At 37.8% G+C, this 144,179-nt stretch overlaps 1 protein-coding gene across 1 annotated transcript; it reads left to right on the top strand.

The window, feature by feature from the left end:
* The first annotated feature begins 59,886 nt into the window (after positions 1–59,886).
* On the top strand, positions 59,887–137,303 carry LOC149811868 (putative E3 ubiquitin-protein ligase ARI8). Its single transcript, XM_089992558.1, has 15 exons — positions 59,887–60,302; positions 62,265–62,389; positions 68,551–68,659; positions 68,752–68,842; positions 78,121–78,293; positions 83,651–83,755; positions 83,854–83,942; positions 84,607–84,714; positions 84,805–84,895; positions 84,995–85,084; positions 86,059–86,106; positions 109,835–109,906; positions 111,121–111,220; positions 111,305–111,431; positions 136,638–137,303. Exons 1-15 carry the CDS (start codon positions 60,141–60,143, stop codon positions 136,897–136,899), a joined length of 1,752 nt encoding a protein of 583 aa, XP_089848684.1. The 5' UTR covers positions 59,887–60,140; the 3' UTR covers positions 136,900–137,303.
* Positions 137,304–144,179: the final 6,876 nt, after the last annotated feature.

The raw sequence follows: 144,179 nt of genomic DNA, 5'->3' as shown, positions 1-144,179 counted from the left end.
GTCTGGATCCTTGTAGGCTATGAGCCCATAATACGAAACCAAGCCCTTACACTACTCCAAAAAGATAATGGGGCTTGCTTGCTGGATTTGGTTGAAGATGCTTGACAAATTCAGAAATATTCTTTCCAAACCATCTATAATCACATGGGATGCCTCATAATTGAAACGGGTCAAACAGATCTAGAGCATATGATTGAGACAAAATCTGGATCTACTCTTAAGAAATTTTATCCATAGGTAACTGTGATATTGATCTGATTTAAGCAAGTCCAATGCCTTGAATGGGTTTGGGTTAAGGAAGATGGGTATACTACGGTTTTGGATTTAGTTATTGAGCCTGACTGGTTTTGGGTATAGATGGGTTTTGGAGAAGTTCAATTGGATTTGGGTTGAAGTCTAAATTAGGTATATTTTGGTGTGGTTCGATAGGGTTTGAGTAGGTTTTGAAAGTGGGTCTAATATATGCTTTTGGATAGGTATTAATGGAGGTTCACTTGGGATAGGTTCCAATGAGGTCTTATCTAACTGGGTTTTGGTTTTTTCTGGGTCAAAGACATAAATTGGATTTTCCTATAAACATGGCCTACATCAATTTCTTCAATTCTATCAAGGTTGACATTCCTTCTAATCTTTTGCACCAATGACTGAGTTTCACACCCATCCACCATAGCCTGACTGCATCTCAAAAAGCTAAAGTTGCTAAGAGGACTTTTTTGGTATTCTCAGTTCTAATGTTTTTCAAAGGTATACACCATTACATAAATCCAATCCAAGAATGCACTTGGACCATCTCAACCTGTGAACTTAAGAGATTCCAACTTATCACCGTACTCAACACGAAACCAAGATTTTGACATGTGGTTCCGATTTGATTAACGGTTGGGTGTATAATTTTGGCTTTTAGGTAGGATTGGTAGGGTTCAAAATAGGGTTAGTTTGTGACATTATGGGCTTTGGGTCTATAAGGTTTTGGGCTGGATCCAGATGGATTGGGGTCAGGTATGGATGGTCCAAGGTCGGATTTGGGTTCAGATTAAATCAGTGGATTAAAGGAATAGTTGAGTGTTGAAACCGGTTTTGGGGATGAGAACCGGTACCCACAACATGTGACAAGGTCTGAACCGTGGTGGAGAACTGGTTAGTTTATGAACTGGTTCTCCCCAAATCGTGAGAAGGAAGGAAGTCTCCCTCCCACGTTAGGAAAGCCACCGGCTTCCTCAAATGGTGGAGGAAAGCTAGAGAGCATCATAGAAGGAGCTTGCCCGGAGTTCGAAACCAGGGGTGGTTGCTGCCGGTTGAGGCCTGACGATAGTGGGTCATCGATCGGTCGAAGGAGATCCCTTTTTCGATGGCTGGTAGAGAGAGGAAGAAAAGGACGAGGCAGTAGGAATGGTGCACGGGTCTGTGATCTCTCTCCATCATTAATCGAAAATTACTTAACTTTATCTAGAAAAGTACAAAAAAAAAGCTGAAAATAACAAAAATTTGAAATAATTGGATTTAACTCACCTCAATTCTGATTTTACATTTAGAGCTCTCATCAAGAAGGAATTTTTCTAATTATGATGAAAACAAACTGCCTTCTAAGATAACCTTTTTAGAAAGATAAAATCTTTCCTAATATGTTTGGATATGATATAATGATCCAAATACAAAAAAAAAATATTCAAAATGCAAATGAATCTTTATGAACCCGGATTTTCTGTTTAGCTCCTGCCTCACATGCCCAAGTCCTAAAACCAAGTCAAGCTCTAACAAGTGTACGCCAAGGGTGCAACTGGAATGAGTTCAGTGAAACCATTGACCGGAATATGAACACACTTTCTCTGATATGGATCCTAAAATAATTAAATCAAAATCCAAATCATCCCATCAGAAATTTTCATATTCAACACTTAGTGACAAAGGTTGCCATCTTTTGTCAACAAGATTTAAATGTTCAAAACAGTGATAATGAAAATATGGTGATTTCATTGCAATGGTTACATTTTTGTGGGCAATATCTTGGGGAAAACAATTTTTGTTTGATTTTAAATATTTGCTCCTTTTTATTTATATTTTTCAGTTTTTTTAATTAATTTATTTTTGTTGATATTTGCTGACAAAGAACTAAAATATAACAATTTGTATAAAAATTCATTGGATATTATTTGGATCTGATGTGGAATTATTGTTTAACATTTGTGTAAAAGATTTAGATCAACCATAATTTGGGCCATGTCCGTAGGACCACAGGGATGTGCATGGGTCGAATTTAGTTAGGATGTTGGATGAATCCAACTTAATTCGATTTAGAATGGGATTATTTGACAGATTTGGATTGAGTTGGTATTAGCTTTCAGCTGTGAGTCACACAAGGTAGGGTGGTTGTGGGACCCACCTAGGGTTTTCCCTCCCCTCTGGGAGGGTTCCTCGGCATAAAAAAAAAAAGACACCCTACATATACGGTCTGTTTGAGCTCCCAGTGGGCCCACATATGCCAATCTCAAAATCAAATTAGACCACACTAACCCTAGGGTGACCTGGATGGGCCCCAGTGTTGATTTGGCAAACCCTAGATGACTCAAATCATGATTAAATCAAATTAGATTCGGTATCTTGGAATCCTCACCTAATTTAGAAAGATAGCCACCCAAGTCTGTTTCATCATATACCACGTCGTCATCATGAGCTGGATGATGCCACCTCATCATGTCATGCATCATGATAGTTTTGGCCCATCATGTACACATGCATGAATATTGCATGCATAGATGTAGAAATGAGCGTGACATGGACGTGGGACATCCATATTGTACCAACCCACGTGGAGTGTCGTTACTTGACAATTATTGGGATTGAGATTCCCTAAAAATGACCAACACGTCCCTGTATTTTGTATTATTACAGAAAAGTGCTTATGTTGAACGTAAATGACACAAATGCCCTGAATTGCGAAAATCCCGTTCGAAATTTCGAATGAATCTAATGGTCTAAATAGATCGAAATTGGTCGGACCTTCTATCCAAATCCGGTTTATTATTTTTGGATATGGATATTATAAAAAGATTTCAGATGGATTCTGCGTTATAGCAGATAAGTTACTTACTTCTTGGAGATAAATGACACAAATAATTAACCCAAATTGATGAAAATTCTCTTCAAATGAATCAAGGGTAAAAAATGGATCGGACTTGTGTGGGACCATTTATCCGAGTCTGATACATTGTTTCTCTGATGTGGATCTTGAAATAGAATCCGGATGTGTTTTGGTCCAGAAGTGAACATATATAGTGATCAGATTCTTTTTGGATTCGAGCCTGGTTTCTCATAGACTTGATTTGTCAGATACGTGCTCAAATATGGATAAAGTCTGATTCCTTTACACTTTTTATATGTAAGTCAAAATGTTTCCAACTTGTTGTTACTGGATCTGGGAGTACCATGTAAAGTTCAAATCTGGATTCAAGTCTACATATCATATCTTTTTGGGGGATTGTATTCGTATTCAAGTTCTCTGCTTAAAATTTTGATCCAGAATTGAACCAACATATTCTATCCATTTTGCACCTCTTACCTTAAGTGCTCCATTCAAAAAATGGCGTTCCTGGATCGGGTCTGTTTAGGGCAATTAGATTGTCTCGGACTCAGGTCAGGGGCGTGCAGGGCTGAACCATCTAGAAGACTTGGGAAAGAGCGAGCCCCGAATGAACTATGTCTTGAGTCTTGAGTTATTGGGCAAGTAGGGTCAAAAGTGGCCAAGATCAGTGGATTGAGATGGTAATTTGTGTTGTGTTTGAATCGCAGACGTGTGTGGACAGGATAGCACGGGACAGACACACATGTTTGGGAACATGACACATTGTCCCGCAAAGCGATGCATATCTGGGTTCACTTCTTTCATTGGATCATTTGAGATCCATTTTATTTTAGTTTGAATATTTTTTTATTTGGGTCATTGTAATGGTATTGAATCTTAATAAATTATTCATTATCTTCTTTTAATAGTTCAGTAGAATTAGGATTGCTTTCTTAATTAGTGTTTATAAAAAAAATTATATTGAGTCTACTAAGATTAGAATTATTTTTCTATAAAATGTAGAAAAGATTTAGGATTAGTTTATAAAATTATTGAAATTGTTATTATTTCAGTTATTTTCTGTTTCGTTAAGTTCTTATAATTTATTATTATTTTTTTTGTATTTTTCCTAAATTTTATGTCTTTCATAGATAATTCGTAAAGTGAGTAGTTTTCTCAGGTCCTTCTACATCAAATGGTATTAGAGCTAAAATCCTAATAGTGTTTACTGTGTTGGATACTGATCATGCAATGAACTGCCTCGAGAAATCAAGGCCAACACGTATGAATCGATGATCATTTTGATGCAATATTTTTTGTATCTACCATGCCTGCAAAGATTAGAAACCGCCAACAAATCCAATACCATCATTGCGGGAGGGTGGTGTATGTTCGCCCCCGATGATTCACTGAATCCCACATCTGTGTTCGGGGGTCTGAATGAGCACCACGTATACAAGCACATGGGGCTCGTATTCCCATGTATGTTGACATCACTTAGCATTGGAGTCTGGTGTGGTTGCAAAGACTTAAGTACCCTTTCTTGCTATTCTTCTCATAAAGCAATGGTTTGAGAAAATGACAAAAATGTCCTTCAATCAAAAAAGAAAAAACAAACAGTTCAAAAAAAGGACAAACATGTCCTCCATCTAGAAAGTCAAGGATGATGTTGACTCTTTAAAGTCTACCCAGTGAAACGAACCTTAATCATTTTGCCGATGGTAATCCGGCGAAACGATGGTGAGCCAACGATCCGATGGTCATCCGACGAAACAAACCTGAGCCATTAAAAATGTATGTTTGAACTTTTCATCGTCATCTTCTTCTTCTTCCTTCTCCGTAAAACACTGTAAAACCCTCTCTCTCTCTCTAGAGAAGAAATCAAGGGAGGTAAAGAGTTATCCCTGGAGAAAGCCATGAACATCAACCCTCTCACACTATCTCCCTTCTCTTTCTACTTCTGTGCACATCCAACAGACGATCCTACATTGCTCCATCAAACACCGACTGACCTGCACACTGACTGTAGCATCGTTCAACTTGATGAGTTGTGGAGCTTGATTCATAGTTTTTGCCCTTACAGGAGGGGGTTTGGGGGCTCCTCCCAGCGTGGGTAACATCATTCAACTTGATGTGTTGTGGAGCCTGATTTAGAGTTTTTCGAGTCTCCAACGAGCCCCACAACAATTTATAGTGTTATCCGGCTTTTCAACAGTGATTTGTAGTGTCTTCCGCAAATCACTATAGCGATTTATAGTGTTTTTAGGTCTCCAACGAGCCCCACAATGATTTATAGTATTGTTGGATCTCACTATAGAGATTTATAGTGTCTTCCGCAAATCACTATAGCGATTTGTAGTGTCTTCCACAAATCACTATAGCGATTTGTAGTATTATCGCAAATCACTATAGCGATTTGTAGTGTCTTCCGCAAATCGCTATAGTGATTTGCGGAAGACATTACAAATCACTATAGTAGACATTACAAATCACTATAGCGATTTGTAGTGTCTTTCGCAAATCACTATAGCGATTTGTAGTGTCTTCCGCAAATCACTATAGTGATTTGTAGTGTCTTCTTCAAATCACTATAGCGATTTGTAGTGTTATTCAGTAAGTAAATCGCTACCCAAATTAGGACCAACTTGTTAGGGCCATATCTCTCTAACCGGAGGTCATATTCCAAATCCGTAAAAAGTGGTGTCTTCGTTATTGAGTCTAGTTTATTTCTGTAAATTTTCAGCGATTTCTATTATCATTTTATTCCCCATTTTAACTAAAAACCAGACTCTTATTATTGTGTGTTATTTGAGTTGCACAACACCATTCTCGCTTGACATCCACATCTTGATTTTGGCATGCTCCTTGTTGGATTTTCCATTGATTTCTTCCAACCTTGCTTGGAACAAAAATATGTCTTTCTAACCACGATACCCTATGCATTTTTTGACCACGACACCCGGGACCCGTGCCGGGGGGAGCCCCCGGACCTCCTTCTTGTAAGGGCAAAAACTCTAAATCAGGCTCCACAACAAATCAAGTTGAACGATGCTACCCACGCTGGGAGGAGCCCCCAAACCCTCCTCCTATAAGGGCAAAAACTCTAAATCAAGCTCCACAATGAATCAAGTTGAATGATGCTATCCACGCTGGGAGGAGCCCCCAAACCCTCCTCCTATAAGAGCAAAAACTCTGAATCAGACTCCACAACTCATCAAGTTGAATGATGCTACCCACGCTGGGAGGAGTCCTCAGACCCCCCTTTCTGTAAGGGTAAAAACTCTGAATCTGACTCCACAACTCTTCAAGTTGAATTATGCTACCCACATTTGGAGGAGCCCCCAGACCCCTCTCCTATAAGGGTAAAAACTCAGAATCAGGATCTACAACTCATTTAGTTGAATGATGCTACCCACGCTGGGAGGAGCCCCCAAACCCTCCTCCTGTAAGGGTAAAAACTCTGAATCAGGCTCCACAACAGTCAATGTGCAGGTCAGTCGGTGCTTGATGGAGCAGTGTAAGATCTTCTACTGGATGTGCACATAAGCAGAAAGAGAAGGGAGAGAGAGAGTGTGAGAGGGTTGATGTTCATGGCCTTCTCCAGGGGAGATTTCTTTCTCGGATAATCCTGCAGTGCAGAGACTGGTCTTAAATAATCATCTTCGGGGCACTTAAGTCTTTACAACCACTCCTTTTCAAGAATAGTCATTTTTTTTGCACCAATGGAGGAGAGGGTACTTAAGTCTTTGCAATCGCATCAAACTCCAACGCTAATTAATGCTGACAAACATGGGGATACGAGACGCACATGCTTACATACATGGTGCTCTTTGGGATCCCCGAACATGAGATGTAGCTAACTCCCCTGTTCGGGGGGGGAACATATAACCTGCTTCGCATCATTGCCGATGATTCCTATTCCAGATATGATTCAGCACCAACCCCTGACGCCAAGTCCTCCTCCTCCCCCACTGGTCGGAACACCACCTGTTGCTATTGCTAATCTGGTGAACGTCGATAGACGGCCCGACCCTAACCTGGTCTCCCCATTGAACCCGTTTTCTCTGCACCTTGGGTTACCAACCAGCATACCCACAGGCGAGGGTGCCTCATGCCGGAAGCAGATCAGGTCAGGCTAAACATGAGCATTTTTTCTCATGCCGACATTGTGGCCATCTGATTTGCATTTTAAAAAGCTAAAAGGTCAACAAAACCATGTGGCATTCATCCAAAATGCAAACAGACGACCACGATGTAGGCATGAGCAAGAACGCTCATGTTCAGCATGACTTGATCTACTTCCCCTCATGCCCTACTCAAGTCGGTGTCCCACCAAAGCTCACTGACATCCCTCCTCCTTCTTTCTGCCAAATCAGCAGAGCAAGCTTGCATTGGTCGGGATCAATCAGTCGCAACTAAACACACCAGGGACCCCTCCCCTGCAACCCACCCTTCCTCGTTCCTCTTTTTTGGCAAGGCAGAGCCCACACTCTGGCAAGATGCTACCCAACGAGTGCATGCTGGTCAGAACTGACCCACAGGCGAAGGGTACCTGACCCTCTACTTTTTCGGTTGGCATGGTCAACCCACTGCCGGGCTATTGGACGATGGGGTTGCGCCGAACGGGACCGACCAGTGGGGGGCTGACCCACTAGCGCCTCTGTTGGATAAAACACATACATATTCATGCATCAATACGTATAAATCCAAGAAGAGGGTTTACATTACATACCTCTTTGAAGCGGAAGCAAAAAAAAAAGGATCTTTGATGCTCGTTTTGTTGAACGGATCTGTGCCCTCACTTGGAGAGAACGATGAATCCACAAATCCAACTACCCACTATGTTGAATCACCACAAAGACAGTTTCACTGTCTTCTTCTTCTTTCCTTTCACTATGCACAGATCTCTCTCTATTGAGATCTTTCTCTTAAACACCCACTGTGCACAATTTTCTTGTTTTATTGAGATCTCTCTCAATCACCACCAGCGTACACAGCCTTTCTCTCTCTCTGTTTCACTGTGTACTAGATGCTACAGTGGCTTCCTCTCTTTTTTTTACGCACATCAAGAATCAACCCTAGAAGTGGGGAAAATGGGCGGTTTTCAAACAGCCCCCTTCTCTAACGTGGGTCGGGTCCGGATCTCGCCCATCATGGGCAGACCCGATACCCAACCCAACATTCTCCCACTCGCACATGATGGAAAAAGATCTTAGAAGAAGGAACACCAAACGTGCTCATATGGTGAATAACATCGTGTATTCATACTGGCAAATGGATCGTGCGACCTGTGAGCTTAGGGAGTGAAGGCATATTATGTACCAGTTAGTATAACATAATAGCCTAAACCTGCAAATAATAAGATAACACAAAGTATACCTGCACAAGCCAGGTAAGATGCTCATTGTGTCTTAGATCAAATACATTTTTCACATTCTAGCATATTGAATCCCTCTGCACATATATATAGTGCCAAGCTATGTCAGACAAGGCCTTCCATTATGTCACATGTTTAATTATAAACCCAAACATCCCCAGGATGTGGTAAAATAAGCTAGTTTTTTAATATGTGCATAATCTGAAAATGTCAAATGATCTTTCTTTCCAACACTTATTCTTTGAATCAAGATAAGTTGTTTTCCCAGACATGTTCTTTTAAACCGAGTCAGACATGGCCTTAAGCAACATGCTAAAGTAGCAGCACTTATCTTTCTCTTTAAAATAAGGTCAAAAGTTAATAAGGACACCAATATATATATATATATATATATATATATATATATATTAGAGACTCACATAATGAAGAAGCAGGGATCATTCTTTATTTCCTTTTGTGGTCGACTTATAGTTATGGTGCGACATACGTGGTATGACTCACGTATTACGGCAAGACTATCTCACTCCAATGAGTGTATTTATACACCATTGATTCTCTGCCATACAGATCTATACTAGTTCAGTTCCTCTTTGAGAAACTAACTTGAGTCCTTCAGGATGCACATTCCCATGCAATGTCTATCCAAGTCCTCAGATCTGATCAACCAGGTTACCCTTGACATTTAGATAGCAAGGTCGGTCTCTTCATATAGTTAAATATACATGAGACCTCATCGTAACCCAGTTAGGGCGATGTATCTCATATACGTATATATGGCGGATATCATAACTCATTATACTCCCACTCTTTGAGTTATTATTATATAATATCGAAGGTAAGCTCTCGTCGACGTCTATCTGCATAGCGCCGACTCTGAGCGGTACAGAGTCATTCTTGAATCATTTGCACTTGCTGAGTATAGTGTTGCAAGACTATAGGTGCCTCCAATCTTCGTTCACCAACCCCGTCCCAGTAAACAGGTGATCAGCATGGCCTCCCATACAAAGCTTCGTATGGGGCCATCCCGATGCTCGCATGATAGTTGTTGTTATATGTGAATTCTGCCAGACTGAGGTGGGAATCTCACTCCCCCTTCCAGTCCATCATACAGGCTCGAAGCATGTCTTCCAAGGTCTGGATCGTACGTTCCGACTGCCCGTCAGTCTAAGGGTGAAACGCAGTACTAAACTTCAACTTTGTGCCCAAAGCCAGCTGAAGTTGCCCCCAAAACCTTGAAGTGAATCTAGGATCACGATCGGAGATAATCAAGACAGAAACACCATGCAGTCTCACAATCTCTCTAACATAGAGATCAGCAAGACTATCCACCGATCGGTTGAGACGGATAGGTAGGAAGTGAGCAGACTTGGTGAGTCTATCGACGATCACCCAAATCGCGGCATGCTTCCTCCACGTTGTGAACACCCCAAATTTTTCAAAGTTTTGTAAAAATGACCCTTCTGCCCCTAACTCCATTTTCTGAGAAATCAAAGCAAATTCTTCAGACTTTCTGGATTAAAAACCATATTGATCCATTCAAAATCGTTTTCAGGTTCAAATCCGGTGCTTTAAATCCATATTTCCTCAAAACCTGAATCCTAACTCATTTCTGAAGAAGTTTTCTAAAAATGGCTTTAAAATTCTCAGAAAAATTCTCTTTTGTAAATATTTTTGCAAAAACACCAAAAAATTTAGTTTTAACCTTTGTTTTCTCACAAACTTTAGGATTTTATTCTAAAAATACAAAAAAATTGAAAAATAAAACAAAAACCAAAAAAAAATGGAAAATTTCAAGAAAAATGAATGAGTTTAAACTTTTTAAAATCGATTTTGCTAAAAAAAATCATTTTTAAACCATGTTTATGAAAAATTTTGTTAAGGGAGCCTCTTTTTGGAATAAACCAAAAAAAAAATCACAAATAAACCCTAATCGCCCCCCTCTCTTTCACTCTCGCCACTTTCCCTTCTCTCTCTTTCTCTCTTCTCCATTGCCAATCGCCCAAACGCTCGAGGCCGTCACCCTCCATCTCCAAACCCATCTTCCTCCTCCATCCATCTCTAACAACCTTCTTCTCGAACCTCCTCTTCCCCTATAAAGGAATCGCATAGGGGAACCCTAAAATCATCCGTTCTCACCCCTCCATTTGGCATTCTTCTCCTTGCTTCTTTTTTATTTTTTTCGATCGATTGAAGAGAACCCAGTACGAAGCCAAGCAAGCCTGGTGCTCTCCTCTCATCGACTGAAGGAATCGGATCACTCTTCACCCCCGCACCCCTTCTGAAGGAAACTCCGCCCACTCTTTCAGACTACCAGCATACCAGAAACTCTGCAGCTTCAGGTAAGCAACCATCACCCTCCTGCAACTTCCTGTGAAAATCCCTTTTTGGATCTATTTACATCTCTCAGTTTTAATGGGGCCTTATTTTGGTCCTCTTTTCGTTTCTTTTTTTTTTCTTTTTTTTAAAAGGAGCATCGGCGTTGGGGTCGGCCTGCAGGTAGCAGGTGCGCCTCATCCATTGCGACATTAACAGGAATGATTTCATTCCCACATTTCATTCTCCTTCTTTTATTTTATCTTTTTTTTTCCTTTGAATTTCAATAATTTTAACCTTTTTTTTTATCACCATGTACATTGGGGTTTCAATTTATGTGCAACTTTATTTTGATTTCTCTTCCTTTTTTTTCTCGCTTTCGATTTCTTAGTTGATTGCCATTTTTTTATTATTAGATATATTTCATTTGTTTTGCATAAAATTTCGTTACATCTAAGTGTTCATTACACTTGAAAGTGTTCACGATCATTTCACTTTTCATTCCCTTTGTGATACCCCTCTCATCAGCATTTTTTTTTTGGGCGTTTTATTCTGTGCATTGATCTAAGATATCATCGGTTTACATGTGGTAATTCTGACCATATCTCATCTTTAATTCCCAGTTTCTGTATTTTACTTATCATTGCATTTTGAATAGTATGTTACCTTGCATAAATAGGTTTAATTGTCCTATTTCCTATTTAACCATTCATGATACAATATCTGCTGTAAGAATTTAGTTCACCGTGTTGCTCGTCATGGAAGTCTTCATCTGCTGAGGGTGGTTACTAAAATCACTTGGATCCCATTTGCTTTGTTTTTCCTTTTTGTCATTTTCTCTTTCATGATCATTTATCACAGGAAACATTCAGGACTGGCCTGTTTCTGTTGATGGCTCCCCCTTGTTCCATCGACCCTAATTGTTGCTCACTCTATCTTTAATCTAACATCAATATATGTGTAGTTGCATCCCTCAATGTCATACAGTATTACTAGTTGTCATCCCTGTGTTTGCATCCACCATTACAGTAATCAATGATAACTGGTTTATAACATCGTCACCCATATGTTCATTCAACATAAAAAAAAAGGAGGTTAGGTAGATGAGTTCAGTATACGCCATTAAAGACTCATTGGATATTGGAGTCCACATTTTTTTTATTGTCGTCCTAAGCACTCCTTTAACAAAATCTCAAGTTTATGAAAGACGGCAATAGTAAATATCTATAAATCTTGGTGTTGAATTCATCTTTTTGTTATCTTATGGAGGTTCAACTGTTGTTCTGTTCATATCAGTTGTATCTTAGATTTACTAATATTTGTTGAAAATTAAGCAGAAATTACCATTGTGAAATTGGTGATTGCAACTGAATTTTGTGTATATATAACACATGCCCCTTTGTGTTAAACTGTGGAAATAAAGTAGGGTGCATGCAAGAATCACTCCCCTCTATGGTCTTTTTCTGCGTTCAGTGGTATCACACTCATTCAGCCGCAGGTATTGATCTCCAATTTATAATCTTCTCCACCGCAATACAGGTTAAGAAGGAGGGTATCTTTCTTTACCCCTTTGAGTAATGGCCCTCATGACCGCCATCAGGTTCGTGTTGTTGTCATGTGCTACAGAATATAGAATTTCCTGAAAGTATTTCTGCAAATGGAGACAAATAGTTTGCTCGCACTCGCTCTTCCCAATCAGTTTGTTTTCAAAGACAACTATATGTTGGAAAAGGGGAAGACGATTCCTTTGTCTCTTGGTTTTGACTCTTCCTCGACTTTTGAGTTTGAAGGATTGGATTATTTTCCCTTACTTTGTACAGAAATAGCATAAATGATAATTTTAGTCTTGATCATATCCTCGATAATTTTTTGGAAAGAATCCCAGCTCACATTGGGTAATTTCGCAACACTGTCTTAACATCAGTCATGTACTTATGCTTGTGTACTGGGTCCTAACCAATAGACTAATTTATATATTGACTGTGTTCAAACATATTAGAAAGAATATCTCTGCCTGTATGACCTGTACAACTCAGTTTTGAGATGATCTCTTTTTCTTAACAGAGATCAAATGGAAACTTGATATTTTCAGAGGATCCTGGAGGCTTGACACTCTCAATCATGGTAAGGATACCATCTCGAATTCCAACCATCTTACTAAAGGCAAAGTTCATTGGTTGTTGTGAATATCTATTTCAAAGGCTAGTATATGATACAATCACTAAAGCAAACACAGTGGGCGAGTAAAATAAAAATAAAAATGAGAAACCGAAGTCTTTGATGTATTTAACCTGTTGCAGTTGGTATATTATTTTATTTCTCTTTTGTCTAGGGCCATTGATGACTCCCTTTATGGCCGTGGTGTTTTGACGTTACCTGTCAAGAAACTCCAACTTGCGGTTGAAATATTATTATGTTGATCATTTACTAAAATCACGACTGCATTGGTTGCAGTTCTCTGCTATATTTGAAATTCTATCAACTCCCTGTTACATAGCCCTTTTTCACACATTTACTCCTGCATTATCTTGACTTCACACATTGTGTATTATCTCATTTTGCTTTTCAATTTGTTCCCTTGTTCTTTCTGTTTGGTTCGTCTAACCTACATAATGATTGAACTGTCCGAGAGTCTGCAGAAAAGGAAGGTTTTCACTCAATGATTTTAACTAGTTCAAAGTTATGCTGACAAAGATCAAGAACTATTGTTGTTATGCATGCTGCAACTGCTATATCCTTCTTCATAGGACTGAACTGACATGAAGGCACCAACTCCAAAGGAATGCTGACATTTTAAAGAGCCAACTGGATTCAGGGCTGCATCTCAGATAATAGAGAGTCTTGTTCGTGAGTTTGACAAATTTGAATGCTTTCACAATCCCTTCATAGTATTTTGCATCTACACCCCTGTACAACATTGTACCAATAGCAGGTTTGTACCATCTTCATTTATCATAACACTGCTCTGTCCCATTTCACCTTACATTGCAAATATAATGTCATTGTCCTCTTAACTACATCTCTGTACATCATTTTTTTGAATTCAGTATTTAATTGGTTGAGTATGTCAAACATCTTCATAATATAGGCCATTCATTTTCTTTAGCGTATTGTTATGCAAATATATGTCATATCACCCAAGTTTTCACAGTGAAGTTCTGTATATATACACCATATATTACATTTTCTCATCATGTTGTCATGCAAACACATGGTATGTCATTTAAGACTCACACAACATGTTGCTGTATATTTGTTTTTATATATCACTTGAGATTTATATCCTGCCATTTGCATGTCATATACTTTGACACCTCACCCTGTATGGATATTCAGTATGGCTGAGCATTGACATTTCATTTCTCATGCATCTTTGCTCTAACTATGTATTTATATATCATTATGAAGGTACATTATCTATCTTGGCATAAGTATGTCACTTAGGACATGTATATATACTTCCAGTTGTTATGAAGGAGCATTTTTACAGTATGGCCTAAGCATGTTATTCAAGCTATACATGTATAACTGCCAGTTGTTATGAGTGTGTCATTCAGGATATACCTGTGCATTCTTCATTTAACATGAACATAGTATTTAAGCATGTACATATGCATGTCATCACCCAACATTTCATAAGTCTCTTACACATTCACCCTTTCATTAACATACACATAGTTAGATCGGTCATGATATCTTCCATTTCTCTGTATATTTTGTATCTTCATGATAATTCAGTTTCGCAGAGAACACGGGTCTCTTTTACAAATTAGGAATTTTGATTTCCACCCAAATAAATTAATTAGGTGCTAAATTTCACATTTATAGCTTAGATTAGAATGTATAAGCATGTATATTCTCTTCTTTCATATTATTTTCTCTTTTATTCCAAAAATGCACAAATAGGAACACGAATGACACATGCACCGTTTAGTAAGAGGTAATTGATACTAAGTTGATGATCCACATCAATGGCCATAGTCAGGGTGTGGACAAAACTTAGCATTTTTATCTTTTACAAAATAACACTGGATCCACACTGGATCCATTTTTCAAAAGTCATCATATTTTCCTAAAATATTTTCTTATTTTATCAGAATTTAACTTAAAATTAACTCAAAATATATGCCAATGGCCATAGTCAGGGTATATTGAGGGTTAATTTCATTTTAAATTCTATAAAAGCACCAAAAAGATATTTTATCCTTCATTTGAATTTAGATATGACTATTATATAATACACTCAATGACCATAGTCAGGGGTGTATTATATCATTAATCTTATTTAAATTCATTTGAAGAATGAAATATGATTTTCAAATCCAATTTCAAACTTATTCAAATTCATTCATCATTTAGGGTAGAATTGTACCATATTTTCAAAATTCCTTTTCCAAAAACCCAAGTGATTATGAATATCCCTTCTTCAAAATTCTATTTCTATTTCCAGATCTACCTCAAATTCAAAGTCCAATTTAACTTTGAAATTTATTTGTATATTCAAGATTCAATTTCTAAAATTCACTTTTCCAAATTCAATTCAAACTTAGAAATTCTTGATTCATCCTTTAAAATTCCATATTCAAACTTCGAATTCAAAGTCCAATTTGACTCTGAAATTCATATTCAAAACCAAAATCCATTCTAGGATCCAGAATTCCACTTCTACTTGGGATCTTAGACTTCAGATCCAAATTCATTCTTAGGATCCAGAATCCAATTCATCTTGGATCTCAGATTACAGATCCAAAATCCATTCCAGGGTCCAGAACCCAATTCTACTTTGGATCTTAGACTTCATATCCAAATCCATTTAGGATCCAGAATCCAACTTTACTTTGGATCTTAGACTTCAGATCCAAATTTCATCTTGGATTTCAAATCTTGAATCCAATTCCATTTAAAACTTCAGATCCAAATTTCATCTTGGATTCCAAATCTTGAATCCAATTTCATTTAAAACTTCAGATCCAAATTCATTCTTAGGATCCAGAATCCAATTCATCTTGGATCTCAGATTACAGATCCAAAATCTATTCCAGGGTCTAGAACCCAATTCTACTTTGGATCTTAGACTTCAGATCCAAATCCATTTAGGATCCAGAATCCAACTTTACTTTGGATCTTAGACTTCATATCCAAATTTCATCTTGGATTCCAAATCTTGAATCCAATTCCATTTAAAACTTCAGATCCAAATTTCATCTTGGATTTCAAATCTTGAATCCAATTCCATTTAAAATTTCAGATCCAAATTTCATCTTGATTCAAAATCTTGAATCCAATTCCATTTAAAATTCCAAATCCAAAATTCCACTTTAATTCTAATTCTTAAAACCAATTCCATTTCATTCCTGATTTTAAATCAAAGTTCCTATTTCAGATCCTAAATTCAAAATTCAACTTTGAACTCTATTCAGAATCCAGATCTTGGATTCGGATTTCATCTTGAAATTTCAACTTTTTCAAATTCCATTTCTCAATTTTATTCAGATTTCCCAATTCCATCTTTTCTTCTGATTCAATTCCATTTCTGACTTTGAAAATTTCCTTTCTTTTCTTTTTACCTCAAAACTTCAAAATCACTTTCCAAAATCCAGATTTATTTTCCCGAGCTCTTGATTATTCTAAAAACTTAGAACTTTAATCTTAAGTTCTAAGTTAGAAAACATTTCTTCACTTTATCAGATTCACTTGGAAGTTCTTCAAAACACTTTCAAAAAGAGCATACATCTTTGCATTTGCACAAGCATGATTCATTGTGCAGTTAGACTTAGAATAATTTCTTAGATAAATTCTTAGCAAAACAAAAGGCATAAATTCGACCCTTGGTTCGATTACCCCTGGTAAAGGCGCCAGGAACGGTCGAACCTCGTACCGACGAGCGGATCCCGTCTCCCAGTTTTCCCGCAAACATTTTAAAAACGGAGGCGAGTTATTTCAAATATTTTCTAAATTAAGGTCAAGTGAGACCCGCAAAAGAGTTCCTCTTCTCTTCTCTTCTTTCTTTTCTATTCTCTCTTCTTTTCTCTCTTTTATTTTTCTCCCTTCAAAAAGGAGGAAAATAGAGGTTGGAAAGGAAAAGAGAAGGAAGAGAGAGAATATTACGAGAGGAAAAATTTTGCGATGATCACACACGTCCTCGGTAGGCCGACTATGAAGTCCATGGTGACATCTTCCAACTTCCATAGAGGGATCTCTATCTGCTGTATTTCCCCACCGGGTCTCTGGTGCTCAATCTTGATTTGCTGACACGTCAAACACTTCGAGACATACTCAGCCACGTCTCACTTCATACTGTTCCACCAATAACACCGTTGTAGGTCCTTGAACATCTTCGTGCCGCCAGAGTGAATGGTGTATCTAGACTTGTGGGCTTCCGCAAGAATTTTATCTCGTAAGATCGGGTCATCAAGAACCCAAAGGCGCTCCTTCAACCATATACTTTCATCCTCCTTCAGACAAAAAGTTGTATCTGCCAGTATCGCTTAAGCCTTTAACTTCTCGTAGCGTGCATCCATTTTCTGCCCATTGATGATCCTCGCTAGTAGCTCAGGTTGAGCAACAAGGCGGGATAAACTGATTGAACCTTGAGTGATTATGAAAGGTTCCCAAGAGGCTAGGTCTTCGACCAACCTTCAACCAGCAAATAAGGTATTAATCGAAACTTCCAGTGCTTTGCGGCTGAGGGCGCCAGCCATGACATTCGCCTTTCCTGGGTGGTAGGAGAGGGTGAAGTCGTAATCCTTGAGGAATTCGAGCCAATGTTGTTGCCTCCTGTTCAGTTCTTTCTGCGAAAATAGATATTTAAGGCTCTTATGATCGGTGAATGCCTCAAATTGCTCCCCATACAAGTAGTGTCGCCATATCTTCAGTGCGAACACAACTGCAGCTAACTCTAAATCATGAGTTGGATAGTTCTTCTCGTGAATTTTAAGTTGTCGAGAGGCGTAAGCGATCACTTTCTCATTCTGCATCAGCACGGCCCTTAGGCCTGACCCAGAGGCATCAGTATAAATCATGAATCCGCCTTTACCAAAAGGTAAGGTCAAAATAGGAGCACTGGTAAGTCGCTCCTTCAATAACTCAAAACTCGCCTCGCACTTCTCATCCCATAAGAATGTAGCCTCTTTCTTCAGCAACTTTGTCAAGGGTAATTGTAAACACCCCAAATTTTCACTCACCTCCCCGACATTTTCACCAAGCATCAACATCCAACCTCTGAAATCGCTGGAGGGCAAAATGGTCATTTGCTGAGCTCGAACCTTGCAAAAGTCCAAATTTCATCTGCAACTCTCAAAATTTCTCTATTTTAGCTCAGATGTTCAAAATTTTATTCCTGACAGGAGACAGGCATCTCCAAGTCTTGGTTCAAGATTATATTGCATAAGACATGTCATTGTATAGCATTGCATGAGCATTTCATATCACTGCACTGCACAGCATGTCATTTCGAGGTCCAGAACTCTCGATTTCAAAATTTTCAATCCAGATTAGAATTTCAACTCTTTTCAAAATTGATTTCAAAACCCTGGGTCTTCAAAATTATCAGTTCTTCCCATTTTACCCCCAGGGCTCTGAATTTTAAAATATTTCCTCAGGAAAATGATCTGGATAGTTTTAATATGGATTTGAGCCACCTTATCTCAGATTTTGCCCTTTTGACAATTTCAAATATCTTCCTTTTACAAAATTGCCCTACAGGGGCCAACTCTTTCCAAAAATTTCTGTTTTACCAATTAGTCCAAATTTTTATGAAAATTCCAAAAAGCGGTTGTTGTCTTGTTCTTATTTCAATAAAGAAGCAATGTGGGACCCACACTGAGGTGGTGTCACATAGACTTTTCTTTTGAAAAACCTGAACTTTGAAAAACCCAAAAAAATAGGAACCTTGTCCCCTAGATTGGTGCCACTTGTCCTTTCTCTCTCCTCCCATTTACCTGCCATGTGTCAGCATAGGGTTCACCTAGAAGTGCCACATGCCACCTTCTCTCTTCTGCCATCCTTTGACACGTGTCAGCGTGGGGCCACCTTAAGATGCCGCCACATGTCATTAGTCATCCTCTTCATTTTATGCCACGTGTCAATGTCTACCATATTCACCCTGTGTCAGGTGTCATTCCAAGGTCACCATGAGATGCCACGTGTCATGTGTTGTCCTGTTCAGAAAAAGTAGAACTTGTCTCCCCTGAGGTGGCACCATTTGAATTATGTCTCCTACAAGTGACACATGTCACTCTCTCCTTTCCTCAGGAAAAGCAAGCGACACGTGTCAATCTCTGCTCCTTTCAGAAAAAGCAGAGGACACATGTCTCCCTCCTATTTTTCTCAGAAAAGTAGATGACACATGTCATCTCCAGCTTCCTTTAGAAAAAGTAGAAGACACATGTCACTCCCTGCTTTTCTCAGAAAAAGCAAGTGACACATGTCACCCTCTGCTCTTCTCAGAAAAAGCAAGGGACACGTGTCTCTCTCTGCTTTCTTCAGAAAAAGCAAGTGACACATGTCACTTTCTGCCTCCTTCAGAGAAAGCTAGAATTCAAATGTTCAAACTCCAGTCTGAGGTGGCGCAAATCTTGAACTTCACCTTTTCTATTTTGTGTGAGATGGTGCCACGTGTCCCTTTTCCTCCCTCTGGACACATGTCATTGTAGGAGCCATCCTGAGGTGGTGCCACATGGCAGTCTCTCCTTTCCTCTAGAAAAAGCAGAAATTTAAATTTCAAACTCTCTCTGAGGTGGCACCATCTGAATCCTCTGCCTTTCCTTCTGACACATGTCAATGAAGATGCTCTGAGATGGCGCCACATGTCAGTCTCTCCTTTCATCAGAAAAAGTAGAATTCAAACCCCTCTGAGGTGGCGTCTTCTGCTTCCTCTGCTCCTACCTTCTGACACATGGCAATGTGGATGCTCTGAGATGGCGCCACATGGAAGTCTCTCCTCCTTCCAGAATAAAGCAGAATTTGAATTTCAAACTCCAAGACAACACCCTCTGAGATGGCGCCACATGGAGGGCTCAGATTAAGCTTCTTTGAATTTCAAAATTTTCCAAAAATCTCTATAAATACAAGGCCCCATGCCCAGCCTAGGGGAGCTTCTTTTGGATTTAGCATTTTCACTCTGAGAGCCCTGTTTGAGAATTGAACTTCAGAATTCCATTTTCATTCTTTCTTGGTTTCCTCTGGATTCACGCCCCTCTGGAGCCCATTATCAAGTTAGCCACTCATTTTGGGAGTTCCAAAACCGCTGGAGAACACAAGGTAAGCTTCCATTCCTATTGATTTCACTATGATAATTCTTTTGGTTTGATTCGTGTTGTCGTTTGAAGAAAGAGCTCATCCGAGGGATGGATTGAGCTATTCTCATAAAACGACATATATAAAAATACATAATTATACTTCCTTGATGATTTTAACATGCATGTAGTTAGCTAGATTTAATTTGCATTTTATTTCATTTATTTAGTACATTTCATGAATTAATTAGGATTAATTTAGCATTTATTTCAATTCTGCTTATTTTTAGTAGGTCCCTGTTTTTGTCAGTCAGTCCACACGTCATTTCATGCATTTATTTTTTATTACAAATCCCAAAAAAATCACGGAATGCGCCCTTAGATGTCCCTGAAATTTTGCCAAAAATTCGGAGGCATTTGAATTTGTTTACTGCGGTAAACATTCAAAATGGCAAGTCGGGTTTTGTCACCCGGGATGCGTTTTGAAAATCATTTTCCAACTTGTAAAATCGAGATATCCCTCAGGGAAGATCCGATTTTCGATTCGAAAAATGTTATGAATTCGGGAAAATGTCTTGTTTTTAATATGATGTTTTCAGATTTTTATGATTTTTTTTATATCTGACAAAAATCAGAGAGTTCGGGACACGTGTCAGAGCCTAATTTGTGCCTCTGAGATCTTGGAACGACTTAGGGCTATGGTTTCTCTTTGTGTGTTGCTCCAAATCCGAAACTGTAAAAAATGAAAGTGGTATCCGAGACGTCCTCTATTTGAATCTGAAAGCCTGTAATTTTTAGAACAGTGTTGACCCTTGCTTCGAATTTTTCTTGTCAGCCCTCTGTTTTGCTATATTTGTCTATTCTGTTAGTTTAGGCATAAATAGTTATATTTTTATCTGTGTTTCCGTTGATCAAATGCCGAAGTTGTAAACATGAAAGTTGTTTATGTAGGTGTCGTGCATAACTCTGATTAATTTCATAAATTTCCATGGCCGTTTTGTATTTATTTAGCATTTTTCATCAGATTAGTGTGATTTTTACCTCTGTCAGAACTAAATCTCTGTTATTGAACTCACCATGGCTCAAATCCCGAGGCTATAAAAACCAAAAATGTTCCATTTTGAGTCTTTTAGCAGTCTGCAAAATATCAGAAGTTTTCATGGTGTAAATCTTGCATTATCATGTTAAGCATTGCATTTGGTTCGGATCCATAGGCAAAATCCATCATTTTTAGGACTTTCCTTGAATTTTAGCATTTAAATCATATCATTTCAGGATTTTTAGCATTCTAGGTTGTTTATCAGAGTGTTTAGATGCTTAATACCGAATTTGGTGCAATTTGGAATCCATTTGAGGTTCGGATCATCCATAATACCAAAACAGGGTCCCGCAGGACCCGGATCCAAGCGAAAAACAAGCGAAAATCGTTATTTTTGATAAATTGCAAAATACCAAATTCTGATTTTACAGTCTTAATGTGTCTAGCATCATGTCATCATATCTCTTACTGCATTTTATCATCATTTGATTCAATTTGAATTTCAAAATCTCAATTTTATCAAAATTTCCTTCAAAAACCCTGATTTTAAAGGTATCACTTTGATTTTAGGGATATTTTGGTCATTTTGACCACCATTTCGAATTTCAAACTATTTTCTACCTAATTTCTTGCATTTTCATCATTTCAAATATCAAGGAAGCATGATCATAGGGTTTATATCCAATTAAATCCAATAATTTCATAATATTATTGGAAAATTTTGGAAAAACCCACATATTTGAGCTAACCTTATTTCAAGTTTGGCAGGGACATTCAAAAGAAGGAGCTGAAGTCTGCAAATTTCTTTTACTTCCTTTATTTAGTGCTGTAATAATGTAAATTTTGGAATAAGAGAGTTAATTTCCTGCTTAGACTAGGATGCATATCATATAGTTTGAATTTATGCAAATATCCTGCTTATGTGATGCATACATCTTATTTCAAAAGCACTATGGATGTTCACGAATGGCACGTGCACCAACTCTTACGGAGTTGACGGACTCGGTGGGATCCATATTTACGGCCCTAGTCGGAATATGGACGAGACCCAGATCCGTCATCTTTCTACTAGTCACATTGAGCCTACACTCTTAGGCTATCTTGAAAATGCACATCATATTTCCAATGTTTTCAAAATCTTGTGCATTAAATCAATTAAACTCGGAACATATTCATGGCCACAATCAGAATATGTGAAGGATTTATTTTGACTTAATGCACATTTTTCCAACAAATTTCCCTAGAAAACCTTTCAAAGTGCATTCTTTCATTCATATCATTTGCATCATGAAATCATTGGTTTTCTTATGATTTTCTTAAGAAAATTTCATTCTCAAGAAATCGATTTCTCAAGAAACTCTAAGAATCTTTCAAAATCGGTTTTCCCAAGTCAATTTCCCCATAGTTTTCCCTGGAAAATGTTATTTTCTTAAGAGCTTCAAAAGAGTTTTCCAATCTTTTTCCAAGATCAAAATCGATTTCCAAGTATTTCAAGGGTAAAATTCCCAGGATTTCAATTTCCCAAGTTTTGAATTTCCTTCTCCAATGAGCTTTCCTATGAATTTTTATCATTTTCCTAAGAAAACTCTCAAAGTCCAAGTTTTCCTAAGAAGTGTTTCCATTTTCAAAGGTTCACCTTTTTCTCAAGAATCACTTCTATTTTCCCAAGATTTTCAACTATTTCTGATTTTTCCACACCTTTATGAACTTTCTTGTGATTTCAAAACCCCTTTCATTTGAGTTTCCTGAGAAATCGATTTTCACCTTTTCCCAAAAAATGCTTTTCAACTCCAAAAGTTTTCCTATGAATTTTCAATCCTCTTTCCAAATAAAATTTTCAGAGCTGGAGTTTTCCTGACAAGCATTTCCCTTCAAATGTTCACACTTTTCCTAAGAATTACTCACATTTTCTCAGGACTTCCAATCATTCATGATTTTCCCAAGTCTTTATAAACTTTCTCAAGATTTCAAATCTTTTCATCTGAGTTTCCTGAGAAATTTACTCTTTTCCTGAGAAATCTTTTCAACTTCAAATATTTTCCAAGCATACATCATGTTTTCCCAAGTTGCATTTTCCAAATCTCATAGCACATGCCTAAATTCTCTGTGCATTTAGGATAGAACATAATTTTGATGATTTAACTAAGTCAAGCATAATTTTGGTCCTTGGTTCGATTACCCCTGTTAAAGGCGGCAGGAACGGTCGAACCTCGTACCGACAGGTCGAGCCCCATCCCATGGATTTTCCCGCAATTTTCAAAAACGGAGGCGAGTATTTCAAAAACATTTTCCAAAATCCGGTCAAGTTTGAAGCGCGAAAGCGTTTCCTCTTTCTCTCTTCCGCAAGGAAGGGAAGACGGGGAAAAATTTCGCGACGATAACAGTAATGCAATTTTTAAAAAAAACCTGAATGAATCTTCTGTAGTAACCCGCTAGTCCAAGAAAACTCCTGATATCACGTGCGTTCTTCGATTATTGCCAACTGAGTACAGCCTCAACCTTTGCAGGGTCCACGGACACTCCTTCCTTAGAAATAACGTGTCCCAAAAACATAACTTCTTTGAGCCAAAATTCACATTTAGAGAACTTGGCATACAAACGTTCCTTTCGCATGGTCTCCAACACGATGGTTAGGTGTTCCTGATGTAGCTCTCGACTTTCTGAGTACACCAAGATGTCGTCAATGAACATGATCACGAAGGTGTCCAAAAATGGCTTGAACACCCTATTCATTAAATCCATGAAAGTGGTTGGGGCATTGGTCAGTCCGAACGGCATGACTGTGAACTCGTAATGTTCGTATCTCGTCCGAAAGGCCGTCTTAGGAATATCATCATTCATGATTCTGAGTTGATGGTATCCAGACCTAAGATCGATTTTCGAGAAAACTTTAGCCTTCTGTAATTGATCGAACAAGTCTTTGATACGCGGCAATGGGTACTTGTTTTTTATCGTGGCCTAGTTGAGCATTCGATAGTCGATGGACAGACGCAAGGTCCCGTTCTTCTTCTTCACAAAGAGCACAGGAGCTCCCCAAGAAGATACGCTGGGGCGAATGAATCCCTGATCCAACAACGTCTGCAACTGCTTTTTAAGCTCCTCAAGCTTCACTGGCGCCATCCTGTAATGTGCTTTGGAGATTGGCGTCGTACCTGGTAGCAATTCAATATTGAATTCTACCTCACGAGATGGCGGAAGTCCCGACAGCTCTTTAGGAAAAATGTCAGGATAATCGCGAACAACATCCAGCTCACCGATGTGAATAGGCAATGGATCTGATTGGATAACACTAACCAAAAAGGCAGTGTATCCTTCCATAAGAAGTTCTACGCCTTAAGTGCCGAGATCATCCAGCTTGCTCGTACAGGTCTGGGAATTCTGAATTCTACTCTCAGAGAGCCTGGAGGTGATAAAATGATCTTGCCATCACGACAAAATATCTTGGCATGATACTTGTGCAACCAATCCATGCTTAGGATGACGTCAAATTATGTCATCTCAAGCAAGATAGCACAAGCAGGCAAATGTCGCTCTGCCACAACTACGTCCAATTCAGGTATGTAAGTGGTGCAAACTGTGTTCTTCCCAACGGGGTTATACACGTCTAAAGCGTTGTCAAGAGGTTTTACAGTTATATGCAATTGTTTTACGAATTTTTCTGAAACAAATGAGTGTGTGGCACCACAATCAAAGAGTGCAAAAGTTGCATGACCAGCAACAAGAATGGTACCTTGAACGAGATCCTCTTTTGTCAATTGTTCGACCGTGGCTGCATAAACTCGACCCGGCTCCCTTACATTGCATGGTTGTGCTCGTTGTTGTTGCTGATGAGGTGGTCGAGGAGGCTGAGATACATTGTCGGTTCGCTTAAGGTCATCTGCAACTTTCTTTTGGCAGTCGCGTATGAAATATCCCATCTTGCCACAGTACAGGCATCCGCCAGTGTCCTGCGGACAAGATTGTCCTACGTGAGGCCTCTTGCACTTGGGGCAGTTATCTCCAAACGGTTGTCTGGGTGGTGGATGGCCCTGCTGTCGATGGCGCTTTGCCAGAGGGAACTGTTTCTTCCCTCTCTCGGTCTTCACAGGTAGTGGTGGCCGCTGCCCTGGGCCGCCGGAATAGGTCCTCTTCTGATCACCACCTATCGCGGGTGACTTTTTGGCTTGTATACTCTTTGAACGCTCACAATCCTCGTTCAGTATGGTGGCTGCTGCTACCACCGCAAAAAAAGTCGCAAGCATGCTGGTCAGAACCCTATGTCTGAGTCCTTCCTTTAGTCCGCGAATGAACTTCCCAGCCCGCTCATGATCATCCTCGAATAGGTGACGACAGTAGCGCTCCAACCGTTGAAATTTGGTGACATATTCGTTCAAACTTAAGCTGCCTTGGTACAGCTCCAGAAATTTCACCTTCTTCTTTTCCCTCGTATGAGGAGGAAAGTAGTTTCTGAGAAAAGCCCTTCGAAAGGCCTCCCAAGGAATCACCTCAGCACCTGGAAACTGCACCTCCCGGGTAGTGTCCCACCATTCGCGAGCGTCGTCCTTCAATTGAAAGGACCTGAACACCATCTTCTTATCATCAGGAACGGACAATACTTGGAACACCCGTTCCACCTCTTTGACCCAACTCTTCGCCAAGTCAGGGTTAACCTTGCCAGAGAAGGTAGGAGGGTCAAGCTTCAGAATTTTTTCATATGTGGCGGTTGGTGTATTCCCAACAAGTGAACCCAGATCCTGCTGAGGGCGACCCTGGCTACGAATCGCCTCTGCCAAGGAGTTGCGGGTATCCATCATGAATCCCCTCTGCTCACGCATCTCATCAGCCATGATGTTGCTTGAGTTCCCCATCATCCTTAAAAAGCAACCAAGGTTAAGAGTTAAAATACCGAAGAAGCACAAGAAGACATAAGTATAGGAGCAAAGGCAAAATATAGGTCTTTATTACGAAAGTCATTTATTTTGAATCCAGCCATGCTGGTACACAAGCAAAAGTTCTATTCTGTAATGATTTATGAGTTCACAGACTCCAACAAAAATTTGATAGGTGCTACCTCCCCTTAGGGACGGCTAGAGTACTGTAAACACCACAAATTTTCACCCTTATCCAGTGTTTATATATTTCATGTGTCATTGCATGCATTCGGCATACCATTTCATTGCATTGCATGTCATTACATCTCATTTTCGAGATCCAACACTCTTGTTTTCAAAATATTTAATCCAGATTCGGGTTTTAAAACTTTTCTTTCAAAATCAATTTTAAAACCTGGGTTTTTAATCAGCATTCTGTCATTTGCCAACCCCCAGGACCTTATATTTTAAAATGTTTTCTCAGAAAACAATCTGGATTTGTTTTAAACTCAATTTTCAACAATTCTCAGATGAGACCCATTTAGGTGGTGTCGCTTCTGGATTCCTTTACTTGTCAAAAATCTCCAAAAATTTCAGAGTCCTAGTTGGATCAGGACTCTTTTTCCAGAGTCGAGTCAGATCAAAACTCTACTTTTCACTATCTTTTTACCTATTTTCGGAGAAAACCATTTAAAATCTTCTATTTTGGCTAAAATTTTAAAGTCTTGGTTGGATCAGGACTCTTCTTCAAGAGTCAAGTCGGATCAGGACACTTCTTTAGAGTTTTAATCGGATTAGGACTCTAATCTTTTATAGCTATTTTATATATTTTCAATCAAATCTTTTAAAATCTTTCAAAATGAGTCAGAAACTCAGAGTTTTAGTCAGAACAGGACTCTGTTCAGAGAGTCCTAGTTGGATCAGGACTCTGATCTTGATTTTAATTTTGAGAGAAGCTTTCAGAAATCTTTCAATCTACCAAAACTATTATACTTTTATCAAAGAATTTCAAAATTCTGAGGTTTTAGCCCAGAGTCTTGATCAAATCAGGACTCTATCCCCAGAGTCCTGATCGAATCAGGACTCTATCCAAAATTGATTTTCTCACTTCATTTTCACTGGTTTTCAAAAGCTTTGCCCAAATTTCATCATTTGCTTATCAGAAAACCAAAATTCTTAGAGTTCTGATCGAATCAGGACTCTTTCTTAGAGTCCTAATCAGATCAAGACTCTGAACCAAAACTTCAATTTCATCTTGTTTTTAACTGTTTTTTTTTAAATTCTCCTATTTGTTTTCTCAAGAAATCCAAAAATCTGAGAGTCCTAGTTCAATTAGGAATCTGTTCTTAGAGTCTCAATTGAATCAGAACTCTGTTTTATTTCAATATTTGTTATTGTTTTCACTGTTTTGACAAGTTCTTTTATCTGTTTTTCAGAAAATACCAAAAAAAATCTAGAGTTTCGGTCTCATCAGGACTCTGTCCTGGAGGCCTAGTCCAGTCAGGAGTCTGTTTTGAAGTCTGTTTTTACTTCCATTTTCGTTTCTTTCTATTTGTTTTCAAAATTTAGGTCATTTTGTAGAGTCTAGTTAATCCAAGACTCTATTTCAGAGTTCTGATTGAGTTAGGATTCTAATCCTAACAGTATTTTCTGACTTATTTCATCATTTTTTATAAAATCTTTTCAGAAACTCCCTCATTTGGCTTTTAAAACCCAAAATCTCAGAGTCCTAAAAATTCAGGACTCTAACCCGGAGTTCCAGTTCGCCTGAGACTCTATTTTCAAAGATTTTGAATTTCAATTAATGATTTTAACCTCTTTTCAAAGTTATTTTCAGTGATGATTTCAAACTTCTCAAAACCTGATGTGGGCTCACTCAGTTGGCGCCACATCCAGAAAAGTTCTAACCCAGTTGGAACCCTATGCCATTTCAAAACTTTTAATTTCAAGCTTACTTTTGGAAATCTTTTGAAAATTCTCTCAATTTCAAGTTTTAAAATCGTTTTTGAAAATTCAAGTGGGGTCCACTCAAGGTGGCGCCACATTTGAGAAAGTCAGGGTTAGTCAGTATCTTGGTTGATTTTAGAAAATTAGAAGAGTCCAAATCTCTTTTGAAAATGCATTTTAAAATTTAGTTTTAAATCATTGTTTTTAAAGGTTTTAGTTAAAACTTTAAAAACCAAATGTGGAAAATGCCAAGTGGCGCCATATTTGGGGATCTTTAGGTTTAGTTAGGACTTCAATTAGGTGTTAATTAGATTAATTAGGTTAAGGGTATAATAGTAACTCCACCCAACCCCCCCCCCCCCTTTAGAGTCCAAAATTTTCAAAGTTCTCAATTTTTAAACCTAAAAAATTTCTATAAATAGATGCCATAGGGGGGAAGATTTTTCCATTCACCCTCTTTAGAGATTCTTGGAGCTTCTATCTCCTCTCCAGCCCTTCCTCCATTGCAGCAACCTCAAGGTAATTATTTTTTTTATTTTTAGTTTTTTATTTAATGTTTTTAATGGTTTTAAATCAATTTTAGTCATTGGCTCCATCTATTCCATGGATTAAACCATGGATTCAAGTCCAAGAACCTCAAGAGAGATCCAAGAAGATGACATGGTTTATTAGGTTTGATTAGATTTCTGTGTGTTTTTAAGCATGGATCAGCAAAGAATATGTTATTTCGTATTGAAAAATTCACTGTAAACTTATGATTTTTTAATATGTGATACATGGATATGTCAGTGAACTACTGTTAAAAATTTGGGTGTTTTGGGATTCGGGAACTCTGTCAGAAAAATCAGACATTAAACTGTGATTTTCAATCTTTAAAATCGTTGTTAAAATTTAAGCGGTAACTTGCAGTTGTGATATTTCTCTCATCTGATATTTAATTCGAGATCCGTAAAGTGCAGTGGATTCCTATTGATGTGAAATATTTACTGTGAAATTTTAATGATTTTTAATTTCTGTTTAGTATTTTTCCTCTGTCAGAGAATCAGATTTAAAATTTAAAACTCGTTAGGGTTTACCAAAACCCTAATCTGACTTGTAATGATCATAGATCTCAAACCACAGATCTGATTCATGATCTGTAAAAAAGGAGTTTTATTCACTTCTAAAATTTCAGAAATTTTTTATTATGGTTGATATTTATTTTTGTATTTTCAATCTGAAGTAGCTGTTTTAACCCCTATTAGATTTGTTATATTTTAGTTCAGATTGCCGGAAGGGTTTCTCCCTTATCGGAGATGCTTTTTCCGATCTGTAAAATAAGAAATTTATGTTTTTCTGTCTAGTTAGTCTCTGTAAAATTTACGAAATTTTCATTGTGATTTGATCCCTGATTCGGGTCTAACATTGAAACTGGTCTGCGAACTTGGGTAAAAATAGCTTATTTTAGGTTGTTAATGCAATTTTTGAATTAAAATAATGTCAAAAAAATATTTTATGATTCCAATCTGATTTTAGGGTTATAATAAGTACATATGTCGATTTTTATCAAATTTGAAATTTATTTGATGCTTGAATAGATCAAATTGCAAAACAGGGTACCTAAAAGATCCAAAAACACTGCCAAAATTGTGATATTTCTTGATTTTCGTGTATAAACTCATAATTTTAGGGTTTGCTTATGTTTAGAATCATGTTAGGATGTTTCATGTTTGCTTTTATGTTTATTTCAATCATAAATCCCAAGTTTTTACCAAAATCTATTTTAGAAAACCCTGATTTCAAGACCATAGTCTTGCTATCAGGGGCAATTTGGTCATTTGACCAAAATTTCAAAATTCTAAACCCTAATTTTCATATTTTTAATCATTTTATGTCATATTTAGTTTAATTTATCCTTATTTGAATTTCAAAACTTTCATTTTACAAAATATCTTTTTGAAAACCCTGGTTTCAAGGCCATAGTCTTGCTATAAGGGGTATTTTGGTCATTTTGACCCCAATTTTGAATTTTCAAATCTCATCTTTATTATTTGTTTAGTTTTATTTCATATTTTATTAAGTTTATATCAGGGAATCATGAAAAAAGGCTTATATCTAGCAAAATACAACAATTTCCAGATATTGCTGGATAAACCTAGAAAAGCCAACATATCTTTACTAACAAGTTTTCTAGTTTTGCAGGGACATTGAAGACTTTATTTTTCTGTATTTAAATTTGATTAGTGATGTAAATTGTAATTAATTTTGGAATAAGAATTTCAATTCCTGTATAGAATAGGATGCATTACATATAGTTTTAAACTTTGATATATAACTGCTATGTATGCCAATTCATGCATATTTTTACCAATTCACCATGGTCTACACGAATGGCACGTGCACTATCTCTTATGGAGTTGACAAACTTAGTGGAATTTGTATTTATGGCAATAGTCAGAATACGAATGATACCCAGATTTGTGATCTTCGTATTAGCCACATTCAGCCTACACTCTTAGGCTAACTTCAAAATGCACTGCATTTCTCAAAAATACAAAAAATATTTTCTCAAATCCTCAAAATCAAGTCTCTCAAGTCCATATTCATTCATTTCATTCATTTCATTCATTTGCAAGTTCAAATTCCAAATCAGAAAATTTAATTTTCTTAAAAATTTTCTAAGTCTTATTCTAAAATCGATTTTCTCAAAACTCTAAGTTTTTCAAATGATATTTCAAGTATTTTTCAAAGTTCAAAATTCGATTTTCCAAGTTATAGCTTCAATTTCCAAGTTCTAATTCAAAGAAATCAAGTTTTTCAAAGTTATTTGAAATTCCTCAGAATCGATTTTCACAAAACTTCAAGATTTCTTCAAAATCGATTTTCACTTTCCTCAGAAATATTCTCTCACTAAGCTCATGATTTTCTAAAGGACATCTTTTCCAAGAATTCTCCAAATATTTTTTAATATTCAAAGCAAACATCATGTTTTCAAATATGCATTTTCAGAAATTCATAGCACATGCCTGATTCTTTGTGCATTTAGGAAATAGAACATGATTTAGACAAGTTGAGCAAAGTTAAGCACACAATTGATCCTTGGTTCAATTACCCCTGGTAAAGGCGCCAGGAACGGTTGAACCTCGTACCGACAGGCGATTCCCATTCCTCGGAATTATTCCGCATTTTAAAATGGAGGCGAGTTATTTTCAAAATCTTTTTCAAAGGTCAGTTTGATTTGCAAAAGTAAAAATTTTGCGATGATAACAAGTACTTCCTAAGATATTCTCTTCTATTGCCTGTGCGTCTGAATCTGCGCTTAGGGGTGAAGGGAGGTGGCTTCCCATAGGAGGTCTCCTGTCTGTAGATGGGCGTCGCCGGAGTATATTCCGGTGAGCCAAGACTATAACTTGAAGAATCAGTCGCAGGTGTGTATGTGGGTGATACACCGCCCACTGGGTCTGCTGGAGGTGGTGGTTGCTCGCCTATAGTCGAAATTGTGATCTTGCCATCGCACTCGGCCTTGCGGAGGCAGGCATTCACGGTGTGCCCTGATTCTCCACAGAATACACACCCCTCTACTAACTCAGGAGGAACAAAATCTTCTGATGACCCTTGTGGTGTCTGATGGTGCACCCGAATATGCAAAGGCGCGAATCCACCTTCTCGAGCATACACCTCGACCCACATTGTTGCCAAAGGTATTTGGTAGGCGATCTGTAGTGGGAAGCCTTGCTCATCCGTAAAAATGGGTAGAGGAGGGCGGTTAGCCCAGTAACCAGCTCCGAACATCCCATGTCCGCCCCTCTCCCTTATACAACGGCCACGCACCCTACGCGTGCTCCTACTGTGACTACCACTACAACCAGCAAATAAATCCATCTATCCGAATAAAAACAAGAATATAATTTAGTCCAAACATGTTAGAAAACATCAAAGACTTACTTACAGCACGATGGGATGCTCAATAGTCAAGATTCACCTCTTTCTGATCTGGCTCTGATACCAAGTTGTAACGCCCTCAAAATTTCAACTTGTGATTTCGAAAACATTATCGAAAAACCTTTCAAAGATTTAAAGTTTTCGCTTTTAAAAATGACAGCGGAAGACATTTAGAAAGAAGCACAAGTCAACAATCCTGGGTACGTTAGCTGAAAGACCACCATTCACATGAACAACTACCAAAAAGGAATTGAGGAAATAATGCAATAGATTATTAAAAAAAATCTGGAGTTTATTACAAAATAAGAAATTTCCCAAAGTCCCATAATCTAAAGAAAACTCTAAAACTCAGAGCCGCGACGCCAGCAGAAAGAAGAGAAATCTTGAGCCATATTGCACCACGCCATCGGCCGCCTGTGAAGTCCTACAACTCACCTGCCCATGAAATGGGTCAGTTTCATAACAAACTAGCAAGTGCACGAATAGATAAGTAGAATAAAAATAAAGCAGGACATTCATGAGATAAGCAGTTATTATATTAAAACAACCAACACAATTGTAATCTATTCTAACAAATGTAACATGTGCAAAAAGCTATTGTTTGAAGCATTTCAAGCAATGTAAGTCTCAATCATCTACAACTATTCAAAAAGATATTCATTAGGTTCTTATATTAACTGGCTTGTGCGTACGCATAGACGCGAAACGTAGAAACAGCCGAAACCAATCCAGGGGAATATTATGTCAGGTATTTTCATTAACTCGAATGGCTGACTGAGTCATCTCCTAAGGGGACGGTCAGTGACCAAGAGAGTAAATCCCCAAAGGCATTCATGGCCCATGGATGCATCCAACTTCTGCAGAAGTATCTGGGAGTTACCACCTAGGATAATTTATAGTAATCCCAATTCCCCTAACTCCAATGACTGTAAAAGCCGAGTCTTTTGCCCGTGGGGTGGTTGTTAACAACCTGTCCATCGGAGTTTTTGTACCATCCATCCTCTCCCTTGATGAATCGTGAAAGTCGAATGGGTACGACGGAGGTTTCTTAACCGCCGCCCCATTCTACATGCTTTGGTCTATTAGACCCACTCGAGCATCTTGCCTGTGAAGGCGAGTTGTCACCATTTATGTGATCTCAGCATTGTGCTAAATGCACGCATCAAGATTGCTACAACCTCATCATCCAACCATCGTAACACACATGGAACGTACTTGTCTAAAAGTACGATCGTACTTACCTAGAGATACGATTACAATGAGAGGGCAACATATAATGTTTTATGATTCTTTTGGTTCATACAAGACATGTATTGCTCTTTGAGCAATTGGCCTATGGAGGCCGACATTATCTCATCTATATCAATAAAGTGTTGATTTCCCACTTCAAGGTACTCCATGACCTCTCGTAAAATTTATACAGTATCTGTCTTAAGGTTCGGTTACAATAGTAATTGCAGTGGGTTTCTCTCCAGAAATGAGTCTATTCACAAAGTTTACATTAAGTATGCAATTTCAAAAGAATAAGCATGAGGAAACGCAGAACAGACAATCACAAGTTAAGTAATCCTACAGGTAAGCATATATGCCAATTAAACTATTTGATTCTCGCTAGAATGAGTCTACCCATAGAGTTTACATTAAGCATGCAACTTCAAAAGGATAAGAACGAGAAAAACACTAACCAGACAATCATAAGTTAAATGCTTCTTCAGATAAGCAGGTATGTAAAATAACTATTCTATCTTAGAAGTCTTATATGTTATTTCATTCATCCAAAATCCTCGTGCGACTTTCCCCTAGCTCGAGATGTCGTGCAGCTGCGTGCGTCTACGGGTGTAGATGACACGAGGCTCAGGCCGCAAAGCCAGAGCGGGGTTCGATGCGAAGTCTGCAAAAGTGTGAGTATTCAATTATGATAATATAATTTAATGGTGCGACGGGGCAAGGGTCGGATTAGGCAACCGGAGATTTCGGCCCCTTCCTGACTGAACAACAAATGGCAGGGGCCTCGACCCCTGCCTGACGAAATAGTGAATGGCAGGGGCCTCGGCCCTTGCTTGACAATGAAGTGAAGGGCAAGGGCCTCGGTCCCTGCCAGACGAAGCAACGTATGGCAGGGGCCTCGGCCCCTGCTTGACAAACATTGGATGGTAGGGGCCTCGGCCCCTACCTGACAAAATAGCTGACAGGGGGCTGAGCCCCTGCCTCACGAAGGCGACAAGTGGCAAGGCCTCAGCCCTTTGCTTGCCAACACTGAATGGCAGGGGTCTCGGCCACTGCCAAACAAATTAATAAAAAGCAGGGGCTTCGGCCCATGCTAGGCGGAACAGAGAACGGCAAGAGCTTCGGCCTCTTGCATGGCGAACAAGAAATGGCAGGGGTCTCGGCCTCTGCCTGGCACAATTATAAATGGCAGGGGCCTCGGCCCCTTGCCTGAAGAATTGACGAATGGCAGGGGTCTCAGCCCCTGCCTGACAGAGTCATGGCGACACCAAAAAGGGGAAAAAAAAGGGTGTCGCAGAGGTGACTGGACCCCTGCCGGCTCTTTGACAGCCCCAAGAGGGAGGGGGAAAGATGACAGGGGTCTGAGGGCTCCCTATTGATCCTCAGATGGTCACAGAGGGAGCGGGAGGGCGTGGCAGGGGTCGTGCGCCGCCTGTCGACCTCCCGGCATACCCTTAAGAAGAGGGAAAAGAGGGAGGAGAAGAGGGTGGTGAAAAGGGAGGTGAAGAGGGCGTACCTAGGAGGAGATCGACGGCGGTGGCCGGCGTCGTCGATCGGTGTCGACGGTGTCACAGCGACGGCGGTGATCGACGCTAGTGGCGTACGCAGGGAAGGAGGAGGTCGACGTGATGGGAGCGAAGGGCGTCGAGAGAGAGGCGTGCCTCCCCTCACCCTCCTACGCTGCTCTTAAAGGCACATGGGGGGCGATGAATGGGGAAACCCCGATGGGTTTCCCTAATCCTTCCGAAAACGAAGGTGGGGGTGCGGAGCTCGGAAAGAGGATTTAAAATCCTCTCCTTGAGTCGGGTTATTAAAATCCTACGAATGACGGGCCCGGGTCGGGTCCAGACCCGACCCGGCCCGGGTCCAATACAATTATTTCTTTATTTTATTTTTTTTAACTGTGGGTTTTTACAAGGGGTTGAGCCCCTCCTTGGCGAAAAACAAAACAGAGAGGGGGCTCGGCCCCTCCCTGAAAAAAAAAAGGGAGGGGACCGAGCCCCTCTCGCGCATCCTCTAAGACAAGGAGGGGGTTCGGCCTCTCCCTGGTGAAAAAAGCATAGGGAGGGGGCCAAGCCCCTTGTGATCATCGCAAAAATTTTCCCTTGGCTTGAATGTCCTTGATTGCTCGATTTATCTCCTTCATTTGCTTACTCATCGAGTCCTCTGCTGGAATCCCAGACTTGGGCTTGTTGACGGATTCGGGCTCTTCTGTAGCTATTTTTACGGACTGTCTCAGAGGATTCTGTTTGTAGACAATTTGCTCTTCCGCTTTTGATTCTTCCTCGACTGACTCCGATTCCTCAGAAGTAGTGTCTGGCTGTACCTTCTTTCTGATGATTCTGACTTGCTTTTTTACAGGCTTCTTCCTTAGTTTGCTCTTAGGAACTGCCTCTTTCAGATTGGCCTCGGCTTGCTCCGACATCATCCTCGCCATCATCTTTTGGAACATACCATACATAGCGGGGTCAATGTCATCTCCCCTGTTCTGACCCTGTCCCCTGACTGATTTAGGAGAGCTCATCCCTTTTGTCTCATTGTCGCTGTGTTGAGGAACTGTTTCCTTTCCAGCTCTTGTCAGAACCATTTTTTGAATATCAGCGCTCTCTGTAGAGGAAAGTGGAGGTTTTTAGATCGAAGAAACTTTTGGAGAAGTTTTGACAAGAGGAAGGATTAGATTGAAATCTGTTTAAAAATTGTATCCCATTACTAGGGATTGAATCACCATAAAATCTGTGACAATTGCGTTGTTTACTCTACGAGGGAGAGTAACCAACTAAAACACGAAGAAAAACGCTTATTTTAAAAGGATATCTCTTGACGGAAAGAGATTTTATTTATGAAAAATATAAACAAGAATATAAAATCAGAAGAAAAATAAGCGGAAAAATGAAATTTGAGAATAAATGGTAAAAGATTTAAAATTTGAAGAACTTGCAGGCAGGATCAGAAGAATTTTGAAAAAATCAGAAGAAGAGAAAGGAAAATACACCTGGGTTTTAAAAACAAAGAGGAAATTTTGAAAAACATATACCCAAAGTTTTGGAAAATATAAGGGATATAAAATATCACACAATCACAGATATACAAACAAGGACGCACAAACAGCGCTCCCTAAGGCTGACTCTAAATGCAATTTTTGAAATGGTTGATAGGACCTTAATCCTAACTCTAAGTTTTATATCATCTGATTCCAATCAAGGTATGCCGATATACTCAAGCCGAAGCTCAAAGTATATGGCATAAAAATATCTCTCCGGTTCTAATGTAATGGTTTCCCAACATCCTTGAGCACCTACCGATATACCTCGGACTATGGCTCTTAGGTACGTGGTAGAGGGGCGCAAACCCAAATAAGTGGCCCAGTTGTGAGGCTCTCTTCCGAACTATGGTTCAGTGAGACAGCCCAGCAATGTGAAGACTCGGACAATATAGGTAGGGATGTTTTCAAAAACATGTTCAACATGCAATAAAACCAGAAAGCTCTAATGCAAGTCCTAAAGAGATAGATTTAAATAAAGAGAAGCATACATTTGCATACATTGTTTTGCATTCAATCCCTAAAATTGAGGAGAGTTGTATTTAAGACCTAAATCTAATGTAGAAATGGATATAATCTCCTCAATATGGTCCTACCAAACCATACTTAGATCCTATATGCAATGATGTCAGCTTAGGACAGAGTCTAGGCTCCTAAGGTTTGCATGAAAAAATAAAGCTGACATTTATAGAATAAAGACTTAGATAATATCGAAGCAAAGCAAAGGCATAGATCCGACCGAACAAAGACGGGTCCCATCACGGTCGCCAAAACTGTGATCAACGCAAAATTTTTCCTCTCTTGTGGTTTCTCTCTCTTCCTTCTCTTTTTCCTTTCTGACCTCTATTTCCTCCTTTCTGAAGGGAGAAAATAAAGGAAAGAAAAGAAGAGAGAAGAGAAAAGGAAAGAAGAGAGAAGAGGAACTCTTTTGCAGGGTCTCACTTGACCTTGATTTGAAAACAGTTTGAAAATTACTCGCCTCCGTTTTGAAAATATATTGCGGGAAAATGGAGAGACGGGATTCGCTCGTCGGTACGAGGTTCGACCGTTCCTGGCGCCTTTACCAGGGGTAATCGAACCAAGGATTGAATTTATGCTTTTTGCTTTGCCTAAATATTACCTAAGAATTTATTCTAAGTCTAAATGCACAAAGAATCATGTTTGTGCAATGAAAGGATGTGTGCTCTTTTGGGAAATGTTTTGAAAATTTCCAAGTTTTTCTAAGATGAATCTGATAATAGAGTGAAGAAATGGTTTCTAACTTAGAAATTTAAGATTTAAAGTTCTAAGTTTTTGAAATAATCAGAGCTTGGAAAAATAAATTTTGATCTTGAGAGAAATGATCTTGAAGCTGAGTTAAAAGGAGAAGAAAGGAAATTTCAAAGTCATAAATGGACTTTGAACTAGAATTTTGAACCTGGATGAATATTTGGAATAGAATTGAATTCTAACTTTGAAGTTTGACATCAGAATGAAATTTGGGAAATCTAAATGGAATTGAAAAATAGAATTGGTTTTTGGAATCTTAAGAATCAAGATAAACTTGATCTTCTGAAATCTGGAATGAAAATGGATTTAGATTTGAAAAATTGGAATTGAGAATGGAGTTTGATTTGAAAACTGGAATTCAATATGAAATTTGAATCCAAAGTCTGAATTCTAAATAGAATTGAGATTCAAAATTGAATTCCGAATTTAGAATCCGAAATGGGAATTGGATTCCGGATTTTAGATAGATTTTGGATCTGAAGTCTGAGATCTAAGGTGGAATTGGATTCTGGATCCTAGAATGGATTTTGGATCTGAAGTCTGAGATCCAAAGTGAAAGTTGAATTTTGGATCCTAGAATGGATTGTGGATCTGAAGCCTGAGATCCAATGATGGAAGTTGAATTCTGGATCCTAAAATAGAATTGGATCTAAAGTTTGAGATCCAAAAGTGGAAATCTGGATCCAAGTTGGGATTTAGGATCTAACTTTGGATTTTGGGTTCTGAAAGTCCAAATGGGACTCTTGAAGATGGATCTGGGTTTTGAAAGCCCAGATTGAATTTAAAATTTAAGAAGAGTCAAGTTTTGAGATTCCAAATCAATCTCAAACTTTGATTTTGAATTTGGAGATGAGAAAAATAAACTTGGTTTTGAAATAGAAGATAACTTCAAAGTTAAATTGAATTTTGAAGTTTAAAATTTGAATATAAACATGATTTTGGAATTTCAAAGTCAAATTAGACTTTGAAATTGAATTTTTTTTTAAATGAGATAGAATTGAATTTGAATTTATAGATAAGATTTGATCTGAGAAAAGAATCACTTGGAATTTTGAAAAAAAGGAAATTTTGAAAATATGATGCAATTCTATCCTAAATGATGGATGAATTTAAAGAATTTTGAGTTTGGTTTTGAAAATCATATTTCATTCTTTAAATGAATGTAAATAAGATTAATGATATAGTACACTCCTGACTATGGTCATTGAATGTATTATATAATAATCATATCTAAATTCAAATGAAGAATCGAACATCTTTTGGTGCTTTTATAGAGTTTAGAAAGAAATCAACTCTCAGTATACCCTGACTATGGCCATTGGTATACGTATTGAATCAATTTTAAACTAAACTCTGATAAAAGAGAAAAATATTTAAAGAAAACATGATGAATTTTGAAAAGGATTCAGTGTTGATCCAGTATTATTTTATAAAAGATAAAAATGCTAAGTTTTGTTTACATCCTCACTATGGCCATTGATGTAAATCATCAACTTAGGATTAATTACCTTTTACGAAATGGTGCATGTGCCATTCGTGTTCCCATTTGTGAGATTTTGGAAAATAAAGATAAAAAGCATGAAAACGAGCAATTTATGATATTTACAATGCTCATTCATTCTATCTAAAACAGGAAATGTAAATTCTCTTTACATCTAGCTATTACAATACATGAAATCAAATATACAACTCCAAATAATGATAGTTTCCACCTATTTCCTGCAAAACACTTGGTTAGTATGAAAATAGAAGAGAAATGGCACATATCACATGGATTTCATAGACGAGATACTCATACACCTATCTCACGCTTAACTCCTAATGAAATAACATGGATGATCTAAGATAGAGAGAGATAACCAAATGTATTTATATATATATATGTGTGTGTGTGTGTGTGTGTGTGTATATATATATATACATATATATATACAAATATACATGTATATCTATATGTATATATATATGTATATATAACATGGATGTAGAGTAGGTGGGTGGCAGATGTACACAGTGATAACGTAGATGATGGAAGGTGATGGAATGGTAGATTTAGCAGATGGATATTAGGCTGAAAGTATCATCTTGAAGAAAGCATAAAATGCCTAGATGTTATAGACAAGTGCAACAGCCAATTGGCAACCCAGTTACTGTGGCTGGGTCTGCGCCTATTACCAACCTTGAGGCTACTTTTGTGAGAGATGAGTTGTAGGTTGTGAATTTGATGGCAGCGGGGACTTTTTGAAGGATCGCTGGAGCTAGCAGGGGCTAGACAATCACAGCAACAACTGTGGGTGTGAGGTGGGAAAAATAGGTGTAGATGATGAAATTTATGGATTTGAAAGCAAGTAGTTGGGTGAAGGAAGTGCAGGTGAATAATGAACAGTGCAGATAACATGTGCTGTGAAGTGTAGTATTTATACTCTGAAAGGGGATATGATCAAGTGTAGAGTGATGACAGTGTGAATGAAGGGAACAACTATGTATATGCTGCGGGTTTAATGAATGGATATGTATAAATACAGGGCTAGGTGAGGTTGTGTACTTACAGCAGTGGGCAGTAGGTAATGTAACAGGGTGGAGGAGATGGGGGATGGTTAATGAAGGGGAAATGAAAGTTAAGAAGTTCTGGACAGTGGCGAGGATACAACTGATAGGGCGTCCTGCAAATTTAGATCTAACACAAATGTAGTTGTAGATATAGACGCAGAATGTGATGATGCTGAAGTTGCATGGGTAGGGGTCCATTGGACAAAAAGGGCAGCACATTTAAATTTGACTGTGAAGGACCAGACCCAAGATGTTTGAGGAACTACTGGTGTTTTTAGGCACATCAGTTGATGCCAAGGAGTGTGGAGATAGCAAGCCACTCTTTATGGTTGCAGCCAATAGACTATAGGTCTTTGTTGAACCTGAAAGAATCCTTTAAGAAGTCTTAGAGAGACCTCAATTTGAGTATTCTAGATACTGGTGGAATTCAAAAACCTTGAGGTGGCGTCTGCAGCCGTCGTGATTGTCCAGGTTGAGATGATTCTGGTTGCATAAAGGGGACATGCATCCTTTGTTGTGCAGGAGAAAATTATATTCACAGTTGCAGGGGAATGAAGACAATATGTGTTGGTGTTAATACAAGTATTTCAGCAGGTGGAGAGAATGGGAATGGTTGATGATAGTGTTATAGGTGAATGATGTGTTGTATAGGATCTGATGCGAATGAATGGTGGAAAGGATGTCAATCTGTGAGTATAGACAGTTACGGGCCTCAGGACCAGCTAGCCTTCTCTCAATTAGTTATCATGATATCTTGACATTGCCAAAGCAATCAATAAATATAATAACAGCAGGAAAAATTACATTGGGAACCAGTAGTTGTTGTTCCAAACCTTCCTTCTGTGACCTCAAAAGAAGTAAGAAGCACTATCTTCAAGAGATGATCCGACCTCCTCGAACTGTCTTTATGCAACATACACTTGATTGATGGCCATGCTAATGAAAATGGTGCTTAGAATATATGATTGACTCAAAACAGGAATTCATGGGAAAATAAAAAGCATGATGATAAACAGAGGGAACAAGATGTCTTAAATAAATATGAGGATATTAAACACAAAATTCAGTAAAAATGGAATTGATCAATAAAACAAATGATTAATGATGTTAAACAAAAGTAACTGATTGAACTAACATGATCTAAACAACTAAATTCATTGACAAACTGGGATAAAATAGAATACAGTAGTGAGCAAGGATTCATAGTGGACAGTACTATACAAAATTAGAGAAGAACTTTAGGAGCACAGAGGCATAGCTATCAAGACTACTTTAAAATGGCATAAGCAAGCCGGGTTATACAGAGACTGACAGTCAAAAGAATAACTATGAAGTACCACAAAATGAAGCACAAAAATTACTGAAAATCAAATTCTGATCCAATGGGAGGGGAATATGACAGTCGCCATACATGTAGATACTAACGTATACCAGTTGTAAATAATATAAAAAAAATTATGAAAAATCAAATTCATATGAAGTACATTAAATATTAGATAAAAACAAGAAAGAAAAAAAAATGGATCCAGAGATTCAATGTTTATGAATGTTAGGTGATGGGTAAAGTAAACACAGAAAATGCCTAACACTAGAGTGATGTTCAAAGCTAATAACTATAAAGAGGATATCGTGAACCTAAGTGACAATGGTTTGGCTAAACCCTAAATGAACCAGTGGCGTTATTGCAGGGCGTCACATATTATTAGTGTTGGATGGGGCCATGGCTGTAGATCGGCTTGACAGGCTTTTTCCATATATATAATTCCTATTGATGATGGGTTTTGCCATACGTGATGTCAACAGGAGGCTAATTTCCCAAAGGAAACGGCTATATGATATAATGGTGTCCAACACCAGGCGTTCTAATGCAAGCATAAGCAGGGGTTCAGATCTATGCATATAGAATAAAATGGGCTCTCGATGAAAAATGGATGTTCAAGCTGAGGATTATAAACTAAAGAACAATTCTTGACCGATGCAATGCGCAGTAATATTACATAAAGCGTAAATGATGCAGTTGAACAATACGATATGTAGTAGTTGAACAAGAATGAACAATGACATGCGATGTATACCTGAATATAAAACATATATAGAGTGCCTGAATACCGAGAACAGGATAGATGTTATTATAGGGGAAATAACGAATGCAATAGGTTTAAACCGAAGGGATTTTGAATACACAAAAAAGAACAAAAACAAAAAAAATGAAATGACGAGCAGAATATCAATTAAGGAATCAAGCGTAAATCAAAATTAGAAACAAATTAAGAACAAGAAACAGGAATCAAAACAGATTTAAAATGTAAACCAAATACGAATCAAAGCAAATAAATAAGAAATAGGAATCAAGATAGAAGTTAGAACAGATCACAAAAGTAAAAATTGAAATCAAATAAAATAAAAGAGAGAAGAAAAAAAAAAGAAGAAGGAAAAAAACAAAGAAAATGAGAACCAAACTCAAAACTCATTAATATTGAAATCAAAATAAGACAGGAAATAATGAAAAGAAAAGGGGAGAAATCGAGATGTTAGAGCATAATGACACCATTAATCTTGCCATGGGTGGGTCGATCGTGCTATAGGCAGATCGACCCTACCTCTACTGCATTTTGAAGAAGGACTTGGATCGAGGGATGAAGCAGAATTAAAAAAAAAAGGAATACAGTAAAATCAGAATTAAAAGAGAGAGTGAACGAATACTTACCTGTAGCTGGAATCAAGCTTCTTTTAGTTGTCTGGAAGGAAGGTACCCGGGGAAGGATAAGAGATTTGAAGAAACTAGAGGAGAATAAAATAAGAATAGAGAGGAAAAGGGGCAAAATCGATCAAGTGGAGAGGTGAAGAAAGGATAGGCAAGGGATGGATAGGCAAGGAATGGATCGTGGATGCTCGATGGTGTTAATGGATGCCCTTCTCCCGGTGTGCTTCCCCTTTTTAAAGAGGAAGAGGAGCATTCCAGAGAGGTTCGGTCGAGATCCAGGGTGGAGAGAGACCCAGAGAGGTTTGTTGAAGATCAATGGCGGAAAGCGAGAGGGCTGTAAACTTTTGCTTTTTTTCAAAAAGAGGGTTCTTTTTAAGAAATTTTCTGTAAAATAGTTTAAGATGAGTTTTTTAGTAAAAATTAACTTAAAAAAGCTAGAAATTATTTGTTTTTCTCGTAACTTTTCCAAATTTTTTTGGTTTTGTGTTATTTTTCTATTTTTTGTATTAGAAATCTAAGAATTTTACGAGAAAACAAAGTTTAAACACTAATTTTTTTGTATTTTTCTAAAAAAATATTTACAAAAGTGTTTTTTCAAGAACTTTAGGCCATTTTGGGGAAATTTCTTCAGAAGAATGGGTTTGGGTCCAGGTTTTGAGAAAATGTTTGAGTTTTAAAACTCGAATCGAGAAATACCACACGATGGATCCAAACGGACGCCGGATGGACTGCTCGAGCTATTTAAAAACTATTTTTGGTATTTTCAGTAATTTTAATTTAAAAGTTGGACAACGAGACTCAGATTTGGATCTCGATAATGAAACCGGATCCGAAATCAAGTCAGACATATAAAATGAATTTAATTTCAGTAAAACTTGAGAAATGAACTGGAATTTAGATTTAAAAGTGACTCAATTGCTCAAAAAAATGATATCAGGGGCAAAAAGGGAATATTTAAAAGATTTTCAAAAATTTGGGGTGTTCACACCCCTCCCTCGCATCCCGTAAGACAAGGAGGCTCAGCCCCTCTCTGCCAAAAAATGAAATTGTCGACGAAAAAAAGGAAATAGACAGGGGGAGTCGAGGGGTTACATGAGCCGAAGGGGATCGGGCGACTGGCGTTGGGCGACTGCCGTCAGGCGTCGATCGACAGGAGTCAGACATCACTCGACAGGCGTCGGGCGACGACCGAGAGGCGGCGGGCCGGGGGGCGACGGGCGGTGGAGAAGAAACACGACGGGCGACGGGCGGCAGAGATGAAATAGAAAAGAGAAAGAAAGGGGTTCAAATTAGGGATTAGCGACGGACAAATTTCATCGCTAGGTCGTTGCTATTTGGCAACGGGGTAGCGACGAAATAGTTTTGTCGCTGATCCATCGCTAAGTTGCAATGGATATCGAGACAAAATAAATTCCATTGCTAATCCGTCGCTAATTAGCGATGGATTACTGACAAAATGTTTTTCGTCTCTAATTTCTTAAATAAGCTATATTTTAGCGATGAAGATATTTCTCTCACTAATCCATCACAAATTTGCAATGGATTTTTTTTTTGTTATAATTTTTGTCACTAATTAGCATTTTTCTTGTAGTGTTTGCATAGAACTTTCATATAGTTTGATGAAAGTTTGCTCAATTACAAGGAAATTGCATGGAATCGTATTAATTTGCATGGAACTTTTGTATAGTTTAATGAAAAATTGCTCAATTAAAAGAAAATTTGCATAGAATTATGCAAAATTGCATAGAACTTTTGTATAGTTTGATAGAAATTCGCTCAATTAAAAATAAAATTGCATAGAATCATGTAAATTTGCATAGAACTTCTGCATAGTTTGATGAAAATTCACTAAATTATAAGGAAATGCACATGGAATCATAGAAAATTTGCATAGTTATACGAAAAGTCGCTCAATTCTTGGAAAATTCATATGGAATCATGTAAATTTTTCTGTTCTTACAGAAACTGCTCTTTGATTATTATAAAAACTTTAATTATTACAGAACACTTCAATTATTACAAAAAAATATAACACTTCAAACTCTGCTATTACAGAAAACTTCCAACACACTTCAAACTTCAATTCAAATTTCAGATTTTCATGTTATTATAGAAATTGCTCTTCAGTTCAATTGACCAAACATATACAATTGAAAATAGTTCATCACAACAATTATTACAGCAATTTTAATAATGCATAATAAGAAGCGATAATTAGTAAAATTTAAGAATGTGCACTATATCCTCAGACAGAGACATGTGATGTTTGCTTGACCTAAATAGTAGAAACAAAAAATAAACTTCAATTATTACAAACCCCAAATCATCAATCAAACATAAAAATATATCATGAACTTTTTTCATTCACTTTCTTTACAAGAATAATGCAGTAGGAATAAACATTTTAGAAAGAATGCATGGATATAGCACTAAAGAGATAGCAAAAGGTTTTTATCTCTTTTCTTATAAACTATAACTCGGATGCTCTTTATGACGGTGTGCTAGCATTAAAAAAAAACTTACCATGGCATTTTTGACATAACTCCAAACTTGTCAAAAGAAAAAACAACAAATCCAGTATACATTGTCATGCACACCGAGTAGATCTTTTTCTTCCCCTCCTCCTCGCTAATCAACTCCAAGATTCACACAAAAAACAAGAACGAAAGAAAAAGTCTCTCTTTTAGGGCAAGAAATCAAAGAAACTAAAAGAGGGGAAGGCCAAGAAGAACAAAAAGATTATACTTTCCCACAACGTTGGCTAGGGTTTTGACGTAGGTGGCGATTATCTTGTCCTTGGAAGGCTTTAGGTTCTCTGAGAACGCCATGACGATGAGCCAATGCTTATAGTCGCAGCCATCGAGGTGGATGGTCTCCTTGGGTGGCCTGTTGCTCCAGTTTGGGGAGGGATCGTTCAACGATGAGTACCTGCTAGAGGAGAGTGAACATAAAAAAAAAAGGGAAAAGAAAAAAGGGAGAAAGGGATGGAGAGAGAAAGAGGGAAGAAAGAAAAGAAAAAGGAAAAAACAAAAAAAAAGGAGGGAATGAAAAAAAAGAAGGAAGAAAAAAAATTAGGAAAAAATGAAAAGAAAAAGGGAGGGAATAAAAACAAGGGAGCCCTCCTACGAAAAGATTTAGGAAAAATAAAATTTTAACATCAACAACAATATTTATCATCGGTTCTCTATTAAGGGCGATGATAATTATCATCATATTAGATTCATATAGATGATGATAATTATTGTTGGTTTTAGATTAATAATTACAATGTTAATTATCCTCAATTTTAGATATATTAACGACGATAATTATCATCAGTTTTAGATTAAACTAGTCAATAAACATATTGATGACGATAATTATTGTTGATTTTAGATTAATATTGATGATGATAATTATCATCGATTTTAGATATATTGACAACGATAATTTTCATCGATTTTATATTAAACTAGTTAATCAATATATTGACAATGAAAATTATCGTCACTTTTAGATTAATAATGACAACAATAATTATTGGGTTTTAGATTAATAATAACAATGGTCTAAATCCTCGATTTTGCAAATCTAACCCTGTAAATGCATTCGGTGTGGTTTATTTGCTTGGAATCGACTATTGGATCATCGTAATCATATCAAGAAATGTGATTTTTATGCTTTCATGTTCACAAAAGTTCTGAGTCATTGATTTTCAAGCCTTAAAATATCCTTCTTATACATCGTAATCGGATGATCCAAGAGTTTGTTTTTATAAAACCATACATCTAGATTGCATCTGGTAAAAATTTAGAAAAAAAAAACTATAAAAATCTTGCTGCATACCATTTTACATATTTTAGTTACCTTGCATCAAGGAAAATCGTAACATGTAAACTGGTGTGAACCAAAATTTTCATAGGTTTTTTTTGTGAATCTAATGATGCAAATTCATTCGGCATGACCCATTTGCTTGGAATAGACTATTCGATCATCGTAATCATATCAAGAAATGTGTTTTTTTATGCTTTCATATTTATAAAAATTATGAGTCATTGATTTTCAAGCCTTAAAAATCCTTCTTATACATAGTAATTGGATGATCCAAGAGTTTGTTTCTATAAAACTATGCATTTAGATCGCATCCGTAAGGTGAAATTTTATAAAAAAAAGACTATCAAAATCTCGGTGCATACCAAATTACATATTTGACTGGTTTACATATTTTAGTTACCATGGATCATGGAAGCTTTAACATGTAAACTGGTATTAACCAAGACTTTCATAGGGTTTTTTTTTTTGCAAATTTGACCCTACAGATGCATTTGGCATGGTTCATTTGCTTGGAATTGACTATTGGATCATCATAATCAGATCAAAAAATATGATTTTTTATGCTTTTATGTTTACAAAAATTTTGAGCTATTGATTTTCAAGCCTTAAAGAATACTTCTTATACATCTTAATCGGATGATTCAAGAGTCTGTTTTTATAAAACCATGCATCTAGATCACATCCGTACGGTGAAATTTTAAAGAAAAAAAAACTACGAAAATCTCAGTGCATATCAGTTTACATATTTGACTGGTTTACGTATTTTAGTTACCTTGGATCAAGAAAAACTATAACATGTAAATTGGCATGTACAGACATTTGACTGGTTTACGTAAATCTAACCTTGCTGATGCATTCAGCGTGGCCCATTTGCTTGGAATCAACTATTGGATCATCATAATTAGATCAAAAAATGAAATTTTTTATGCATGCATATTTACAAAAATTCTGAGTCATTGATTTTCAAGTCATTGATTTGTGATCATCGCAAAATTTTTCCTCTCTTTGTACTCCTTCTCTCTTCTTTCTCTTTTCCTTTCCAACCTCTATTTCTCCTTTTTTTAAGGGAAAAATGAAAGACAGAAAAGAAGAGAAAAGAAATAAAAGAAGAGAGAGGAATTCTTTTGCGAAGGTCTCACTTGACCTGAATTTTGAAAAGATTTTGAAAGATTACTCACCTCCGTTTTTGAAATATTTGCAGGAAAATCGGGAGACGGGGCTTGCTCGTCGGTACGAGGTTCGACCGTTTCTGGCGCCTTTACCAGGGGTAATCGAACCAAGGATCAAATTTATGCCTTTTTGCTTTGCCTTAATATTGTCTAAGAATTTATTATAAGTCTAGGAAATGCACAAAGAATCATGCTTGTGTAGATGCAAAAGATGTATGCTCTTTTGAGAATAATTTGGAAATTTTATCCAAGTGATTTTGAAAAAAGAAATGCTTTTTTGAAAGTTGAAGACAGACTTTGGAGAAGTTAGATTTTCTAACTTAGGATTTAGAATAGATCTTGAGTCTTTGAAATAATCGAAGCTGAGATGAACCTGAATTTGAAAAAGGGAGTTTAGGAAATAAGAATTGAAAGTTGAATATGGACTTCAAAATGGATTCAGAATTGAGAGTCAAGATGGAATTTGAAAATAGAGTGGAACTCTAGGTTTAAAATTTGAAATCAGAATGAAAAGTGGGATCTGGAATTTAGAATTGGGCGTGAAATCTGGAATCCGTGATGAAATTGAATCCAAAATCTGGAATCTGAGATGGAATTGAATCTAGAATCCAAGATGGGATTTGAAAAGTAGAATTGGATCTAAAATCTAGAGTCCTAGATGGAGTTGGATCCGAAGTCTGGAATGTAGTTGAATCTGGAATCTAGTTACCTAAATAGAATTGGATTTGAAGTCTGGAATCCAAGATGGAGTTCACTACAAGAAAACCGTGGATTAGCAACGGCCTCTATCCATCGCTAATCTGTCGCTAAACTGTTTAGCGATGGATAGAGGCCATCGCGAATTTTTGCTCGCTAATTAGCGGAAAAAATTATCTGTCGTTAATTCCGTCGCTAATTTGTGACAGATTAGCGACGGACATTATCCGTCGCTAAATTTAAAAAAAAAAAAAAATTGATCCTTGTCGGGCGGTATTCCGGCAGCACTAAGTCAGACTTATACCGCACCCGACAGGCATTGCATGCACAGAACGATCGCTCTGCCTCATCGCGAACCGGCGTCGCCGTCCTCCATGAACCAGTGCTCTCCGGCGTCGCCGTCATCCGCCATGGACCGGCGTCATCGTCCTCCGTGAACCGGCGCCGACGTCCTCCAGCGATTGCCAACCGTCCTCCGCCATCACCGTCCTCCGTGAACCGACGTTGTTGTCCTTCGTGAACCGGCACCGACATCATCCAGCGATTGCCGATCGTCCTTCGGCGTCGCCGTCCTCTGTGAATTGGCGTTGTCGTCCTCCGTGAACCGGTGCCGACGTCCTCCAGTGATCGCCGATTGTCCTCCGGCGTCGCCGTCCTCCACTCTCATGTACATGCTCTCCAACGCACTCTCCGACGTCGCTCGGTTTAAATCGAGCGCGATCGGTTTAAATTTCGAACAGGGAGAGAGGGAAAATTTCGCGCTCGGTTTAAATCGAAAATTAGCGACGGAAAAATTCCGTCGCGAATCTGTCGCTAATTAGTGACAGATTAGCGACGGAAAAATTGCCTCGCTAAATCTCTCGCTAAAATGTTTTTCTTGTATTGAGAATTAGCGACGAAATAATTGTTGTCGTTAATTCATCGCGAATTAGCGACGGATTAGTGATGAAACAACTTTCATCCCTAATCCGTCGCTACTTAGCGACGGATTCATTAAGAAAGTTTTCTCTAGTTAATCTGTCGCTAATTTGCGACGGAAAAAATCCGTTGCAAATTTCCATCGCTAATTAACATTTTTCTTGTAGTGGTTGAATCTGGAATCAAATATGGGATTTAAAAGATGGATCTGGATTTTGGAAATCCAGATGAGATTTGAAGATGGATCTGGATTTCGGAGATCTAGATGAGATCCGAAGATGGGTATGGGCCTTGGGAAAGTAGATGGGTTTTGAGAATAGAATTGGGTTTTAAAAATCTAGATGGAACCTGAAATTGGATCTGAGAGATCCTAGATCAATTTTTGAAATTGGAACGAAGGATAGAGAATGAAATTTAAATCAGGTGAAGAACCTGGAAATTTCAAAGTTGAATTGAACTTTGAAATTAATTTAAATTTGAACTTGAATCTGGAAATGAATTTGAATTTTTAAAGTTTGGTTTGAACTTTGAAATTCAATCTAGAATATTGAAAAAAATCGAATCCTGAAAATGGAAATGAATCTATATTTTCAAAGTTGAATTGAACTTTTGAATTTTGGTTTTGAATTGGAAATTGAATTTTGAATATAGAAATGAATTTGAAATTCCAAAGTCAAATTGGACTTTGAAATTAAAGTTAGAATTTTAATTTACAAGAGTTGAAAATTGATTTGAGAAGTGGAGGAGATATTTGAAGAATTATCACTTTCTATTTTGAAAAAGAATGATGTAATTCTATCCTAAATGATGAATGAAAAGAATTTTGAAAATTGACATTTTGAAAAACATATCTCATTCTTTTAAATGGATTGAAATAAGATTGAAAACATAATACATTCTTGACTATGATCATTGAATGTATTATATAGTAATCATATTTAGATTCAAGTGAAGAATAAAATATATTTTGGTGCCTTTATAGAGTTTAAAATGAAATTAACTCTCAATATATCTTGATTATGGCCATTGATATATATATATATATATATATTGAGTTAATTTTAAATTAAACTCTAATAAAGGAAGAAAATATTTTGAAAATATGATAATTTTTTGAGAAGGGATCCAGTGTGGATCCAGTGTTATTCCATAAAAGATAAAAATCCTAAGCATTGTCCACATTTTGACTATGGCCATCAATGTGAATAATTTGCTTAGGATTAATTACCTCTTATTAGAATGGTGCATGTGCCATTCGTGTTTCACCATTATGGGTTTTTGAGAAATAAGGGAAAAATAATATGAAACAAACAATTGATGATATTTTCAATGCTCATTTATTCTATCTAAAACTGAAAATGTAACATTCTCATTAATGTCTAGCTATTGTAATTCTGAGATTGAAATTTGAAGTTATAATTCTTAAACTAAAAGAGAAGAATGACACTTTCCACATGTTTCCTCCAAAACATGGTTAATATATGACAAGAATATAAAAGAATTCAAGAGGTTATATTGAAGCTAAAGTACCTATGAGCATGCTTGTATACTAATGAGGGTAGACTGCATAAAAATGCATGCACACTTAATGGGTATCGTAGTGAGTGACGCTATGCACAACCATCTAAGTGTGATGTTAAGGGAAAGAAGGTGGTACAGGGCTATTGTGAGGGATATATAGCAATAAGGTGCTGAAATGACATTGGAAAACATGCAGGTAGTGGTATTGGTGTAAGGGTATAATAGTGCTATTGTGACATGGTGACAACGTGCTGAAGATGGTGGCCATGTGTTGTGAGTGGGAAGATGCACAGTAATGCATAGGTGTGTAAGATGTAGGTTTGAGACATGATGAATATGCAGGTGATTTGATGTTGATGCAGGATGATGGATGAGTGGTGCTATGCCCAAAATAGCAGTGAAATGATGGTAGCTGAATGCCGAGAACAAATGAAAATCTTGTTGTTGTATGTAGCTGAAGTGGAGTGTTGTAGGGGTTGGAGGTTGTAACAGGATAGTGAAAGGGAAATGGTAGGTACTGGAAGTTTAGTGAAGATAGTATAGTGGAGGGGTGAATAGTGCATTTTGCAGGAAACATGCACACTGTAAGGTGGATATGTCAAGTGAGTGGAGGTGAAAATAGTGGATGTTGTAGTGTTAGGTACAGTGATAGATGGTGGCAGCAGGGATTTGCTGTATAACAGGTATAGTGAGCATGGAAATGGTGTATAAAGAAGTGCGTATATATGCAGCAATATGCTAGGAGATGCATTGAGAAGAAAAGAAAGTGCAGTTTAACAGTTTTGATCCTGGAACACAAAAGGCAAATATATAGGTGAACACGCAAATATACAGTTGATCCAGAGTAATTTGAAGGCAGAAGTTAAAGACTTGAAAGGAATTTTATACATCATGTGATGAGCAAAATCAAGCACTAACACATGATTAATGGAAATAAGCAATATACTTTCAGCACTTTGTACACCCCTTTACTGAACTTACCTTCCTAATGGTGACAAAAATGATGATTAAACAAGAGAGCATCTGGTTTTGAGGGCCTCTTTTGCTGAATTCAGAAACGAAACTGTGAAACCGAACTCGCACTGGGTGTTTTCTGCATCACATTTGCTTCTTCAGGGTACTTCCCTTCAGAATCTGTAGTGAGCAGCAATGCAGTTGCTGGAGCCAACTCTGCAGGCTCCTTGATAGCATCTGATGTTTTCTTTTCACAGCAACCTCCAAGAAATTGACATGGCACTCGTCTCAAAGCATATTGAAAACCAAGATTCAGTCCATGCACCATGTAATAGGGCATAAGCCGAGTAGACATAAGGAGCTGGAATGTCAAGCCTGACTAGGGCATTCACATTGGTTGTCCCACGATGTATAACCCTATATGCAACAACATAAAAGTTTTCCTGCAACAGAATAAATAGGGCTAACCGATGCCCACTTCGATCAATCACTCATGGTAAAACGAAATGAAAGATATTGACTCAGAACAGGATGAAAGCGTAGATGTGATGGAGTTGGAATCCATCAAAACAAAGTTACCACGAATGTCATGGAATGAATCCGAAAACTGCATGCCCATGCTTAGTGTTTCAAACAAATATCATATACAGAGACTAAGCGCAGGCATAGTCTGATATTATAGCTATTAATTATAGACTTTGTTCATTATAAACTTGAAATAAAAATGACAGGGGAAATAGATAAAGTGAAAGTAAAAGATCGAGTGTTGTGCAACACCCCCAGACAAAAAAAAATGATGCCATAAATGGAATAAACACGCGCCTATGTATATGGAGGTGCAGAAATGGATCATCAAAGAGGACAATCAAAGTAAATGAACTATTCACAATAAGACAACGAATCAAAATAAGATAGATTTATCAAAACACAGATGAAACCTACAAGCAACCAAGGGATCAGGGTGGATATGGGAGATTGAAAATGTAAACAAGGGTCAAAATACAATGGACGACTGGAATGAAGGCAGGAAAATAAACTATTAGGAGAAGAGATCATGATACAATCAGGAAATCAAATTTTAGAATAACAAATGAGATGTAAATGGACAATCGAAAATCAACAGGAAAATCAGAAATAAAAGAGGAAAATGAAACCATATGTCAATGAAATACAAAGATGAAGCGTAATACTTGCCGACCATCTAAGGTAGTATTGAAGAACTAACTATAAAAGGGGAGTGAAAGATAAAACATGATATATAACGAGGTTGCAATACACAGAGCGATGATGAGGGCATCAACGTGTGTAAACTGCTAAAATTCGATAATGGGAAAAGGAGAAAATAGGAGAGGAAAAGAAGAAGAATAATAATAAAATGTTGGAACTAGAGAGTTCCTTTGATATCGCACGCTGGTGGGTCGGTCCTGCTATATGCAAACCGATCCCACCCTTTTGCCCCAAAGAAAGAAAAAAAAAGGATGAAGAAGAACATAATTATAAAACCAAGGGATGCTACAAGAGAAAGGCAAAATTTCTACCAAGAATCATAAAGAAAACGGAATGATCCGTTACCTGTAACGACAGAAGTTCCAAAGGAGGGAGTTGTGGTTGATCAGAGAGAAAAGGGGTGAAGACGATCCAGATGAAGCGTGAAAAGGGGAAGGGTGAAGAAGCGATTTTTTGAAGGAGAGAGGAGGATGCTGGGGTGAGAACGGATGGTTCAGAAGCCTCCCCTTTGCGCCTTTTTAAAGAGGGAAAGGAGGAATCGGGAGAAAATTTTGTTGGAGATGAACGGAGGCTGTGATTCTGGAGGTTAGCGATGGAGGATGGCAATCGAGAGAGCTTCCGAGAGAGAGAGAGAGATGGAAGAAAAAGCGAGAGGTTATTTGGGAAAGTTCAAGAAAGAGGAGAGGGCGAGAGAGAGAGATCGAGCGAGATCTGCAACGGGAGGCCGTTACAAGTTTTTCAAAGGGGGTCCTTGGGTTTTCCAAATTTTTGAATAAAAAGGCCTTTTTCAAAAGTTTTCTCAAAAAGAGGGGAAAAGATATTTTTAAGGGAAAATGCGTGCGGGAGGAATGCGAGGGAAAACCCTGAGGTTTTTAGAAGATGGGATCTAGACGAGGTCTTTTTGAAAAATACTTAATTTGAAATCTTGAAGTTTTATACAAAATGAGGCTTTTGGAATAACATAATTGTTTCAAGATGGATCTGGATCCAGAGTTTTTGATAAAGCTTAAAAGTTCAGATTTTGGATTGGGTTTGGACCCCGAATTGAGAAAAACCTCGAGAAAATAGGAAGAAATTGATTTTTTTTTTATCTTTTTAAAAAATGAGAGATTTAGTTTCAGAATTAGATCCGGATACCCGATTTGGATCAGAAATTGGGTCAGGGAGAGAAATTGAATCTGGATTCCAGCGAATTCAAGGAACGAATGAAAATTTTATAAAAAATTGATCTGATTATTCAAAAAATGGACCCAGGGGCAAAAGGGGAATTTTTTAGATTTTTTGGAAAATTTGGGGTGTTCACAACACCGAGCTACGACAAAACTGATCTCATCCATGGAAGTCATCAGCTCGACATTGTCAAATAGTCTCCAAGTCTGCAACAACTCAAGGTGTGATCACACCCTCTTCTGTGGAATCTCATGAAAGGTTGACATAAAACCAAAGTTAGTAAAGGGCTAGGAAACAAACAAAGAAGCAAAGCAAAGGGCAGAAGCATACCTCTCCCACAAGGGCTAGATTGGAAACATGACGCCTTTGGTCTGGTAGAAATGCCCAAACGGTCGGTGAAAGAAAGGAGATGTGAGAACGAAAACATTATTGTCATTGACACCCTTCCGACACCAAATAAGGAATCTCCACAACTTGAAGGCCCCCTTCGTCTGCCAAGGACTCCTAGATGAACTGCCCGAGACCCTCTCTCAAGACTATCCTAATTGGAAGAACCTCGGGCTCATTAGGCTCCACGTTGTATTCTAGCTCTAGTTTCAAAAGAGATGCAAGTATCTCTTTTTCCCAAGGCGCAATGGTCAGACCCTCTTCGAAAGAAGAAGCCCATGTAAGTTTCTCGCTGAAATCAAGCTCTTCCTTTAGATCTGGGCTCAGCCATTGGGCAGCCTCTAACGACAACTCGAATTGTCGTTAAAGGACCTCTAATGACAAGTTATGTTGTCGTCAAAGGCCCTGAGGTGACCCACGATGACAAGCTCACTGTTGGCCTAGAATGGACCCCCCTGACAATAAGTTTTGGTGTCATCAGAGTCTTAACCAGGATCCCTAATGACAACTTCTCGATCACAAGAATTGGCATCACAACTCTTTTGATTATCGTCATTGCCTAGGATGTTGATGACGAAGACAAATTGTCGTTAGCGTCTCGTGGTTTCTGTTGTGCAGCCCTCTTATGGTAATTTTTCTTCACTAAATCCAAAATCTAAGGTTTCTAAGCTTCCCTAAGAATATGATTTTTTATTCTTGCATGTTTATGAAAATTCTAAGTCGTTAATTTTTAAACCTTAAAAGATCCTTCTTATATATCATAATCTGATGATCCAAGAATCTGTTTTTATAAAACCATGCATCTAGATCGCATTTGTATGATGAAATTTTAGAAAAAAATAAAAAAAAACATATGAAAATCTCGGTACATACAAGTTTACTACAAATGCATTCGGCATGGTCCATTTTCTTGGAACCAATAGATTATTTTGAAAGTACAAAAGTGTAATGAATGTTGACATTCAAAATTGTTGTTTTATGCTATATGGATTTTACTAATTTAAAATACCCTTTGAGTATTCCAATCTTTTGGTTCCTTTCTCTTAGTTTGTCTATGATTTTAATCAACTGAAAGCACTCTTTTGTAACTTTTTTGCGACATGATGGTGAATCTGAGAAGCCTCTACATATTGTGGCATGCGTATTCATAAAATAGAGGTATTACTATTCGTATAATAGAAAAATTGAATATGGTTTCATTGACAAAATTAGTGTTGGATATTTATTTTAATAACTCTTTGTGGGCTTATTTCATGAGGGCTAAATTCTTGTGGAATGAATTTTTTTTAGAGCTAAATCATTGGGAGGATCAAGAGAATGGAAAGGTATTGTATGGGGATGGTCAAGTATTGAATTATTTGTTTCATGTAAGGTATTCAAATGGTGTTCAAACAAAATTTTGGACTCATTCTTGGAATGGATCGTTACTTGGTTCATTTATCTCAAAAAGACACAAGATGTGCTTGTCAAATTTTAAGTGTGTCTCGGTTCAAGAAGTAATTGGTGTTTTTGGCTCATGTATTTATGATCCCTTCCCAACTTTGGATGATATTTGACTTCATTTTTATTCCTTTTCTACATCTCAAGGGAGTGATCAATTATGGAGGAAAGGTATTTGCAGTGCAGAGATATTATTTAGAAGAGACATGAAATTCAATGAGGAAGGAGGCAGTTTCACAATAATGGCACAAATATGTTTGGGTTAAAAAGGTTACATTGAGAGCATCATCAATGGTCTATTTAGCATGTTACAAGAAGTTATTGACCCAGGATAGACTCCTATTTTTTAGAGCAGCTCTTCCCAATAGTTGTTAGTTGTGCTATAAGAAAGAGGAGAGCTACACTCACTTATTTTTTAGTTGCAAATCACCAAGTATTTGGAGGTCTATTTGTGGCAAGTTTGGAAGGAGAAGAGCCCCTCGTATAGATATTATTTCAAAATGTGTGTGGTGGGTGTCTATTTAGTTTCCTCTAGCATGGCTCAAGAGGTGCATGGATGTTATATATCATGTGCTTTTATGGAAGATATGGTGCATAAGGAATTCATGTTATCACGAAGGAGAGCATCCTAGAAGATATAAGATCATTAGCAGTGTTTGGTCATCTTGTTTAAAACAGATTACATCAATGGACTGGCCTGCAAAGTTGATTCCAATGGTGACATTATTTGCTGGTGGAGGGTCGGTGGTAGAGCTGTTTTGTGTAAGTGGTATGTTCCCAGTGAACTTCATATTTGGATATGCTTTGTTTAAATGGTATGATCATGTATTATTTGTAACTTATATTTGAGAGAGAATTTTCCTCATTAGAGGTATAAAAAGACCTCATGACAACAATCCTTCGGAGGAAGATTGTTGCCATTACTTAAGTGAAGTCCCAATGGTGCAGTTTTTATGCTAGAAGGTTATGGAATCTCATCTATAACAATGTTTTTCTCCCTTAGATTCAGTATTGATAATGTATCTTATAAGGGACCATTTTTTGCCATGGGCTACATTCTTCTATTGTTGCACAATTGTGATTCCTTGTTCTGGAATGATAATCCACCAGATTGGCTACCCTCTTTGGGCGATCAATTGTAATTTTTATTTTTCATATTAATAGAATTCGGGTTGGGGGGGGGGGGGGCTAGCATTTTCCTCTAAAAAATGATGTTAGATCCAAATCTCACCCAACATCCAACACAAAACTATTTATTAATTTATTATAATTATAAAAAATATAGTTTAACCTCCATTATGTTAAGCCCCAAAGGGATTTGGTGTAGTCATATGGGGCCTAGGCCACTAGGCAGACAATCTATCTTCAAATCCCATGGGCGTCATCCATTGTGCAAGTTGAAGCATGGTGACTCCATGGGGGCAAGGGGTAAGCCCACAAAGTTCTACGCTGCTAGGACAGTGATAATAAGTATGACATCAGAGTTAATGCAACTAGGTCTCTAATCATGGGGGCAATTTCTCCTTGTTAATATAAAAAAAACTGAGTGAAATCAAATTAAATGTGGACTTAATCCAATTCATTGATTCAAAATCAAATTTAGATCCATTTGTGATATTATTTGCAATGTGCTTAAAGATCAAATTATCATTCTACTAATTTGTAACTCATAGTTTCATGTTTTATTGCAATGTTTCCTTTTTTTTAGCTAGGCCAAATAAAATGCCCCTCCCTCCAAATGGACAAACCAACATTGCCTGGCCTTCGGTTGATAAACCCTCAAGGTCCTTTCCTGCCTAATGAGTAGTACAATTAAGTGGTGTTTGATAACATATTTTGTGCATCATGCCACATCTGTGTTACGTTGAGAACAAGGATGCATGGTACACTGCTTAAAAAAAACACTTGGGTAGAGGGGGGTCTACCCCTGACCGTCTCTCTCTCTTTTGTATAATGACTGGGCAGACAGAGGCCAGAAACGAAAAGATTGCTCTCTCTCTACCCCTTTCATCTTTCTTCCCCTTGTTCTTGGTTCTTCTCTCTCTTTCTTCTTTCCTTCTCTATTTCTTCCCCTTATTTTCTTTAATTAGTATTTTTTATATTTAGTTTGATTAGAGTTTTTCTTTGTTTTGATTAGGGTTCTTTTTTCTTTAATTTTCCTTTATTTGGGCTTTTTTCTTTGTTTTACTTTAATTAAGTTTTTTTTACTTTGATTTTTTTTATTAAGGTTTTGAATCAAATAATTTTAGTTAGGGCTTTTGAATTTTAATTTTATTAGGGCTCTCCTTTGATTTGATTAGGCATTTCAATCAAATATCTTTAATTGGGTCTTTTGATATTTAATTTGATTTTTGATTCAAGCTTTTCTTTTATTTAATTAGGATTTTTTATTTAATTAGGGATTTAAATCAAATTTCTTTAATTAGGGCATATGGTTATTTCAATTAAGGCTTTCTTTTATTTGATTAGGGTATGAATTAGGGTTTTTTATATTTAATTTGATGATTTATTATGATTTCTTTGATTTTATGGTTTATTTTTTTGCAATTTGCATAGGTCGACATGTATTTTCAGATCTCTTCGAAAAAAAATTACATATTTGGAGTAACTTCACATATTTGTGAGTAACTTCACATAGTTGAAGAATCTTTACACATTTGGAGTAACTTCGCATATTTGAGAGGAACTTCACATAATTGGAGAATCTTTGCATATTTGAAAAAACTTCGCATATTAGGAGGATATTTATGTAAACCTAGTTAGGTATTTATGAAGTTTCAAGGTTTGAGTTTAAAAGGATGTTCACAAAAATTATTGTGAACTTCTTGAGGTTGGTAAAAAAAAATGCAAAACTGCTTTTAAGTGGGATTTTGTGATATCCGATAAGCGGAGTGACATATCACGTGAACTTCATGAGTTTTACTCATGCGAAGGATAAAAAGGTCCTAACAAAGTTGACTATTTTTTGTTTTAGTCATCAGACAAATTTTGATAAATTATGAAGTTTTTAGGGAAACACGACATTTTTATCATTCAATAAAATCACTTTTCTATTTTGTATTTGTATATAAAAATATGAATTCTTATTTTTTTTCTTAAATTATCCAAAATTTGGAGCTTGTTTAAGATCCATATTTGAGGCTAAAATCCATAATTTTTTGATAAACTCTCATAATTAGATCCAAAATATTACATTTTTTTATTTTAAATTACCTAATTTTTAAATATTTTTTGGTATTTAGATCCAATCCTGAGTCCTTACCCGGAGCTAAAACCCATAATAAATATGTTAAAACACTGTATGGTACGATAGATCGAATTGTGTGATCCAAAACAAAGATATCTGACATATTATCTATATGTCAAAGTAAAAAATCAAATTTCAAATACAAGGAACACAACTTTTTGTCCAATCCAAACAAACATTGGACTTAGTACAAACCATTGTTCTTTAGGTTATGTTATGATGTTCCTTTTCATCTTGAACAAGCAATTAAACACACCCTTAGGGCAAGTTTAGAAGTGAGAAAGATGTAAGAAAAGTGATGCAAAATAAAAAAAAAATCCATGTAGATTTTTTGACCCAAACTAGAGACTTTTTCGCTAAAATAGTTTTTAAAAAAATACATTTTTTATAGAAAATATTTCTCCACAGGAGATGAAGGAATATTTCTTACAAAGAAAAAATTTATTTTTGCACTCTACTACCACCATCATCTTACTACCACCATCATCACCGCCACCATCCATCTCACCACCACCCCCATCACTATCAATCAGGAGTTTGCTGTCATTTTATTTGGAAAAAAAATGCGTCACAGAGGAGAAAAAATGATCATTGACAATGAATAAACCCACAAAGTAAGCCATTCCTGTTCAGAACACTGAAATGAGGAGATTCTCGTAAAAGAGGCCCCATTTTTCGTAGCTGGCGTCAAATTTCAGGGTACTTGACATTAAAATTTTCCCCAAGATTATCCTACTAACAACGAGTCCAGATGATAGAGGTATCTTGGTAATTCTCTAATCCACTCTCACTACCTATAAAGGCGTTCTCGCGTGAGCCAACGAGAGGAAGGAGCAGGCAGGAGAGAAGGAAAACCCCGTCGGGTTTCCGTCGAATCTCTGCAAAATCCCTCAAGGTTCCTCCACATTGCCTCTGATCGATCCCTTCTCTCAGTTTCGCCGGATTCCCCGCACTCTCCTCTGGATTCCGATCTCTCCCCTCGATTTGGCCCCGTATTTGAGGGAAAGATCTCCTCTTTCGGATATTTCTGGGCCTTTCGGTTCCGTTTCGCGGGAGGGGGAGAGGAGATGCATTCGAAGGACTACATGCACGACGCGACGGAGGTGGAGTCGCTCGACGACTTCTACAGTGGAGACACGGCGATGGCGAGCGAGGACGACGAGGCGGATTACGAATTCCTGGACAACGATAACAATGATTCTGATGATGCGGCAATCCACCGGTCTCAGGTAGAGGGTTTCTTTCGATTATTAATTGTGCTTTCCTTTTTTTTCAGATTTTTGTTGTTTCGGTTAGAGAGTGTTCGTTTATTGAAGGGATGCTCCGGAAAAATTCTATCCTTTTTGTTTTGTTTTAGGGGTTTCGGTTGCTGAATTTTGGTAAGTTGGGGCCTGGACGACATAATTGAACTCTTCCCTTTTGTTCTTAAATATTTGGAGTTTCTCTTATAAATTTTGAAAATTTTCGCATGGTTGTGCGATGGTCGGTGGACTAACGCTTCCATTAACTTGTTGATGTGTGGCAAAGAACCCCCATCTCTTATCCTATATGATTCCTCTTTGATCTTCTAGTTAATTAGGACATTATTTCCAAATGTTGTCCATCACTGCAATAGTTTGGTGCGTTCTAGTGCGTACTGTTATTAGGATTTGATAGAAGAAGCGGGGACACTCTCGTTGGCTTTTAAATGAATGCTTTGAGAGTTGGAAAATGGTACCTTAATGATTGAGTAGTGGTTGTTTTCTGAATTTTGATACGCTAGTACGGTATGCGATGGATTAATTTTAGAGTTTATTTAGAGGCTGATGTTTTTTTTCACCACCTGGGTATGATGGGTTTCTTGAGGTTCTAAACGTTGAAATATGAAGCGGTTCTGTGGTAGATGCCTCTTGTGTATATGTGAAGTGCATCTATTTGGCTGTCGTCTGATAAAGTAGGAGATTTAGGAGTCCCGGGTTGTTACTTGTCATCAATTGATGGTTGTCATATTGGCCAGTCAGACCCTACCTTTTTCATAGTGCTATGTGAAGTTGTAAACTGAATGATAGGATACTAAGCTAAAGAGAGAGATAGAATGGTTAGCGCATGAAATATTTTTGGTTTTTAGCTACAAGAGGGTTTTCATTAAAACAGGACTTTTTTGGGTATAAGAGATTTTTCTTATGAAAATAAAGGCGAGTTCTAGAGAAACAAAGACTTTATGTATGCATTGATTTATGCTTGGTCCCGTTGATTGTGTTATGGCTATTATCTTCTTGTACATTGTGTAAGAGTTCATGGTTCTGGGTGATGGATATTTTCTGCTTAGTAGGTTGATGAATGATGATGCTGAAGTCTTGGATGGTTTTCTTGTCATACCTGTTCCTCATAGTGTTATGAGGCATTTTTGTCTAGTTCATAAAGAGAATGATTCTGTATTCAGATTAATTTCTGTGACAATAGCTACCATGGAAAACTGTCCTTCAATGGATAGTTGGGGAGTCCCATGGACTTTTCAGTCAGTCCCAAGTTGGTTGCTCAAATTGCTAATAGTTTCAAGGCATCATGCATTTGAATATATTCTGTGGTGGCACAAGCTGCGCTCTCAATCTTCTCTATGTTTGTGGTTGTCTTTAATTTAGGGCACTTGTTGGAACTCTTGCAACTCTGTTTCTAAGTTTTTCCCAGAAATACTTATTCATTTAAGTATTTCTGTTTTCTTATCCATGTCTCATACTGTTGCCTGTGATGTTGGTATGGAATCAGAATTCAAGATGCAAAAGTGGGATATTTTGTTTAGATGTCTGGAATATATGCTTATCAAACACCCTGACCAACACTGTTAAAGGAAAAAGTGTGAAATTGAAACTGAAAAAAAAAGATGAGGGAAGTTATTGGTTGCATAGAATGAATTTCATTGATACTTTAGATAACCCAAAGCACATTTTTTTATTTTTCTTGTCCTATGAAAATCATCAGTTAAGCAACATTGCACCCTTATTCTCAATGTTTATGCATTTTCTTTTGCATCCATGGTGCTGTTTTTAGTATTGATCAATCATAATTCTTCTCTTCTGGATGTTTTGCCTCCTTTTACATGAATCCACACAAACATGCACAAAACCACAATATCTGGAATTGTGGTTACTGTTCATATATTATATAGTACTTTTTTGGGTTGTTGCTTAATTTGCATTTTCCCTTCATTCCAGCAAAACTATACCATCTTGAGTGAAGCGGATATACGTATGCGTCAAGAGGATGACATAACAAGGATATCTACTGTGCTTTCAATTTCAAGAGATTCAGCTAGTATTCTCTTGCGCCACTATAACTGGTAATAAATTTACACTGTTGTGAAACTTTGACTATATGCTTTCCATGTCTTGAGCAAGGGTGGGCAGATGCTTTGTCCCTGAGAAAGAAAAACTATATGACTTATCCACAAAGTGTAAAGGAGATTGTGCCAATCAAGCGAAAAAGAGGTCAATTAAAAAATCCTTTAGCTGAAAGTATTGTGTTCTTTAGTTACAAGCTAACAAAACCAAATCCCTGGAGGCGTATATATCAAGGTTATACGTATCGTATCATAACCCGTATCAGTCGGGCCCAAATTAAGATATGCATCGTATCGTAAAAAAATCGTAAATTTTGGAAAATAATTAAAAATCCTAAAAAAATAGAAAAATTAGAAAATTTTTAAATAATCATAACACACAAAACAATGATGAAATGCACAAAATGCAACCATAAAATCACATGTGAAGCATTTATGTCTCTGTGAGCTACATAACACATTGTCAATCATCAAATCTCATAAGAACAATGCAAAATAATAATATCTTCAATTAAGAACATGCCACAAGATTCATCCAAAAGCCAAAAAATCAAGTTTATGAATACTTAATAGTACAAGTGATGCAGCGAGGAGGAAAGGCTTCTGCATTCTTGACGTCGGCTAATGAAGGCACGACCCTCACGGTCGTGCGTTGTGCAAAAAGAATAAGAATGCCCACCGTAAACGATGGGGCTTGTTTTTTATTTCAATATAAAATTCAATGAACAATGGAACAAATATAAATGAAAAGAAACAAACAATGAAAAGGAATAAAGAAGAAAAGGGGAAAACGGCTGGAAGAAAACAATTCAGAAAAAAAACGAAGGCTGCTGCTATTTTTCAATCTTCTCTATCTTGCATGCAACCCTAGGAGGGTCTTTTAAAGGCTTCAGTTGGATCTGGGTCTCGGGTCCGGTCCCGGACCCGAGACAACTCCTGAGTGCTGCTGGATCTGGGGCATCCCAGCCTGTACTCTCTGTGCTCGTCTGGAGTAGGTATGCAGAGGGACCTCTTCTTCGCGTCTTGGTACAGGAATCTGGATCGAATCTGCTGCATGGGTCCGATCTTCAACTCCCTCGCGCAGACCTGGTTCCCTGCCTGGGTTACTCGGTGTAGACTGGACCCGGTCCTGCTCTGCATCATTCTCCCCTGATTGGGAAGAAGTCGGCTCTGACGACTTGTTGTCTCCACAATAAGCATTTAGATCAGACACATTAAATATAGGAGAAAGGTGCCAATTTTCAGGCAGCTCAAGGAGGTAAGACCGATAAAATACGCCCGCGAGCCGGGGAAAACCTGTCTCCTTGGTGGGAAGAAGAGCTATCTTATGACCCTTAAAGATAATTTTGTACATGTTCCTACGGCCATCATGGATGGTCTTACGATCAAACTGCCAGGGACGTTCCAAAAGGATGTGACACACACTCATAGGAGCCAAATTGCACCACACTTCATCGTAGTAATGCCCCCCCATGGAGAACCAAACGAGACAATGCAAGGTGATAGGTACCTCGTTCCCTTTCTTGAACCATGTCATCTTATAAGGTTGGGACAATTTTTCCGTTTTTAGGTTCAAGGTGGACACAACACTCCCAGACACCATATTCTCGCACGCCCCGGTATCAATGATAACATCACACGCGTGCCCCTCACAGCTGCACCGAGTTCTAAAAATATTATTCCGCAACCATTCTATCAGGGCCGATTCTCGAGATGTAGTCAAAACATGAATGCTGGTTAACAAATTTTCGATGCTGCCGTCGAACTCTACAACTTTCATCTCGTCATCCCCCTCAACAAGCGACTCGCCCTCACTCTCACTATTGGACGTTTAATTAACAATGCCCTCTGCGAGATGGGTGTTCTTGCTCACAGTGGGCACTTGGACGCAACATGACCTAACTCTTGACACCTAAAACAATGAATGGTAGACTCACTGGGCTTTACCTTTGGATCTGGTGTGGTACGCAGGTTCAGATTGATTGAGCTTGCTAGGGTCGACTCTAGGGGTGGACTTTGAGTCTTCTTTCCCAGGGGAGCTCGCTCCCCTGGTTGGGAAACTCGACTTGGGTTGACTGACCTGATCACTACGGGATGCCCTATGTTCCTGCCTCTTTTTCAGTTTTTCCTCCACATTCATGGCATAACTGCTTGCCTGATCTAATGACTCGACTGTGATACAACTGAAGTTGTCAGAAATAGCAGGACGGAGACCAGAAATATACCTTGTGATCTGCTGGCGAGCGGTCTCTTTGATCTGCACTCGTAGGGAAAGACGATGAAACTCAACAGTGTACTCCGCCACAATATTGGTGCCTTGACGCAGGGTCAGGTACTCCTTGTAGGCTCTCTCGACGTGATCTGACGACACGAACTTAGACTGCATCAACTGCTGCATCTCCTCTCAATTATGTACGCGCTCTAGTCCCTACCGCTCCCTCGACTTCTGCAGCTCAACCCACCATGTCTGCGCTAGGCCTCTCAACCGAGTAGAGGCTAGAGAGACACGACGGTGCTCAGCGACATCGTGGTAGTCGAAGAAGAACTGGACGACATAAGATCAATCGAAGAACTGCTCCGCATCGAACCGACCTGCGAACTCTGGAAGCTCTAGCTTCACCCCGTACGTGAAGGGGCGCTCTGGTGCCCTCTGCTGACGGGCCCCCACCATGCCTGCGGGGTACTCGTTTCAAAAAGTATCATCATCCCACACTGCTTCATCACCGTGGTTCTGCTCTCCTGGCTGCTGGTGCTGATGTACTCCGACGACGTGTGGTCGACGCTCAGGTCGCGTCGGTCCCTGCTGAATCTGCCTCGGTCTGGCTTGCCCGTGGCTGAGAGCCATCTGTGGCCGACGTTGTGGCATCGGTATGACAGGAGGTCCTGCTATAGGTGGAAGGACTGGTCGGGTCTCGGGCTCTAGGTGGGTAGGAATGAGATAATATGGGTTTGGGTTATGGGTCGGGCTAGGATAGTGGTGTTGGGTCGGATACGGTATTGGGTTTTGGATCGGGGATGGGTTAATGGGTTGGTTCTGGTTCGGGAATTGGGTCTGGTTGGTATAATATTGGGTTGATTCGCTCAATTGGATGTGGATCGGGTCTATTCCTAAACTACTCGTCGGACCCAGATTTGGGTAGGTTGGATCGGGGATAGAGTTGTGGGGATAATAGGCTGGGTTTGAACTCGACCCATGATCCATGTGATTATGGGCCTGGTTGTGACCCGACTCAAATTCAAACTGGAGCTCCATCCGGGTCCGATATGGGCTTGAGTCGACTGGGGATCTGAATTGGGGATCAAAATTAATAGGTTGGATCTGGTTCGAGGCGAACCGCGAACCAGACCCAACTGGGTAGGTCGGGTAAATGGGTTCAAGGCTCGAACCCGCTCCCTAGGACCCAAAGGATGGTCCCTGGGACCCGGGTTGGGGGCCCGATATCACAAGCTCGGGCCCGGACCCTCACTGGGTACCGCCACTCCCTGCACGTGGATGGCCTGCAACAGTGCCCCCACGCGCAGGCCCGAGACAGTGGACTGGGTCGGTCCCTGCTCGGGTTGACGTGGTTGGGCCAGTAGCCGGGCCTCGTGTCACGCTGGGACCTGGCGAGCCAAACCCAGGCTGCGGCGCTGGCACTGGTGCTGGGGCACGGGGCCAGGCCTGCGCACCCCAGCTAACGCTGGGAGGTGCGGCCAGAGCCCCGTACTTGGTTTGGTAGGCACCGAGGGGCTGGGTAGCAACCGTGACCAAGTTCATCGTTAGGGACAGTACCAGGTTCGGGGCGGTGGTGCGACCACGAGGGATCGACTGGCCTGCTTCGGCTGCAGCGCAACTTCTTGATTTTCTGCACCGTCACCCACTTTCGCTCCCATTTTCAACATGGAGGCCGTGCACACTTCCCCGGACGACTTGATGGCTCCGAGCCATTCGTCAATCCCGTCCACGCGTCTTGACAAACCCGCGACCTCTTTGCTGATGCACTGTAGATTATCCTGAATCTGAATTATTGCACAAGCACCCGCAACATCGGATCTTCAACACCAGTTTCCTCCTCCTTGCCACTTGCCAGGTCAATCCTCGCCTCACGAGACATCACGCTGCCGAAGGAGGACGCCTGGGCTCTGATACCACTTTGATGCAACGAGGAGGAAAGGCTTCTGCGTTCTTGACATCGGCTGGTGAAGGCACGACCCTCGCGGTCGTGCGTTGTGCAAAAAGAAGAAGAATGGCCACCGTAAACGATGGGGCTTGATTTTTATTTCAATATAAAATTCAATGAACAATGGAACGAATGTAAATGAAAAGAAACAAACAATGAAAATGAATAAAGAAGAAAAGGGGAAAATGACTGGAATAAAACAATTTAGAAAAAAAATGAAGGCTGTTGCTATTTTTCAATCTTCTCTATCTTGCATGCAACCCTAGGAGGGTCTTTTAAAGGCTTCAGCTGGATCCGGGTCTCGGGTCTGGTCCCGGACCCGAGACAACTCCTGAGTGCTGCTGGATCTGGGGCATCCCGGCCTGTACTCTCTGTGCTCGTCTGGAGTAGGTACGCAGAGGGACCTCTTCTTCGCGTCTTGGTACGGGAATCTGGATCAGATCTGTTGCATGGGTCCGATCTTCAACCCCCTCGCGTAGACTCGGTTCCTTGCCTGGGTTACTCAGTGTAGACTGGGCCCAGTCCTGCTCTGCATCAACAAGTTACAATACATAGCCAAGTTTTTAAGAATTTTACCATCAATCATCTATGTCACATGGGTGCGGGTGCGGGTGCGACGGCGGGGGTGTGGCAAAAATATAAAAAATTATATATATAAAGTGTAAAAGTTGGACATAAATGACCATGGGTGCGTTGACTACACCCAGGGTTAGGTTGACCGCATCGGGTGCGGGTGCGACACGAGTGCGGCACCTAGTTGGACAATCCCTGTGACATATAGGGCAAAAAAAAAATTCTTGGCAAATTTTTTTTTAAGTCTGAAAATTGGACCAAAATGACCCTGAGTGCGTTGACCACACCCAGGGTCGGGTTGACTGCACCCGGTGCCGCACCCGCGTCGCGTCGTGTCGCATCGACGCGGGTGCGACACCCTGCTAGCTGAATCCCTGTGGCATAGATCATCGTCGTTATCTTCTTCTTCTTCTCCTCCTTTGACATTCAAATCATCTCAATTTTTACTGTATGGCAATAGTTTCACTCGAAAAAAACTATATGGTAATAGTTGCATTCTATTTTTAATCGGTTTTCACTCATTACGTGAATGCCACATTGTCATGCGGGATCATTTGAAGTCATCTTCCTCCAAAATAACTCAATAAAAGCAAGAATTAAGTTTTTTTTGCCTTAACCCACTTCTTTGGGTGAAAAAACGGTGGAAATGCACTCTTGACGAAATCATGAAAGCCCTCTCCCCGACGCAAAGATCGGCCCCAAACAGTCTCATGACTCCTAGGGTTCATGGGAAGCTCTCTAGTATGTTCTATACGAATGAGGGTTTCGGCCCTCAAAAGCCCTTTAAAACCCAAAAATTTAAAACTCCGGTTTTGCCCTTTTTAAAGTCTATGGTACCGTATCATACGATACGGTCATGTATCATATGATACATATAATGCACGTACGATACACATCCGTATCGAGATATGGGTGTGTATCGTATCACGCCCTTGCATCGATACAATACATATCATAGCATATCATACAATACGCTAATTTACAGACAACATTGGTATATATCATCATGACGAGACTTATGACATTATTATGCCTATTCTCATGCATGCGTGAATGAATCTCTGTCTTCTTTCATGGATCTTGGTTATCAGATGCATCATATTTTTTGTTTGATAGGTGGTGACTTCACTATTTACATTTCTAACAGTTGTCTCATTTAGTGAATGCATCATAATTATGAACCACCGTTTGTGGGGAAATACTGCTGAATTAGGATCCATAGCCCCAAAGGTCTATTCAGTGAATCTACGTGTCTCACTTCAAATAACTTCCAGGAGGTTATATTTACAATTATTTGTTCTTTTATGATTTGAAGTGTATGTACTCGATAAGATGATGGTAAGAATTTGATAGGTTCTTCCTGTGCCTAGGATCTCTAAAATGACTTGCAAGAATCTTATGTTATATCCTGGATTTTTTAATATGCAGGAGTGTCAATAAAGTCAATGATGAGTGGTTTGCAGATGAAGATAAAGTTCGGAGAGCTGTAGGCTTGCTGGAGAAGCCATTTGTTGAGATACCGCCGAATGCTGCCAAAGTAAAAAAAATGCTTTCCTTTATATATATATGCCCACACTTTTCTTCCTTCTGTTTGTCTCATTTGAATTTATTATATTGTGGCTTTGGCAGCTTAGATGTGGGATTTGTTTTGAAACTTATCCTCGTGGAGTAATGCATGCTGCTGTTTGTGGTCATCAATTTTGCACTGCCTGTTGGAGAGGTCTGCCTTTTGTCTCCCGTGTTTCTGTAGGAGTAAATGTTCAATTGTTTATAATGCAAGAATTTTCTGTTCCTAGGTATAAACAAGAACTGTCTCAGTACAAAGTCCGCACATAAAAAGTTCTCATGTATCTATCTTAGCTAATTTAGGAATGTCAATGGATCTGATTTTATTCGATATCCAATGGAGACCAACTCCCCATTTAGTTGTTTTGGTATTCCAAAACCATATCTGGTTATAATCGGATGTGGATATGGTTTTGATTTTTTGCTACAGAATCCGATGAATATTCGGATTTGACAGACATCCGAATCCGATTACATATAAAAAATCAGATTTGGTATGAACTTTTCACCATTCAAATTCGAATATGTTTAGCTAACATCCGAATTAAACGGATCTGGTATTGGCCACATTCGACCCAAATCCAAACCATTTACATTCCTACTAGCATATCTTAGGTTCCAACTTTCAGTGAGGGGAAAAAATAAGTCCTCCAAGTTGCACCAGTGTGACCATTGTGCAAAATGCTTATGAATATTCTATGTAGCTGAGTCTTATGGTAATGGAAGCTTCATCCTGCCTTCAAGTTCATAAGAGAGTAATATGCTATGTCACATAGGTGTGGGTGCGGCGATGCAGCACTTTAAAAAAACTTGGGTGCGGGGGTGCGGGAGGGTATATATATGTGTGTGTGTATGTATGTAACTTATCCATAAAGCAAGCTCTCAATGAAAAAATCTGTTTTTCACCCGAAATAATAAAAAATTCAAAACCTAATGCTGCAATTAAAGCATAATTACATGCTGAAAACCCAGAAACCAGTGTTGTTAGTGAGACTAAGGACTTTTTGTGAAGAATTTTGAAGCCATCACAATTTCAGATTCGGTTAAGATCTAAGCCTTAGAGAATCTTACTTAATCGGGTATTGCTTAATCAGATCCGGATTTGGGTTCGAATTCAGATGCAGAAAATTCATACCGAATCAGGATCCGATTAGTTAATCTGGTATGTAGCCTAATCGGGTTACCAGTGGATTCAGCCATTCAACCTATGTTACCACAACACGGCACCTTGGGTGCAATACTCGGTACTGGTACTTGAATACGACATTTGCCGTGTCCTATATTATATTTATATTATGTATTATATTTTCAATATGTAATATATATTTTAGATATATAATATATATTTTCAGTATATATTTAGCCGTGTCCCCGTATCCACATTTTTTGGAATTGCAGTGTTGTACCCTCCGTACCCGTACCCACACCCCTACCCGTGCCTAGGTGGCATAGCATTCAACAATAAAATAATTGCTTGAAATTAGAGCAAACCTCTCCCCATTTAATACAAAATTCTATTCCAATGCAATTTTTACTTTTTTTATTAATGCATTTATGACAAAGTATAAAAGAATGTACATGGCTCAACTTTTTATGACAAAGCTTTGTAAAAACAGTAAAATAATATACGTAGCTTAGAGCATTTAATGCACTTCGGTGGATTCAACCATTTAACAATAAAACAATTGCTTGAAATTAGAGCAAACCTCTCTCTATTTAATACAAAAATCCATTCCAATGCAGTTTTCACTTTTTTTATTAATGCATTTATGACAAAGCTTTGTAAAAGTATAAAAGAATGTACATGGCTCAACTTTTTATGACAAAGCTTCATAAAAACAGTAAAAGAATGTACGTGGCTCAGAGCATTTAATGCACAATGTTTTAAACCTTTGTTAAATACGCGACTGACTCTCGGACAAACTTTAAATATTTTTAAATTTTTGGCATGAAGCATCTTTTTGGGGTACCCTTTTGGGGGAGGGGCTTGAGGCACTCTCGAGCTCCTTTATTTTTTTAATAGACTAAAATGGACTCAATCAAAGTTGACTGAGTCCATTTTGAACAAAAATAACCTTGGGTGTGGGTTGACCGCACCTAGGGTTACATTGACCGCATTGGGTGCCGCACCCGCACCCACATCGCGTCGACGCAGGTGCGGTGGCCTCTATGCTGAGTCCGTGTGACATAGGTAATATGCTGTTTTTTTTTTGCATCTCCTCGATAAAAGAGAGTTCCAAAGCAAGACAAAATAAATGGTGGTATCAACTCCACAACTTTGGTGCTAGGTAAGGAACTATCAATAGTTAGGATAAGGCTTGATAATGATGAACATGTGAGCAATTCAGCGACAATAGAAGAAATAGTGAATAAAATCCAGAAGGTGATTGGTAGATGACATTTTTCATAATCCATAACATGGTTGCTAAGGAGCATCTTGAAGGTGACTAACCAAGTGATCTTGTGAGCTATACTTGGCCAAGTAGTCCAACTTAGCACACTAATTTTCATCTGTATGGTTTAGATTCATAGAGTATCTCATGACCTGAAGCTTTTGTTTTGACATTTAGTTGCCCTGGTGTATCACACTCATAGTCACAAATATCGGTATCGGCTATATCTCAGTGAGGTATAATATTTGGATATTATAGGTTTTGTAATAAATCTCGGAAAAATCTCACGATTTCAAAAATAAAACAAAAAAAGAGGAAAAAATAAATTGATCATGTTTCCTTTCTTCAGCTACCAACAACCCCCCTTTCCCTTCCCTTTCTTTCCTTCTTTTCTTTATTCCCTTTTTCTTTCCTTCTTTTTTTTCCTTCCTTCCTTCCCTCTTTCTTCTCCTGTTGTAGGGCAGCCAACGACAGCCCACTGTCGCAGCCTCACGGGGCAGCCAACGACAACCCTCTTCCTTCCTTCCCTCTTTCTTCCCTTCCCTTCCCTTTCTGTTTCTCTTCTTTCTTCTTTCCTCACGATGACACAACCTGGAAGCAGCCTGCAAGTTGGAGGAGGCGCAGCCTGCGAGGTGGCGGTGGAGGTGACAAACCTGCAGGGAGGTGGAGGAGACGAGCCTCCAAGGTGGAAGTGGAGGAGACAAACCTACAGGGAGGTGGTGGAGACGATCCTACGATATTGGGCGGAGGAGACGAGCTTGGGTTTCTTCTTTTAAGTTAAAACTTAAAAGTAACCCTAACCAAAGTAAAAAAGGTATATCTTTTATAGCTTATACCTAAAATAACCTATTAAAATTTTTGTAAAGACTTGTATCCTCTTCTTTTAAAAAATCCTAAAATACCCTCACACTAACTGTTTTAAAAAAGCAACCATTGTTGTGCTGTGATAGCGCTATTATCGCGATATATATATATATATATATATATATATATATATATTCACGATATTTTGAAAATATCATGATATTTTAACGTTAATATCGTTTTGTCAATTTACAGAGTTAATAACGCGATATTTTCAAAATATTGGCGATATCTATGACTATGACTACACTTAATGAGCAACATGTGTTAGCTTGATATTGAATTAAGGGTACATAGACTCACTTGCGATAGAACGTAATCATATGGAAAGCAAATGTTTTAGGCATCAAATGGCTTATGAGATGCATGATGGCCCTATTGATTTAAGTTCGCAATCACGTTTGCTTTGCTCTTCTTAGATAGGTGGGAAGCGCTTCCTGGAAACTCGCTTCAGAAGCGCGATACTCCGCGCTTTCAAAACTCGATGAGAACCTCGATTCCCCCACGCGTCTCCTATGCTTTCCATACACTTCATCTATTCTTCTTATATATATTCTCTTACTCAAGTTTTCTTGTTTTTTATGTGTTTTCCCTCAATTTTCTCTCACTTCCATGTGCTTTCTCTAAATTGGTAGTCATCAATTTTAGATTTTGTTAAAAATTTAGTTTTTATACTAAAAAAACATGAAATCTAATGTCACTTTTATTTTAGTTTTTTGTGTTTCATTTTGATTCTCATTCAATTCTTATACTTTTTTTTTGTTCCTCGCTTTTCGTTTACTATACATTTTAAAATGCATCGCTTCTCGCTTTCGCTTCTCGCTGTCGCTTCCGCTTCCTAGTCTAGCAACCTTGCTCCAAACCATGGTTGCCAGTTGAGGAAGCGGGAGCGGGAAGCGATACGGGAAGCGGGAGCGGGAAGCGAGGTACTTTCAAAATTTTAGGAAGCGGGGAAGTGTGGGACCACTTAGGACCGATTCGGGAAGTGTCTCGGAAGCGACCTAGGAAGTGTCTCAGAAGCGACCTAGGAAGCGTCTCAGAAGCGAGGGAGAAGCGAAAAAAATAAAAATAAAAAATAAAAAATAAAAAAATTGAAAAAAGCAGGGGAAGCGAGGGGGAAGCGTGGGGGAAGCGTGATGGGAAGCGCGCTTCCCATTAAAGGGAAGCGTGTCCCCCATTAAAGGGAAACGTGTCCCCCATTAAAGGGAAGCACGCTTCCCAAAAAAGGGGGACGCTTCGGAAGAGCGACGTTTCGCCCTTCCGAAGCGCGACGTTTCGCGCTTCCGAAGCGCGCTTCGGGGAAGCGCGCTTCCCCTTTTAGCTAGGCGCTTCCGGTAACCCTGCTCCAAACTCATTGTTGACTGGTTACCAAACAAAAAGATGTCTGTCATAATAATGTAGTCTATAGGGTCGTTGAAGCACGACTTTATGGTTGTAATATCGTGTGTTTTTAGTTAAATTAAGAGATTTTTGAGATTTTGGCTAAGTGTTGTAGAAAAATTGACAAATCCTCGATTTTAGGTGGCATAAATTGAGTCTGGGCTTGGCCTAGGTCTCATTGACAAGACCTAAACGAGCCAAACAAGATATGATAAAAACTTTTATTTTTGACCTTTAAAAGCAAGCGAAATTCGAGAAAAATTCAGGTTAAATTCAAGCAAAATTCAGAGGCGAAATTCAAGTTATACATCATTAGATGTGCCTTGAAATGTTGAATTCAATGATATTTTATTTTCTTGAATTCGGGCTACGGTTGGCCTGAAATTCATTTTTTTTTTCAAAAAAGGCCCATCTTGATAGGATCGTGTCTGGGTTGGATTGGACCGGATCCGATCCGTATGATCTAAGTTAATATGGATCTGGACTCAATCCAAGACCTATATTAATTAAGATTTGGTCCAGTTCAAGATCTATATGGATTTGAATCCAGATCCGGATCCAAAATCTAGGTCCAACGAAATTAAAGCTTTAAATTTAGTATAAAAGTTAAATTTAAGGTTAAAAAGACTCCCAGAGGGATAAGGCACCCTCTGGATTTTTTTGGATATTTATTAATTACTAAATAATTAATAATTAATATTAAAAATTATTTAATTCCGAATTTCAGTTAATATGGTAGTTACCAAATAGTGGGGCCTCTAGAAGAGCTCGTTTGGTTGCTAAGAAAAAAAAAGTAAGTAATTAGAAAGAGGAAGGAGTTGGAACAGTTAACAAAAAAAAATCTTGAAAGATTAGGAAAGGAGGTTGGAGATAGAATCCCATACGGGGAATTCTATCTCCAGCCCATATGGGGAAGCCCTAGAGGGGCGTCACCCTCTAAAGGCCCCCTCTAATATAAAACTTCAAAAGAGAGAGAGAGAGAGAGAGAGAGAGAGAGAGAGAGAGAGAGAGAGAGAGAGAGAGAGAGAGAGAGAGAAGAAGGCTCTTTTCCTCTCCGATCGTCTGATCTTTCTCTCGGTCTCTTTCGAGCTTCAAAAAAAGGTACGTGCTTCTCTATTCGTTCGAATGGGAAGAAATAGTATAGATGAGGTTTATGTAATATTTTTAGTGGAATGGAAAAAGAAGAAAAGAATGAGAATTCGATTTTACTAGGTATATATATATATATATATATATGAAATATTAAACAGTCCATAAATTTTATTCTTTTAGCCTGTGCACACTGTTTTGGTTTTGGGTGTATATAGTTAGACTTGTCCCATTGTTCACAAGGACTAATCTGTCCTATCATGTGTACGGACAGATTTGACGAGCCTCACAGATGTGAAGATCTGGTCCAGATCTACGGATGTGAATGGCAGAATTTTTGGCCTGTTATGCGACAGATTTTCAGCATGTTACATAGCCAGATTTTTGGCCTGTTACTGACTAAGATCTTGACCTGTTATATAGCTCGTTCTTGGCCTTTACATGACTTGTTTTTGGCCTGTGGCATGACAAGTGTTTGGACTGGACACATAACATAAATATAACTGTTTGATGCATGATACAAGACTGTTCTTGTTGCACATAGTGTCACCAAAACCCAAATTTCATAAATTCTGGTTTTAGGATTGATTTTTGAATTTATTTCAAAACAGTTTCTCCTTTACACATGCCTAGTTGACTGTTGTCAGCTGGGCAGGGTTCAAAAAAAAATATGGGACACTGCAGTCGGCTAAGCATATTTTATAATATGTCATGCCCAATTGACTGCAATCGGCTGAGCAGTTTATAAGCCTGTCAAGCCCAGCTGACTGCAGTCAGTTGGGCATATCTCATGTGTTACACCCCAGCCGACCCCAGTTAGGTGGGGTAGACTCAAACACAAACAAAAATAATAATAATAATAATATGATGAAATGGGGTTGATGCCAGTGAGTTTTTGCCCAGCCGATTGTCATCGGCTAGGACCTCTATCCAACTTTGTTTGATGCTGCCATTCAGGCCAGCATCAACACCACCTTTAAAGTTTCATCTTGAACTCTAAGTTAAGATCAGGTATGCTGCCATGGTTAGATTGAATGTGACTTGTTGCTGCCACACGAACTGTCGTAAGTCCGATTTTTTTTTGGCCTATTATGTAACTGATTTTTCAGCTTGTACATGATTGAATTCTTGGCCTGATATATGACAGATTTTTAGCCTGTCATATAGTCAATTTACGGCCTGTTTCATAGCAAAAATTTCAGCATGTCATATAGTTGATTTTCAGCCTGTTACATGATAAATTATCGGATTGGTTAAATACATAATCATGTGACTCTTCATGTATGTCATGATAAGACTCTTCATGCTTTATAAAATGTTACATAATGAATGCTTCTATATGACTATTATGCATACTTTTCCAGGACTGTCATGCCTTATTAAGGTTACTAAAAACAATGTATGTGACTGATTATGCGTGCTTTTATGTGACTGTTCATGTGTCATAAAATGTCACAATTTTTATATGGTTAGGTGTCGTAAAGAGACACCACATATGTGTAGAAATCAATATGAGACTGCATATGGTTATCAATTGGGGCTGAGATGGTTTTGCCTAAGCCCAACCGATTGCCAATGAAGTCTTAGTGTTGTCCCCTGTACGAGCAACATAACTTCGGGCTTGGTATGTTTTGATTGGTAACTCGAGCATGTGGTAAAAATATAGTTGTTTACATATGCTCATAAACTTTAATATTATGCTGGCTTAAATATGCATATAGTGAACATGTGAATTCTGAAATTTACATTGTGGTTGCATTAGCATGATCATGTGCACGTCTGCATGTTACGCATACGATTAATCATAAAAATAAAAATGTGTATTACAAGCATATGTTCATATGCATATGTAAATTGTTTATTCGTATTGTGTGTGAATGAATGTGCATTTGTGGATATGTTTGGATAATTGCGTGATCACATGTTCACTGTGGTTTTTGTGTAAGATGCATCAGTGCTCAGATGTGAACCACTGTAGGCCATGTGGGCCACGAGCAGGTGTTGCTCTAAGTTTTATTTTATGCATTGCAAAAATCTATTTGAAACTATTGATTTCTGAATTAATTGCACTGTTAAATTTTGTAACGGGCAAAGGTCTCGAGTTGTATTTTGCATGTTGATTTGCAAAATTAATCTTTTGAAAAGAATTTGTCTTTTGATAAAAGATAAAAGAGATAAAACAGTGTAATTAATGTTTATTCTTAGATATCCCTTCCACATTGTGGGAATCCTGAATGGTGGTTTTGGAGAACCGTGAAGATACTAAAACTTCGTGTGCTCGACCATGGTTTTAGAGAGTTTCTATCACTTTGCCTAAGGGTGGTGTGTAGACACAACTGTTGTTATTGGTATACCAAGAAAGTAGCATTAGTGGATGTTGATTTTCCTGCTGTCTCGACATTAGATGTTGATTTCTAATGTTTCGATGAATGGTGTTGATTTCTGATATCGATCGAGGGCCAGGTGTGAAACTCAGTAATAAAATACAAATTGTGTGTTAAGCTACAACTGAGTACCTATCTTGAACTTCGGGAATTGTTGTGCCCGTTTTGAGTATCCGCGGGTTTTAATGAAAAGTGAAACTAAATTTGTATGCATTTAATAATGACATGCATACAAAAAAAAACTCGGATAAGAATTTAATAAGTTACTCATGCATGTGCATTGATATCATGTATATTTACTATTCTGCAATTAGTTCATGCGTTGTCATTTTATGTGAGATATTGTTGTTTCATGCTAATTGTTATTAAATGCATGATTGGTTATTTAGATTATGAGATAGTTGTAGTCATGTTCCTCAAAAATATTACATGGATTTGATTTATGTTTTTCTTACCTATTTGAATTGTTAGAGGAATTCGTATGCAGGATCTTTGATTCTGACCTTGTTCTCTTTATGTTTTCACAGGCTCTGAAGTCCAATGATGAGGACATATGCTATATGGGGCTTACGAGGCTGCGTGACTACTTTCTGATATTTTCTTTGGGATAGTGTGACTCCATAATTTTTGGACATTTATTTGATTATGTTCATAAATTTTAGTTATTGATGAATAAAGTTAATTAGTTGATTGTTGGGTTAATGTAAGATTCCTTGTGGTTTGGATTGTGTTATGTCTATAAGGCTCCGGATCTCTGGGTGTGGTTTTCGCAATTGTTTAAAAAAAAATCACTTTTCAACATGGATGAGTTGGAGTCGTTACAATGGTGATCTACCCCACATACCTAGGTGGTTCAATGTCTGGCCACCTGACACTCTCGCCTCTTTGGGAGTTATTTCTTCCTTGGTAGCTCAACACATGTACTCTTTTTCTGCTCATTTAAGATGACCTATAACTTTGAAGAAAAGCAAGAGTCTTAATTACCAAGAGCCAAAGAAATCTCAAGTTAGTAACTTCAAATTGGCTATGAAGTTGCTTCATCACATAAGGCAAAAACAGATTCATATTAAGAAATACTAAGGTCCATATAATTAGCCATTGTTGGAAAAAAATTGAATACATTGTTTGGTACACCTGATAATTGTCATGTCAATAAAGCAGATTCCTTGTTTTTAAATGAAGTCTTATAGAGTCTTGCCTAGCTTTTATAAATTGGAGTTCTTATCTACATAGTAACAAAATCTGAATAACAGTTCATGCCTGCCCTTATTTGTTGTACCTATGGTTGTAAATCAAATTCTAGTTACAGTTTAATTTTACAGGTTATATGAAGACATCAATAAATGATGGTCCTGGATGCCTGATGTTACGGTGTCCTGATCCTGCTTGTGGTGCAGCTGTTGGTCGAGATATGATCAATTCGTTTGCATATGAAGAGGATAAGGAGAAGTACTCGCGCTATCTTCTTAGATCCTACATTGAAGACAATAGAAAGGTATATTATGTAATGAATTTGCTGCTGATGCTTTATTTTATATGCATAGTAATTAACTGTCTGATTAGGTGTTATTTTAACTTCTAGTTTGGTTTATTTTTCATAAATTGGTGGTCATAACAAAGGCATTTATTCTGGATATTGTTACAGGTTCCCTCCTTTATGCAACTTCTACTTGAAACTTGGTTGCATTTGCTTCATATTCGAACATTATGTTTGTCACTTACCCCTCTAAAATCCAAGTTTATTTTAGATGGTGGTCTTGCTACTTGGATTGTACAGGGATGTGAACCTATACAAAGATCCATTAGAAAGTTTTTGAGATTCTGAAACTTTGTTTTTGTCATCCTGGACGCTTGGAATATGGAGGGTTTTAGCCATGGCACAAAGTTCATTATTCCTTTAGATGGCATTTGTTTCACCCCCTTTCATGCTAAAGGGGACCCTTTTCGTATGAAATGGAGGCTCTTCCCCATAAGGGCTGAAATTAATGCCCCTGTGGGAGAGGTGGTGTGGGACCTACAAATTAAATGGGTGTCCGCTAGGGATAGCAGTGGACCGGGGCGGCTGTGGGGGACAAGGTCTCCATCCCCGCTCCATCTCAAAATAGTGACTTCCATCCCCATGACGGGGGACTTTGGACCTCCACCCCTCCCTCATCTCAAATTTATCGTCCCTGCCCCCATCTCTGTTTCCGTTCCTGCATCTCACCAAATTTACCATCCCCATCTACCGTTGTGTTCGTTGTCACGCAAAGCGGAGCTGTCGAGAGGGTCAAGTTGTCACGTCAAGCGGCACAAGGAGCCTTGAGAGGAGGCCGAAAGGGTCAACCACGGCGACCAGAAGGAGAGGAAGGAGAATTGAAGAAGCCGAAAGGGTCGTTTTAGGCTTTAGGGTTAGAAATTTAGTATTAAGAATATATATATATAGGAGTTATATGTAATTTTATTAAATAACTAAAGGTATTTTAGTTATTTTATTAACGGGGATCAGGGATGAGGTGGGGGGAAGTGTAAGTTCATCTCGGCCTCCATCCCTGCACGGGTTTTTATTTTCACCTTCATCCCCACACGGGTTTTTATTTTCACCTCCATTCCCAGTTTCATGTCCTCCATCCCCACCCCAAACGGGGCTGGTTCGGACAGATCTCCGCTTCCTCTCGGTCCACTACCATCCCTAGTGTCCGCTCCGCTGTTTTCATCTGAAAACAGGATGAAAACAGCATCACACTGCCTTCCTGGGGAACGACTTTGGAGTGGAAGTGCTTCCCATGCACCATCATGTAACTAATACCCCTTAATTTCTTTCGACTCTTGTTTCATTGTGGATGTTACTATTGTCATATGCTTAGTGTTTGGCTGAAGGTGGCTTCTGGCTTATTATATTTGTTAATTATTTCCATGTGTTCTCCTTAACAGAGTTGCAGCTTTCTGACGAAGTTTATTCGACTGTGTATTGTAGACATGGATTCAAGTTGCATGTTACACTATTGGTCGTGTAGGTTTCTTCTAAGGCCAATATTGTGGTTGACAAATTTTTGTGCATTTATGTTTGATTGGTTGAACTCCGCCTGTGTAGTTATACACTGCCGGTCCCAAGCCCGGATAAAGGAGGAGGGTTGCGGTAGGCCTGTGACAGCCAGCATAAAAACTTTGTCATATCCTATGAAAATGAACCAATATGAGAATTTCGTTGGGGCGTTCCCTACTGAGCGACGCGCTGTACTCTCTAGGCCCGGAGGCAGTGATAAATGTGCAAGGGTTGCTAGGTCGTCGCCCAGAAGCGACGCGTCACACCGGCGCCCGGGTGTGGTGTCAAATAGGCAAGGGTTCCCTCACTTTGTTGGACGGGTGGGGGTAAAGAAGTTAGTCCAAGACCATAAAATTAGGTTAGCCACTTGGAACATAGGGTCTTTAACTGGTAAGTTGGTAGAGTTAGTAGATGTTATGTGTAGGAGAAAGATTGATATTTTATGTCTTCAAGAGACCAAATGGGTAGGTGAGAAAGCTAAGGTGATAGAACCTTGGGGATATAAGATTTGGTATACAGGAATAAATAGGAATAGGAATGGAGTAGGGATTGTTATGAGTCGTCAGTTTATAGATAATGTAGTTGAGGTCTGTAGGAAGGGTGATAGAATTTTACTTATTAAATTAGTATTAGGTACGGATATTATTAATATTATTAGTGTTTATGCACCTCAAGTAGGTTTACATGATTCCATTAAGCATCAATTTTGGGAAGATTTAGATGGAGTAGTACAAGAGACATCTTATGGAGAAAAGCTTTTCATCGGCGGTGACCTTAATGGACATGTAGGCATTAGTAGGGATGGATTTGAGAATATCCATGGAGGCTATGGTATAGGAGAAAGAAATGAAAGTGGAGAAAGGATTTTAGATTTTTGTTTGTCCTATGATATGATCTTAGCAAACACTTGGTTTAGGAAGAGGGAGTCTCACCTAGTAACATTTAAAAGTGGGGTTAATACGAGTCAGATAGATTTTTTCCTACTTAGAAAGAGAGATAGGGGTTGTTGCATCGATTGTAAGGTTATACCAGGAGAAAGTGTAGCTACACAACATAGAGTCTTAATTTTAGATCTTAGAATTAGACAATGCCACAAAAGGGATAGACATAGGATAGATCCTAGAATTAAGTGGTGGGCACTGAAAGGAGCTAAACAAGGAATGTTTGTAGAGCAGGTAGTTAAGGAAGTTGATTGGTGTCTCGAGGAGGATTCAGAATCAATGTGGAATAAGATAGCGGGTGGTATGAGAAAAGTAGCTAAGGAGGTATTGGGTGAGTCTAAAGGCGGTGCACCACTAGGTAAGGATACATCATGGTGGAACGAGGATGTCAAATTAGCTATTAAGGTTAAAAGAGAGTGTTATAGAAATCTAAGTAAGAGTCGTGATAATGAGAATTTGGAGAAGTATATGATAGCAAAGAAGGAAGCTAAAAAAGTTGTTCGAAACGCGAGGGCTAAGGTATATAAGGAGGTTTATGACAAGTTGGATACCAAAGAAGGCGAGAAGAATATTTATAGGCTTGCAAAGATGAGAGATAGGAAATCGAAGGATTTGGGTATGGTTAGATGTATCAAAGATGAAACGCAAAGGGTTTTAGTCAAAGATGAGGAGATTAAGGAGAGATGGAAAGATTATTTTGATAAGCTATTTAATGATAGTCATGCTCAAGATCTTGGAGACTTCTCCATTCCTTTTCATGAGATAAATCGTGACTTCATGCGCAAGATTCAAAAGAAAGAAATTGCAGAGGCTTTGAAGAAAATGAAATCAAGAAGGGCAGTTGGCCCAGATGGTATACCTATCGAGGCTTGGAAATGCTTGGGAGAGAAAGGTTTAGAATGGTTGACAAATCTTTTTAACTTGATTTGGCGAACAAATAAGATGCCTAATGAGTGGAGGAAGAGTACTTTGGTGCCTTTATATAAGAATAAGGGTGATATACAAGATTGCACAAACTATCGTGGTATAAAACTCATGAGTCATACTATGAAACTTTGGGAGAGGGTGATTGAGTCTAGGTTGAGGAAGGTTGTCATGATATCGGAGAATCAATTTGGTTTTATGCCTGGAAGATCAACTATGGAAGCTATACATCTTCTTAGACAACTTATTGAAAGATATAGAGAGAGGAACAAAGATTTGCATATGGTTTTTATTGATTTAGAGAAGGCATACGATAGAGTACCTAGGGACGTTCTCTGGTGGACAATGATGAAGAAAGGTGTTTCTCTCAAGTACATTAGTATAATTAAAGATATGTATGAAGGAGTAGTAACCAATGTCCGCACTTGTGGAGGGGTGACAACCAATTTCCCGATAACGGTTGGGTTACATCAAGGATCTGCTTTAAGCCCTTTCCTATTTGCTATAGTGATGGATGAGCTTACGAGATCAATTCAAGAAAATGTACCGTGGTGTATGTTGTTTGCTGATGATATTGTTTTGATTGATGAGTCTAGAGCTGGGGTTAATGCTAAGTTAGAATTATGGAGACAGACATTGGAAGCTAGAGGTTTTAAGTTGAGTAAGAGTAAGACTGAATATATGGAATGTCGGTTTAGTAAGCAACGAAGTAGTGATGGGAGTGTAGTGAAGCTTGGTGAGCAAGATATACCGGTGAATGATTATTTCAAATATTTGGGATCCATCATTCAAAAGTATGGAGAAATTGATGGAGATGTAAATCATAGGATAAAGGTTGGGTGGATGAAATGGAAAAGTGCTACTGGAGTGCTGTGCGATCGTAGAATGCCATTGCGGTTGAAGGGAAAGTTTTATAGGACGACTATTAGACCCGCTTTACTATATGGTACGGAATGTTGGGCTGCCAAGAGACATCATATTCAAAAAATGAGTGTAGCTGAGATGCGGATGCTTAGATGGATGTGTGAAAATACAATAAAAGATAAGATTCGGAACGAAGAGATACGTAAGAAGGTAGGTGTTGCACCCATTGAAAATAAGATGCGAGAGAATCGTTTACGGTGGTTTGGACATATTCGGCGAAGGCCTAATGATGCTCCAGTTAGAAGGTTGGAGAAATGGGAAAATATATTAGTTAAAAGAGGTCGGGGTAGGCCTAGGAAGACTTGGATGGAGATGATAGGAAAGGATATGAATGCTTTGAACCTCACCGAGGACATGGCGTTGGATAGAAATGATTGGAGGAAAAGGATTCATGTGGAAGACCCAAAATGAATTTCTTTTTTGGTTCATATCGCTGACCCCAATTGTTTTGGGATGAAGGCGTAGTTGTTGTTGTTGTTGTTGTTATGTTTGATTGGTTGCTCTGCTCAATTACCTTTTTCTTTTTCTCATTTAGTTTTTAAGTTCTTATTTTGCTTATGCTGGGAACTGTGAACATGGAGGGTTCTTTGGAGTTGTCTGAAATGTACATAGAAGCTAAAATGCTGGTGCAGTGTTTTACTTTTTGGCTAAAATTAAATATGCATAAGCATGTCAATATTATGTTCTGTTACTGTGTATTTACAAGGTTGCTGCTAGCACAGACATTTTTTTCCTTCGGGCATAACCTATGCAAAGTTACTAGGTGGTGACAGTGAAAAAGTTATGGAACAATTTTTTTTCTTAAATCTCAAAAGATCTTTACTTAAGTTGCACAGTGGAAATCCTTTAATCTGTTTGCCCAGTATTTCTTATTGTCCTAGTTGTAAATGCAGATGTTTGCTTAGTGGGGACTTTGATAACATAAATAAATTGCTGCAAAAACTTAGAAAATAATTAGAAAAGAAAACTAAACATCATTCCAAGTGAGGTTTCTTTTTGTTTTCCGTAACCTTTGATTGTCCTCTTTTGTTTTCATAGACCAAATGGTGTCCTGCTCCAGGCTGTGAGTATGCTGTGGATTTTGTTGCTGGCAGCACAAACTATGATGTTACTTGCAGCTGTTCTTATTATTTCTGTTGGAAAGTAAGCGTGTTTTTGAAATCATTTATGCAAGTTTTTTATACTCTGTTATTTGTAAATAAGAAAACAAGAAATTTTAAACCTTTTCAAACTATATACAGTGCACTGAGGAGACACACCGTCCTGTTGACTGTGACACCGTTGCCAAGTGGGTCTTAAAGAACAGTGCTGAATCGGAGAATATGAACTGGTAAGGGAAAACATGTCGATGAATTTGCTGCTATGTTGGTGTTTTGTTGAATCAATCAGATTTTTTCAATATGGAGCTGCAATCAACTGAGGTCTGTGGGCTTTTTCTTTTCTCTTTCTTTGAAAATGGAGAACTGGCCCAACAGATGCTAGGATGCGACAATCCAGGTGTCAGGCTACACCTGTCACAACAGGCTGGATAGTCTTGAACCATGAAGTTTCCTTTTTGTTAAACCAGGTTGTCCAAGTCCGCCACACCTTTTTCTTTTTTGTGTGTTGAATGAGAGACCATCATAATGCATTGTTACAGTCACACAGGTGCCACCTTGTGACCTACCTGAATGGAGGAGTTGATGAATCTCCTTTCAAAAAAATAATATTTTATAGAAAACAAAGATTGGGGTCTTTTAGAGAGAGGCACCCATTCTTATCCAAGTATTAGGCACCTTTACTTAACTCAACCTTTTGTCATCAGCATAACTGTTACTTGTAGATAGTGAGAGCTTCGTTAATAATTTTCATGTCTTAGCTGGATGAGTTTATATTTTCATTGGTTTTTCATATAAATTTAATTGTTTCAAGTATCTGATGGATAATGTTTTACTTTGAGCCTTCTTCCTTTGCCATGAGCATAATGTGATTAACAACTCTGATGTAATATTTAGGATATTAGCAAATTCCAAGCCCTGCCCAAAGTGCAAGCGACCAATTGAGAAAAACCAGGGATGCATGCATATCACTTGCACACCACCTTGCAAGTTTGAGTTTTGCTGGTGAGGCATTTCACTTGTTAATTTGAGATGACTTTTAACTTAAATATTTAGTTACTATTCTTTATTTAAATGACATGTTGCGATTTGCAGGCTTTGTCTTGGCACATGGTCTGAACATGGTGAACGAACTGGTGGTTTCTATGCATGTAATCGTTATGAGACTGCAAAACAGGAGGGAGTGGTATGGATGTTTCCTTTGTATATGCATGGTATAAAAGATTTTTATCATGAATTGGGAGTGTGACCTGTATGTTGCCCTTTTTACTATGCCGGTTTTCAGTATGATGAAACTGAAAGAAGAAGAGAAATGGCTAAAAATTCGTTGGAGAGGTATACCCATTATTATGAAAGATGGGCTACCAACCAGTTGGTATGTACAATTTCCATATCTCCATTTTATTGTCATCATGTTTAGCATTTTTTCATTTTTTTTTGAGAATTGCATTTATTCAATCTTAGATACATCTTTTTGTGTCTTGGAAGTCCCTGGCCATTATTGTGTTGTATTAATTTCTTAATTGTTGGTCTTCAATTGCATGTGAAATTTTCATGGATATAGGTCTTTGTTATTGATTCTTTGTTTTTTATTTGGAGAAGGTTTTGCATTCTAGTTGGTTTAGGTTAGTTTATGTACATTGGATAGACATGCATGCATAACCATTCAAGCACGTGTTTTGTGAACGTGCCTCTGTGTGTGTGTATTCATATCTAATCAAGCATCTGCTTAAGATAAAAGTACACTCGAGGACAATAAATGTCATAAAGGACATGGATGCCTCACTATTTACATGGTTAATTCATAAGGAGGCCCAATCTTTGGTGGATATGCCATTCATTGACCAGAAGCTCAACAAAATTAAGCTCATCTAAGTGGTGATTTTTTGTTGTTCTTCTCTATTGAACACCTGTTGCTGTGGTGATGAATACATGGTGCATGATGTTGCTGGGGCCTTCACTTTGATATCTTTTTCATCATCCATTGCCTTCAACAAAGAGCTCTGATTGACTTATGCACCTAGTGTTTTTAGACATGCATGCTTCATGCAATGAAGCTGGCTTTTGGAGTGGTTTTGGCTTGGTATCATTGTTAATTGGGATATCCCACTTTTTGATTAGATCTTTGGTACATGAATTATGTTTAAGTTTATTGCAAATGAATGCCTTCTCATACATTAAATACACTATTATATGACTGGTTTTCATGTGTTGCACCAAATTATAAACTTTTATTTTTTTTCTTAATAGCTTGCATTTTTATACAGAACACAGGCATGGTGTCATGCCTGATAATCAGTTGTTATTATGAGTAATCCATGCTTCTAAAATCGTCTCCATTGTTTGCAGTCAAGAGCAAAGGCACTTTCAGATCTGCTTCAAATGCAAACTGTTCATGTAAGTAGTACTTTGGGAACAGCTGCAATTATACCTTGATCCTCTAATGGTATGCTAATCGGCAACACAATTCCTTAGAATCACTCTATAGAATGGAGTTTGTGTGGATTGAATGCAAATCTCTCTCTCTCTCTGTATCCTGAGCTTGTACAAATTGGTTATCAAACTCCAGGTAGTAACTGTAATCTTAAATTTACCACCCTCCATGCTTTTGGGAGGGAATAACATGGTTCTTAACTCTAGCTCAGAAATATGCTCTTAGAAGTGTTGAGTTGGAGTGGAGCAGTCTTGGAGCAAAATTCCAGTTGACATTGTGATATGACAAATTACGGTAAAGGGAAAATGTTTTATTTCTTGGCTGACATTGTAACACGTGGAGAAATATGATTGCAGACTTTGTTTTGATTATATGTAGGGGAGAGCTCTTGCAGGGCTAAATTCAGTTTAGTTAAGGTAAGATATTGAAAATTGAGTGGGATCTAGAAGAGGCTTACCATCATATAAGGTAAGCTTAGTGGAGAAAGCTAAGATAGTTGATAGATAAACATTGGTCATGTGAATGAGGTCAAGCATATATTTATGCTCAGTCAAATACAAGTTTGCAAGAGTCATAGTGGCCTCTATGCCCAAAAGATAATGTAAAGTGCCCAAATCCTTGATCTAAAATTCATCATCCAACCTCTAAATAATCATATTAACTTGAGTTTCTAAATTTTTTATTATAAGAATGTGATCCACATATATGATGATGTAAATTATAAGATCCCCAGTATGCCTTAGAAATAGAGAAGTATCAACCTTAGAACCAACAAATCCATTGTAAAGAAGAAAATTACTCAACCATTGAAACCATGCCAAAGGGCCTATTTAAGACCGTAAAAAGCTTTATGCAATTTGTAGACATAATTGGAAAATAAGGAATCAATAAAACTCTATGGTTGAGACATGTATACTTGTTCAAAAAGAAATACATGTAAGAATATATTGTGGACATCTAACTATTTAATTACCCATCAAAGAGTAAGAACAAACAGTTAGGCTAAAAGTTTCAAAATAATCTAGAGCCTCCTCTTAGCCAACCTTTGGCAACCAACCAAACAAGGTTACGATGTACCCTCCTCTTGACTCATTATATCCATTTTGAGCCAACGACATGTAAGATGGTGAAGGGTGAATAAGAGATCATGTTGCATTGCTCAAAAGTGCATTAAATTCATCTTCCATTACTTTTCTCCATCGACCATCTTTTTGGGTGTAGCAGGTAGATTCAATATGCTGATCAACTTCAATGAGCAAGACAATAGGGATAGGATAGTAGCTGGTAAGGTAAACTTTGGGTTTGAGAGATCTGATTTGGGACCTAGTAACCATTAGATGAATCCGATCTAAGGGAGGAGGTGAGGGATATGGGGAAGAATCATGAGTGGGAGAAGGGTGAATAGGAGCAGGTGAAAGAGGGTATGTAGCATTCAAGATATCGGGTTTAGGGTGGTCGAGTGGGGGAGGCAAAGGTGGAGATAGATTTAATTATGCAAAGGGAACATGTAGGGATATGGGCAGTGTTGTGAAAAGCATTGAGGAGTAGCGAGGCGCTCCACCAAAAACCGAGGCGAGGCATAAAGCGTAAGCCTCAAATTTTTTTTTGAAAACTTTAAAAAAATTCTAAAAAAATATCTAAAAATACAAATAAATGAAGAAATGCTTTGTTGATGAAATAACAACCAATAAGAAATAAAAAATCTCAAATAAGTACTAAAAAATACGAGATTAACATATAAAAGTAACTAAAAACTGATTATATAATTGGAAAATATATGAGATTAACCAAAAAAAGTTAAAATATACTAAGAAACTTATTACATAACTGAAATAACTGGAAAATATATGAGAATAACCTACAAAAGTTAAAATATATGAGATTATTCTAAAAAATATGAGATTAACATATAAAAGTAACTAAAAAAATGATTACATAACTGAAAAATATGAGATTAACCAATAAAAGAAAAAATATACTAAGAAACCATTTACATAACTGGAAAATATATGAGATTAACCAACAAAAGTTAAAATATATGAGATTATTCTAAAAAATATGAGATTAACATATAAAAGTAACTAAAAAACTGATTACATAACTGGAAAATATATGAGATTAACCAACAAAAGTTAAAATATACTAAGAAACTGATTACATAACTGAAATAACTGGAAAATATATGAGATTAACCTACAAAAGTTAAAATATATGAGATTATTCTAAAAAATATGAGATTAACATATAAAAGTAACTAAAAACTGATTACATAACTGGAAAATATATGAGATTAACCAACAAAAGTTAAAATATACTAAGAAACTTATTACATAACTGAAATAACTGAAAAATATATGAGATTAACCTACAAAAGTTAAAATATATGAGATTATTCTAAAAAATATGAGATTAACATATAAAAGTAACTAAAAAACTGATTACATAACTGAAAAATATATGAGATTAACCAACAAAATTTAAAATATATTAAGAAACTAATTACATGACTGAAATAATTGAAAAATATACGAGATTAACCAACAAAAGTTAAAATATAGTAATATACTAAGAAACTTCTTACATAACTGAAATAACTGGAAAATATATGAGATTAACCTACAAAAATCTTTTTGATTATGTCTCAGAAGTCTTGTTGTAAAATTTTTTTTTTGAGCCTTGAGGCACAGAGGGCCGCGCCTCAAGGTGAGGCGTGCCTTTTGTGCCTCAAGGCGTGTTTTTGATAACACTGGATATGGGTTTAGGTTTAGGGTTAGCAAAAGGAACATCTTTAGGTTTTTCAAGAAAGCATGACTTGGCTTTAAATGGAAATTCGTTTTCATCAATTATGAAAATTGTGGCCAGACTTTTCCTGGTCATCCTAGGCAACTTGGTTGCTGAGTGGAGAGTAGTTGACGTTTACATACTGGCCAGAAACCAGGCAATGACATAGTTGACATCAGAGTTATTTTTCTTATTTATTTTATTTTATTTTATTTTTTGGTTTTATTTTGCTTGTTCACTGCATTGTAGTTCTAGTTGATGCCTAGGTGGACCTAAGTGACCAGCTGAAGTTTAATGCCTATGATTTGCTAGGTGCTTTTGACTGCATAGGAGCAAATACCTACATCTTTTGATATAGAAAATCTAGACATCCATGCAATAGCAAATAGGAGGTGCATATTGTATTTCGTAGAACTTTTATGGAGTCACTTAAATTGGCTAGCTGTGGAAAACTAACTTGTCCAAGTATGTAGTGAATAAATAATACAATACCCTATAATGTTATTCCCTCTCTCAAAAAATATAATGTTACTCCCACTATCAGTAAGAAATGTTGCTGCTATCCTACGTCACATGGATATGGATGCGGGAGCGGGAGCGGCACACGATGTGGATGCACTTTGTACGATACGATAAGTTTCAAAAATTAGGTTACAGGGACACAGGTGTACACACACATCGATGTATGTATGTGTATAAAAAAACAATCTTAAATCACTACAGCTAGGAACATCGAACAATGGAACTAGGTTGAAACTGGAATGTGATGTAATTGATGACAAATTTTAAAAGAAAAAGAACTCAGGCGAACACAAAATATGAAAATGAGATCATAAAAGAAAATAAGCAAAGTTAATGACACAATGTTGACTGTGTCCATAAAGTGTCGTTTCGCGTCCATGATGTGTCCGAGTGTTGTGTGGTGTCAACATTGGATACACGGGCTAAATGAAGTGTCTGTGTGACATAGCTGCTGTCTCTTCAAAACTGGATGCACTAGGGATGGTTTATTCATGGCTGCCTCTACTTTTTATAGAGGCTTTAAATCATCTATTGATTGTGGAATTGCAGATTCAGACATCTCTTGAACCATATTCTCTATGATTGTTTATTGTCTTGTATGATTTTCACCTTGTTCATTCTTATTACATAAGCCAGACTTATCTTGTTCATTATGTAGGGAGGGTTCCACACTCCCTCCAATTATGGAGAGCCTTCTTTGTGAGGAGGAATAAACATTTCTTGGTAGAAACAAATATTGGACCATGTGATTGTGATGTAAATGTAGGTCTTCTAAGATCATCAAATATTAAGGTATTTCCAAGGTTTTAAAACCCGTGACTCGGAACTCGACTCGTTCTTTATTGACTCGTGACTCGGCGGGTCAACTCGGTGACTCGGACTGGGTTTTGTTAACTTTTGATTTTAAAAGAAAAAAATATATAAATTATCATTTAAACATATAAAAGTTTGTAGAATGACTTAATTACTAGTGTAATTGATTAATAAGTAAAATAACATCAAGTAAAACTATATCTAACTTATAATTACTCATCTAATAACAAGAAATCGAACAACCAAGCAAAACAATAATTCAATATTTCAATAGAAATAAGCCCTAAAGTAAAGTTAAGTTAAAAACTTACAAGAGTAAGAGTAAAAACTAAAGATAATCATAATTGAGCAATCTGCCAATGCATCTCAGCAATCAACTTTCGCATCTCAGCAATAACCATACTAGACCCATGGCCATATAACAAAATTACAAAGTTCATAAGTATAAAGTTAATGGTCATAATACAATGACAAAATCAAATTTTAAACATCCAAAATTCATCCACTTTTACAAAATATGATATCTCAATTCTCAAGTCAAGAGTCAATGACTCAAATCTCAAATAGAGGCGAAGTGCTATTATTTGGAACTTCATTTGAATCAATTTTTGAGTTGGAAGTAGAAATTAATGGTTGAATTGGAGTACTAGTGGTTGCATTTTTCCTTGCATCTTCATTTTCAACTCCATCACCATCTTCGTCATCAATAAGATTAGCTTCTTCAATGTTTTCAACTTCCATCTCCAAGTCTCTTAAGAAATCCTTCATTTAATAAAATATGACACATTTGAGTTAACATGCAATAGAGAAAGACAAAAAACAAAATTAAATTTTTTTTAATCAAGTTAAAATATCAAACAAACTTTTACGGTTTTACCTCATCTCCATCTAAAACTCCTTCTTGCATGATCCATTCATCTATTGGTGTTTGCAAATATATATTGTCCAAAGAAATTGGGTCAAGACGTGTTCTCTTTAATTGCTTTTCTCTCAGACGTAAATTATAATGGACAAACACTAAGTCATTAAGTTTCTTTTGAGCTAATCTATTTCTTCTCTTAGTGTGAATTTGATCAAAGGTACTCCAATTTCGTTTACATCCAGATGAAGAACATGTTTGACTAAGTATACGAATAGCAATTTTTTGAAGATCGGGGGCACATATTCCATGCATTTTCCACCACATTGCTGCATAAAGCCAAAACACACAAAAATGAAAAGTTGATTAAAGAAATATTCTTTTGCACAACACAACAATAATGTTAAAGATAAATCACCTGGCTTATGCTCATCTCTAGTCATAACAGCTATAGAAGTACCAAAATCTGCACTTGCATCTTCAAATAACTCAAGTTGCTTGCTTGCTCTTACTCTAGCTGAAATATTTGGCTCCAACTTCTCAATACATTTAATTAAACCACGCCTTACTTCAGGATGCTTTGTGAATTACATGAAATAGTACAAATAGTCAAATACATTAAATTGATAATTGATAATTGATAAAAGAAAGTTCATATTCAAAATTTAAAATAATTAATAAAAAGATATAAACAAATACATACCTTAGAAAATTGTGGACTATAGTGGTATTTGGGATTGAGATAGTATGCTGCAGCATGAAGAGGGTGATGAAGTTGATTTTTTATCAATGTCCTTTGTGTTGTATCTTTCCAACCATCAGCCATAATAGAACAACCCATTTCAGCCCAAGACTCCTTGTATTCTTTGAAATAATCATCAATTTTTTTAATTTCTTCTTGTAACAATCTTTCAGAAATCTCAGATGAAGAAGGCGGCTTCAATCCCATTCCTACTGAGGAACAAACTTCAATCATCTTCGTAAAGTAAGGAGAATTGGCTGCGTTGAAAGGAATGACTGAATGATAAAAAAATCTCGCAATAGCTGAACATAACCTATCTCTAGCTTTTTTATCCAAAGCTGCTTTTATTCCAAGTTGTTTCATTGATGGAGACCCTGCCTTCACTTGAACAAAAGCATCAAGATTATGCTTTGGGGCATCATTCATCAATTTTTTTCCCTTTATATATCTTTTCTCAGAAGACTCATCACTTTCATCTGACAAGTCCATATCATTATCATTTACTTCAACAAAGGAACCAATCTCATTTACAATATTTCTCTTATATAATTTGTGTTCCTTAAATGACTCCAAATTCTTACGAATTTTTTTTCTTACAGATTCTTCGACTTTGTCACATGGTTCCACCTCTATTTTAATACCAGCAAGATGATACTTAAGTCTATTAATGCCACCACTCATTTGTTTTGTACACCAAGTACATTGTACCCTCTTCTTTTTCTTATCAAGTGGTAAACCAAAATCCCACACAGGGTCCTTTCCTTTAGTGAATGTTATTGGAGTCCTTGAAGATCCTTCTTCTGACATTTCTTTGATGATTTGATAAATCTAAAACTGTTAAATTTGAAAAGTTAAAAACATAAGTACGGTTAGTAGATTATGCACAAATCCACCAAGGAAAGTTAAAAACATAGTGTCATACAAGTATAAAACTAAAACTATACATGGTACACTACATAATGCACACAAACTGAACATTGTATATGCTCATCAACATAAGCAAGTTATCATTTTTTTTTACTATTAACACTAGCACGATCAAGTTATCAACAACAAAAAAAACCATTAGAGCATGCTTCATTGCCAAAAAGAATAAATAATGGATCCATGCTAATTTTTTTTGTCAAATCTGTTTGGTTAAAATAGCGAAAGAAATGAACTTGATCAACGTTCACACATAATACATGTACACATGTATCCACGTAATCAAATTACACCTTTCCTTTTGCATTTTGTTTCCCTGAAAATACTGGTTGCTGAGATTTTACAAATGCATTTTTTGGTTAAAGTCATGACCATCAAATTGATACTGTTTGAGAGGAGCTTTTTCTTGTCCTTTTTGTAAAATTATATAAATAACCCTGGTGATATACAATTTATGTAATCATGTGGAAGTTCTCAATGCAAAAATCCAATGAACTTGTCATATATTTATTAAAGGTTGATGAATTTGACTTGCAGTATTTGTGTGTCTGTGCCTAGTTTTCAATGTGTATCCCTGATAACAATTCAGCTCCTGAAGTCATTAGAATTTCAGTGTGCAGGGTTGTATGTGTACATGCATGGATATACAATATGTTTATCATATAGTGATTCAGATTGTCCTTGGACACAATTCTTCCAAGCATAGAGGGCCAAATGAAAGTTTGGAATTTGATGGAAGGATTTGAAGTCACATGATTTGGTGTGGAGAAAGCAAGAACGTGCTGTAAAAATGAGCACCTTTAGTTTGGATCTCTTGGAAGGATGAAAGATAAATTTCATCGAATCAAAAGCAAACACATGATAAATTAGCATGCTTTGAGACAATATCGATAGCGTGCGCCTCAATACCTAGAGCGTGCGCCTCGCCTGTGAGGCATACACTTCAAGTACTGAGGCATACGCCTCACATGCGAGGTCGCAGCACCCGAAGGACCACCTTGAATCCTTGAATCCTTTACAAAACTCGCCGAAAAATCTTGCCGGAAATTATCGCAGCGGCAGAAAGAAACACAAAAGGGGAAAATTTGAAAAAACATACCTGGAGTCCTTGAAAAATGTTGCCGATGCACTATTTTTGCTGGAGAAGACACGTCGGAGCTGCGACGATGCCTTATATTCACCGTCGATGTGCCTTCATCGGCGTCACTGTTCACGCCAAAGTTAATGTTCGCGATGCAAATACAAAACGCAAAAAAATAAACACTGTTCACGCCGGCGTCACTGTTCACGTCGGCGTCACTGTTCACGCCGGAAACTCCTTTCTGGCGTCGCTTTTCTCGCCGAAGTTCCCGTCGGATGGCTGGAGCAGCAACCGCACCTTCTCGGCTTTTCCTCTCTTCAGTCGAGGGTTGAACACAATGAACAGTGAAAACCTAAAGGGTTTTCGACTTTTCGTTAACAACTTAAAGGGTAAAAGAAATAATATTGCAAAAATGCCATTAACACAAACCGTCCGAGTTGTCCGATTATATTTGACCCATGACTCGTCCCGAGTCGTGCGAGTCCTCCAGCGAGTTTTGTAAATCCGAAAACGACAGAACTCGCCCGAGTTCTACGTGACTCGTGACTCGGCCGAGTCAAGTCGAGTCATGCCTGAGTCTTGGCAACCCGAGTATGCCTTACCGGGTTGACCCGCTGGAGGGCCGAGCCGAGTCAACGAGTTTTTAAACGTTGGGTATTTCTTACATGTACAAAAATGCCCTTTACAAAGAATATAATTGACCCATCTATCTTGAATGATGAGAATGCCCTCATACACTAATGCAATGAACAACTGATTACAAATGGATCTAAATCACGAATCTTTAATGGGTTTCTGGTGGGTGTGGATATCGGTGCTCTGAGCACCATAGCATTACTCGCGTGTGTGTGTTCATTGTCTTATGACCTATGTAAAGATATTTATTTACTCTCTCTCTCCCTTGTGTGTCTCCTTTTTTGGCACTAGTTCATAATCAGTAAAACTAGTATTATAAAATGGCAGTCAAAGGGAAATCCTTGATCAGTCAAGTCTAAATCTAGACTATGTTCCCTATGCTTATTGAAAGCTATGGACGGTGCCAACTCTTTGGTTTTTGCTGAAATCAGTTTCAGTAAGAGGGGCAATATATGTCATTGTACCCTTCGTACATTAGCAGCATTCAATTGATTAAAATGATTAAATGTCCTCAAAATTGTTGGCATTTTTTAAAATACGAAGTTACTTTTTAAGGTAAAAAAGTTTCATTTAACTTTTCAAATTAGATTTATGAATAGTACCCATTGTTACATTTTGGAAAGTGTCTTTGTGTAACGCCCCAAAATTTTCTAACTTGTAAAATTTGAAAACATTTAGAGAAAACCTTTCAAATTTCAGGGTTTGGTTTTAAAGACGTCAGCGGAAGCAATTTCGTTTTAGAAAGGAAAACAAGTTGACAATTTTGGGCACGTTAGCTTACAAACCAACCTTATCCACAAATAATAGCCAGGACGCCAACAAAAAGAGGGTGATCTCGAGCCATGTTGCATCACGCCATCGACTGTCTGTAAAGACCTACTTGCCACCTACTCATGAAATGGGTCAGTTTCATAACAAACTGGTAGGTGTACAAATAGACAATGCAGAATAAATAAAGTAAGACATCACAAGATAAACAATTTATTTCATTGAAAGCAGTAGTAGCATTTGTAATTGCGAGAAATTAAATATGAGCAACATATGCAAAAAACATTTAAACTGAAGGAAACACAAGATGTAAGCAACATTATAGGTAGTTAACTAGCACGGTTAGCTAATTAATACAAGTAAAGAACTACATAAGTAGTTTAACTAACAAGTGTAATGCCACAACAAGCATGAACAATTTAAATAACAATGAGAACAGGTTAATTTATGTTTCGATATTAGCTGACTTTGCGAGTACGCACAATGCACAAATCGTAGAAACAACTGAGAGTATTTCGGAGGTCTATTTGCCATGTATTTTCAATACCCCAAATAGCTAGTTGAGTCCGCTCCTAAGGGGATGGTCGGTGACCGAGAGAGAATTCTCCAAAGGCCACTCGTTCCAATGGATGCATCCAACTTCTGCAGAAGTGCCTGAAAGCTATCTTTTGTAGCCCATTTTTCCTAACTCTGATGACTGGGTAAGCCTAGTCTTTTGTCCGTAACTGCCATTAATAGTCTGTCCATCAAAGTTTTTGTACCTTCTCGTCCTCTCTTTTAATGGGAGTTAGCGGTTCGAATGAGTGCGTCAGGTATTAGTTAACTGAGGACCCATTCTGCATGCTCTGGTCTCTTCAACCAACTCGAGCATCTTGCATGTGAAGGCGAATCATCACCATTTATGTGATCTCCACATTATGTTATTTGCACATTTCGTGGTTGCCACAACTCCATCATCCAATCATCGTAACACAACCAGACCTACCTGTCCAAAGGTACGACCGTACTTGTCCAAATGTACAACTACCATAAAAGGGTAATATTTAATATGTTGCAATTCATTTAGTTTAAATTTGACATGCATTGCTCTTTGAGCATTTGTCCTGTTAAGGCGAGCATCATTATTTTTATTTATTTTAACAGAGTGCTTATTACACAACTCGAGGTGCTCAACGACCTCTCATACTACTCATTGTAGTGAACATACCGTACCTGTCCAAAAGGTCCGTTGATGATAGTAGATCATGGGTTTTACCAAGGATAACCCCAACATTGCGTTTCGTATGACATAAAATCAATAATATAACTTGGCATGCACAATCACTACGAAACATGAAAATCTCAACCAAGTCTTGGGATCGTCATGGATCCAATCCTTCCTTCCGAGTAACTGACTCGAGGTAAAATTAGTTGCATCTAGAAACGCACAGACGGAACACAAGATAGAACTAATACTAGCAAATCTAAGCATATACAGTACGACAGCAATACGAAGCAAGTAAAGGAAATTAATGGCAGAAAACTAACTGCAGAACTAATCTATGCATGCAGAATTTGGCAACTACAGGCAGCATGTAATAAAGACAAGTAAAGAACACAAGTCATATAAGTATCATATGTCATTATCTCAATTTCTTAAATCTTTATTTAATTCATCCAGAGTCCCCGTACAAGAACGTGAAATTCTTTAAAATTAGTGAAGACATCGGATTTATTCTTAATAATGTAAACCCATGTGTATCTAGTAAAGTCATCAATAAAAGAAACATAGTAAGAATAGCCCCCTTTGGACATAACTTGTGCCGGTCCCCATACATCAGAATGCACAAGTTCAAAAGACCTTTTTGATAGGAAATTACTATGTGAATATGGAAGAGAGTGAATTTTCCCAAGAATACAATCATTGCATGTAAATGTATTTGTATTACAAAATTTTTCCAAAAATGGAAAGAAGTACAACTTGGAAATACTAGGGTGTCCAAGTCTCTTATGCTAAGTCTCAATATCTTTAGATTTAACATGATTACAAATGATTTGGATGGCAAAGACAAAAAATCCATATAATAAAGGTCCCCGCTTCTATGGCCTTCCCCAATTCGCTTCCCGGACCGAAGATCCTGCACATAGCAATGGGTTGGTGAAAAAGAGGCATTACACTCAAAATCGGTAATTTGAGAAACGAAAAAAAGATTTAGATTAAGTTTTGGAATAATTCGGATTTTGGGAACAAAAAATTCTTTGTTTTGGTCATAAGTTTTCTCAAGATTTCCAATGCCTTCAACATTCAAGGATGTTCCATCGGCGGTGGATACATATGATTTGAATTTATTGAGACTTGGTTTTGACAAAAGTGATGCATTTGGAGTCATATGGAAAGAGGCACCCGAGTCAAGAATCCAAGAAGTCATACCTGGAAAGGAGGAGATGGCGTCACCGGAAGTGGAAGGTGAAGAGGATGATGTAGAGGAGTTCGTCTTTATAAATTGTTGAAGAGTTTCGGTTAGATGAGCGATGGATTCCTTTATGTCACCATTTTTCTTTGAATCTTCATTGATGATTGGAGGAATTTCACCCACGGAAGCCACCTTTTTGAATTTAAGGCAATCCGGACGAATATGGCCCGGTTCATTACAATTATGACAAATGATTTTTCTTCCTCCACCACCATTATTCTTCCAAAAATGTGGTGGTTTATATGATCTTACATTGTTGCCGGGTCTAGACACGGCATGTACTTCATCAACATCTCTTTTCAAGGCCAAACGGGTTTCTTCTTGACATAAGTCGGCCAAAATGTCGCTTAGAGGAGTAGAGGCCCTATGAAGAAGAGATCCTCCAAGTTGCTCAAATTTGGGACGAAGCCTATGAATAAATTGAAAGAACCTCTCTTTTTCCATTTGCTCTTGTCTCATGGCAATAGCACTTCCTTCCCATTGCGGTTTGAGAACAAGCTCATCCCATAAAGAGGATAGAGCACTATAGTAGTCCCTAATACTCATATCACCTTGCTTGGTAGCTCTTACCTTTTCTTGTAGAAAAAAGTGCCTAGCAAGGTCTCTTTGGGTGTACATGCCTTTCATAAAAAACCAAGCTTCATTAGCCTTCTTGAATTTTGCAAGATTTGCACAAATCTTCAATTCGACATTATTCATGAACCATGCTAAGATTTTAGCATGCTCACTTTCCCAATCTTCTATTTTAGAAGAGTAATCAAGAATAGTCTTTTCTTTTTCTTCTTCGTTCAATGCTTTTTCCTCATCTCCTTCAAACTTAGTTAACTTCAATTGTGGTTACGGAATGGTTCCACATACGTAACCCCAAAGTTTTTTACCTTTGAGATTATTTTCCATAGTGGCCGCCCACATGCGGTAATTGGTTCCATCCAATTTGAATGAGAGATCGATTTTTGCATCTTTGTTGACCATTTATAGAAAAAGAATTTTGAAGACAAGAGAGAGGAGAGATATTACTTGTCAAGAGAGGATCCGATGAAGCCTTCTCAACCAAGGCTCTGATACCATGTAATGAAGTGCCAAATGAGAAAGGCGAAATCTCCAAGAGAAAGCATGCACATACACAGGAGGCCACTAATGGGCAAAATAAAACACAAAAAGTGGTCAAACATACAAAGAGGTAAAAAAATATATTTCACTCATAAAATGCTTCATAAGAAGCTTGAAGAATACATGGGGCCATGCTCCTTATTTATACACATCAAGGGACCCAAGGAGGGGCTCCCATAGAGTCGTTGGAGCCCCTCCAACGGTCATATTTATGACTGTTGGAGGGGTCCAACGACTCTATGTGGACCCCTCTCAAACAATAAAAAAAAGAAAAACTAAAAAAGTAAAAAAGGAAAAAGAATAAAAGGAAAAAGTAAAAGAAAGCATATCTAGGATATGCGTATACAAGTGAAATGACAGAATTATCCCTATCGGGTATTACAAAATAAATATATATATATATATATATTTATATATGTAGATAGACACATAGACATATATATGATAATATATGTGTATGTGTCGTAATCTATATATATATATATATATATCTATATATATATATATATACATCATATTTTAACAACCTCCTACCGGCCTTCCGGCAAGCTCAGGGAGAGGGGGAAGGCAGGGCAGGGGCTGTCGGCCTCCTGCCGACCCTCCGGCAACCAGAGAAAACGAAGAAGGAGAGAGAGGGGGGAGGGTGCATACCTTCGAGGTCGTCGACGACGGCGATGGTGACGGCGAGGATCGGAACAAGGAGGCAGTATCGTCTCTCGTGAGAGGTGTCAGACGCGAGGTCGTTGGCGTCGGGGTTCGGTCGCACGCCGGGAGCGAGGGACGAGGAGGAGGAGGAGAGAGGCGCCTTTGATGGGAGCCCTCCCTCCCCTCACGCTCTTTTAAAGGGGGTCGGGGATGAGCCCAACAGGGAAACCCCGAAGGGTTTCCTGTTTCATCGCATGGAAAGGGAAACGTAGAGGCGGGGGAGTGCGGTGCACAGGGGGGAGAAGAGGGTTTAAAAGAAACCCTCGTCCCTCCGTGTTTTAACCCTAACGGGCCCGAGTCGGGTTTGGATCCGACCCGGGTCCGATTTTTTTTATGGGTTTTACATCCTACCCCTCTTAAAAGAATTTCGTCTGCGAAATTTCCTTAAATGACTCTCTATAGAAATCGAAGTCTGAGTTAATCAGTATTGACGAAGATGCACATGTGTGTGTGATCCCAAACACATATGCTTTTAAAGTGATCAAGACAACTCATAATGAGTTCCTGAGAAAGGTTTCATTTGAACAAAATATATGCGTGATTTCCTTAATAAACTTTTGTTTCTTGAATGGGGTCTCTGTATTTTATCATAATCAGGTTATTGTTTGTTGTTTTTGCTATTTCTAACAGACTCTTTGTTCGAAATAACCTTAACTTATTCTCATTTCTCAAGGCCTTGTGCAGCCAGCTGTCATGACTTCGCTTAAGGTGTAATTTTCAGAATGACCCCATCTTTCCTCAGAAGATCCAAGCATAACCTCATATCAAGATCTAAGATCAATAAGGATCTGATTATCTAATCGTGCTACAACAGAAAGCCAAATCTATAAATTCATAACTAGCTATCTTAATCAACCTTAGAAGATCACCACAACTCACTATAACTTTTTACGTAATCAAAATTCACAAGATCTACGCCGGATCACCTGGTCTGAGAAATGTACGACCTCACAAGGAATTTTCGCCCTAGATGGTTTACTTGGTCCTGGACAATACACTTCCTCACAAAAATTTATCGTCTTTGCGGCTACCCGCTCTTGGACAGTGTACTTCCTCACAGAGATTATCCGCTCTAGCCGGATTACCTGATCTTGATCATACATACCCTCACATAGAATCCTTTGGGGACAAGTCCTCAACATGTGCCAAATTAGTGATATATGCATAAATACAAATGACTGCTCTCAGGGTCGATAGCCACCAATATGGGCACAAACATATATACCATCAATATGCATCACATCATTTCATATGACCCTCAAATCATAAAAATCAAACATTTCACCAATAAGGTTCTATGAATCATAGTTCACTATTGAACTTAAACATTTATCGCATGCATTCAATATTTCATATCACGGGGCATTTAAACCACATCATAAAAAAAGCATAATATCTTACACATTATATCATTGCCACAAGGAATATGAATGTCAAAAATTGAACCTCGAAGCATGCGTAACTAAAGTATGAGTTCTATGCATACGTGTTCATACACATTTTATAATATGAAGCAACTAAACCTTAACATACGCAACTCCTACGTAGTGCGAGTTATGCACGTAGGATTCAAGTTTATATATCTCTAAGACATTCAGATCATTGCATCATCTTCATAAGCATTCACAATTCTTACATCAAATCACATTCGATTATATTCAACGTGAAAACACACGCACATACCTCCTAAGTAATTTAGGTAGACATTCATGATATTCATCAATCATGCTATACAGGTATGATATACTTACTCAGACAATCATAATGTGATCATTCGCAATGAAACTATGTTGGCGTGATATATCATCCACCTAATAAGTCAAAACAAATTATTTGTAGGCGTGAGGTGCCATTCATCTTATAAGTCAAAACTAATCATTTGTAGGCGTGAGGTATCATTCACCTAAATGCTAATATAAGCATCACAATCATAAGAATCTCAGGGGCACAAAATTCATACGTGATTTCATTGATAAACTTTTGCTTGACAAAATCCGTACTGAAAAACAAAAAGTCTTAACCCAAAACTATCAGAGTGCTAGTTTTCTACCTAATCTGTCATGGTGAAATAGACACGGTCTGCCACTTCCCGTTGTGGCTACCATGTGGTCAAGCAGACAGACAAAACAAGGATATTACTTTTAGTTTAAGCATGCAAATCAAACACAAAAGACTTACAACGCGATGAGATGCTCGACGGTCCAAATTCGCCTCTTTCTTAACTGCTCTAATACCAAGTTGTGACGTCCCAAAATTTTCAACTTGTAAATTTTGAAAACATTTAGAGAAAACCTTTCAAATTTCAGGGTTTGGTTTTAAAGACGTCAGCGAAAGCAAATTTTTTTTAGAAAGGAAAACAAGTTGATAATTTTGGGCATGTTAGCTTACAAACCAACTTTATCCACAAAGAATAGCTAGGACACCAGCAAAAGAAGGGTGATCTCGAGCCATGTTGCATTGCGCCATCGACCGTCTGTAAAGTCCTACTTGCTACCTGCTCATGAAATGAGTCAGTTTCATAACAAGCCAGTAGGTGTACAAATAAACAATGTAGAATAAATAAAGTAGGACATCACAAGATAAACAATTTATTTCATTCAAAGCAGTAGTAGCATTTGTAATTGTGAGAAATTAAATCTGAGCAACATATGCAAAGAACATTTAAACTGAAGGAAAGAGACAACACAAGATGTAAGCAACATTATATGCAGTTAACTAGCACGATTAACTAATTAATACAAGTAAAAAACTACATAAGTAGTTTAACTAACAAGTGTAATGCCACAACAAGCATGACCAATTCAAATAGCAATGAGACCGGGTTAATTTATGTTTCGATATTAGCTGACTTTGCGGGTACGCACAAGGCACGAATTGTAGAAACAACTGAAAGTAGTTCGGGGGTCTATTATGCCATGTATTTTCAATACCTCGAATAGCTAGTTGAGTCCGCTCCTAAGGGGACGGTCGGTGACCTGAAAGCTATCTTTTGTAGCCTATTTTTCCTAACTCTGATGACCGGGAAAGCCAAGTCTTTTGCCCGTAACTGCCATTAATGTCCTGTCCATCAGAGTTTTTGTACATTCCCGTCCTCTCTTTTGATGGGAGTCAGCGGTTCGAATGTGTGCGTCAGGTGTTAGTTAACTGAAGACCCATTCTGCATGCTCTGGTCTTTTCAACCAACTCGAGCATCTTGCCTGTGAAGGCGAATCATCACCATTTATGTGATCTCTACATTATGTTATTTGCACATTTCGAGGTTGCCACAACCCCATCATCTAATCATCGTAACACAAACCAAACCTACCTGTTCAAAGGTACGACTACCATGAAAGGGTAACATTTAATATGTTGCAATTCATTTAGTTCAAACTTGACATGCATTGCTCTTTGAGCATTTGGCCTGTAGAGGCGAACATCATTATTTTTATTTATTTTAACAGAGTACTTATTACACAACTCGAGGTGCTCAATGACCTCTCATACTACTCATTGTAGTGAACATACCGTACTTGTCAAAAAGGTCCGATGATGACAGTAGATCACGGGTTTCACCAAGGATAACCCCAACATTGCGTTCATATGACATAAAATCAATAATATAACTTGGCATGTACAATCACTACGAAACATGAAAATCTTAACCAAGTCTTGGGATCGTCCTGGATCCAATCCTTCCTTTCGAGTAACCGACTCGAGGTACAATTAGTTGCATCTAGAAACGCATAGACGGAACACAAGCTAGAACTAATACTAGCAAATCTACTCATATACAGTACGACAACAATACGAAGCAAGTAAAGGATATTAATGACAAAAAACTAACTGTAGAACCAATCTATGCATGCAGAATATGGCAACTACGCGAAGCATGTAATAAAGACAAGTAAAAAACACAAGTCATATAAGTATCATCTGTCGTTATCTCAATTTCCTAAATCTTTATTTAATTCATCTAGTGTCCTCATGCAACTTTCCCCTACCTCGCGAGGTTGCGTCGCTACGTGCGCCTACGAGTGTAGGTGATGTAGTACTCGGGCCGCGGTCACGAGCGAGATCCGTCGTGTAAGCTGTAAACAAACAGACGCGATTATTAAAACGCAAGAAGTGTTGACTGCATTGGGGTCGACCCTATGAAGTGGAAGTGGGGGGCGGCATGTGTAGGCTCGGCAACCTGGCGAGCCGAGACCTGCCCGGCTAACCCGAAGGATGGGGTTAAGCAAACCCTTACCAGCTATACAACCATACCATTTGAGATTCGAACTTGCAACGTCCCTACACAAGGTGACAATGCACTAACAGATTATGCAGGCAGAGGCATCGCCCCTGGCTACCGAAATCAGAGAGGCGAGGCAGGGGCCAAGCCCCTGCCAGAATCTCAGAGGAAGGGAGGGTGCGAAAGGAAGCCGGTGGCCCCTTGCCGGCCCTCTGACAGGTAACCGAGAGAGGGGGGGGGGGGGGCAGTGGCCGTCGGCCTCCTGTCGGACCTCCAGTAAGTAATAGAGAGAGAGAGAGAGAGGGAGGACGCAAGGGGCATGGGTTGCAGTTGTGCCCCTACCTGCAGGATAGAGAGGGAGGACTGCCGGAGGGTAGGTGCCCTCTTATTTCCACCAAACAAGGGGGCGTCAACCCCTGGACAAGGAGACAGGGGGTGTCGACCCCCTTGTCCGGTGATTGAAACAGAAGAACAGGGGGGCGACACCCCCTATCCGATGATCGAAACCTTGGCAAGGGGCGTCGACCCCCCTGTCGAATGGAAACACCAGGGTACAATGGCATCGACCCCCTATCGAATGATTGAAACAAGGGCAGGGAGCGTCCCCCCCCGCCGAACGATAAGAAAGACAAGAGGAGGGGGAAGGCGTGGTAGGGGCTGCCGGCCCTCCGACAACCAGAGGAAAAAGGAGAGAGAAGCGGGAGGGTGCATACCTTCGAGGTCGCCGACGATGGCGGCTGCGATGATCGAAACAAGAGGGAGGAGGTGGCATCGGCTCCCCTAAGAAGCGTCGGACGCGAGGTCATCGACACCGGGGTTCGGTCGCACATCGGGAGCGAGGGACGAGGAGGAGGAGAGGTGGAGGAGGAGGAGGAGGAGGAGGAGGAGGAGGAGGAGGAGGAGGAGGAGAGAGGCGCCTTCGATGGGAGCCCTCCCTCCCCTCACGCTCTTTTAAAGGGGGTCGGGGAGGAGCCCAACAGGGAAACCTCGAAGGGTTTCCTGTTTCGTCGCGTGGAAAGGGAAACACTGAGGCGGGGGAGTGCGGCACACAGAGAGGGTTTAAAAGAAACCCCCGCCCCTCCGTGTTTTAACCCTAACAGGCCCGGGTTGGGTCCGGATCCGATTTTTTTTTGTGGGTTTTACACTTTGACATTCTCTTTTTCCTCCAAAACAAAACATTCTCTACTCCTAAAGGCAAATATGTATTTTCAAAATTGCTACCACTTTTGAAGGTGTTTTGATTATTTCAATCAGATCAACGCTACTAAAATTAGTATATAGCAAGGTTGTAAGTAGTGTATCGGTCCACCCAATAGTGACACCACATCGTAAACGTATCATAAAATTTTAATAAAAAATCTATAAAAATAAGAAAAATCAAGAAAAATTCAATAAAATTATATGACATGAAATAATGATAAATTGTACAAACTACATACATAAAATCACATTATGAATTATTTATGTCTCTATTACATACCACAAGAGTATGAATTGCAGGCCAGGTATTTTCAACCCATATATATTGTGGTCACTCGGGGCTCGGATCACGTACCCTCTCCAAAGTAGACCGTAGGATTGAATGAGTTATTAGATCCTTTTTATTACAGGCTTATATTCCAACTAGTGTGCCTCGTATCAATAGGCCACATACACACACTACCCATTCCAGGTAGATACATGATTCATTATTTCAACATGTTCATAACCCATTCAGTGTGCTATGGTGCCTTTAACCAATTGACCATTTAACTCTTGAAGGTGAATCAAATAATTTATGTGTGCATGTATCCTTTATAACATGGGGCATTCTTCACACCCCTTGGATTCTCATCAACCTAGCTCATCAAAGAGGAAACATGTATATGTATGCTTCACATGCCTTACAACTTAAATCACATGACACACATACACATAAGTATTAAGGCACCACACAAGCTCCAATATGAGTATCAAATAGTGCATGCATACATATTTCGTCTCTTATAGCACTATGAATCAACATGTAATATCATCATGGGGTATTTCAACATCATCATAGCACTTAACATCATGCTTAACAACATAGACATTATTCAATATCATAACCGTATATATTCATCATACTAAATATACATTCATTCCAAGCGTGATACTAAAATCAGATTTTTCAACATACGTATGGCATAATAATAATACCTTCACATGTTAATTTTAGTAAACATGAACATGACACAATATTATTCATCAAATCTAATTTTTAAGTGCTCCTACATAACACTAATCACTTACCATAAGGCTGATTTTTAAGTGCTCGTACACATAGCACAATCACTTACCACAATCTGAATTTTCTTTGTGCTAAAACACATAACACTAATCACTTATCGCGAATAAAGAAAAATCAAGAAAAAATAGAAAAATTCTAAAAAAATCATATGCTTGAAATAATGATGAATTGCACAAACTACATACATAAAATCACATTATAAAGCATTTATGTTTCTATTATATACCACGCGATCGCATTATGAATTGCACAAACTATATAAAATCATATTTGGAACATTACTTCCAAACTTGACCCACCACAAGTGTGAAAAAAACAAGAAAATGAGAAATCAATTATAAGACAATAACAAATATACAATCATACAAAACATTATAACTAAATAACAATTTGAAATTAAAATTGAAATAGACAAAATAAATTACCTGAACACATTATGGCACAGTTTCACACTGCTGCAGGTATGCCCATATCATACAATGCATTATCATAAGTTTTCATTTCCTTATGAATTTGATCTTGAATGCTATAATCAGGGTTCAACCTTTCGATGCAATCCAAAAGTCCTTTATTGACTTCTCTATCCATTTTAAAAGTAGGGGAGTATCTAAATGCAAGATTTAAATAGTATGTTGCAGCATGAAGAGGCTGCTGAAGTTGCTCGATCCACCTATGATCATTGATGTTCCGTATAGGTATGTAAAATTTTTTCTTCTCCTTCAAATTATTTCTAATGGTCGCTTTTGCCTTATCCATGGCCTCATAGAGATAACCCAGAGTTGTCAGTCTGGGAAGCGAAAGCGGAAAGCAGGAAGGGAGGCACTTCCAAAATTTTAGGAAGCGGAAAGCGCATGACTACTTAGAAGCGAACCAGGAATCATCTCGAAAATGAACCGGAAGCGACATAAGAAGCGAGGGGGAAGCAAAAAAAGAGAAAAAAATAATGAAAAAAACACAAAAAAAATAAAGGTAAGCTAGGGGAAAACGAGTTTCCCGTAGGGAAGCACAGGAAGCTCGCTTCCCCTAAATGTAAAGCACGCTTTCCAAATATTTTTGGTGCTTCCCCGCACGTTTCAGAAGCACCACGTTTCGCGCTTTCGAAATGCGCTTTGAGGCAGCACGCTTCCTCATATTGTAAGGCACTTTCGGTAACTCTGAGATAACCCATAGTTGCTATGTCTTTACTGTCAACCAATCGAAGCACCTTCACCAAAGATATAGTTATTTTCAATAACTTTACACATGAATCCCATAATTCACTTCTAAATATAATATATACAAATTTTTTGGACTTTCTTTTTTGTGCATGAGGACATGCATTCCACTCATTTGATGAAAACATTTTTTTTAGTGCAACTTTATTCTTTACTAAACTTTGCACTGTCAAAAAATCCGTAGCAAGTCTAATAACTACACTATGAATCAACTCGGCACTACTAGTGTACTTTCTCATTAGACTCAAAACCCATGCATGATTGTAAATAAATTTAGTAATTTCTTGGCAGTATTCAATTGTCTGATGTACCTCATCCATGCTGCTAATGTCCTTAAACATGAGGTCTATGCAATGGGCAACACCTGGGGTTCAAAAGAATGACCCAAAATTTTCTGCCAATTCTTTACTTGCTGCCCTATAATTTGCTGTATTATCAGTAATGAACTGTACAATGTTTTGAGGCTGCACTTCTCCGACAACCTTGTAAAAAATCTTTAACAATGCATCTGCTGTCTTGGGCGTATCTGACAAATCAATTGATTTAAAAAACATGGTTCTTTTGGGGCAATAGACAAGAAAATTTATCGAGGTCCTCGACTTTCTGTATGTCCACCCATCTGCCATGATGCTACACCAAGTCTCTCTCTATGACTGCCCCATATCATCACAATATGCCTTAACTTCTTTCACATTAGCATCTAATTTTTTTTCTTAAAGAATGATATGAAGTCCTCTTGTATCCAGGCCCAATACTGGTTATGGCATCTGTCATGGCCAGAAAATGAAAGGAATTTGCCGCATTAAAAGGAATGTAGGCATCATAAAACCATCTCCCAATTGTGACATCCACTTGCTCGACTAAATGTTGAGGAGTCATAGTAGTACAAATATCGGGCTACGCCCAGGGAAAAACTCGTAATAGAGCCTCTAACTCTACCTCTGGGTCATCCTCTCGAACTCCCTTCTTCTCCTCTTCTTTTTCTTCCTTTTCTTTTTTCTCCTCTTCTTTTTGTGCCCGCGGCGGTAGCCGCAACACTACTACTAACACCAGTCACACCTTTTCCCTTCGTTGCAGAACTTCCTACTTCTAATCCTATGCTATGGGTTGTAGGATCAGAAGTAGGGAGCTCATCTTCGTAATTCACATCCTCCCATGGCTCTCCATATCCCATTTTTGCCTCATTCATCTCTCTTTCTTGTCTTTTCCTCTCAAATCATCAAGTATTTCTTGGCATTGTCATTTTATAGCATCCAACAATTTGTTTGACGTGCATGCTTGCACATTATGATGTGTCCCTGCTAATTGATGCTTCAACCGAGAGATATCACCCGAAAAAACTATTTTTGCAATAGTTGCATTTGATTCTTAATCGATTTTCACTCGTTATTTGAGTGCACCATTGTCATGCCGTATCTTGTGATGCTATATTCCTCCAAAAACACTCAATAACAAGCAAAGAATAAGAATTTTTTACCTTAACCCACTTCCTTGGGTGAAAAAATAGGTGAAAATACACTCTTAAGAAAATCACAAAAACCCTCTCCCTTGTGCAAGAATCGACCCCCAAATCGATTTCACTGAACCTAGGGTGCGTGAGTTCCCTTCCAACAATCTCTACTGATGTGTAGAAGTCGGCCCTTGAGAGGGCTTTTAAACTCAAAATGAAAAAGACCGAGTTTCAAGTCTTTTTACTGCGCCAGACCCGTATCGTACGATACACTCAATACGGGCATGATACATACTCATATTGAGATATGAGTGTGTATTGTATCGTTATATCAAAAAGTAACGATATGTATCGTGCCGTATCATACGATAAGGACAACCATGGTATATAGGGTTTAAATTTAGAAATCCATTAAGTGTAAGAGTGTGTGTGTGTATATAGTCACTTAATGTTGATATTTTTTAAAACATCAATGATGTTTTTACAACAAAATAAAAGAGATGTTTTCTTGTGATCTTTTTGATATTCTGAAATTTTTTGAAAAATATTGCAATAGTATCATGATAATGATTTGGGGAAATATATGAGGTGTTTCTTTCTAATTTAATTTTTTTAATCTTTTCTATGTTATTAATAGTTTCTACTTTTTTGTCTTAAAAATCACTAGCAAAAAATATTTTCTTGGTTTTCCTATTTTCCTTCAAGTATTTTCTCTATCTTTTCCTGAGATTTTCTTAAAACACTAGTTACAGAAATTTATTTGCTCATATATTCTTAAGATCAATAATGGTGAACTTGTGTGTGTGTGTGTGCTCGATTGTAAGCGTTCACTTGTGTGTGTACCTGTTTGTGCATTTGTGTGTGCATATGTAATTGAATGTTTCCCCAATGTAAGATGAGTTTCTGTTTGAATGCTGAGTTTGGTCACTTATTCTAAAACTACTGATGCTACATTTGTATTCTGAGTTTCTGTTTGTATTTTGAGTTTGACCACTTATGCTAAAACTGGTGATGCTACATTTGTATGCTGAGTTGCTGTTTTAAATGTTTCTCTACCTTGTCCAGATTGGCAAGGTTCTTATTGTTTCTGAAACTTTAGGATTTCTTTTGTAGCTTATGAAGATTATAATGATCCTGTGACTGTGCAGCTTGAAAAGTTGAGTGACAAGCATTGTCAACCTGCATCTCAACTGAAATTCATCACTGATGCTTGGTTACAGGTATTTTGTTTTCTTTTTTTGAATAAAAGGGAAATTATTATTAAAGGTAAAAAAAACAGAAAAAGGGTAACTATATGTCACCCTAAGGGCCTGTTTGGTTAGCACCAAATATCCAGATATTTAAGATACTTGAAAAATAAAAATTGAGAGATATAATTTTTTGTTGTTTGGAACTTTGGATAGCAAAACCAGATTTCTCAAAATCAGATTTAAAAAAAAACAGAACTTTATTAATCCAGTGGATAGCTGGATTAATAGAAACCAGAAAAAAATCAGGTTTCCATTTATCTTAAAACACGGAGCTTATCAGCCCCAACCCAAACCCTTGACCCCTTTACACCTCTATCTCTATCTCTCTCCAAGAAAATAAAATACCCAAAATGCCGCCTTCTTCCTCCACCTTAAACCCCTAGCTGGTCCCTAGGGTTTATCTGCCAGGGCTTTGAGCAGCCATTGCTATGGCTATAAAACCCCAAACCCCTCTCTGATGGACTCTGCCAATATATGGTGTACGGCCATCCTCTTCTGAAGCTTCCCATATTCGCCTCTTGGCATTCTGATCGTCTAGAATGATCAGGAGATATGCAAAGATGGTGTAGTACCAATCGATGTCAGTCACGAGTTCCATCTAATCCACTTGTTGGTGCCCTTCTAAGATGAGAGCAGGGGAGACATTTATTGATGGACTAAACATGAGAGTAGGGGAGACGTTTATTCTACTTTTTGTGATTGTTTCTTTGTGGGTTATCTGAGGAGTTGGAATGTGCCCATCGAAACGCCTGAGACAAAGACGTATGAGATCTGCTGCAGGTTTGACCTATTAGCAACCAAGTGTGCATATGGGTTTGTGAGAGAGAGAGAGTATTCAACAACAAATTAATTAGTTGTGGTCTAAACATGTCCAGATCAAAACCTGATCAGAATTTTGAGTGAACAACCAAACAGGGGAAGAAGAATCTGGATATTTTTTTCAGATATTCAGGTGCATCCAAACACTTAGAAAACCAAAAAATGCAAAAATCTAGAAAACTAGATTTCTGGATTTGCATCCAATGGGCATTGTGAAATCCCAGAAGAATGGCATAATCAGCATTCGGCCACTTTGCCGAGGCACGTAAGGATAGATCAGATTTAATGTGCGTATGCTTGTTTGACCAGTCTTCTGTTATTTTGCTTTTATGTACAAGATTTATTGTGTTTGTTATAATCTGCAGATAGTTGAGTGTAGGCGAGTATTAAAGTGGACATATGCATATGGATATTACCTTCCTGAGCATGAACATGCAAAGAGACAGTTTTTTGAGTACCTACAAGGTATTTCCATTTCTTTTCTGATTACTTTTGTCACATGTTATGTCCATCTTTATGTCAGTTATAACATGCATATTTGTACTGCAGGGGAGGCGGAGTCTGGGTTGGAACGGCTGCATCATTGTGCTGAAAAGGAATTGCTTGCTTTCCATGATGGTGAAGGGCCATCTAAAGAGTTTAATGAGTTCAAAACTAAGCTGGCAGGCTTAACCAGGTAAAATTTTCTAATTTACTTATTCTAATGTGCGTAGATTTCATTATCAAATTGTTGGTTGACCAAGTGAGAAGCTCATCTGATGGTTTTGCCAGTGGATTGCGAAAAACCTTTGACTGCATCTGATTGTAGTTGAAAAATAGTGTTATGGTCAGCATCGTTGCATATGTTTGTCCAAGATGCAAATGGTGACCTATGATCTGCAAATGGATTGGTTACTTCTGCAGACGGGTTTCCCATTCTTGAATTGTTTAGAACCCATATTTTGAAAACCCTTTGATTTGTGACTGCTTATTCAATCTCTGTCCGAACTCAGCATAGTGAACTCATTTTCTTGATTGGATTGTGATAATTTTATTTTATATTGACAAATAGTAAAAATAGTGTAAATGAAATTTTTGAAAATGATAGTAGAAATATACCTAACATTAATAAGTTGGCGTGTAACTGCAATTTAGTGATGTAACTACTAACTGAATGTTAAAACATGCAAAATTTTGAATGGAGGTTATCATATTTTTGAGACTATATTAATATGTCAGTCATCGTGGTCACTGGTCAGCTGATAACTACTGTGCATAAAATGTTTGAATGATTCCACACACAAAAAAAAAACCATGAATGGGAAGCTAGTTGTGAAACTTGATGTCAATAAAATAATCTATATTTACAATATAAAAACAATATCAAGTGTCCAAAATAGTAATCATTGGTAATTCAAAAAGGTGGAATACTTGACCCTAATAGAAAGAGTTACATGAGAACTGTTCATACTCAAATATATGAAACAAAAAATTGCCTTTATCGTCATAATTTCTGCATCATCAATCGTGTAAAATCCTGCAAGGCAAAAAATGTAAAAGCAAATTCATGCAGACTGGTCAGTCAACTGGGTTGATCTAGTGAAAGTGACCAGGTTGTCCTATTGGGCTATTCTGTTGGGTTTTTAAAGTGTGGCGGAGCCACCTATAGCTCTCACAAACAATTCATATTTAGAACAAGTTTGCAATATAAACAATTCAATCACAGGCAACCAAAATCCATATGCCATATAAACATTTAGGGATGCATGAACCAATACAACTTGCACAAATGACTTTTTTTTTAATTAAATTATCAAATATTGCTTTTGAATGCATGTCCCTACTTAATGCAACATATTAAGTTTCATCTTGTATAAAATCCACGGATACTCAAAACGGGCAAAATCTCGAGGTCCAAAGTGTCAAAACTGGCGTGTTTTGATGTAGAAACCGAGAAGAGGAGAGAGAGAGAGAGAGAGAGAGAGAGAGAGAGAGAGAGAGAGAGAGAGACTTCTTTGGTGAAATCGGCAGCCTTTTCTTTTCTGTACAGCTGCACTAATACTTCATTAAGATAAATAAGGTTAGAGTATTTTTACATGGACAAAACTGTCCTGTGTTAGTAAAACAAATTACATTAGAGTATACACGATCCATATGGATCTCCTACTGGATCCATATCTGATCCATATTCTAATACCCTCCCTCAAGTTGTGCATGGGAGTGAACCATGTGCAACTTGTTCTTTAGGTACCAAAAACGGTTACTTGTGAGACCTTTAGTGAACATATCAGCGACTTGGTCTTCTGAAGGCACATAAACCAGCTCAATCTCTTTGTCTGCTATCTTTTGTCTGATGAAATGTTGGTCAACCTCAATATGCTTAGTCTGACTGTGATGAACCGGATTTAACGCAATTTGTATAGCGCTTCTATTATCACACATAAGAGTCGATCTTGAGATATCCTCTCGCATCTCTGTAAGTAGATGCCTAATCCAGGTCACTTCTGCTGTGGTAGCTGCCATAGATCTATACTCTACATCTGTGCTAGATCTTGCCACAACCTTTTGTTTTCTGCTACTCCATGAGACAAGATTCCTTCCAATGAAAACACAGTATCCTGAAACAGACCTTCTTTCATCTGGATCTCCTGCCCAGTCTGCATCTGTATAGGCTAATATGTCATGTTTTGGTGTCCCCAAAGGAGATTGAGCATATGTGAGTCCATCACCCACCGTGCCTTTTAGATAACGAAGGATACGTTTGACAGCATCCATGTGACCAGTCTTCGGTTCATGCATGAACTGAGATACTTGATTTACAGAATATACAATGTCTGGTCTAGTAAAAGTAAGGTACTGTAACATGCCCACTAAGCTGCGATACTTGCTTGCATCAGGATATAACTCACCATCACAAATACTGAGCTTTTGATTGACAACACTGGGTGTAGGCACATGTTTGCAATCTGTCATTCCTGCTTTGGCCAGAAGATCAAGAGTATATTTGTGTTGAGTTAATGACGTTTTTCCATCCTGTCTGTCCACCTCTACACCAAGAAAATATCTCAGTTCTCCAAGGTCTTTCATTTTGAACCGCATGCTTAGTAAAGTTTTAACTCGTTGAATATGATCTGGAGCATTACCAGTGATCACTATATCATCAACATATATGAGTAAGAAAACCATAGTGGTTTCATCCTCGTATATGAATAGAGAATGATCTAGTTGGGAACGAATGAAACCGTGGTTCTGAATCTCTAAGGAGAAGCTCTCAAACCATGACCTAGAGGCTTGCTTTAAACCATACAATGCTCTGGTTAATTTGCATACATATTCTTTTGGGTCTCCCTCTGCATAGCCTTGAGGCTGCTCCATGTAAACTTCTTCTTTCAAATCCCCATGAAGGAATGCATTTTTAACATCAAGTTGACTAAGGGGCCACCCATGTTCAATTGCCAGGCCAAGAGTCATACGAATAGTTCCCATTTTCACTACTGGGCTGAACGTCTCATCATAATCTTGACCGTATTCTTGAGTAAAACCTTTGGCAACAAGACGTGCCTTGTATCGTTCAATGCTACCATCTGGTTTGTACTTAATCTTATACACCCATTTTGAGCCAACAACATTTTTATCGGGGGGACGACCAACTATCTCCCATGTTTGACACTCATGAAGCGCCTTGATCTCTTCATTCATTGCTTCAATCCATTTGTTAGATTGAACAGCTTGACAAAACCCAAGTGGTTCTTCGTGTTTTTCAATCTGGGATAGAAAGATCTGAAAATCCATAGAGAAGTTATCATAACTCACCCATTTTTCAATAGGATGCCTTATCCTGCCTGATCTTCTTGGTGCCTCTTTATTACTGGACAATGCCTCTTGTTCTCCAACAGGTACATCTATTTGCTCTCTGAGTCTCCTGGTATAGACATTTCCTTTGTATCTCGGACATTCTGTTTCTGATGCCTTATCTGAAGCTGTCTCATCATGTACGCTTTCAGGAACCAAAGTGGTATGTTCTGTAATATGTGAAATAAGTTCAGCACTGAGCCATGGATCATACCAATTAGCAGCTGCGTCAATATGTTCACGATTGTGGTCTGCTTTATTTTCTAGAAAATTATTTTCATCAAAGACAACATTTCTGGAAATTCTGATCTTCTTATTGGTGGGGTCATAGCACCTGTAACCCTTGTGTTCATCTGCATAACCTACAAATTGGCAGATAGAGGCTTTGTCCTGAAATTTAGTTCTCATCGATTTATCAATGTGTACATAACATTTGCATCCAAAAACTCGTAACTCATCATAGTCAGGTTGTACACCAAAAAGAACATAATAGGGAGACCGATCTTCAAGGATATGCATAGGAAGACGATTTATCACGAGTGGCAATGTGAAAAGCTTCTGTCCAAAGACTAATAGGCAAGTTACAACCATGCATCATACTCATTGCACTTTCCACAATATTCTGTGTTTACGTTCAGCAATCCCATTTTGTTGTGGAGTGTACGGGCAAAAAACTCTATGATGTATCCCATTTTCTTGGAGAAAATCTAAAATTTCTTTGGAGGAATACTCACCACCTCCATCACATTGGACAATTTGAATATTTTTGGAGAATTGAGTTTTAACGTAGGCATGAAAGTAACGGAAAATAAGAAAAACCTCTGATTTGTGTTTCATAAAGAATATCCAGGTAAAGCGAGAGAAACTGTCAATAAATGATACATAATATTTACTTCCAGAAAAGGAAGGATTAGGGGCTGGGCCCCAAACATCAGAACATAGTATCTCAAAAGGTATGAAAGCTCTTTTATTTATTTGATGAAAAGGAAGTACATGACTTTTGCAAATCTGACAACTAGGACACACTTTATCCTTTAATGAATGTGAAACAGACTTTGAAAGAAAACCATTGGACACTAACTTTTCAATAAAGACTTGACTACAGTGACCAAGACGAGAATGCCAAAGATCTGGCTTATTACATTTGGATAAACTTAGGACACTTTTAGAGACATGATCAAACTTGGGCTTCAGAACATTGGAGGCTGGATCTTCATTGAAGACATACATGTCTCCACGTCGCTCTCCTTTAGCGAACATCTCCTTCGTTTGAAGATCCTTGACAAAGACAGAAGTAGGAGTAAATTCCACAGATGAATTGGTAGAATCAACAAGCTTAAAAACAGAGATAATATTTTTCTTTATATTTGGTGCATGAACAACATTAGATAAAGGAATGGAGGAAGACTCGGACAAAGGGATAATAACATTGCCTACGTTTGAAATAGGGTGGTGAGTCCCATCTCCAGTTACAATATTAGATTTACCAAAATAGGAAATCAAAGTAGAGAACTTACCTGCATTGCCAGTGACATGAGCTGCTGCCCCAGAGTCCACATACCATATCCCATCATCACTCTGTTTCAGGTTCAAGTTGGTCATAGCAGACAAAAGGAGATCCTTAGCATCATCACTGACCCGAAAGGTACTTGCAGTTCCTGATGTGCCAACATTTCTATTGCTTTGTATTCTATTACGATTTTGGGGGTTGTACCAACAGTTGGCTTTAATGTGACCACGTTTGTTGCACTGGTAGCATGTGGGAACAGTTTTTGAAAAACTGGCAGTGAAATTTGGTGTAGGTAACAACCCACGTCCACCCTGGAGTTGTGCTCCCTTGCCTCTACCGCGCCCTCCTCGTGCACGATCAGCAATCATCCCTGTGACAAGAACATCATGTGTAGATGGTTGTTCGACCGAAGCATCTGACATGCCTTTTAAAGACATCTCGTACTGGAATAGCTTAGCGCGTAAATCTTCAAAACTGGGCAACGTCGGCAAGCACAATAAAGAAGTGACAAAAACACGATACTCTGATCCTAGGGCATTCAATGTCTGCTGCACTTTTTCTGTCTGACACTGATATCCAACAATGGCCAATTGATCTGTGATACTTTTGACTTGATTTAAAAATTCAATAATGGTCATTGCCCCCATTTTCAAAAGTTGGAATTCACGTTTGAGAAATAACACCTTAGCCTCTGATATCTGAGAGTAGGTCTGAGCTAGAGTCTCCCACAATACTTTAGTTGTGCAATCATCAGGAATAGAAACTAATACTTCTTGCGACAATGTGGAAGTTATGTACGCAACGAGAGCCTGATCTCGCTTCATCCAAGCAACAAATGCAGGGTTGCGAATGATGTTTGGCAATCCTCCGTCCTCTTTGGCTTGTTGTGTGATAGATTCTGGAGGCGTTGGAATGGAGCCATCCAAGTGACCTGAAAGGTCTTGACTTCAAATGAAGGAAGTAATCTGCCTTTTCCAGGTCAGGTAGTTGTTTGTGTTTAACTTTTCGGAAACTAGTTGCCCCAAGAAATTGGAAGAAAGAACAGAGTTTGTTGAACTATCCATCTGCAGAAATTTATGACAGAGATAAACTTTATGACAGAAAGATCAAGGTTGGCTGAAATGAGAGATAGACTGTATGACAGAAAGATCAAGGTTGGCTGAAATGAGACTGATATCATAAAGGACTCAGAAATCGGCTTTATGATAGAAGAACCAGAGAAGGTCACAACAGGATTTTAAAGAATGTCACAACAGGGTATTGGACAGCTGATCTGGGTATTGTCTCAGTGTTTGTGAGACAAATAAGGAACCATGAGCAGATCTGAGTATATTCAGATCTGTGAATGGAATAGCGAGCCTTGAATGGAGTTGTAGGGGTGTGTTAAAAAAAGAAGAGTGTAACCAGACCAGAGCAGATTCTCATGACCAGATTCTCGTGAAACAAGGACAACACACACAAAAGAAAGGGGAGAGCTTGACTGGATTGACCAGTCTAGACAGAAAAAAAAAAACTCGAAACATAGGAACTCGACTAGGGTGACCAGTCCAGAACAGACCAGATTTACGTAAGAGGACACGTGAAATAGGGAAAACTCGTAAATAGAGGAACTCGGCTGGGGTGAATGATCAGTCCAGATCAGATTCACGTGAGGAGAGAGACCAGGCTAGATTCACGTGAAAGAATACGTGGAATCAGCTTTTCCAGAAATAACGAGAGGAAACAAGAATAACGAGGAGAGAAACCTAAAGGAAAAGGAGAAACAGATCGTGACCTGTCGAGGAGGAGAACTCACCTTTTTGGAAATGAAGCGTGACCTGACGAGAATGAGGATGCAGCTTTTCACGTCTCTGATGGAACTCGTTTTACTCCCAGTACTGTCGCTGCTCTGATACCATGTCAAAACTGGCGTGTTTTGATGTAGAAACCGAGAAGAGGAGAGAGAGAGAGAGAGAGAGAGAGAGAGAGAGAGAGAGAGAGAGACTTCTTTGGTGAAATCGGCAGCCTTTTCTTTTTTTTACAGCTGCACTAATACTTCATTAAGATAAATAGGGTTAGAGTATTTTTACATGGACAAAACTGTCCTGTGTTAGTAAAACAAATTACATTAGAGTATACACGATCCATATGGATCTCCTACTGGATCCATATCTGATCCATATTCTAATACAAAGCAGTCTCCAGTGGTATCTTATCATACAATTGCATTTTATTAACTGTGTCTCACACATGTTCCTCTACCGACATCAGGGATCAACACCATTAATCAAAGAACATTAAGAATCATCACTTAATGCTGGGACGACAAAGGTATCATCACCCATTGACGCCACTTTTTTTGGTATACCAATAAATGCAGTTGAGTCAAACATCATCCCATGCACAGCGTTCAGTATCCTTTCGGTCGATATGACCGCCATCCAAGAATCCCACCTTTTCAGAGGGAAACCAAGAAAGAAAAACCAATTACATTGTTTAGGTCTTTTAAATTATTTAAGTTCTTTACATAAGAACATTATGCAAATCATCATGCCAATATCCAATATGGGTTATTACCCACTCTCTCATTACAATGTAAAATTATGCCACATGCAATTAAATCACAACATTATATTTTCTCATGTCAATGCACTTTAAAAACTAAGGCACAACCACATATCCTCAACCGGCTCACGAGTGATTCAACCAAGACACCCCACAATCAGTGTCATTCAATTAGGACACGGTCACATATCGATCTCGGGTTCACATAAGTAAAAAAAAAATGTGTATTAGTCTCTGACAAAATAATTACACATTTACGTTCTTTACGAAGCCCAAGTTCATATCATAGTCAAAGAAACCAGATTCTCAACCTAATTAATAATTGGATTTATTTAATTTAAAACCCCAAATTTAAGTCATCTAATCACCAATTAGGATTTTCTTAAATAAAGTCCCAGATTTAAATCCTTGTTTGATCTAACCTTAATCTCACTTAATTTTTTTTGTTCAGATTTAAAATAGTCAAAAGAAGCAGATTTATCTAATCCTCCCAAAATCAGATTTACTTGATTGAATAAAACTCAGGTTTTGTTAATCTAAATCAGATTTGAGGCCAATAAAAACCGAATTCTGGCAATCAATACATGAGCAAGAATAGGAAATATTCTATGCATGTAACATCGATCCAATACGTGAATAGTCAAAATCTGAGTATGCAACAGAAATAACAAGAATAAAATCCAAGTACAATAACGTAATCCAGAGAGAAAAAAAATATCAGAACTTGATAATCTGATTAGGTACATGCTCCTAATTGACCAATCAATGCACATATCTCCTGAGGAGCCGGGTTCTTGGATCAATCCAAGAAAACCTGTGCATGTCTATGCGTTGTCAACACAAAATTTGAAGCATGGTAAAATTTAAATTTCTGCATCTGGCCATATCATTTTAAAAGCTATGTCACAGGGATTCGGCTAGCAGGGTGCTGCACCCGCGTCGACGCGACTCGACGCGGGTGCGGGTGCGGCACCGGGTGCAGTCAACCCGACCCTGGGTGCGTTGACCGCAACCAGGGTCATTTTGTCCATTTTTTTTTGGATTTTTTTAAAATTTTTTTTTTGCCCTATGAAATGGGCTGCGGAATTAAAAAAAACAGCGCCGGTGGGAGCCCCCGGACCCCCCTTCCTGCAAGGGCAAAAACAATGACCATAAAATATGCCCTTGAAGTTTAAAAATGACTTGGCAGTTCGATGCATTAATGGACACCAGTAGCTATTTTTGCAATTTTGTGCAAAAATAAGTTACACACTTATTAGCTGTGCATTCAAAATGCACAATTATTAATATGTTTTCCTAATAAAAATTACTAAAATGTCCATAATTGTGACAATTAATACACCTAATCACCATATCAATTTTTAAATTTGTTAGGGGCATAAAATTGTGGTGAACGTGCTAACATGCATAAATGTCATGGATCTTAACAGCTACCAGCCTACCATACATTCATACATATACACTATATATATATATATATATATTTTTACATTTTTGCCCCTGCCGCACCCCCGCACCCGGGTTTTTTAGAAGTGCCGAATCCCCGCACCCGCACCCGCACCCGCACCCATGTGACATAGTTTAAAAGTCGATTCATGTTAAATAAGAATCTACGCACGATCACAAGTTAACTAAAGTCGATACATGCTAATGGAGAATGGTTCGTGAATATCGAATAGCTACAATTGATACCTGAACCATAAATACAAATCGGTACCTGCTAAGTCCAGATATGTGCATAACTTAGCCAAAATCGGTACATCGATTCTATATATATATATATATATATATATATATGAAAACCCACGATTTAACTAGACAAAAAAATAGTTTTAATATGCTTAAACCACAACCAGTCTTAATAGGCTTCATAACCAGATTTGAAAATATCTAAATCAAAAACCCAATTTAAGGAGTTAAAGATTCAATTCTATCGTGAAACAGAAATAATCAGCATATATACAGTAAATTCCTAGATATACGATTTTTCAGAACTAATCCATCGTACAGATTTTTTTCTTAACTAAACAACCAACCCCGAAAACAAATATGCAGATTCAAACAACTGTTCATCGACAACAAAAATATGCAGTTTTAATTAATTGTAACACCAATGAAAATACACAGGACTCAAATTGATAAATCACCTAACGATCATATTTTTTGTTCACCCCTAATAGAACTCAGATTGAAGGCCTCTCAAACCTACCCAAAGAATCTGTATATGAACCGCAAAAGTCTGATATGTAATGAATCAAAACTCAGTGCATACCCCAAAACACATATCCTACAAGAAAATACCAATTTTTATTTTTCTTAGTCCTATGATCGAAATGATCCATGCTAGCCTCCTCACATACCAAATCATGAGCAGGCCGGTACCTTGGTAATGGCTGAACTGCAGAAAACCTGACCCAAAGCTCCTCATAAAAATATAGGTGGCCTCTTGCACAACTCTCTCTTTGCCAAAAATGTGAAAGGGGTGAGGCTCTCTCTCTCTCTCTCTCTCTCTCTCTCTCAAAACACGTGTTTTGAGAGAGGCTGACGTTCCTCTTTATATAAATAAGGAGTCTCCCTTTTAAGGAGGAGTCCTCTTTTAAAGAGGGAAACCTCTCTTAAAGAAGAGACCTCTTTTAAGGAAGGATGTCCCCTTCTAAATCCCTTTCCAGGATATATATATCTATATATATAAAATATATTTTTTATTCTATTATTATTATTATCATTTTTTTATTTGAAACTTATTGATCCCAACACATATGGATCATGGACCTCAGTCAATGGGTCCATGACCCATATCGGGATCCAAAGTTGTGTCAGCCCTTATATTACAATATATATATTTTTTCACCCAAAATACCATAAATATAATTAGCTTAATAAAAATTATATTTATTCAATTTAAAATAGACAAATTTTTTTTCGGATATTACATGTGTGGTTTCTCATATAGTAAACTCGGGTCTCCACCATACCCAAAAATCTGGTCCAAGTCTGGTTCCACCTGGGTTTGAACCAAACCCAACCCATTGACATGTTAAAATATGATGTATATATATATATATCTATATATAGATTACGACACATACACATATATATTATCATATATATGTCTATGTGTCTATCTACATATATAAATATATATATTTATTTTGTAATACCCGATAGGGGTAATTCTGTCATTTCACTTGTACACGCATATCCTAGATATGCTTTCTTTTACTTTTTCCTTTTATTCTTTTTCCTTTTTTAGTTTTTCTTTTTTTTTTTATTGTTTGAGAGGGGTCCACATAGAGTCGTTGGACCCCTCCAACGGTCATAAATATGACTGTTGGAGGGGCTCCAACGACTCTATGGGAGCCCCTCCTTGGGTCCCTTGCTGTGTATAAATAAGGGGCATGGCCCCATGTATTCTTCAAGCTTCTTATGAAGCATTTTATGAGTGAAATATATTTTTTTACCTCTTTGTGTGTTTGACCACTTTTTGTGGTTTATTTTGCCCATTAGTGGCCTCTTGTGTATGTGCGTGCTTCCGTGCTTTCTCTTGGAGATTTCGCCTCTCTCATTTGGCACTTCATTACATGGTATCAGAGCCTTGGTTGAGAAGGCTTCATCGGATCCTCTCTTGACAAGTAATATCTCTCCTCTCTCTTGTCTTCAAAATTCTTTTTCTATAAATAGCCAACAAAGATGCAAAAATCGATCTTTCATTCAAATTGGATGGAACCAATTACCGCATGTGGGCAGCCGCTATGGAAAATAATCTCAAAGGTAAAAAACTTTGGGGTTACGTATGTGGAACCATTCCGGAACCACAATTGAAGTTAACTAAGTTTGAAGGAGATGAGGAAAAAGCATTAAACGAAGAAGAAAAAGAAAAAGCTATTCTTGATTACTCTTCTAAAATGGAAGATTGAAAAGTGAGCATGCTAAAATCTTAGCATGGTTCATGAATAATGTCGAATTGAAGATTTGTGCAAATCTTGCAAAATTCAAGAAGGCTAATGAAGCTTGGTTTTTTATGAAAGGAATGTACACCCAAAGAGACCTTGCTAGGCACTTTTTTCTACAAGAAAAGGTAAGAGCTACCAAGCAAGGTGATATGAGTATTAGGGACTACTATAGTGCTCTATCCTCTTTATGGGATGAGCTTGTTCTTCTCGAACCGTAATGGGAAGGAAGTGCTATTGCCATGAGACAAGAGCAAATGGAAAAAGAGAGGTTCTTTCAATTTATTCATAGGCTTCGTCCCGAATTTGAGCAACTTAGAGGATCTCTTCTTCATAGGGCCTCTACTCCTCTAAGTGACATTTTGGCCGACTTATGTCAAGAAGAAACCCGTTTGGCCTTGAAAAGAGATGTTGATGAAGTACATGCCGTGTCTAGACCTGGCAACAATGTAAGATCATATAAACCACCACATTTTTGGAAGAATAATGGTGGTGGAGGAAGAAAAATCATGTCATAATTGTAATGAACCGGGCCATATTCGTCCGGATTGCCCTAAATTAAAAAAGAATGTGGCTTCCGTGGGAGAAACTCCTCCAATCATCAATGAAGATTCAAAGAAGGATGGTGACATAAAGGAGTCCATCGCTCATCTAACCAAAACTCTTCAACAATTTATAAAGATGAACTCCTCTACATCATCCTCTTCACCTTCCACTTCCGGTGCCGCCATCTCCTCCTTTCCAGGTATGACTTCTTGGATTCTTGACTCGGGTGCCTCTTTCCATATGACTCCAAATGCATCACTTTTGGCATAAGAGACTTTGACACCCTAGTATTTCCAAGTTGTACCTCTTTCCGTTTTTGGAAAAAAATTGTAATACAAATACATTTACATGCAATGATTGTATTCTTGGGAAAATTCACTCTCTTCTATATTCACATAGTAATTTCGTATCAAAAAGGCCTTTTGAACTTGTGCATTCCGAAGTATGGGGACCGGCACCCGTTATGTCCAAAGGGGGCTATTCTTACTATGTTTCTTTTAATGATGACTTTACTAAATACACATGGGTTTACATTATTAAGAATAAATCCGATGTCTTCACTAATTTTAAAGAATTTCACGTTCTTATTCAAAATCATTTTCAACACAATATAGCCATATTTAGATCTGACTCGGGAGGTGAGTACATGTCTAAAGATTTTCAAAATTATTTTAAAGCAAATGGAATTTTGCACCAACGATCTTGTCCTAAAACTCCGCAACAAAATGGTCTTGCGGAAAGGAAACATAGACATTTAATCGAAACCACAAGAACTCTTCTTGTGTCTAAAAATGTTCCTAAAAACTTTTGGGCCGAAGCTCTTCTTACCGCAACATATCTTATAAATCGTATGCCCTCTTCTTCTTTAAAAAATGTTTCACCTTTTGAAAAATTATTTAAAATTACTCCAGATTTTAATAGACTAAGAATCTTTGGATGCAAATGTTTTATACTTAGTCAAGGACAAGATAAATTGTCACCTAAAGCTCTTGAATGTGTGTTCATTCGCTATGGTGAGAATAAAAAAGGCTATAGATGCTATGATATTCGAAACAACAAACTGTATGTGTCAAGAAATGTAAACTTTATTGAAGAACAAAATGGTTTCGATATCCACACATCTAGGGAAGACATCGATTATTCTTTTCTATTTGACTTAGCTCCTAGAATTGAGTCCCCTGAGGCAATTATTTGTGATACTACTTGTGATGGCATCTTACATTATAATGATATACCACAACATGATAATGTTTCCCAAAATGAAAACCTTAATGATATAAATGTATATACTCGGCGGCGGTTAGGAAATGAACATCAACCTGCTATTGATAAATACTCTCAAGACTTCTCTTTAGAAGAATCTATTGACAACAATCCACCTAGGAGATCTTCTCGTACTAGTAGGCCACCACAAAAATTGTCTTATGAATCATTTTCTCCGAATTATAGGACTTGTCTCATGTTAATACATTCGTATCATGAGCCTACCTCATTCAAGGAAGCTAAAGATCATCCACATTGGATTGAAGCTATGAAAATCGAATTAAAGGCTCTTAACAAATCCCAAACCTGAAGCATTATTCCTCAACCTTTAAGGAAAAAGGCAATTGGGTGTAGATGGGTATATAAAGTCAAAACCAAATGTGATGGGTCTCTAGAAAGATACAAAGCTCGCTTGGTTGCAAAAGGCTACGCCCAAAAATATGGGATTGATTATGAAGAAACCTTTGCTCCTGTAGCTAGAATGACTAGTGTACGAACCTTAATTGCTTTAGCCTCCATCAAGCAATGGCCGATATATCAACTTGATGTTAAAAATGCGTTCCTAAATGGAACTCTGTGTGAAGAAGTTCTTATGGACCCTCCGCCGGGTCTTGAAATTGAGAAAGGAAATATTTTAAAATTGAACAAAGCTTTCTATGGTCTTAAACAAGCACCAAAAACTTGGTATGATCTATTTAGCAAAGTAGTTCTTGATAATGGTTTTTCCTCATGTTACACAGATACTGCTTTGTTTGTTAAATCTTCTAATGAATACATAACAATTTTGTTGCTATATATTGATGACATGATTATCACAGGTAATGATAAGAAAGGTATTGACCTTATTAAAAATATTCTTAAGAAAAATTTTGATATGTCTGACCTGGGTTTTCTAAGGTATTTCTTAGGAATTGAAGTTGCATACTCCCCCAAGGGGTATGTCCTATCTCAGATGAAGCTTGCCTCTAACATTATTGCTAGGTCTGAGCTGACAGATGACAAAAGGGTGGAGACTCCAGAAGTGATCAATGCCAAGATGAGAGCTAGTGATGGCACTCCTTTAGCAGACCCCACGCCTTACCGTCAATTGATTGGATCTCTAACATATTTATCTATCACCAGGCCTGACATTTCACATGCAATTCATAGTGCAAGCCAATTTCAGACTGCTCCTTCTACTATTCACATGGCAGCAGTAATGCGGATTATCAGATACTTAAAAAATTCCATAACTAAAGGAGTATTCTTATCCTCTTCTTTACCTCTTACTTTACTTGCGTATACTGATTCCGATTGGGGGGGTAACCCCGATGATCGTATTTCTACCACAGGTTATTGTGTGTTTCTTGGTGAGTCACTTATCTCCTGGAGGTGTAAGAAGCAGCATAAAGTCTCTCTCTCGTCTACCGAAGCAGAATATCGTGCGATGGTCACTACCACAACTGAGATTGTATGGTTAAGAAGCTTACTTAAAGATATGGGTGTCTCATTCTCAACTCCTTCAAAGCTGTGTTGCGACAACAAGAGCTCTATCTATATTGCTAGCAATCACACCTTTCATGAACGAACAAAGTGTTAAAATGTATATCCCAAAATCGTTGATGTAAATATAAATATATATACTTATATATTTAGAGATACATATACATATAATATATATATATGTATATGTATCTCTCTATATATAAATATATATATTTATATATATATTTTATTTTCATGTTTACCCGATAAGGGTATTATTGTAATTTCCCCCTCTTGCGCATATTCCATTTGGAATATGCTGTATTTTTCTTTCTTTTATTTTTTGTATTTTTTTATTCTTTTTATTTTTTGCCTTTCACAAAAGGTGCATTGGGGGTCCCCCAATAGAGTCGTTGGGGGCCCCCAACGGTCACAAAATGTGACCGTTGGGGGCTCCTCAACGACTCCTTTGGGAGCCCCCTTGCACCTCCTCTTTCTTGTATAAATAGGGGTGTTCCCCCCTTGTTTTCCCTAAGCTTGAGAGTCTCAAGCATTCGGTTCCTTCTATAAAATACATGCCATTGTGCATGTTTATTATTTTTACGCTTTTGCGTATTTGTTCAAGTATTGTGAGAGTGCCTTCGTGCACATCCTTTTTCATATTCTTTGTGCTCGTATGTGTATTGTCTTTTCATAGACAATTTTACATGGTATCAAAGCAAGGTTGATTATTGAAGATCGTGGGATTCTCCTTTTTTCGAGTGCCTCGAAAAACGTGCCTTCCGATTCTTGGTGATTGAAGTGGTGGATCTTTCTTCTCAAATATTTTATAAGGATCTTGTGCAAATTTGGTGTTGGAAATATTGTGTTGGTACGCTTTTTTCTCTATCTCTCTTCTCTCTAATGGGTGAAAAAGAGTCCCATTTTGCTCTTGGTTTCAAATTAAATGGGTCCAACTATCATGTTTGGGCCGGAAATATGGAGGCTCATATAAAAGGGAAAGGCCTATGGGGATATGTTCTTGGCACTTTTCCGGAACCGGAACCCAAGATTACCATAGTTAAAGAAGGCGAAATCAAGATTCTTGAGGGAGAAGAAAGAACCAAAGCTCTTGAAGAATAATCCAAGAAACACGATGAATGGGAAATGAAGAATTTCAAGATTCTCTCTTGGTTTTTCTCATCCGTAGAAACCAAGATTAATGCCAACATTATTAAATTCAAAAAGGCATCGGAAGCTTGGCATTATCTTGAAAAAATGTACACCTCAAGGGATCTCTCTCACAAGTATTACCTTCAAAAGAAGGCTATCTCTCTCTCCCAAGGTGAAATGACGATTAGGGAATACTTTGCCGATCTTTCCTCTATTTGGGATGAGCTTGCAATGCTTGAACCTAAATGGAGTGGAGAGGCAATTGAGCTCCGTCATAAGCAACTTGAAGAAGATCGGTTCTTCAACTTCTTAAATGGGCTAAGGCCCGAATTTGAGCAAATAAGGTCATCTCTTCTCTCCTCTTTCACTCCCCCTTCTCTTGAAGATGTTCTCACCAAGTTAAGTGGTGAAGAGACTCGTATGAATTTATGTAAACAAGGACCAAATGTTCTTGCGGTCCCTTGTAATATTGAAGAACATAGTGAGGTCAATGCCGTATCAAGACCCGGAAACAATGTAAAAACCTATCGTCCCCCTCATTTTAAATTCCAAAATCAAGGTGAAAATGGTGGTCAAAGAGGAATAAGGGACTATAGCAAAACTATTTGTCATTTTTGTAAAGAACCGGGACACATCAAACCCGTATGTCCTAAATGGAAGAGACTTCTTGCTATGGCTACTACTGGGGTACCACAGAAGGATGAGGCATCTTCAAGTGGGACCCTTTCTATAAATCAAATAGTGGAAGCCCTTCAACCTCTCCTCAAGGGATCTACCTCCGGTGCGGCCGTATCCACGTCTTCTCCTCCAGGTAAAATCTCTTGGCTTTTGGACTCTGGTGCATCTTTTCACATGTCCCCAAACTTTTTGTCACTTTCCGATTATTTGAAAAATCGTTCCCCATCTTATGTCTCCACTGTTGATGGAACCTCTCTTGAAATTAAAGGAATAGGTAATTTTGAAACTCAAGAGTTTTCTATTCCAAAAATCAGATTTATACCTAAACTTAACTTAAACCTCCTCTCTGTTTCTCAACTCACGGACCATGGCTGTGATATTAAATTCTCTTGTGACAAATGCTTAATACAGGATCGCCAGTCCGGGAAGTTGATTGGGGAAGGCTTTAGAAGAGGAGATCTATACTATATGGAATCTCTTCAAGTTCCAAAAGTTTTGTGTAATGTTGCCCGACATAAAGATATAAATGTATGGCACAAAAGACTTGGTCATCCTAATATCACCAAGTTATCATATTTACATTTTGCAAAAGATCTATGTAAAATCTCTTTTTCTTGTAAAGACTGCATTCTCGGAAAAATGCGCAGCTTACCTTTTGAGCAAAGAACTATGTTCTCTTCCAAAACTTTCGAAATTGTTCACTCAGATGTTTGGGGACCCGCACTTGTGGTTTCAAAAGGAGGTTTTTCTTATTATGTAATATTTGTGGATGACTTTTCTCGTTACTCGTGGATATATTTTCTTAAGTTTAAACATGAAGTGTTTTCATGTTTTAAAAATTTTCACTCAATGATTAAGAATCAATTCAATAGCAACATAAAGATTTTTAGAAGTGACTCTGGGGGAGAATATCTCTCCAATCACTTTAAGGTATACCTTGAGGATCACGGTATTATTCACCAAAGGTCCTGTCCTAAAACACCTCAACAGAATGGGTTGGCTGAAAGGAAACATAGGCACATTATTGCGACCACTAGGACTCTTCTTATATCTCAAAATATTCCTAAAAACTTTTGGGCCGAAGCAGCCCTTGCTTCTGTTTATTTAATAAATCGTCTACTATCTAGGTTATTAGGCAAAATTTCTCCTTTTCAGATTCTACATAAGCTTGAACCTGATTATAATAGGTTAAGGGTCTTCGGATGTAAGTGTTTCATACTTACGGATAAGAATGACAAGCTTTCACCCAAGGCTATCCCTTGTGCTTTTCTTGGTTATTCCGAAACTCAAAAAGGGTTTCGTTGTTACGATCTTCGAGAAGATAAGCTATATGTCTCTAGAAATGTAACTTTTTTAGAAAATGAGAGTGGTTTTGAAAAAAATGTTTCTCAACAAGAAAATTTTGATTACTCCTTATTTGACTTGTTATCTAGTAATGATGACATATCCAGTGATGATGATGTATCATTAAACCATGATGAGGAAAATGATGAAGATATTGGTGAACATAATGATCCAGAAAGTAGAGTTCCAAGTGAGCCTATTACCTACTCTCGTAGAAACCAAGACACCTTTAGAAGTGCTATTGATCAATATAGTGAGCTTTCCACTCCTCTTGACCATAGAAGATCTGAAAGAAATAGAAGACCTCCAACCCGCTTTGTATCGTTTGATTCTTTTTCACCCCGATATAGGGCTTGTCTTAGTGCTATTCACTCTTATTTCGAACCAAGAAATTTTGCAGAAGCTAATAAATGTATAGAATGGCAAAATGCCATGCAAAGTGAACTTAACGCTCTTAAAAGGGCAGGAACTTGGGATTTTCAAACTCTACCTATAGGAAAGAAAACTATAGGCTGTCGATGGGTCTTTAAAGTTAAAACTAAGAGTGATGGTTCTTTAGAAAGGTATAAAGCTCGGTTAGTTGCTAAAGGGTATGGGCAAGAGTATGGAATTGATTACGAAGAAACCTTTGCCCCTGTAGCTCGGATGGTTACCGTTAGGTGTCTTATTACTATTGCATCTATTAAAAATTGGAACATTTTTCAAATGGATGTTAAAAATGCTTTTTTAAATGGTGATCTTAACGAAGAAGTATATATGGATGCCCCACCAGGCATGATAATTCCTAAGGATAAAGTTCTTCGTCTTCGTAAGGCTCTCTATGGCTTAAAGCAGGCCCCCAAAGCCTGGTATGATAGATTTACCAGTGTAATGTTGGAAAATGGTTTTTCATCATGTTATACTGACACTGCTTTGTTTACTAGAAAATCTAATGCAGGGATTGTAATTCTATTACTTTACGTTGATGACATGTTAATAACAGGTGATGATGTTCAAGGAGTTAAGGGTATTAAGTCCGTCTTGACTTCAAAATTTGAGATGTCAGACTTAGGTTTTCTGACATATTTTCTTGGAATTGAGGTTGCCTATTCGCAACGTGGTTATTTTCTATCTCAATCTAAACTTGCCTGCGAGATTATTGATAGGTCAGGTATTTCTGATGACAAAGTATGCGAAACTCCTGAAGTTGTGGGAGCAAAAATGAAGATTGACGACGGTGTGCCTCTAACCGATCCTACCCCTTACAGGCAGTTGGTAGGGTCTTTAATGTATCTTAGCATTACTCGACCCGACTTGTCACATGCTATACACATCGCCAGTCAGTTTCAGCATGCTCCTACAACCATTCATATGAGTGCTGTGCTCCGCATCATCAGATATTTGAAGGGAACGGTAAATAAGGGAGTATTTCTATCCTCTTCCTCTGAATTGAAATTGCTTGCTTATACTGACTCAGATTGGGGAGGTGACCCTAGTAACCGTCACTCCACCACTGGTTTCTGTGTTTTCTTAGGTGAGTCCTTGATCTCATGGCGATGTAAAAAGCAACAGAAGGTCTCTCTGTCATCCACTGAAGCCGAATATAGAGCCATGGCATCTACCACCATGGAAATTGTATGGATTCGAAGTCTTTTGGAAGATATGGGAGTGTTTATCAGAGAACCAACAAAGCTGTGCTGTGACAATAAAAGTGCAATTTATATTGCCAAGAATCACACCTTTCACGAGCGAACAAAGCATATAGAGATGGACTGCCATTATGTCAGAGAAGAATACTTGAAGAAGGTCATTGATCTACCATACGTGACGTCTGAGTATCAACTTGCTGACTTCTTCACCAAAGCTCTATGTTCGCCCAGATTTCACTTCCTCCTTGGCAAACTTGCGGTTATCACACCGTAAGTTTGAGGGGGGGTGTTAAAATGTATATCCCAAAATCGTTGATGTAAATATAAATATATATACTTATATATTTAGAGATACATATACATATAATATATATATGTATATGTATCTCTCTATATATAAATATATATATTTATATATATATTTTATTTTCATGTTTACCCGATAAGGGTATTATTGTAATTTCCCCCTCTTGCGCATATTCCATTTGGAATATGCTGTATTTTTCTTTCTTTTATTTTTTGTATTTTTTTTATTCTTTTTATTTTTTGCCTTTCACAAAAGGTGCATTGGGGGTCCCCCAATAGAGTCGTTGGGGGCCCCCAACGGTCACAAAATGTGACCGTTGGGGGCTCCCCAACGACTCCTTTGGGAGCCCCCTTGCACCTCCTCTTTCTTGTATAAATAGGGGTGTTCCCCCCTTGTTTTCCCTAAGCTTGAGAGTCTCAAGCATTCGGTTCCTTCTATAAAATACATGCCATTGTGCATGTTTATTATTTTTACGCTTTTGCGTATTTGTTCAAGTATTGTGAGAGTGCCTTCGTGCACATCCTTTTTCATATTCTTTGTGCTCGTATGTGTATTGTCTTTTCATAGACAATTTTACACAAAGCACATTGAGATGAACTGTCATTATGTTCGTGATGAGTTCTTACAGGGCACCATTCAACTCCCATATGTTCCTACTGAATATCAGTTGGCGGACTTCTTCACCAAAGCTTTGCCATCGCCTCGCTTCTACTTCCTCCTTAGCAAACTCTCGGTGATTTCACCGTGTGTTTGAGGGGGGGTGTTAAAATATGATGTATATATATATATATCTATATATATAGATTACGACACATACACATATATATTATCATATATATGTCTATGTGTCTATCTACATATATAAATATATATATTTATTTTATAATACCCGATAGGGGTAATTCTATCATTTCACTTGTACACGCATATCCTAGATATGCTTTCTTTTACTTTTTCCTTTTATTCTTTTTCCTTTTTTACTTTTTTAGTTTTTTTTTATTGTTTGAGAGGGGTCCACATAGAGTCGGACCCCTCCAACGGTCATAAATATGACCGTTGGAGGGGCTCCAACGACTCTATGGGAGCCCCTTCTTGGGTCCCTTGCTGTGTATAAATAAGGGGCATTGCCCCATGTATTCTTCAAGCTTCTTATGAAGCATTTTATGAGTGAAATATATATTTTTACCTCTTTGTGTGTTTGACCACTTTTTGTGGTTTATTTTGCCCATTAGTGACCTCTTGTGTATGTGCGTGCTTCCGTGCTTTCTCTTGGAGATTTCGCCTCTCATTTGGCACTTCAGTACATGACACCCCTAATTGTATCGTAGCGTATCATAAAAAATCATAAATTTCACTAAAAATTCTTTAAAAATCTAAAAAATTTAAAAAATCTAAAAAAAAAATCATATAATACTAGAACACAGTTTATTTCTGCAATAAGATTAGCTTAACATTCAACAACCACGCATTTGGTTGTGCAACCATGCATCTAATCAACATAAATACAATCGGTTAAGACAAATTAATGATACATTCAAAAGTCAAAAAAATTTCATAACTCATTACAAAAGTTAAAGTTACATTTTTTAGTTAAAGAATGTCATTCTAAGGGGGAAGGCATTCAAGCTAATGTTTAGAAACATATAATAAAAGTCATGTTCAATGTCAAACTTCAGCTCAATGATTTTCTTCGTTTATTTCATTGTTCAGTGGCTTGAGATAATGATGAATCATCTTCATCTTCTGAATCAGGGACCACTTTCTCTCCTGCAAATGTTGGATGTATTTATGCCTTTCTTTTATCATCTTCTATAAGACTTGTAAGAATCTAAACACGAATATCAGTAGGAATGCGATGCGTACGTAATTTCATAGTGGAGTTGCTATGCCTTACAACATGACATTTAAATATATACAATCCTCTATGCATTACAAAACCACAAAAGTTACACTTTACTATTCTTTTCAAACGCATCTTTAAGTCAACTGGTGTATAATATTTCAATGCAGGATCCTTTGAGAGGCATCCTCCAAGACCTCTAACCTCCATCGACCTTCTAGAGCATTGATTACTAAATCTAATCACTACAAAGATGTAAAACAATGCTCAATAACACACTTAGGGACAAATTTTGAGTTCTAAGGGCACAAAAAATAGGATTAAGGGTAAAAAAAAACGAAAGTAAAGTAATATCTTCTAAAAACATTAAAAAAAGAAAAGAGATTACCCTCCTTCAACTTCAATCATACACAAATGAAACAAAGAATGAACAATTTTTTACCTTATCTCACTCCCTTCATTGAAAATACAGTCGTACTTGAACAAACTGCAAAAGTCCTTTCCCTTGCACACGGATTGACCCCCAAATCTCACTCACAACTCATAGGGTGTGTGAATACCCCTCTAATGACCTCTACACAAATGAGGGAGTCCGCTCTCATAAGGTATTTAAAACCCAAAAAGAAAAAAATATGATCCGCCCCTTTTTAAAGTACACCAAAGGTGTATCAGACGATACATCCTATATTGTACGATACGGGGTTGTGTCGTACGATACACACTCGTATCGCGTATCGTTATTTCTCATAGTAACGATATGATATGATACAACATTGAGTACAATCATGGCCAAATGAAACTTCTGAAAGGTTAGATACAAGTGTGTATCGTATCATTATTTCTCATAGTACCAATATGGTATGATAATTACAACATTGGGTACAAGCAAGGCCAAATGAAACTTCTAAAAGGTTAGGACTGCCGGTGTGTGTGTCTATATATATATATATATATATATATATATATATATATATATATATATATATATATATATATATATATATATATATATATATATATATATATATATAGGGCGCTTCTATGGTGGTTTTGTGCCACTACACACTTGATTTATATAGGTCTATGCTTCAAAAGCAAAATCTAACCATTGGATCATGTTTAGCATATTCTATTTATTATTTTCATGTTCTCAAATATGATGTTTTATATAATTTTTAAACCACCCTTATTTTCATAAATTGTAAGCCATTCATTTTCACCATCTCAAAAATGGGATCTAATAGTGTATTAAACATGATAAAACCTTCTAATATACTAAATAAATCATGCTAAACACATCTATATGGTTATATTGACCATTTGGTGGATAGATCTATGCAAACAAGAGTGTGTATGGTATCATGGTACAGAACCACCATATATATATATATATATATATATATATATATATAGAGAGAGAGAGAGAGAGAGAGAGAGAGAGAGAGAGAGAGAGAGAGTAATGTGTTCCTTAGGCCCCCTCTTTCATTAGGTCTCGTTAGCCTCTTTCAAAAACCGTAGTTTTAGGTATTTTTTCTCTCGTCTAACATTGTAGATGTGATCTATAGGTTTTATTTAATGGGAACCAGCTTTTGGATCACCGGAATCTGACCTGTATATAGGTTTTTCTGGTGATCCAAAATCAATGGCTATGAAGGTACCAGTTTTTCACGGTTCATAAAAGCAAGTTTTTTCGTCGAAAAAACATGGTCTAAGAGTCGATTCCCTCTAAATCGATCATGCTAAACACATCTAACGGTTCAGATCTATCATAAAACACTTAAAACCTATAGGGCAGAACGAGAAATGTGGCCTAATATGCTCAGTTCTCATATATATATATATATATATATATATATATATATATATATATGAGAAAATATTGGCTGCCCTCGACTGGACCTACCTCTAGTAGAAACAGTCATTCCATCACATTTTCTTGATTTTTGTGGGTCACACCCTACAGATATGATCTGTATGGTTTGTTTTGTCAAAAATATGTTTTCGATTGTCTGATTGCAATGTATAAGAAGATTTTTTAGAGGCTTTAAAATCCAACGGTCTACAATGTATAAAAATTTCAAGATTGAGAAAATCATGTTTTTACATCGAAAGTACTCAATCAAAGGTGCATTCCCCAGTAAAATGACCATGCCAAATGCATCTGTAGGGTCAAATTAATGAAATAAAACTTGCACCTACAAGTTTTAGTTAGAGAGTATGATATTTTAGAGTCTAGCAACTATTTTTCATATATATATATATATATTTGGTATTAATGAAGGTACAGAACTATTGAGCTGGAAATCATAGGTGCAAGTTGTATCAACTTAATCCGACCACATACAAAATGATTTGTTTGCGATCGGTACTTGGGTTGTGTTTTTCCAATGTAAGATCTTTTAACTGTGGCTATATTTGCACTTCAAAAGTGGGAATAAACTAACCTTTTTATCTTTGAAAAGGGGATCTACATACTACATGTTAAGCGGGATGAAATCAGAACACATCCGTTTTTTTGACTTATCAAGTTTTAGTACATTGTGGGCAGTTGATTTTTTATGCTCTTGAAAATTCTACTTCCATGTCGCAATTACATGATTCAAAAGTCAAAACTCATTTCTATTAAAAATAACCATGCAGATCACATCTGTAGTGTTTGATCTATAAAAAATAAAAAAATAATAGAGTGAAAGGTGTTTTCTAGTCAATAGTTCCATACTTTCATTAGTTCCAAATATTTACCCTATATATAGTATATTATAAAGTGATGAAAACGTGCTAAATGAAACACTCAAAATGGGGGTTTTGGGTTTTTTCGTTGCTTTTTCTGCAATTCTCGCCCCATAGATGTGTTTGACATATGGTTGATTTACCAGGAAATGATACCTGGATCCTGATTATATTTGGAGCCTTGACAATTTATGAAGATTTTGGGCTGTCAATTGTTCAAATCTTATAAAAACCTACCTATGTGTTGGAATCAAATGCTCCAAGAGCTAATCCCTATAAAATCAAAATGTAGATGTGTGCTGTTGAAATTTAAAAATAAAATAAAAAATATCAAAAAATCCATTTAGCATGTTTTCATCACTAAAAAAAATATCAAAAAATCCATTTATCAAAAAATCCATTGATAGGCAAGCTGGGGTTAGGCAGACCCCCACCAGTTATACTACCGTACCATTGTGTTTTGTATTTGCAACATCCCAACACAAGGTGACATGCACTAACTGCCATTGGGTTAAAGCAATAATAACATGGATATCATCTCAAGTGCAAACTCTTAAGCCAAAATTCTTGATTACTATAATTAAAAACATTAAACCCTAGTAAATACAAGATAAATAATCAAGATCACAGAAGAAACTAAGAGTGACACAATGTTGGCTGTCCGACACTCATTTTACCGTCAATGAAGTGTCTTGTTGTATCCAAGTATTGTGCCATGTTGACATGGGATATGCATGCTAAGTGTCCTTGTGACATAGGTATTACCTTATGGAATGGAATAATATGATTGATTGAAAGTGATAAATCAATATGATCGTGCAGTAGTTTGCTGTTTTCTGGTAATAGGAGAAAATACTAGTGTTCATCATGTCCAGAACTGGACTGATAGTCACAAATCAAACACAGATGACTTTGACTATGTCATGAATGTCTTCCAATTAGTGCTTTGCTCGTGTACTGTGTTATGTCAGCCCATAATGGAGTGGCCTAGTGGACATAGTGCAGTAATCTTCTTTCTTCTTTTTGAATCAACAGTGAAGTTCCTTATACTGTTATCTGGATTTTGTATGCCTCCATGTCCTGTTGGTGATGCAGTGTGACCCGCAATTACTTCGAGAATCTAGTAAAAGCATTGGAAAATGGGTTGGCGGATGTTGATTCCCAGGGAACGAGTAGTCAAACAGGGAGCTTCAAAAGTGCTGCTAGTAAGGGGAGGAGTGGGAGGGGCAAAGCTGCTAGTTCAAGATCTGGTTTCACTAGGGGTTTGGATGAGACAGATCACTGGTCTTGCGAACATTGCACATTTGCGAATCCTAATTCAACAAGCACTTGTCAGATGTGCAACCGCCATAGGTAATAGCAGAAGCCATGTGCACGTTACTCGTGCATGTCATAGCTATGCTTCCTCAGTTTCAAGGTATGGGCATTTGAAGACTTCCCCCTCCCTTGAGAATTAGCCAATCTGCATTGGCCTGTTGCTTATTTAGTGGAAACCATGAATGTGCTCATTTTGTAAATATCCTTGTGTTGATTATAGAGAGCCAAAAGAAAATGAAAATGTAAATGTAAATGTAAGCATTTATTGCTTCCTTCTTTGCTCTGTTATGAAATTTCAGGTGATGCTAAATCCTTAAGATCTGGTACGTCTGTGAGTGTCATAATCCTATCTATGTAAACATTTGTTCTTTCTCGGTGAAGGTAATGGTGTTTAGAATCTGTTGATGGATCAATGCCATGTGCCCCATATGTTATCACGGTTAATCCTGTTCCTGTATAGAGATTCATTGTATATTTTCGACCAATAGCACATCCTTTTTTTTCGAATTTAAATGTTCTGTACTTTATGCTCTGACCTTTATTAACCTATACTGGTGTTCTCTTATTTTTTATGTTTTGTCCCTAAAGTTGGTCAGACTCATTTATCAGCTTCTTTAGTAAGCAGTGGAAATGTGAGACAGTTCATGGTATACATCAGCCGCGTTGTTACATTAAATGGATTTTATATATTTTGTCTCATGTCTCACAAATTTCCTTCTCTATGATAGTACTCATGTTATACACTAGTCCTTTCTCTGATGTCACATATTAACTGTAACTTGAACCAGAACAAATTGCAGACCCACTTAACAAAGTTCGTCACACAGGCTAACTAGTTATTAATAAAGTTTTATGTTTCCGGACATTTATAATCTTTTAATGATGTTTGAGCTGTTTCACAATGCTTAAAATGGAGTCATTGCTGTCAATCCATAATCTACAAGAAGAAAAATGAAGTACTTTAGCTCCCTCAATCTTGGAGCACCTGTAGATGAGACTCACTGTTAAGTTGTATTGTTTTTTCATGTGGATGGCATTGTTCCTGTCGAGAATATGAAAGTAGATTCAGATCCAGTGCTTAGGATTCTGACCCCACCTTTAGAGTCCTAGGATGTACCAGCATAGTGTGGGTCTTAGGTTGATGACATAACAACCGACGTGACTTCTCTAATGAGTAATAAGTCAAAGATCAAGAGTCCAAGACAAGAAAATATGAAGCATGTCAATCGTAGGGGCAAGTTAATTAAGAAGCGGGGTCCACTTAAGAGGCGTGTTATGCTATATAATCCTAAGTGACGTCCTCAGTTCTAGAAGTTGATTAGATCAATTAGTTTAATTGATTAATAATAGATGAATCTTTAGTTGATTTGTGTTTTGGAGGAGTCCTTATTAGAGGAGTTCTATCAAAAGAAAGACTCTAGAATTCTTGTTCAGTCTTTATTTTTCAGTAGGATTCTTTGTCTTAGAATAGGTAATTGCGTAGAGATTCTATCAATGTCTCCCATCTATAAATAGAGTTATGAGGTTCCCTTGGACATTTAGCCCCCTTTAGGAGCCCGAGTTCTCTCAGCATTTTGAAACATACATTTTTGGCTATCTCAACAAGTCGAGTGACGTTTTTGCATTGTAGATCATGTGTTTGAGTTTCAAAATGTAGGAAACTTCATCCCAGCTTGCTACATGCCTCTAAGGTACTTTTATTGTCCTTCCTTAGGCTTAGAATAGCTTTCATTGATTTCTTAGACTTTGAAACTCAAAATCGCACTCTGTTGGGTACTTGAAATACTCGAATTTTCTAAATCGATAACCCGTGATTGTCAACAACCTTTCCCTGTGTTTAGAATATATATTATACCCTTACATTCCTAGGTGACCTTACAACTCCTGGACCAAGTATCTTTAGTTTTGGACCGAAATCGCAGTCAAAACGCTTATCGAGTTCAAATTGTACCTATTCGATTTAGCCGTTTAACTATTCTTTCGCTGTTTTTTTTCAATTCTCAACCACGAGAAACCTTAGACCTCTTTCCCATTGTGTCTAGTAGGGTTATGCACCCTTGACACGTGTACCACAGGTTCCACGATCCAAGAATTTCAAGCTCGATTTTCTTGGGTCTATCAGGCTCAAATTACAATTCCCGTTTGTTGAAAATCTAAACCTACCTTTCGAGCCTTCTTCTAAACCATCAACTTCAAAAAATTTGGAGGGTCTAATAGGCATTCAACACTTAAAACCAATATCACAAATCTCGCTACCAGGAAAATAATAATGATTTCATGATATTTTGAAAATTCCATTTAAAAAATTCTTGAGAAAAATATTAACAGGACAAAAAATAAGAAGTTTTCAAAATATCGCTTAGGCTCTATTTGAGAGCCTAAGATGAAAGGGGAGATGGTATTTAATGGAGGTTTAATTAATATCACCTAACCTTCCAGGTGTGTGGGAACCTTGATTTGGGGGACTTTAGAACCCTTGGACCATGTCCTTTTAGTTATGGACCGAAACTGCACTCAAAACGCTTACTGAGTTCAAATCGTACCTACTTGATTTAGCCGTTTAACTATGTTTTCACTGTTTTTCTCAATTTGCGATCACGAGAAACCTCATACCTCTTTTTCATCGTGTCCAGCAGGATTGTGCACTCCTGACATGTGTACCACAAGTTTCATGATTCGAGAATCTTAAGTTTGATTTTCTTAAGTCTGTCGAGCTCAAATTGCAATTCCGTCCATTAGAAATTCATACCTGCCTTTTGGGCCTTCTTTCGAACCATCAACTTCAGAAATTTTGAAGGGTCTAACAAGCACTCAACACTTAAAATCAATATTACAAATCTCGCTATCAAAATAATAATAATGATTTCATGATATTTTGGAAAATCTATTTAAGAAAATCTCAGGAAAATATTAACAGGACAAAAAATAGGAAGTTTTCAAAATATCCCTTGGGCTTTGTTTGAGAGCCCATGATGAAAGGGGAGATGATATTTAATGAATGTTTAATTAATACCACCTAACCTTAAAGGTGTGGAAACCTTGATGTGGGAGACCCTGCAGGTCCCTTTAGTTTTGGACCGAAACCGCGCCTGAAATGCTTAGTCATTTAACTATGTTTTCAGTGTATTTTTCGATCCGCAATCACGAGAAACTTCAGACCTCTTTTCCACCCTGTCCACAAGGTTGTACACCCCTGACACGTGTGGGAACCTTGATATAGGAGACCCTGAAACCTCGGGTCCCTTTAGTTTTGGACTGAAACCACACCCGAAATGCTTAGTCGTTTAACTATGTTTTCAGTGTGTTTTTCAATCCACAACCACGCGAAACTTTAGACCCCTGACACATGTACCATAGGTTCCATGATCCAAGAATCTCAAGCTTGATTCTCTTGATTTTGTCAGGCTCAAATTGTAATTTTTGTTCGGGCTTTCTTCTGTACCATCAACTTCAAAAATTTCATAGGGTCTAACATGCATTAAAACCAATATTACAAATCTCGTTATCAGGAAAATAATAATGATTTCATGATGTTTTAAAAAATCTATTTAAGAAAATCTTGAAAAAATATTATCCGGACAAAAAACAGGAAGTTTTCAAAATATCGCTTAGGCTCTGTTTGAGAGCCTGGACATGGCCCGACTCATTCACTAATGGGTCGAGTTTTGACTCGGTTCTTAATGGGCTCGGGTTTCAGCCTAGTACCTAACTGGCCTAGGCTAAAATCTTGTTCCAAACTCAACCCATAGTGGGTAGGGTCGGCCCGTTATATACAAGGGCCGGGGCCGGGTCAGCCCACGGGCTGCTGAGCCGACCCGATGAGCATGAACTACGTAATTAATTTTTTAGTAGTTGGTTGCATAGTAACTTGGTAATTACTATGATTTATCTAATTAGTTGCATTGTTTATATTAGACATATAATACATTAACATTTCATTTAATTCATTGTTTTTTGTATTATAAGAATTAATTTATGAACTTCATTCGAAAATAACCTTTAAATGGGTTTGGGTCGGGATAGACTGACCTGCCGAAATATTGACTCATTTGGCTAATGGGCCGGGTCATGGGTTGTTCTTCAAACCCAAGCTTGTTAAGAACGGGGCCATCTCCCGTCCGGACAGGGCCGCACTTAAAACCCGATGGACTGAGCTCTAAACAGGCCAGGCCGGCAGGCCGATGCCTACCCCTAAATTCCTCCTTGCTAATAATCCGGCAAGAGATGGACCGAAAACAAATGTACACAACCAAATCCAGTCACTAGATTTGGATTCAATATAGGCATTTGGAAGAGCAGATCTGGTCAGATTGAATCTAACTGATCCCATCATACATCTCACTTGGGAACCGCCAAATGACGTACGGTTCTCGGTTTTTTGGCTGGGAGGGTCTTTTTTGAGATCTGAATTGGGTCAGCTTCCTTACAAGGATGAAAAACACTTTACCTCTATTTGGGAACCGGTCGCTAGGAAAGGATTTTATGCCATGTCAGAAACTTTTGTCAAACTGCTGTTTGGAGGAATGATGTTGAGGTGTCCCTTTTGTATTGGCTCTAAAAACTGGATTTGGCAGCTACCACCTCCACCTCCACCTCCACCTCTAGGAGGTGCTGCCAAATCCAGGAATTAGTAGCTGTCACTTTTCCAAATGCATAAACTCCCCTTATCATATTCTTCAGGCTTCAATATGTTTGGTATCTTTATTGCGTTTATGTTTCAAACTATGTCCCAATGATTCATGGATTCAAAGACGCAGGATTCAGATTTGGCTCGAAAGTTCATATTTTAAAAATAAAAAATGGCACTCGCGGTTACCATTTTTTTTAAACAATAAAATTATTTTTAAATATTTTGACATTAAAAATAGCTTTTTATTGAAACAAATTTAAAACGTAATAAAATATTATTTTAAAATGTAAAAATAATGTCACACGCATCAGTGTTTTGAGTTAGCTGTTCGCTTGTGTCACCGCGTGTCCCTGTGACAGGTTTCGAAGCTACATACCAAGAGCCACATAAGCAATATTCATTGAACCAAATGCGCCCCCTTGAGCAAAGTCTTCTACAGCCAATTGATCAAAATCAGGAGCACAAATGGTATGAGCAATGGGTCTTACTTGCAAGGGTAACGCATGTATTTAATAGGTTCTCAAAGGACAGAAACAAATGGCATTCTAGTTTCTCTAACATCCAACCCGGACCCAGACCATTGAGGTAAGATTTGGTAATGCAAACGGGTCGGTATGGGTCAGATCGAGCTTGACATCACCCACTATCTATTTCCTCAAAATCAGTTATGAACCCATAACCATGTCCAACTTAGGTCTCATAATGTCCACATTGGGGGGGGGGGGGGATTAAAAGTGAGTAAAACGGGCTTGAATGTGATTTCAAATCTTATGCTTCATTTTCTCATGCTTGCACATGAGAGATGGGGCAAATGAAATTCATTATCTCACCATCTCGAGAGAATGAAATTCATTTGCAGCTAGGCAAATGTCAGTCCGAACTTTCCTTCTTTTTTAAACAAGTGACCACCCCTAGAACTTATATCGAAAAATGACCATACTGTATAACAAAAATGATGCATTTCTCGAAATGCCCCACAATTACCACAATTATCTCTATATCCAAAATTGCAAATATGCAGTTTTAAAAAGTCTTTTTTTACCCTTCGCACATGCAGACTTCTTAAATATATGTGAATTTCCTATCAAATATGTGATTGTTTTCTGCAAATCAGTCTTAGTTCTCTGTATCTCTCTGATCCGACAAAAAAAATTTGCATTTTTATATTCGTTGTAAAGTTAATACACATGCTTGTAACTTTCATGTTTTGAATCAGAACCGAAAACCCCTCTTGGGTTCTCATTTATGAGTTCCAAAAGCATAATAAAACCATACTTTGAAGACTGGAACAACCGAACAGTTTATCTTTTAGAGGACGTTTCGACCCAAAAATGAAGGATTCTGCAAAATTACAAAAAAGAACAAAGAAACTAGCAAAAAATACTTTTTCAATGACACCTAATTACCTGAAAACCGACGAACGAGCACTTAGATAAAATCCCGACAACGTTTCTAAAATAAGAGATGAACAGGCATGGCTACATCTTTTCCACATGTTCTATGCTATTTTTTGGCTACTTATGCCAGAAATATGAAAAAATAGCAAAAAGGAGAGAGATAGATCGACGCGTTAGCTTTTTAATGCTATAAATATCACCTTGATTGTTTGGGAGAAACATCCTCTATAAGATAGATTTTTCAGTTGTATTGCACCCTCTAATTAAAAGGTAGATTCACATGATTTTTCGTGAGCCTCACGAAGTTTGTATAAAATATAGGTGGGGATGAGAAAATACATATAAAATATAGGCAAAAATGATCAATATTTGTATGGATGATGAAGTCTACATATATTTTATGCAAAGATGAGAAAGTTCTCATATATTTTATGCAAAAATAAGAAAGTTCACATATATTTTATGCGAAGATGAGGAATTTCTTATATATTTTATGTGACGATGAGTAAGCCTATATATATTTTATGCAAAGATGAGAAAGTCCTCATTTATTTTATGAGAGGATGAGGATGTTCACATATATTTTACACGGAGATAAGGAAGTCTGCCTATATTTTACATGAGGATGAGGAAGTTCGCATATATTTTATGAATCAACATATATTTTATACGAGGATGAGGAAGTCTACGTATATTTTATGCAAAGATGAGGAAGTACACATATATTTTATGAGGAAGACCTCACGAAGTCTGCATAAAATATATGCAGACTTCCTCATCTTCGCATAAAATATATGTGAACTCTCTCATCTTTGCATAAAATATATATGGACTTTCTCGTCCTCACCTATATTTTATGTGAACTTTTACATCTTCACCTATATTTTATGTGAATTTTCTCATCCTCGCAAATGTTGATCCTTTTTGCCTATATTTTATGCAGACTTCGTGAGGTCTGCAAAAAAATCATGTGAATCTATCTTTTAGTTAGAGGGTGCAAAAATGATTATATTGTTCAATAAAAATGGCATGTTTTCTCAAATGCCTCACAATTTCTGAAATTTTCTCCATGTTCAAAAGCGCAAATAGCCAACTTTGTTAGGACCTTTTTATCCTTTGCATGTGCGAAACTCACAAAGTTTGTGTGATATATCGCTCCACATGTCAGGTATCACAAACTCCCACTTAAAATGAGGTTTGCACATTTTTTTTCGAACATCATGAAGTTCACATAATCATATTTGTAAACATCTTGTTAAACCTAAACCTCGAAACTTCACAAATACCTAAGTA

Source organism: Nuphar pumila, chromosome 17 (assembly GCF_984573655.1).
Source record: "Nuphar pumila chromosome 17, dmNupPumi1.hap1.1, whole genome shotgun sequence".
Lineage (NCBI taxonomy): Eukaryota > Viridiplantae > Streptophyta > Magnoliopsida > Nymphaeales > Nymphaeaceae > Nuphar > Nuphar pumila.
The sequence above is the reverse complement of the archived record's forward strand: the minus strand, read 5'-3'. Positions and strand labels throughout refer to the sequence as shown.

Excerpts from the sequence above, each read along its gene's own strand:
- LOC149811868 (XM_089992558.1), top strand. The coding sequence starts at position 60,141 with ATGCATTCGAAGGACTACATGCACGACGCGACGGAGGTGGAGTCGCTC. Across the intron at positions 86,107-109,834 it reads TTCAAATGCAAACTGTTCAT|CTTGAAAAGTTGAGTGACAA; the intron begins GTAAGTAGTACT and ends GTGACTGTGCAG. Across the intron at positions 109,907-111,120 it reads TCACTGATGCTTGGTTACAG|ATAGTTGAGTGTAGGCGAGT; the intron begins GTATTTTGTTTT and ends TATAATCTGCAG.